At 43.4% G+C, this 121507-nt stretch overlaps 2 protein-coding genes across 2 annotated transcripts; one reads left to right on the forward strand and one right to left on the reverse strand.

The window, feature by feature from the left end:
- Positions 1–3285: 3285 nt before the first annotated feature.
- Positions 3286–63828, forward strand: ARHGAP20 (Rho GTPase activating protein 20). The gene is made up of 16 exons (XM_074154603.1): positions 3286–3384; positions 4356–4358; positions 13586–13671; positions 32357–32527; positions 38130–38279; positions 40182–40223; positions 41178–41262; positions 44214–44291; positions 48263–48329; positions 50280–50462; positions 54943–55121; positions 58049–58210; positions 59348–59457; positions 60376–60565; positions 61046–61157; positions 62768–63828. Exons 1-16 carry the CDS (start codon positions 3286–3288, stop codon positions 63826–63828), a joined length of 2778 nt encoding a protein of 925 aa, XP_074010704.1.
- Positions 63829–90434: 26606 nt separating this feature from the next.
- On the reverse strand, positions 90435–107092 carry FDX1 (ferredoxin 1). The gene is made up of 4 exons (XM_074148840.1): positions 106819–107092; positions 100812–100936; positions 97111–97240; positions 90435–92987 (listed from the first exon to the last, which is right to left on the reverse strand). The coding sequence occupies exons 1-4, from the start codon at positions 106986–106988 to the stop codon at positions 92873–92875; spliced, it is 540 nt and encodes a 179-aa protein (XP_074004941.1). The 5' UTR covers positions 106989–107092; the 3' UTR covers positions 90435–92872.
- Between the last annotated feature and the right edge of the window lie 14415 nt (positions 107093–121507).

The following is a 121507-nucleotide window of genomic DNA, read 5'->3' on the forward strand; positions in this document are numbered from 1 at the left end:
AGAGCTTTTTTCCCACTGGGTTTTCCCATTGGGAATCTCTGCACAGAGGCAGGTAACAGTCGGGCAGAGGCAGCACTGGGGATGCTGCAGTCGCATCCTGTCCCCAGCCTCCATCACACCACCCTTTTCCAAGGGTCTCTCAAAATCCAAACTAAAATCAATAAACAAAGTCTTGATCTGCCAGAAGGAAACTGCTGGTTAAGCTCTGAACAGTCCTTTGGGAAAACCTATTTTTCCTGTTTCCCATTTTTGGCAGTTCTTAGCGAGCTTGTTTATTTATTTCTACCCTTTGAGATTAATCACCATTAGGTGTGGGACCCGCTCGCTGCCAGCTCCAGCCCAGAGGTCTTTTTACAGGCAGGGTGCTCCAGGCTGCCTGTACGTTGCTGCTGTACCCGCATTGCTCCCTCCCTGCCTCCATCCTCCCGCTGCCTCCAAGTCACTCCTGCCAGCTGACACCTCCGGCAGGAACCTTCCTGTCCACTTTTCTGGCAGAGCAGGTTAAGGAAAGGTATGGGTAAGTTAGCACCAGGGAAGCACTGCAGCTAACAAAGACTTGATGGCTGTATGTTTGCATACGCAAACATATTTGTGCTGCACGGAGAAGAAAGCTTCTCCGATCATGCCCACCAAACGGCAAGCTTTTAATCTATTTATCTCAGTGAGGAGGTGAAAGAGTCAGTATTCGATGAAGAGTGTAGGGAATGTGCTCATGGTGGTAGATAAAAGAACACCTCTAAGCATGTGCAAGCATTTTGGAAAGTTTATGTAACGTTTCCTTTGCAAAATAAACATATACTTACAGCCCCATTTCCAAAATGTCACCAAGAATATCATCACTTGCAAATGTTTCTGGGGAGGAGGTTGCCAAATTGCTAAATATATTCCGGTCTTTGAATAGACATTTGGTACCGTTTCCTTTCTACCTTGATAAATCTTGTCTTAAGTCCTCTCTCAGAAGCTCAGAGACCTGCTTGGGGACGGCATCCCAACCCATCCCACGGGTTGGGTGCCCTGCAAGAGTCATCGGAGACTCGCCCCCTGATTTAATAGTGGTGGGCACCATGCCAGGGGAAGCCTATGACTCTGCTTTTTCTCCATTTCCCACAGGAGTGGCAACATGGTGGAATGAGGGGAAACAGGGTCAGGACCAAGCGGACGGAAGCAGAGGGATGGGAGAACCTGTGAGGGCACCAGACGGAGGCCTGCACGGCGCGCAGGGATGGCAGCTCACCACCCGGCCTGACACATTGCTCGTGCCAAGGCCCCCAGGCGCAAAATTTAGCTGACATCATGGCTTTTGGAGACTTGTGCTTTAAAAATTCAGAAGGTTTTTTTTTTTAACGCTGGTTTGCTTTAGTGATGTATGGCCATCTGTCTGTAAATTACTGCAGATACCAAGAACGCATCATTTCAAGGTTTTTACACTTCAGCTGAAAGACCGTACAAACTCAATGAGGAGGAAATGGTGCAACTCATGACACCTTGACATACATAATGCATACAAATCCCTGCCCTAACCTTTCATTTCTCTTCCTCAAGGGTATCAGGGGCAGCCTGGGGGGCTTTCTGAGATCGGACACACAGGCAGGGTGTTATCCAAGAGCCATCTCCTGGTGGCCTAACGGTCATAGGTGAAAACTTAACAGTGGGACCCAGGAAACCCCAGTGCTTCTGCATGAGGAGGCAGAAACACTCATACTGCATCCCGGGCTTTAATATTTCATCTTTCCTTTACTTACACTTATCTGATTCCACTGACTTACAGAAGCGAGAGTGCAAGGAGAGGGCAGGTGCCCACATCAATCTCAACAAAGGGATCACTGAAGCACTCTCACATGGACATGCTGGGCCTAAATCACCTATCAAGGTGGTCACACAGCACAGAACCAAATACCGTCATTTACTGCTATTTCACTCATACATGGCAAGCGCATCTGCCACCAAGTCATGGAAACAGCAAATACATTTCTGCATCCAGGAGAACCAGCCTGGGTTCTCCAGATGAAAAGCAACCTTATAAAAGCTGGATCAATTCCCAATCCAGTTCATAACAGGGATGTAGAAACTCTTCTTCTGGCAGAAGGAAAGTGGTAAGTATGAAAAGCTGCACATGAGACGGCAGGAACTCTCTTCTTCTGCTTTTTTTTTTGGTGATCAACACAATAGAAATTGTACGTAGAGCCTGTGACAGCTGGAAAGGCTGGAGATAAAAATATCCCTTGCGAAGTGTAGAAAGACAGGATTAGAAAGAACCTCCTGGGTGATCAGGAGTAGCCTTGCTGTTGAAGATACCGAATTTAACAAGGGTATACAATGATGTATGAACGTGAGAGCTGTATCAAACCACCGCCGGAGCTCTGCCTTTTGCTCTGGGCGGGAGAGGCTCCTCCACAACCTGCTCTTCCTACGATCAGTACGACCATCAGCACGCTGTCTTGCTGTCTCCAGCCGAGATTTATTTATAGCCAATTTACACCCATTTGTTCTTGAGCCAACGCCATCCCTTAGCTTAGTGAGCGGTTCCCCCTCCTTACTGCTCAGGGCTTTCTGGAGCGCAATGGCATCCTCTCGGCCTCCCCTGGGCTGCCCTGACAGCCTCGGAGCCTGTGTGGCCATGGTCACCTCATGGTGGGACCCTCACACCTGCACCTGCACCTACACTTGCTCCTCAAACGGGGATCGTCCCTCAGGAGGGCTCTGGAGGGGACCGTGTCTTGCCTTGACCTGCCTTCTGCGGGGAGGGGTGCGTGTGGGGAGAACAATTCTGAGACCCCCCCAGCACTCACCCCACTCCCGGGACACACACTCCCCACCACTGCTGAGACCCCGCAGCACCCACCCCAGTCCCAGGACCACCCAACGCCCCCACCCCCGGGATCTAAGGGCTCCCCGCCGCCATCCTTGCCCCCTCCCGTGCCCCTCCCCCTCCGCCACCGCGGGTCCCGCTGAGCGCTCCCCCCCCCGCGACCCTGCAGCGCGCGCAGGCGCAGGGCGAGGGCTCTCGCCCCCTCCCCGACACGAGCGCCCCCCCGCCCCGCAACGCCCGGCGTTGGCGCATGCGCGTTGCCTCCCCCCGCCCTGTCTATACCCCCGCGCCACAGAGCAGGGGCGCGAACCTGTGGGGGGGCGTGGTCTGGTGAGGGGGCGTGGCCGACAGGCGAGGGCGTGGCCGCGGGGGGCGTGGCGCGGCGCGGCGCGCCCTGTCCATGGTGCGGGCGGCGGCGGCGGCGGCGGCGGCGGGGCGGGTGTCCCCGCGGCGGGAGGGCGGCGGCGCGGGGCTGCATGGACGTGATGTCCCCGCAACAGGAGCACCTCGGGCCGAGCCGCTCGTCCTCGGTGAGCGGCGAGAGCAGGGTCTTCGCCGCCGCCGACAACAAGAAGGTGAGGCCACCCCCACGGGAGACCCCACGGGAAGGCGCCCCACGGCACCCGACCCCCGGTCCCGGAGCCTCCCGCCGCGGGTCAACGCGGCCCCACCGGGCGCTCTGCCGCCCCATCGCCTCGGGTCTTGCGCCGCAGCGGGCAGGGAGACACGCCGCCATCGGGACCGGGGCCGGGGGGAGATGTCGGGGGAGCTGGGGGTGTCGGTGGGAAGGGCTTGCTCCAGGGGTGCCCCGGGGAGCTGGGGGTGCAGCGGTGCCCGGTGGAGCTCAGGGGGCTCTGCCGGGTGGATAATCCCGGGGACTTAAGGGGGGTTTGCTGCACGGATGTCCCGGGAGCAAAGGGAGGCTGGATGTCCATGGGCAGGTGGGGAGCGGGGGTCCGTGAGAGGTAGGGAAGGGTTTGCCGGGGGGTGTTCGGTGGAGCCAAGGGGCTTTGCTGCGTGGATTTCCCCGTGACCTGGGGAAGGTGGGGGGGTTGCTGCATGGATGTGCTGGGGAGACCCAAGAGGAGGCTTTGCTGGATGGATGTCTGGAGGTTTTGTATCGGAGAGAGCTGGGGGGAGGTCTGCAGAGTGATCGTCCAGGGGAGCTCAGGGGGATCTGCTGCCTGTGTGCCTGGGGGAGCCAGGGGCGGGTTTGCTGGAGCTGAGGGGGTTTGCTGGCTGCGCTTGCACGTGCTTTGTACAAGAGAAATGTAAGAGCAGTCTCCTGAAGAAGCGCCTTGCACTCGCTAAGTACATCACAATTGATAGCAGAAGAGCGTCATCCCATCTTCAAAACTGGTTGTGAAATCTGTTTGATGTCTCAAATTGCTTTTCAGCATCTGACACGATCAAGTGCAAAATGCTCACTTCTGCGTGCAGACAAGGACTTGTTTCTGCCTTCTATTTTGCTGTAACGAGCGGGCTGTAATAACCACATTTTTCCCACTCTGTAAAACAGGAACTCTTTTTTTTCTCCTTGGTTTAGCAAGTGCTGTAGTGTTTTTCTTCCCAAAGTAGAGCCGGTACCTTCCTGCCATACCAATTTTGCCTTAAAATGACATTTAAATGTATGCACTGCCTTGTCTTTAGAGGTGCACAGTACTACTGGCTGCCAAATAGGCTGGCAGGATTAGAATGACTGGCCAGGTTACAGTGCCCTTTACTAAATCTGTCCACCTGGTGACATGAATTGAGGATGTGTGGTAGTAGAGGCTGAGCTTGTGTCCAGTCCTGTGGCTGAGCGGTGGCTGGCGCTTTGCTGGCCATGGCACAGTGGTGCAGAGAGGAGTCCTGGTCCCTCTCCTCCTGCCAAAGCATCTCTTCAGGCTGGGGAGTGGTGCTCTTCATTTCCATGAGGTGTGTCCATGCGTGCCATGTTCCACCAAGGTGCGTAGTGCTCTAGCCTGACTGCAGCCCTGAGGACCTCTTCTCATGGCAGCTGCTGCCAATAATGAAATGATTGTCTGGAGAGTGTTTGGCCAAGATTTCCACCACACTTTGCTGCAGTTAATGCCTCATCGTTTTCTGAAGAGGGAGCGTGATACACCTCTGCAAAGTGGTGGAGTACCTTCTGCTGCCTCGCTGGACAAAATGATGGAGTAGATACTCACCCTCTCCATGTACTGCAATCTAATTTGAGATGGCTAAATGTGCAGCTTTGCTTTTTCCTCTATAACTTCTTTAATTTTTGCTGAAGACAGAGTACCATGTACCTTCCAGCCTGGCAGAGCCCTGATGCCAGGCACCCGCCTGAAGTGAGAAGGGATGCTCAAGTACTGTGAAGATGAACATTTTTTTCTTACAAGTTTTACTTCATGATTCAGCATTCTGAGGACAAATATTAATATTAGCACTTGTGTTTCCCATTCCTGCTCCAAAGAGCCCACAGTGGAAGGAACACAGACCTTGTTTTTGCCAGCGCTGACAAGGGAGTGGGGATATTACTTTTTACGGATCTTGGCAGCGCTTTTGGAATTCCTCAGCATGGAGGCACATGCAATGGGGGTACAGATGGAAATGCTCCTGTGGAGGAGCAGCTTGAGACCCTGGCTGGGCCTCGCAGCATATGGCAGCTTCACACACCATGCACAGCCAGCTTGGGCAGCCACCAACATCCAGCCAACCACTCAGCTGCTCCTCTGCCGTCGTGGTGCTCCCTTGAGACTACGAGCACGCCATCCTTTGTGTCCCTCTGGGGAAGAAGAATCCTACCTTTATGCTTGAGCAGCAGTGGGATAGTCCTAATTTTGCCTGAAGCTGGATCTCGGTGACAGTTTGAATCTTTTTTTTATTACTTGGGTCCTATGGACTCTATATATACCTCTGTTTTGTTTTCCACTCAGTGCCAAAGTATCATATTTTTTTACAATACAGAAAGTCTTTCTTGCTACTGGGGAGATTACACTGCTTGTATTGGTTGCATACAGTTAAATGGAAGAATGTGTTGGCAAGAAACCAGTTTTGATACTGGTGACACAGCATGTCAAGTTGAACAATTTTGTTGCAAATAGATATTTAACAGCAACTATTTTACTTTCTGGCACAAGTGCCCCCAAATAGGGATGCTGAGCGACCACTGAACATTTCTGCCTTTTTATTATCATGACTATACCTTTCTCAATTGAAATTTATTTAGCTGAGATTTGCTACATTGCTCTGTGGTTGTCTGAACTCCTATTTCATCTTCTGCTTGCCTGAAGGATCACATGCGTGATCACATCACAGGACCAGGAGACAGAAATTGTCTAGGACTTTTTTTCATGTATTTTCTGTGACCGTTTAAACCATTTTCCTGGAAACATTTCCTTTTCTTTTCTTTACATGCAAAGTGGTTTGAACTGCTAACCCATCTCACAGGCACTGGGAGGTTCTCTCTGTTAAATGTTTTCAAGGCATTCAAGACACTCTGCTAAAAGGTGACATTGAAGTGCAGCGTTTTAGTTAATGCTTTGAAAAAATTCTGGTCCAGATTCCTTCCTTACTGGACTTGCTGGAGTCACTGGACTATGTGTGGTTGACCTACAGAGAAGTTTTGTACCGACTGTTTAGTTTAGTAACCAATACCAGTAAATTGATGCAACTCTAAAGTGGATTGAAGTAAGATGAGTAAGAGTGATTATACTGATAGAGCTTATTTCTACAAATTTATCAAAACAAACTATGCAGCAGAGGCGTCTTTTATGCCCTTGTAGCTGTGTCAGCAGTAGCAGCTGCGGTCATTTAACCATATTTATAAGTTCCTGGTGTTTCCCTTTTCTCTTAGAGGGGCTAGATTCCAACCAACCCTGAATATTTTACACAAGACAATATTTGGTAACATAAGAATTCACTCTTAGGATTTTTTTGCTGCCTCCTTGAAGATTTCAAGTGACTACTTATAATTTTTTTGAGGCTCAGCAATTTTTTTGTGTTTACTCATACAGTATGCAAAAAGTTAACCATTTTGCACACTAAGAAAAATAGTATTTATGGTTTGAGACTTAAAATATGGTATTCCATCACCATAAAAATGTGTTTCTTTGTGATTCTGATCACAAATACAGCAACAATTTACTGGTGGGGAAAGGAGAGTTATAGTCTTTGCCAACAGTGAACTAAATGGATAATATTCAAGCAAATTAATGGTACTGGAAGAGTAAAGGTAGTCATACATAATCTCAGCCCTTCATCTGTCTTACTCTGCGAAGATGAATCAAGTATCTGTTTGCCTATATACCTGATGATACCTTGATCTCCTGTCCTTATATATATGTTTTTTAACATAAAGCTCCTTAAGGAAGACATTTCTTCTTCCTGCCAGTCTCTGTCCTCTTTACTATGATCCCGGCTGAGGATCTGGGGAGTTGCTGTCAAAATCACACCTAGTAGTGCCAGAAGTCTCAGCTGTCCAGGAACGCTTCTGGCACTGTTTAGTGAGGTGATGGGCAATTCCTCTCACCCGGCAGACATATACTGTAGCGATTTTATCTCTGATGAGGACTGAAAAAGCCACTGTCTTAATGAAATCATCCACATAGTTGGTCCTTAGGTTGAAATCACCTTGGTAGGTTGTGCTGGTGTCTGATAACTTACTGTTGTGATGCGCCTCTTGATGCTGCTTTAATTACAAACTAGCGTTAGCAATCCTTCCTCTTTTTTTCTATGAGAGAAATTGAAAATTATGCATAAAACAATGTGTTCTAGTACTTGAGTTTCCTAGTCTCGGTTTTGGGGTTTTTTTGTTGCTCATGATGGCAGTAGGAAAGAGAGGGACTTGGCATGTCACGTGGGATCTAATACCCCAGGACTGCATTATATCAAATTATTGCCTGTTTACTTAATGCTGCTTGAAGTACCCATGTGGAATGGGGGATAATCTCCTCCCTCTATCATCTGTAAACTGCTCCTAAGAATGCCTTACTGTACAGACACTGGGGCAGAATCATGGCCATGTGTTAACCTTCCCACTTTGTGTTGGGCTTGAAAGGAAACTTTGGGCTTCATCAAAACCACCACAACCAGAGTCACTGGTCTGAGCACGGTGGGCACAGTGCAGCTGACAGTAGGACCCATAGGCTAAATATTCTATCCTCCCCTCCTCTGCATTTTTAGTAGTCTGCCACATCTCTATCTTTTGATGTAGATGGCTGAGATCTTTTGAACACATCCAAAGATTAGTATCCTTTGGGAGGTAGTTGGTAGAACATCTTTTGCTTATAGTTGGTGTCATCAATTTTTCTTTCTGCTCTGAGATGGCCTTTAGTCTCTGTCTTTGCTGTGCTGTCTAGCAGCTGCTGTTCCATGGTGATGTGCTTTTGCTTCCACTGTGTTGATAGCTCTTTCCTCTTGTGCCCCTGCGATTGTTTTCTCCCGGGTTATCCATCCAAAAATGGCTTTCTTTTTAGGAAGGTCCTTGTAAGTAAAAGTATTCTGGCAGCATAAACAAAAGCACATAGTTTTGTCACCTGCTCTGCCTTTATGGTAAATGGGCTCTCTGTGGGACCTAGACATCTCTGCTGCCTGAGCCAGCAGTTCAAATGCAGTCGTCTTCTCACCCTGTTTATAAGGGCTCGGGGTTGTTACAGGTCAGTATAGGGCCATTTCTTGCTTTACCAAAGTATAAGAGATTCTTGTTATTTCTGGTATTTTTAGACAGCGCTATGCTGTAAATCTAACAAATACTGGATTATGGCATGTAGGAAAAAATGACTTATTGCTTCTCATAAGTAGCCCAGTGATAGAGGGGGAAGAGTGATGCCCAATTGTCCTGGAAAATTAACTGCTGGGTGCTGAGGATTGTTTTGATTTTTGATTGTCGGGCAGTTAGTTGAACTTTGCCTTACAGTTTTTGGTAAAGGGTTGTGTTCTGTGCTTTGGTTCATGTCTCTGGTTCAAACCAGAAATGTATGCCACAGATAGGATTTGTTGCTCAGACAACAAGAACAGAGTTTGCATGGGTGCAATCCCTCATGGTTATCAACATATATACTTTTAAAGAGTAGGCTTTGTTAAAATCAGACTTCTTTTTTGATGAGAAAAATAAAGCAGTGAGAGGGAGAGCTTATCCACTTGAGTGCAATCCTTAGCTCAAGGTATTGGCACATCTGAGTGTTGTCCCTGTCACCCAGTTAAATGACCCAGGCACATGTCCCAGCCTTGACCCACTTCTGGAGCCGGCCTGTAAATCAGGAGCCTGAAATCCTTTCATCTCTGGGGAGGCTTTTACAAGGGTATCTGCACATTTGCTGAGGAGGCATTTCTGCCACGTTCACCTGTCAGTCAGGAACTGAATACATTTTTCAACTATTTCGTATATGAATCTCTTAAATAGACATCAGGTAATATAATATTCTCTTCCAAAGCTCGCACCACTCTCTGAGAAGTCAATTGTTCCCTATGTTACTGAGCTCACAAATTTGTCTGTTCTGTGTCCTTTGTTCAGATAGCAAGGAGAGGATTGAGCTGATTAACTCAATTTTCTTGGTCACCTTAGTTTCCTTTTTCCATCAGTGAAGGAAATCAGCGCTTCTAGGACAGGATGAACTGTGCGCTAAATGTGTCCTCTGCTCTCTGTTGACTGTAAGAGGAGCATGCAGCTCAGGTGTGCACGGCTGAGGTTGGGTGAGAGGAATCCTCCCGTCCGTGTCTGACCATCGTGTCGGGTCAGGCACCCCAAGCTGGTGGCGTGGGCAGTGTGCTCCCGGGGAGCCACAGCACAGCCCCTGCCTTAGCCCCCCTGCTCCCACCTCCTGTGCCTCTGCAGTGGCTGCGGTGGGGTGTCTGCTTAGTGCACAGGTTTTCACGTCTCTAGATACTTGCAAAATATTATAAACACTGTGTATCTGTTACTTAAGTTATTTGTCATCACAAAAGAAATAGTATTTCTATTGAAAATGAAATTTTTTCACACGTTCTTTATTTAATTCATGCTCTACCATTCTCTTTCTAAGCTTGATAGAGTTAGCTGAAACACACAAAGTACAAGAGAATGCTTTATCTTCAGTTCCGTTTTTTTTTGAGGACATCATGCAAATGCTGCTGTTTGTTACTTTTTTCACAGAATGGGAATTAATATCATAACTCGGCAATATTAATGTACATAAATTCCATATAATATCATTATCCATTTCTATTGCAAGGCAAAACTAGTTGAATACTGGCAGTCAGAAATTGATTTTTCCTCCAGCCGATGACTTATGAGATGCTTGTGAAAATTTTGCTGTAATCCTGCAGTCCATAGGGGTTATGATTCCTGAGGAGAGGCAGCATATTTTCAGTGATGGTTTGCAGGGTTACTGTCCTCAGCACGGTGGGCTGAGCTGCTCATAAACCACCTACCATCACGGTTTACAAAATAGTTTTTCAGAGTGTATGTCTGATCATTATCTGGTGTAAATGAATTCTTTTGAAATCTGTAGCGCTATGTCTGTTTATAACAGATGAGAAACTAGCCAAATACTAACACGTACCACTAGTCCAACAACTGAAAAAGCAAAACTTTCTGTCTCTGTTAAAAAAGCAGCCGAGACAACCACCACCAGAAATGCAGAAAGTATGAAGTTAAACCTGAATCGGAGGGGAGCGGGGCAGGAACTCAAGCTTTTGAACGTGAGGAAGGCAAAAATAACTCTAGTTTGTCCTGACTGATAAAAAGATTATCATCTTTGCATCTGGCACAGTGTAAACATTCATTATGGATACTGATTTTATGATACATTTCACATGGGTGTGACTCAGCCAGCAAGTATGAGGATTTCTCTCTGTGTTGACCTTTCTAATATTTACATGAAAAAATGGGAGGTTATGATGTGGGACACATGTTGAGAAATGCTTCTCTGTGTCCCATGCTTAGATAATTGGTCATTGCATCTCCTTGTGCTCCCAAACATCTGCTCTGGCTACAGCTGTCCAGGATGCACCTCCTCTTCTCCGCATTGCCAGGGTGACATCTTTGCACGTGTAAACTGAGGAGAGCAGGCATCTGGGCCCAACTTAGCCAAAAATGAATTTGTCCACTTCCTTCTCAAAGTAAATCAATTCAAGTTATCATGATGGTCACTTATTTTATTTTCTCAAACTCTGTATGTAGCAAAATAAAACCAAAACCTCCCTTTCTGTCTGTAGTCAATGTCTCTGTGTAATGTTTTTATTTGCATACAGCTGACCTGACTCGCTTCACTATTGCTGTGAAAATTTTCTTTTCCAAATCTCGTCAGTGATCTTTTTGTTTTAAGGCTGTGTTTTTGGTTTGTTTGTTTGGGTTTTTTTTTTTGTTTGTTTGTTTGTTTGTTTGTTTGTTTTTTTGTTAAGCTTTGCTTAATAGCTGTATTAAAAGGTTGCCCAGAGAGGCTGTGGAATCTCATCCTCGGAGATAACACAGACCTGGACTGGTGGTGGGCTGGAGGAGCCTGCTCCAGTGGGTCCTGCTCTCAGCAGGTCCAGAGAAGCTGGACCAGAGGCCTCCTGGGATCCCCTTCAACCTGAACTATTCTGTGACTCTCTGCCAGTCATTTGAGCTCTTATTAAACTTTCCGTAGTCCTAATCTTTACTTTGGTCCTCAGATACTTAAGTCAAGATGGGAATCTCACTGCCACAGGCACTATTCAGTGCTGCCAACCCAAGCATGAAAAAAATTGCCATAATTGAGAGAGGTTTTAAAATGCTGCATTTTTTCAGTGGCTTCCTTTTCAGACCTGAGAAGCCAAAGTATTTAAGATAACCAATCCTCCACTGCATTCACAGGAGCTGAGATGCTCTAGTTGTAACCACCCCCTGAAAGCCACCTGCCCAGTAATCACACTTGCAGTAAATTTCCAATAGGGAGTTGATGCTTTATATAAACTCCTAAAAAAATGCTCGTTGGGGGAAATTTGTAGCTTGTCTTCTGTTAGACTGCATTGTTATACAGGTCTCTTTTTGCCTTCCTATTTGTAGATATGCCACTTGTTAAAATGCTAACATCTTCTCAGATTTGCTAGCAGTAAGACAAACTGATTTGATTCACTAGAAAAATTTAGCACAGTATTTTTTTCTTTTTTTTTTTCTCAAAACTAACAAAAATAGGCATCTATGTTGTTAGTAACCTATTAATTTATTATCCAGTTATTTTCTGATCAGATGGAAGATACCTAAATGTTCACAGGCTTAATTTATCTGTCTTGAGAAGGTTATTTTTTGATGAAAGAAAGAGGGAGGAGGGGATGTTTTTTAAAGGTGAATTGAAGTTACACATTTGAATTTATAACAATTGCTGCACAATAGCTGTAACTGAGCATCTGACAAAACAAACAAGCGTGCTCTACATAAATAAAGGGAGAACCAAAAAAATGACACAATAGCAAATGCACTGCAATGAGTAGAAGAAATAACACTTGTCAAAAGCAAGTAAAGCACGCGGTACTGTAGAGTTTAATTTCTCCGAGGGGAGCACGCTGTGCACCTGCCCAAACAAAATGCGTGCCACATTCAGCACTTGCATTGGCAGAAGAATCAGTTGTTCCCTGACATATCTGTTCCTGGTACTCAGTGGTTATTTTTAGTATAAAGAAAGAAAGTCTTCCTTTGGGATTAGCTGAGAACAGAGACTTCATGACTGTCAAAGGTTCACCTGTTTGTGGGCTCTCAGTGGTGTAAGGGACCGCTCCAGCACTGGAAACCGTCCTGTCGGGGTCTAAGGAGGAGTCCAACCCCGGCCCTTTTGTTCACCAGTTTATTCTGAAAAAATATTTGAGCTAAATAAGGTAACAACCACCCTTCTGGTGGAGGGTCAGAGAGAGGAGAGGTCATGCACCTTGGCAGCAGGCTGCACAACTGGTTCTAGAGAGCAGCTCCAAAGTTAGGGCCAGGACTCCTAGTCCTGCTTCTGGCTGCAGGAGGGGTAGGATACGGTGATGAACACATTTCTGTTCAGGGAAATGGGTGGGTTTGTCTTCTGTGGGCACTTTTGAAAATTTCTACCTCTGGGGAAATGAGCGTTGTTTATTTACTCAGGATTTTTACTGTAGTATTCAACCTCACTCAATGGGAATCCACGCTCACTTGATAGCTACTGGCATTTTCATCTCTTCCTTGTGCTTTGTCTTTTTTTTTCTGCTGCATTCTTTGCCTTTGTCTCCTTTTTCCCATTCCCTTCCTAGTTCTGTGCTAAGAACTGCCCTGCCTCTCACTTTCCTATTTTGTCCCATACATAATCAGGAATGACAAAAAATGTCATTATTGACTACTGAGAGACAAGATGTAATGCTCCAGCTAAATTAGTAGAAAAGGAAAATGCCCTCATCTCTAAAGATCTGGAAAAAAAGGTGGCCCAATGCAGCATGTAAGGTTAGGTGGCTGAAATCCAAACCTTAATTTATGGTAGATGTCAGACCTGACACAGAAATGTATCAAGCATTTGAAATTTGAACCACCATCTGAATATTTGATAAAGTGCAATAGATTATTAAGGGACAAAAAGTGGTTGAGGACAAGCTCTAGGTGTGTACTTCATGTGTGCAGTGCACCTCAGGTATCTGTGTATAGACACTAATGATCATCGTTTCTTTATCACTGGCTTTCTGGTTGTGCTCCTGATTTTCTCAATATGTGATATTTTACAACCATTTTCCCCCTCTAGGGTTGCTGATGGCAATCACTCAGCCTTTTTCCCATGTGGAGTCTGGCTGCGACTTCGCTGTGTGCATGCAGATACTGCTCTGAATCTCACCTGATTTCATTTTGTTTCTCTTTCCAATCAGAAAATGAAGAGTTTGGCCCAAAGACGCCAGTCTGCACCCTCTTTGATCTTTGTCAAAGCACTTAACAGATCTCGATCGGTCTCAAGGTGAGTCAGTGAGTTCTTCCTGCTTTCTGCCTTGTACACTTATGCCTTAGCACCAGGCATAACTCAGGAGAGGTTATTGTGGGATTGTACAGTTTAATTTGAGCTAAGGTTTTGTCACGGACTGCTGCATGGTAGAGGCTCTCTGGGGCTCTGGAAGCACCTACAGGTTTAGGACAATGCTGTGGACCAGGATCTGGTGGTCACAGTCTTCTCCCATCCAGCGTTAGCAGCTTGCGGGGGTGTGTACGTGGGTGTGCGTGGGTGTGAAGCGTTCAGCATTTTTTGACTTCATCTTCTGCCAGGATCAGCCGTTCCTCCTCCCCCCTTCCACCAGCGTAAAGCTACCATAGAAATGGGAGTTTCTATGGAGCCAGTCCCCTGTCCAGCCCCAGCCCTGACCTGCCATTTGAACCGCTCTGCATACATAACTTTTGTCTTCCTGCACTGCAGTTCATTAGACTTTAAACTTACTAAACATAAGTGTTTATCGAGAAGTGAACCATCTGGTAGGCTGTTAATGCTTCCAGCTGCGTAGAGCTCTTTACGAAGAAACATTATTGAGGGAAGTTAAAGTATGGCTTTGTAAGGAATATTTTTTCCTACTCTGTGGTGTGTTAAGTAATCTGTATGTGAGCTTTGGAAAGTTCTTTGTGTTTGATCTAACTAATACCTGGTTTCATATTTGTCATCATGCAGAATTCCACAGTATTTCAGAAACCTGTGAAAGTATTCTGTGAAAACATCGGAGTTGCAAAATAGGAAAGGAAAATGAGTTGAAACTACTTGCAGGTCTTTTTTCTGGCTATCACATAAAAGAGGAAACTTAGAAATGAATTCCTAACGGCATTTGCACCTTTTTGTGTAGTCTAGTGGCCCGAGCCTAGGACTGAGAGCCAGCAACATGTGTTCTGGTTCTGTCTGTAAAACTACTTCTGTGGCCTCTCTCTGACTTTGTTTTCAGGTCTTTAAAATAAGATGACTGGGTATTTTGTAACCCCTTCATGAGGATACTGAAGTTGTTTAGATTGTCTGTACCACCTTTACTCTTCATTCACTATTATTTCTTCATTATATTTGTAGCTATGTTCATAATCGTGATACCACCTTTTGGGCACAAATAACACATTCATAACTGAGGTTGTGAAATTAGAGACAGACTATTACTGTGGGGAGTAGCAATAACTGGAGAGTACAGGGGACGAGAGATGGGATCTCTCAGCCCTTGGACTTCAGGGTTTCTTGCAGTTTATAAGCCTATGTCTTCATAATTTATTCCCTTCGAGATTTGTCTTAATGTCTTAAGATTTACTTCTTGATATTATGAGAATAAACTATATTCGATGCTTATATTTCAGTCTTCTGTTATTTGCCTGCTGGGTTCAGACATGAACATTTTTCTTCAATTCTACCTTTTTTTGGTTTGTTTTATTGCCTGCTCCATAAGTATCAGAAATTGGACGTAGCTGGAGAACCACTGAGTGGGATGCACACTCAGTGTGTACATTGTCACCTAAGAATTTTACGCTTTCTTAAGTGTAAATATGTCTTGCTTGTATAGCCCAACTCAGAATTGTTTCCAGATCTGATGTGTGGAAGGATTTTTTTGCAAGGCCAGTTGGCAGAAACTTTGTGGTTGTGAGGGCCAAAGAAGGGGCAACGTTGCCGTGTTCTGCAGTAAGGACAGTGCTTTGCCTACCTGATGGACCCTGCTGCTTTCACAGTTGGTGGATGCTGCCTCAGCCATGTCTGTCCCCTGCCTGTGGCATGCAATGATTTAGCTGCTCCTGTTGGTTTGAACTGAAATCTGTGGCTGTAGTGAGAGGTATCAGGTGAAGTCTGAGGACCTCAGGGCCAGAACAGGTGATTTTGTAGCTTCAAAGTCTAGCAGTTAGAGGGTAACACTTTGGATGGTGTTTATTATTCTTCACAAGAGCCGTAATTCTCACCTGTGCCTGACTTCCTTGTTTGGCTGTGCAAGTCACATTCCTCTTCATCACCAAACTGATGGATGAGTTTGAACCTTCCACTCAGTTTGTTGTGTAAATGCTTAACTCTTGTGAAGTGCTTTCTCTTAAGGTGAGCTGAAGAGCAACAAAATGACTTCTCATGTTTTCTAATCTCCTCCAAATGTTTTATCTCAGAGTTGTCTCAGCTCTTAGTTCCCTTTCTTGTAGACACAGCCAGCCTGCAAAATCCATTATTCTCCTCTGGCAGTGAACCTTAATACTGAGGCTCCGTAACACTTACTTGTTAATGGTTGATTAATGACTTCTAGATAATAAAGCTCCTATCTGAAGTTAGCAAACATCTGTGAGGGATTTATACGAATCCTCTCACCTCAGCAGCTGGCTCACCTCAACATTTGTTGAAATTAATGAGCAAGTGCAAAGTTTAAAAGGGCAGGAAATACTTAGAAGCACAAGTCAGTACGTATTTTTATACCACTTTATGTGTCAGGTGTCCTTGGTTTATATACAGGGCACTTTCATAAAATGGGGTGGCACCCATTTTGGACAGACTTACTTTGGGGCATTTTAATGTTAATTGATGGTATATATTCAAAGAAACCATTGTGACATCTGGAGATGGCTATTTAGCATTAAGAGGATTAAGGATTTTTAATGGTAGTGTTGTTGTGGCTCTGATGGCACGAGGATGTAAGTGAGGCAAGATGTTCTAGCTGGAAAAAGCTTGTTTGTGCCATTGTCCTCTTCTTCACTCCTGAAAGAGAAGCAAATCTGAAATTCTTGTGTGCTTAAAAGGGTGTCTTCTTTTTCCCCAGCTATAACATTTGGTTTAATGAAAGTTAAGCTTTCCTTACAAATCTTGCCTTGCCATGTCAGTCATATAAAAGGAGTTACAGAAGAATTCTGGGATGGCTGTATGGCATGGTGTTATACACATGTGCAACCACACTGTGATCCCTGCCTCACTCGACTGTAACTGCAGGCAGCAGGGGAACATAGTAAATAGTACAGGTATTATAATGGAATTTGGGCCCTTACTTCCAAGAGATGAAAATATGCAGACTATTCACTGCCTTCTGTTTCTCTTCCTTTTTTCTGTGCAGTTTCTCTTTCCTCACAAAATATGATGAATAGGCATGTAAGGACTGCTTCACATCATCAGATGTCCTCTTTGGAAGCACTTTGAGCAAAGTTATTCTAGAAATACATTGGAAAAGTAAGCTTTTGATATTTTTCTTGGCTGATACTCAGGTGCAGGAAAAATAAGTTTGGTTGTTAAGTCCATTAATGTGTATGAAAACAGCAAAGGATTCGGGTTAGTTATATTTGGCCCTGGACCTGTTCCGCGGTAATTTTCCTCTTACTTTTTCTTGGTGTCCTTTAATGAAAACTGCACAACTTACTTAATGATATACCTCAGTGCAACACAAATTATGAGCTTGACACAGAAATGTCTAAGGCCTGGATTTAAGCATCAGGTCTTGTCATCTCAAAATAATTGATATAGAATAATAAAGACTTGTTTCTAGCCAAATTTTCAGCCTTTTTTCTGCTGCCCCTCAAAACAATTTTTGCATGTGACAAAGCCCAAACTACCAAGTTTCTGTTCTGCGTTGGTGGACTTCTGCTCGCATCTCGCGTACTTCAAAGGGACAGCCAAATTCTGTGTTGCAGTCACTGGCAGCTTCTCCTTTCCTCATGCACGAAGATCTCACCAGATCTTTGAAAGTTATATTTTTACATGCTTAAACTTATTAACATAATTTCACAATTTCTGAGTCTTCATGACCATTTATAGATATGTGTCTCTGCACACTAAAGGTGTTAAAATATTAGTAACAAAACAACTCTTTATTACAGTGTGCAGCATGTTTATTATGTTATTTTGATGTAAGCTAGAAGCAGGGGCTGTTTTAAAGAAAAAAAAAAGCATAATTTTAAAAAAGGTTTTATGAAAAGTCTTTAAAGAACATGAAAAGAAAGGACCTAAAAAGTCACCCCCACCCAATTTTATTATGTGGCTTTTATGGTTGAAGCAGTTAAAGGTAAAATATGAGGATTTCACAAGTTTCCGAGGTGGTTTTTCCCCTTCTGTACATTGAAGCATTGTTGTGCCATTCACCGAGAGGCTGCTCTTCCTTCTCCCAATGCACAGTAAGTGATTCTGGCATGTTATCTTCCAGGGGTCCCGTGCCAAATGCTAAATATCCCAGATAACGAAGATCATATGTGTAATCTAGTAATACATTCCACTTGGCGCTAGTCAAATACAGAGTGTTCCCAAAGTCTTGGACATTGTGTTTTCAGGGTTTTAGTCAGAAGATATGTGGATGATCCAAGCTATGTGACTGGATGAAGACAAAAATAGAGACTTTTAATAAATGTAAATTGCCAGACGGCCTTAACTGTCTCTTTTTCACAGGGGAGATGAGTATTTGGTGTTTTAGGCAAATCCGATTGCGGGGAGGAAAGGAATAGAAGTTCATTGCAAGTAACTAACTTGTTAAGTAGGTATTTTGGTTGTAATCGTTTTGCTCGTTCTTCACTTGTTTCCATGGCAGCGAATAATTTCACCCAGCAAAATAATCTCCGTGAGACGTGTTTGGTTGCTGAAGCTCAGCACTTCGGTACGGGGGCATCGAGGGGGTAGAGCCTGCCACCCTGTCGCACCCCACAGCCATTTTATTTGTCACAGGGTGAGGCAGGTATGCCCCGAGCAGCTGCTGTCCCCTCAGCCATCATGGGCCTCCCGGGCACCATGACAGCATTTGTTGGAGAGTGAAGGGAGGATGGCACCCACCTGGCTGAGGCCACCCCACAACCAGGGCGCTTGTCCCCATCGCTCACCACAGCAAAATCTGCCGGGAGTGGAACCCTTGGCCAGGGCTGCCACAGCCTGGCCCGTCGATGGTGCCGTTGCTGGTGGCAGTGGGGCATGGCCGAGGGCCACCCGGCCGCAGGGCACAGCCCTGGGATGGTGTGAGACAGATGAAGCCTCATGGCTAAACCTGAGGGACTTTGAAAGACAAAAGGCCGCCATATTGTGTGTGTATGTGTGCCCATTTCTGTGTGTGCCTTACACCTATGGTCAGTGTGGGGTTTTGCCTCTGAAGCAGTGACACACCACCAGGGGTGGTGATGTGGGGAGAGATGGGCTTCAGACCAGGATGGGAGGCAGCACGGCCAGATACTGTCCCAGGCTCCTTCCATTCCATACACAGGTATCACAGTTTGGGTGGGAGGGGGTTCCCTTGAAGGCTGCGAGAGGGAGGTGAGGGGAGAGGATAATGGGGTAACAAGGTAACTGTAAGATGATGTACAGTGTTTGAGGCAGAAGTGGTGGTTGTGTGAGCCAAGGACCTGCCTGGGGGTTGCTCCCTGCTGTGCCACTCAGCCCCATGGCTTGTGAGAGGCCGACTGTGTTGGGGGGGGGGCAGGTAGCTAAAACACTAGGCACACACGGACACAACCGAAACAACATCTCTAAAGCCTCCCTCCATGCCCTCAACCACCCAAATGGCATAGTCACAAGAGATGAGGGCTTTTGAATGCCTTCATTCACCCTTAGGAAGAGGCATGCCACGGAAGGGAGCCCTTGCAAGGCAGTCTTTCTGAAGCTGCAGGGCTCGTGGGATTTTGGGGAAGCACAAGGGCTGTCACTATCGTCAGAGTGGTTCCCCCAAGTGAAAATCAAAAGTGGCAGCACCCCAGGGGCAGCCCCGTGTCCTCCACTTGTCATCTTACAGGCCTTCGTCTGAGAGACCCCAATACACTCAAGAATACAGAAAAGCCATTTTATGAAAGAAAGGAAGAAAAGGGGCAAAATCCCACAAAACAGTTTCCCAATGTGAGAGATTAAGTACAGACACCGCTCATTTTATCTTGACTTGTGGTATTTCGTAGCTATTTCCATAAAGCTCCAGCTCCAGGAGTCATGTAGTTATAAAAATCACAGTTTCATTAGAAGTCAAGTTTCTAGTCATCAAGATGGAAGGAAAATCCTCGTCCTAAAGACCCAGTCAACAAAGCAAATGAAAAGTTCTTTGCTTCTGGGTTTAATTTTTAGATTTAAATAAGCCTCGACACTTCTGCTCAGGATTTTTTCTGAGATTTTCCATTTCATGAAAAGTTTTGATGTTTTAACATTTTATGCTTAATCTGAATGGGTAGAAATTTGGGAGAATTTCCCCAAATTTCTCCCCTCAGTATGCCATGTCTCCCTGTGTAACGTAAAGAAACATGAATTTTTAGAAAAATAGTGATTTAAAAAAACCCCAACATTATTTTGTATCAAATTGCTCTTCCTTTTTAATGGAATTGCACATAATTAGAATAACTTGTGATGATATTGTACTAGTTGTCATTTTAATAGTATTTTTAATTCATGCTTGATTTAAGCTAATTATGACACTGGAGTATTGTTTCCTTAAACCATGTGCTTGAACGCAAAAGTTATTTTTACATAGTAATAGCTGGGGATAAAATTTTATTAACTGTTAACAAGGAACAAAGTGGACTTTCTGAGGCCTCAAATGGCCTTTTAACTCAGAGATTGGCATTCCTGTCCCCCCGCTGTGCTTTTTCTGTTTTGTTTTGTGTGTGAGCATGTGTGTGTGTATGTGCATATGTTTGTTTTTGATAAAACCCATCAGTTCTTCATTTATGACATACAAACTGGCTTATAGCGATGTTTGTACATCTGGAGATCGAAATGAGCTGCAGCTCTCAGAGATACGCTGCCTTTTTTATTAAAAGAAAAGGACTAGAGGTAGAAAGAAGGAAAGCTTGGAAGCAGGGTTTTGGAGGTATTGGAGTTTAAACGAGGGATTCATTTTACAATAAATGACTAATAGTTTAACACTAGCGCTTTAAGCCGATTCCCCTTTGGATAGAGTTGTGACAGTTTTAAGGCAAGACAGTGAGGGGCACTGCTCGTTGGGATGAGCACAGGGCTCTGCTTGTCCAAATGTCTCACTGTCCACATGTGCTTTTGGCTGTGGCCCATCTTGGGGGCTTTTTGGATTAGGCCTTGAGGTCTGGCAGAATGCAGCTGTTGTCCAGCCATTGTGTATCCCTGATTTTAGACAATAAAATCTCTGCCAAATGACAGTCTGGCCAAGCAGTTTGGGCAGCAGCATACCTGAGAAAATCACAGACTGACTCGCTCAGACTGCTTTGCGGTCGTTTATCTTGTGTAAACAAGCAGAAAACCTCTAATGATGTGCAGGGTGATGTGCAGCCTCTGGTGCTCTCACCTCTGACAAGGGCCAGCATTAAATATGCATTGAACTCTCCTCCTGGCTGATACAGCATCGCTTTTCCTGGTCCGGTTCCTTCCTCATCATGCACAAAACTGCTGGTGAGGAGTTTCTAATCACATCATGGGAGTAACAGTCTCTCTTTAGATTTCTTCTGTGCCTGTGTCTTAAGTGTTTGAGTACCAGGGGCTAGATCCAATAAAGGATAATAAGCCTTAAGGCCAAGGTGTGAGAATAACTTAGGTACTTGAATCTAAAATCACGACTTAAAAAACATCATCTCAGTGGCTGCCTGACCTCTGAAACGTACCTGTTCTTTAGGCACTTTCCTATTGACCAAAGAGCTCCCCAAACACCTGGAGCTGTGCTTTTGCACATACCAGTACGGCATGACTGTTAGCAGCACTGGGCCCGTCTGTTTCAAAGACCTAAACACTGCTTTGCGGGAGACTCCTGAGAAGCTCCATCCACTAGTCCACAGACCCTATTTAACCTGCCTGGGCAAGAGCAAAGCTCTCACAAAAGCAGTTGCAAGTGTTGCTATCTTTTAAACCTCTGGCCGAGTCCAGTTTTCTGGAGTGTTTTGTAATAACTGTTCAGGGCAGTGTTTTCCGAACATGCAATATTGGGGCTGAAGTGGAAAGAAGTCTGGCTCACTGGGTATTTTGGCAGGGAGAGACCGTGGTCTATGTTGCAATCAAGGTTCGTGCTATCTAGCAAGCTCAGTGTAAGCTATGCTAGGCATTTCTAGCCTGCTCCGTAGGCAGGTCCCCACAGACCACCACTGCTCTTTGTGAAACTGCTGGCCTCAAAGTCAGTGTCCTTTCAATGGATCACCCAGCTTCAACTCTTTGCCTCCTTAGGCGATTCATCTTCTGCTTCCCAGAAGAGGGATGTAACTACAAAAGGAGAGGGTAGTTGGAGCGAGTGGAGACTCCTTCTCCCTCCTGCCGTTGAAGGTGGGCCACTATGGAGAAGGACATGCAGTGTTCCTGGGACCAAAAATCTTATGTTCATGGGAGCAAGCCTGGCTCTGTAGATGAATGGTCTAGGAGGGGAAAGGTCTACGTCTGTTTCCGGGATTATTTTCAGATATCACCCACTGACACATCCACGTTCAGCCTGTCCCCTAGCTGAAAGTGGTGGTAAGTACTGGGATGAGTGTGCTGGTTTGGATCTTTGTGTGCCCTGTAGGGAGCCTGGGCACTGCACAGGCTGCATTTGGTGGGAGTAGGTGTCTCAGTACATCTAGGTACATCCTAGGTCTTCATGGCAGTGTTATTTAGAAAATGCAGAAAAGAATGGTAAAGACCTTCACCTGAATGAATAAGCAGAGCTGAGGTGTTTTCATCCACCTTCCTTCCCTCTGCATTTTATTCTGGTGGTAAAACTATATCTGGTATTTTGCAAGGCATCTCATTTGTTAGAACTCCTCTGGAAACTCATTTGGTGGCTGAACCCCTCCGACTAAGCAACCTCATGCTCATTCCTCTCCATTTTGCTGTGCAAGAGCAGGACGGGTTTGCCAGTAGACGGTGTGTCAAGTGTGACGTGTTTGTACAAGGAGGTTGCTAATCAGGCATGGGCAAGCTCTTCTGGTATATCAAAGGCACAAATAAACATGGGGAAAATCATCATCATGGGAAGGGCTCTTCTGTTTCCCCCTTCTCCAGGCTGCCATTCTTTGTAGGTAACTGGCCAGTGTCCGCTTCTCCCTTACATAAAGTCATTACCATCAGGTGGAGGGATGTGGGGAATCCTCTAACGGCTTTTATCCCCCACTCAGATCACTGGTGGAATAGAAAACTCTGGCTAACCTGCCGAAGTAGCTCTGTGAAAAACCTGTTGAATGTGTAGGCGTTTAGTTATAGGACAGCAGACAGGTGCATGTGGCAGCGACTAATTTGTCTGCTGGCTGTTGAGAAGGAATCTGGGTCATTACACTTGCAATAGCTGGCAGTGGCAGGCATATCAAGTAATCTCTTCACTGTAATAGGATAATTCCTGTGCTGTAGTACTAGTATCAAAATATGGTTTAAAGCCCTTGAGGCAAACCAAAGCCAGATTTGTTCCTGTTACAGCTGGGACAGGTGCAGTGAAGTGACAATCCTGTCTTCCATGCGGCACCCATATTGGTTGTCCCTCACAGGGAAGCGGTCCTTAAAAACATAAGCCAATATGAGGGCTAGGCAGATCCTCGCTTCACATCTGTGGTGGAGCTTTATGGAGTTCACCCCACAGAGTCCCACAGTTGTGGGGATACAGGCAAGGCCGGGCAGCAGCGGCTTCAATGAGGGCTGCAGCTTGCGGAGGATAAAGCGTGGTGAAGGGGCTTATCTTTTAAAGGCAGTACTTGCTGCTATTTATAGGTCACTTTGAATGTGATTACTTTGTTTACAATCAGCAAATTTTCTCTTGAAAAAGGGCAATTGGGGAGCAGCAGCTGGTGGATTCCAGGTTTGCTTTACCTGGCCACGTATTTGAAGTCTTGCACTGTTTTGAATGCATTTGTTTTTCTTAAAAATCGTTGTTGCCTAACTGCAGGCTCTACCCAGGTGGCATGAGGGGGGAAGAGCCTCGCTGAATTACTTCTTGAAGAATGGGAAAAACAGAGGCTAAAGAGGATGACTGTTGAGCAATGAGGCTTTGAGAAACCGTGAGCAGCTCCCCTGGTACTACCCAATAATTGTGTGAGGTGACTGACAGGCGATAAACCCAGGCAGTCACCTAGAAAATGCTATATTTCCCTGTTAAAAGGACAGTCACACAAGTGCCATATTCTTGCCCATCTACAGCCTGTGTAACTTGTAGCTTCAGAGGATGGGGTGGGCAGATACTCACACATGGGCTCACTTACAGCCATACATGATGGTCCAGAAGGGATTTCTAAAGATGCCCGCACCAATTGTTTCTCGTGTGCGCCTCAGCTTGAAGTAAATGACCTGTTTCTGCAGAGACCTACAGCACGTCCTGGCTATTTTTGGTAGCCCAGAACTCCTGGCTGTTACATGACCTGTGCTGAACTCTTGTAATACAGTTTGCAAGAAAGTATTTGAAACACCCTTTTAAAAGAAAGGTTGGTTTCATCCATGAGATAACTCAAAATCAGTGGAGTTGAGGAAGGCTTTTAAATGTCCCAGTTGTGATTAAGTGGGATTAAATGTCCCAACTGTGATTGCTGCTTCCCCAAAAAATTAAGGCAGGACAGAAACCTTATCCCTTCAGGCTGCTAAAGTAATACTGGATTCTCCTGAGCAGCATGGGTGAAACTGAGATCCCAGAGTGCTCCCCAGTGTATGCCTCCTTGGAATGGGTAGGAAGGAGCTGGGGTGGAAGTGGTAAAGGAGGCCTGTGTGCCTTCAGATTTCTTGTAGGCCACAAGAATCTCCAAAAAGCCCAGACAATCATGGTGCAGAACTGCAGTGCTGGGGTCTTGAGTTCTGGCCTTTTTTTTGCCCTCTGTTCATCCCATTTTTTCCCTTCTCTGGCCCCCTCCAGATCACTTTTTTTCTGACTTTTTTTTTATCTGAACAACAAAATCTTTGTCTGGTTAGACAATGCCTGGAACAGCATTTCCGTGGTGCAACTGGAATGGGAGAGTAACTCAAGGTGGTGGTGCTATGTCACTCGGTAAAAATGAGTGGGAACTGCAGCGGGGAACAGAAGATTGATTCTTCCAACGGCCAAAAAAGGTTTTATTGACTTCTGCATGTGAATATGTCCGCCCCCAAACTTCTCCCCGGCTCAGGGGGGCTTGGACCGAAACCCCTTGGACTTGTTGATTGCTAGCAGAGCTGTATAGCAGGACTGACGGACACCCACACTGCAAGAGCTTTTCAATAGGATTTAAATAACTTGCTCAAAATTCTTTTCTGGTGGAAACAGGCAAAATATGACTGAAACCTGTGGTGCTAATTTATACCAATAGTGAATTTTGCCCTTGTGCTAAATTTTCAGAGTAAACACCTTGCAGCTGTTTGTTAAAATAAAACAAAAAACCTTGGAAGTGAACCAAACCACAAGTGCGTTTCGTGTCTCCAGCCACCATGCTGTAGTACATATTTGCTTTGCAGAGAATATTGTCCTTTTGGCTATGTAGAAATTACTTAAGTGCAGCTTGTTTTCAGTTAAGCTGCCAAGCTTCCATCCTGAAAGGTGTGAAGATTTTTTTTTTTAATGATGATTTTTTTTTACCCTACAGCTATGTGACATTTTACTGCAAGTCTTAATCGTTAGTGCTGATTTTTGGAAGGCTACAGAAAAATAATAGTTACGTGCCTTGACACTTTGAACATTTAGTGTAAGTCATGTTGATTCATCATAATAATTTTTATTACTTCTAATAAGATTTTGACACCATGCAAAGATGATTTCAGATACTTATAAAACAGTTTTTAGAATCCTACAATAATTCAAGTTGGAACATTTTCTCAATACCTTTTGAATTAAAATGTGTACACTGATTTTTAGAAGCAGAGAAGCGGTACCTGATTTCCTAAATACAAGGTAGCCCTGATTTCTGCCCTAAAATGTAAATTTATCTATTTATCGGAGCAAAAATTGCTGCCAACCTGTATTAATATTAATCTTCATTCTGTTGTCCATGCTTGTCCTTGCCCTGCCTGTGCATTTGGAGTGCATTTGGATCCAAAGGCTCTGGGACCCTGGTGGGACTCACTGGTTTTTCCTGGGTGCAGTGTTTTCTGCTGCAGCTTGCTGAGGTCCACCCGCTTGCAGGGGTAGAGTGAGGACAGCCCTGGGCTGGAGGCTGTGAAGCGGGGCCGATGCGTGCCCCGGGGCAGAGGGCTTGCTGTGAGATCTGCAGGCACAGTCCATGAGGGAAAAAGCAGGGATGTCAGAGGTTACTGCCTCTGATTTGCTCAAATACATTAGTTGTAAAAAAAAAAAAAAAGATGCAACCAGTAAAGTATGCTTATGAAGTAGGAGCAGGCATTTTAATACTTAGAAAGTAATTAATGCTCTTTGGAAAACAGAGCAGATCTCACTTGTTTCATTGTACAAAAGCTACTGTACGCAATAGTGATGGCCTGGGGGACTTTAATGGAGTGCTGCAGAAAATAGACTTGCTATTTCTGGAATGCTGCACTGTTTTCACAAAATGCTGCTTCAACTGTATAAGATTTACCATAGATAACAGCAAGCAAACATGCCCAGCATCCTCAGAAAGAAGCTCCCTTAGCATAGCAGGGATCAAGTTGACAGCAGATTTTCAGAAATGGGTTGGCAGCCCATGTGATTAAGAGAGTTTTATACTTGTCTCTCCAAGTCCCTTCTATAAATAGTCAGTGTAAGATTACAACAGCATACTAAGTTTGTGTCGGCCCATATCTTACCTACCACCTTCCTGGAAAACACTCTTACCCTCCAGGCTGATACATTTTGTGCTTCCTGTCACCCTTCAGGTATAATTATTAGAATAAAATGCTGCATAAATTTAGATGAAAATCATATTCCAAATCGTGAGGAGTCAAAGTGGGAAGAAGCACCAAAGATCCTGAGCACGTGGGTGACTCCCCAGGAGTGCTGGTCATGGCTGGAAGGCAGTGACAGTACTGAGCAGTTACCACCTTTAAAAATGCAGAGGATTTTTTTATATAACCTGCCTGTCTAGATAGAGCTCTGAGCCTGCAGATTGCTCCCTGTGAGTGTTGTCTGTGTGGAGCCTCGGTCGCGGTGAGAGGAGCTGGAAATGCTTGGCCCTGAAGCCAGCAGGTCTTTGGGTGGCCATGCCAAACAGGGAGTGGGGACAGGGCAGGCTGGGCCAAACAGCTGTTTTCAAACCATGCTCTTTAACGAGCTGTCAGTATGATAGAGGCTAAATTCATCAGGAGTATAAGCAGGACCATCTCTGTTGTTCTGCGTTAAGTCCCTAGCATTGGCATTTGGTTTCAGCGTACAAAAAATGTTCTTCTTTCACTTCATATTTCCCCATTCTCTTTTCTCACACAGGACATGATGATCCTTGATCATGATATTGTCAGGTTGGCCAGGATACGGTACAAGTCACGTCCAAACTATCATTTATGATGAAATTAGATATGTGTTGAAGTCCTGAAATGTCAATACTGCACTTGAGTGCACTGTAAGCAGCCCTGCAAGGCAGATCAGTACTCACTGCTGTCTTACAGGTTTGGGGTTTTTCCCACCTTATCTCAGGGGAGACCGTGCTGCACACCAAATTGGAGCTCTTTTCTTTTGATTGGTTAAAGCATTGTTCTCAATACCTTATTAAGTTAATTATTTAGAATGCAAAATACCCTCTAGCCACACAGTATGGGTAATATGTGTTGTGTGTTAAGGGATTTCCAGCAGTAAACCATCTCGGCTTCCAAGCTCCAGTTAGCAGGGCCTGCCTCGTTAGCAAAAATACGGAGCAAGCATCTATTAAGCTGCTATTGAAGTTCCTTCTCACAGGAAGTTTTAGGAGCTTAAGGGTCTGAGTAGGAGGCACAGAAAAGAAAGTACAATTATTGTTATCTGATTTCTAATATAAGCTCTATTAAGAAAATGAAGAAACTTGACTTCTAGATCAGGCTTGCTTTTGGGGTATCTCTGCTGGTCACAAATCACACGTCAACCCTGACTGATAAATCCATTTTGGCAAAAATCCGTAATGTGGGCTGGGCTGTGGATGTTTCTTACTGTGCAGATAGCTGCTGTTTTCACTAGCCTTGAAAGGGTGTGAATAGCTCCTGCTTCTCTGAGTGGGTTTCTTTAGCCCAGTGCCGTGACACAGTGATGATGAAGTAAATGCTTTCCTGAGGGATACTGAAGCTGAAAATTTATTGGTTTTATTTTTCCTTAAAGATAAATTGCTGCATCCTTACAAACATCCAAAACTGGCCTTTGAGATACATGAAATAGGTCTCCGAGCAGCATGAGGAGGGTTGGCAGGTGCTCTGCTTGGTGGCCTCCTAGCCTGTAGCCAAAACAAGGGTAGGTTTATGTGGCAAACTGCAAGCTCTGCGTGTGTAGCCACAAAACTGGAAAGAGCTTCTGGTCCTTACCTGGGCTTCAGCACTGGCACAAGCACACAGTGTTTTTACCTATCATCATACCATGTGTGAAATGAGTATAGGCTAAGTTGTTCACTGTGGGAAGAATTTGGAAAGGTATTGTGTATGTGTAAGTATTGGACAGACCATGTGCAGCCTCTCACGAGTCTGGGCTGACTCAGACTTCAGCCTTTTGAATGGCTGCCATTTTACTGCTCTGCTAATGAAAAGCTGCATTTCTCACCTGCCTCTTGTGAAAGAACTCAGAGGTTAAAGAGAATGTGATATTTTATTTCAGTAGGTATCAGTCATGCAAAGAGCATTGGTGCTGCATCATTAGAGGAAATCAACTTCTGTGGCTGCAGAGATACCATCAGTGGAGAGAAGTTCTGGCGGAGAACAATAACCGAAACAACAGAGTGAGATTTAGGATGGAGCATGGGCAGTCTGTGAGAGGGATGTCATACAGCTGAGATACCTGCCATAGCTCATTCCAGCTTAGGTACCTTGGAACAGATTGTTCCTCTGAGGCATCTTGTAGCTTAACCTAAATCATAGATAGGCTGAAGTCATCATTGACTGAAATCAAGGGAAAGCTTCCCATTGGCATAAATGACATTTGGATCGTGGATTTAGTAACCGCTTAACATGGGCTGTTAAACTCTTCTTTGGAAAAGATAATTTCTTTCATTATTTTCACTACAAATAGAGAATAAAGATGGGCTCTCCGTTACACCAAGAATAAACATATTGTGGGTCATGCCATTCAGGTATCAGTTTGACTGAGAAACCCCAAGGAAGCTCCGTGGGGGGAAGAAGAAGTATTTTTTGTGCTTTTGTGGTTTCTTTTGTGGTTGACAAAGTGAATAGTGGTGTGTTTGCTTTCACACTGAATACAACAGGGATGTATTTTTCAGTGTTGGTTGACTACTTTGGATTTCAGCTTCATATATTACACCTACAAAATTGAAGAGTTCTTTTAAATCATTGTATATTTTAAATAGGCATAAAATGCCTATTCTGATTAAATTGAAAAAAATAATAGGTGTAAAAATTTAGGCTCTGGAAATGCCAGAAGAAAAATCTTCAATTATCTTTCTAGTAATTTCAGCCATTACAGTGATTGTAGGCTTTTCCTGAATAACTCAAAAATATCTCTGTAGATATCCTCAAACTACAGAATTTACTCATTGGTTAAAACCACACATGCAAATTTCAGACCCCTAAAATAGCACGTTCAGGAAGAAATGTCCACTTGAGATTAGAGAGCTAGAAAGGCAGTATCAGAGTTCCTTCTTAACAAACTTGGATGTTGGCTTTTTTTTTTTTTTTAATGCCAAACTGAAAGATGTTACTTTGTGGGATTTTTACATATGTTAGAATGACTTTTAAGGGAACACAGAGAAGGCCCTATATTACTTGCTTTGACTTTTTAAATTATTTCAGAAATCACATTGACTTAAGTACTGATTTTTGCATAATTCTATTACAAGGAATTTTCAGAGTCAGTATTTGAGTGCTTAACACTTTTTCAAAATTAGACCCATTTAATGGCCAGAAAAATCACTGAGCCGTTAAAAACCGAACTCCAAAAATACCTCTCATATAAATCCCTGTGCCTGAGGGTATAGCTGATCTGCATTTTCTTCAATGTAATGAAACTTGGGTTTCATTCATGTCTTGTAACAATGCAACATTAATTGAGAGGATCAAAAGCATGCTTTCCAAAAGGATTTTTTGTCACTGCTCGTGAATTTCCTGCATGTTCATTCGTCCTGGGGCTTTAGAAGGTTCTGGTTGAATTAATGGCTTTGATTTTTTCCACTTTGTTTCAAAGGAAGAAAATATTTTCACTTTTTTTTTTTGATAAGGCTTATCAGGTAAAACTCTACAGAAGTATACGAGCATACTTGTTAGAGTCCAGATGACAGAGAAACTTGGAAGGTGTTGGATCGAAAGGCAGATTTTGTTAAAATAACTGATGTATATTATTGCATTTTCCTGTTCTAAAACCAAGTCAAATTTGCTTGACCTCTGCTGGCATTAATAAACTTACTGCACCTTCCTTTGCTTGCCTGCATGACTGAGATTTTGACTTGGGAGGTTCCTGGGCTTACAAATCAGGATGTAGAAAATGGACAGGCACTCCAGTGTGATTTTATGAATGTTTCTGCTGATTTGGTTACAGCAGTGAAACATGAAAGGGCTTTTTCTAAATGATGTTGTTACTGGGTTCAAATATAAATGAGTATTCCCCTGATTTCACCTTTGAGGTAAAGGCCATGCACGACTTTCACGCAGGTGGACTGGTCACCATTGCTGATTTCTGCTTAAGTTTCTATGCCAAGTGCTGCCAGGGAGTTAATGAAATTGAGTCCCAGTAACTTATCAGGCACTGATGAACTGGTGAATTGTTGAATTCCCAGTCCCGCAAAGTGGTAAGGTAGGAGAGATTGCTTGCTGGTCCCCTGACTCCTGTTGCTGGCCACACTGCATGTGTCACCCTTGTATTGGGCCAAAACTCCTCTCCCTGCTTTAACCCCCACACTCCTGGACACCCCTTCTGCTGAAGAATGATGAAGTAACTTCAAGTTTGCATTATTCATTGATTTCCTCTTTTGGTCATTCCTGGTCATTCCTCTTTTTTTCTTTCTTCCCTGAAGAGGCAGGTAAAGAAAGACAAGATTAGGACACAGTTTAAGACAAATTAAGTTGAGGAATTCTGTCAAAAACTCAGGCTCCATGGCAGAAAGGGGGAACCAAGGCCAAACAGGGCTCTCCCCAGCAGGCAGAGATCCTCACCAGCTCCTTACAGATCAGTGAAAGTGTGTCCTGCTAATGTAGGCCAATCTCAGAGCTTATCCTTTCTCTCCCAGCTGTCAGGATATCCTAAATAATTTCCTGAGTAATCCAGCCACAGGCATCAAGGAGAGGAGGGCCGGGAATCATCCAGGCTCTAAGGGAGGCACAAGAAGGTTTATGACCTTTTTGAAGGTTTTCTCTGCTCGCTGTTGTGAAAACATTCGTTTGTCTCTCATTTATTTTGTGACTTTCACTCTATAAGGTCCATTTCTTCTCCCGGCAAAGTCATTAGGTGTTTGTCATCCATTTGAGTGGGACAAGGAATAAACTATAGTTGCAAAACTGCTCACTTCAGCCTTTCCTTGCCAAGCTGATCCTGCCAAGTTTTAGTGTAACTTTTTTTCGTTTTGTTTTTTAACAAGAAAAAATAAGTAAATACATTTGAATAAAAATGGAACTGATTTATTCAACCAAAGGGAAATGGTCCATTTGGAGGCACCTCTAGGCAAAGCAAATAATTGAAAACTTGCATCTAAAAATCATGAGCGAAATTGCTTATGGGTGCTGGTTTTAATCCAGAAATTCATTATTTGAGGTACATCAGGGTGTAGGAGACACCTGATAGTAGTAGTCCTCTGACCAGTCTGAGAGAATTCGAAGTCGTGTCTCTGGTTTTCCAAGGGAGAGCCTGACCTGCAGCCAGCTTCTAGAGAGCCCTAGAGGAGGAGCGTCCTCCCCTCTGACCCTCACATTCATTCAGTTTGGCAATGTATAAACAGACATTTGTTAGGGCACGGCTCAGAAACTGGGTATATCCTGTCTGGGTGGATGAGCTGACCAACATGCTAGAGAAACTCCCATTTCTGCTTCAGTAACTATTCGACTACTTTATGTCACGCAGAATCATGTCTCCACCATCAGTAACCTTGGACTGCACCCTATTCAATACCTTCTTAGAAAAGGTCAGTGTCTTCCAGGAGGGAGCCTGACCTGCCCCCCGTAGACCTGGGTTTGGGTTATCCAGCAGCCTCGACACACCGCAGCCGCGGACCAGCGTAGCCCTGCCCCAGTCACATAAATAAACCCTGCAATGGGAGCGCACTTCAGTGTGGGTCGTGTGATGGGAGAGAGGCTGAGCTGCCTCTTCTCATGTTGCGTCTAGTACACGGTCTGTCTTTAGCAAGGTTCACTTGCACCTTATGTTTGTCCTTGATTCTGAATAATTTCTGTAAATTGCTCTCGACCACAAGTATGAGTCTCCTTCTCACCAAGGTGGGTGTGCAGTTGTTCCTTTGTCATGCATATGTCTCCACTCTCTTTATGGAGAGGCTACAGAAGGTACGGTGTTTTCTCGAAGACTTCCATACAAAGGGAGACAAATATAAAATAGAGGGCTGTATTTAAATTTTTCTAGGTGCTATCCATGTGCTTGGGCTGTAAATGATTCAGTGAGGACCGTCCCTAACAGATTTTGTCTCAGAATCAGACTGCTGGATTATCTTTATTGTCCCTCTCACCTTTCACTGAAATGTGGTCAAATAAATTGCTTTTTGGTAGTGGGTGTGGGAAGTCACTGCCTGGTTCTCACTGACAGGCAATTGGCTGATTTGCTTTCCTTTATTCCCTCTATTTCCTTTTGCAGGGAAGGCTGCTTCTCCCCCATCAGCCCAGAGGCATGTCCCCTTGTGCAGTCGTTCATGTGCCACAACCGAACATTCATCCTGGACGGCCACGTGCAGCTGAAGACAGGTCTGCAAACCCAGGAGCGACACCTTTTCCTCTTCACAGACCTTCTGGTTGTTGCCAAGTCCAAGTGAGTATGGCACCTCAGGCACTGCTCCTGTAAAGCAGCCCTTTTTCTCAGCAGAACATAACAGGGATTTTCATAATGCTTTTTTAGTAGCAAATCTTCCCTAAATCATAAGGAAGCTTTTTATTTAGTCAATGGATGTTAGTTGCCTGACCTCTTCAGGCACCTTTGAAAACCTCATAGGCATAGAGGAGTTCCAGAATGCAACATTTTAAAGAAGTATTAGATGTTTTTTAATATATTGTTTGTGTTGTATCATCTTCCCTGCTTTGGGAGTGCAGTCTCATAGGAAAGACTCATCAGTGCTTGACTGTGTCCATTGCGCTGCCTTCAACTGACTGTTGTGCTTTAGGTAGCTCATCTTCAGTCCTGTGGGGTGTGTGTAACACTGGTGGCCGTGTTGCAGAGGGGTTAGAGGTCTTAATGCTTACCTGGAAGCTGCTTTGATAAACACCAGTGATGAGCAGCTGTGTAAAAATAGAGATTGCAGACAACATCACGGTGTTCATCTCTGTAGGTTGTGCTGTGCCCAGAGGAGTGTGGGGAAGGGGAAAGAGAGAGGAAGCGATGCTGAGCAGTCTGGGTAGTATTCATGTGTAATCAGGCTTGCTGCTGAGCTCTGATTATTCACTCTACCATTCACAATTAAATCAGATTTACAAGCTGTGTCTAGCATGCCAGCTTCGTGCGGCATTTGTGGTTTAAGGCAATTTTAGAGGGTGCTTTCACTTGTTGTTATGGGTTATGGGGAAATAATAATAAAAAATCTTGATGCAGCTTCATTTTCTGTTAGGCACTGTGTGTGTGGTTTCACAGGGTGGGTAATCTCAATGTGAATCCTGGGCTTTGGCAATGTGTCTTTTCACTTAAGCAATTGTTTCAGAGGCTGCTGGGAAAAGCCAGAATAAATCTGTGTTTTCTGTGGAAATCTGAGCTGTGTCCATTTGAATCACACATAGTAAACGTAACCCCCCCAGCTGTACTCCTTCACTTGATGTAGCATGACAACACAGAGGATATTTTACCCAAAACATGTTCCACTACGGGTGGGTGGTGAACATAAGGATATTTAGGGGAAATCTCACTATTCTACCAGCAGTAGCAGTAATAGCATTGTTACGGTATTTATGTATGTTTGTGCCACCTAATTTAAGCTTTCAAATGTTAAATATTTGCAACTTACCTAGGTTTCTAGGCTGCTTTTATAGTCACCGAGGGAAAACCAGCACCTTCCTGCAGCAAACTCACCTGATCCTGAAAGTGTGCTGACAGTGGGTGAGGGGAGTCACGCTCTTGGGGGGTCTCTCACTCTGTCCACTGGATATTCAGTGGGCACAGTCTCACTAGCTTAGGTCTAAGCTCCTAAATTGTAGAAGACTAAAGTCATGTGAGATGAATCCCTCCCTCCCTGGTCAGTGTGCTGAGCAGAAGCAATGTTACAACCCCAGGCTGAGCTGCATATTCCTGCAGGTTTGTCTGGGTCCCAGTGGGACTATTTTTATAGTAAAGCACTGCTCTCTGTAACCACTCCAAAATCTGGTCCCCTGGGAGTATTGACGGCTCTTACAGCATTTGATTTAGTGTGGTAAAGAGTCCGCAGTGTTTGAAGAAGGTGGAACAGAACAAATTGTGCTTCTGCATGTGAAAAAGGGGGAGGGAGATTAAGTCGTTCCTAAAAATGGTAAAAACAGTATTTTGAGTGATATTGCTTCATGTATTTTAAAGAACTAATTGGGATGTACTCTCTACAGCTGCCCTGACAGCAATTAAAGCATCAGAGCTGTCACTGATGAATGCTACTTAAAAATCAGCATTTGTAAAGAAGTCTCACACTAAAATACCATTGCTGATTCCTAGAGGGAAAACCTCAGTGGTGTGTATTGCTATGCAGCCGTGACTATTGATTGTTATTGACTCTTTAATAGCTGATGCAGAGTCAACACAGCAGGTCACCAGGACAGAATTAATGAATCTGACTTAACCTCAGAATTATTCCTTGTGAAGGTGCTAAAAATTTTTAATACTCTTTTGTGTTAAGTAGTTTCTCAGCTTGGGGCGTATGAACACCTAAGATATTTTAAGGTAGAGCTCGGCGCTGTACTGGTGTCAGCTCAGCTGCAGGTAGCCAGTCACTGCACAAAGGGAGCTCATGTATGATTAGACGTCGTATGATCAGCAAATGGGTACAAGTTTTTCCTAAAGACAGCAACAAGTATTTTGTGTCCTCTTGAGCTTGCTGATTAAACTCCCATACAGCGCTGAGCTCCTGGTTAAAGGCAGGGAATTGGCATTGCTCCCATGGAAATTTGTAGGGGGTAGGTCCTCTCTACCGCTGGTCTGTGTATGACTTTGGACAAGGTGCCTGTAGGTTTTTTTTTTAGCTACTTTCTAATCATATTTTTGAAATGTAGACTGTTATGTTTTCATAATCATGCATTAGCCCAGCTTATAGAAAACAATACTCACATGCTGTGCTTCTCTCTGCTGCCCCACATTTTCCTGCCTTCATGTGAAGAATAAGTCATAAATTGATTGAAAGAGTTTTTCTCACTAAACCAATGTTAAGTGTGTAAAATGTGATACTGTCTTCTGTATATTGATTAGATTTCTTACAGAGATCATGTGTTTTAATTTGGCGGAGTAAATATTTCAAGCATCTGTCAGTTCAATGATCAAGGTTTCTTACAGAAGTTTTTGTGTGGGAGGCACAGAGAAATGGCTTCCTCTTTCTCCTTTGTGATACATACATGCATACATGCACCTACATTTTAAGGTTATTTTCCCACTGTGGCTGGCCATAGAAATTGATGGTTGAGTACATACATGGAATTACGGTAGCAATCTCACAGTAGATCCATTAATGCTTTTGTCAGAGGGTCCTATTAAGGAGATTAGCAAATCTAGTGAGAAGTTAATCTTCCATCTGTTAACAGCCGCAAGGTATCCAATTGCCACTTACAGAAAGCAAAAGCAACTGAGTTTACTTTGCAGAGGTGGCACAATTTGGGGTGTGTCAATACCTACACCACCGATGTTCATGATTTTTGTGTTCATTTCAGTGGACTCTGGATCTGGCTGATATTTACAGTGTAAAACTTGCAATGAGACTTACTTCCTTAAAATAAAAATAAAACCTTTGATAGGTTTTTACTCTTTGCATTTTTCACATGTTCAGTCATGCAGCTTCTTTAGTCAGTGATGATATATTCATTTCTAGAGGTGATGCTTTGGCACTTAAATAGAAGACCCACATTTCACAAACGTTGAGAACCCATGGACTGCATAAGGGACATGGCAGATAGAGATAAAATTATACTTCAGGCTCTTTAGATGTTAATGGAGGCTACTGTTTCAGCGCCTCTGGAAACCAGGCCACTTGAATGCTGATAACAGCTGAGAGCTGTGACTAGGCATGGCAAACAGGGTAAGAATATACATCAAGCGTGATTGGAGAACATCTTTGTCCTTGTGCCAACACCCTGCCGACACCCGCTACTGGCACCATAGGGGTCTGCCTTTATGAACAGTGTGTAGAGAGTTTCCTGTGCTGGTGAATGGGAAAAAGAAATTGAGGAGACAGGGAGGGTCAACAGATAGATTCAGTGGAGCCAGATCAGGCATCCACTTATTAACATCTACATAAGAATTCACAGCTGTATTTTTTTTGTAAGTCTACATTTTCACAGTTCATTCTGTGGTCAGTGAGTTACAGTTATTTCTGTGTCCTGGACAGGTTTTATGTGTTGCATCACAAACTGATTTGTGGACGAGCGTGTTGAAATGTTCTCCTGTACTTTAAGTTTCTCTTTGATGGGGTAACAAAACATAATAGAGTAAAGAGACGTGAAATGTACAGCTGACCAGGAAACACCATGGTATAGTTTAAAAAATGCATGAACTTGAGATGGTATTTTACAGTATTTTATGGCAATCTAATTGAAGTACACCTTTTTGCCTGGTGTGATGTGCACTGATGGTCCTTTATTGGCCACCACTGTAAAAACTGCTGGGTTATTAGTGTTGCTCTACCCCACCCCACCTGTAAGCATGTCAGCTGGAAACCTCAGAGCAGTCAGGGTACTGCAAGTTCATCTGCGTCCTCTTTAAAGCTCAAGGTTCAAGTACCTTTATGTTTCAGACTGTATTAGTTCAGTCTGTCCTAAATCAAATACCTTGTAAATGAGACTAATCTCAGAGAATGTAGTCCATGTGTATCAAAGCTCTAAGAAATTGCTTACCTGGCATATTTATTTATAGAGCACTAATCACCATGGTGGCTGGCACTGTCCCCATCCACATTTGCAACACGGTGTTGAGCTGACATGGTCTTGCTTGCAGTCCTTGGATTAGAAGGGCAAAATATTTTCAGGGAGGGAATGCTTTTCCTGCAGCCTTTCCCTGCTGGCCCAGGAGAACCATCGCTCAGGTAATTCAGTCTGCAAGGACTCTAGAGCAAACGTGCCTTGAAGTGAGTGGCTTTTGCATTGCTACAGAGCTGGGCTGACCTTGTGAGATTTTACTTGTTTCTCATGTAGCACTGGTGCCCACCAATCCTACAAGATAAGGAGATTTATCATGAGAAATTAAGTAGAAGAAAAGAGTGGAAATAAAAAAATGCAAGTCTATACATCTGACCTTTACTGTATTCTAGTGTTTAGTAGGATAAAATACAGGAAGGGCCAAATTTAAAAAAAAATGGGGAAATATTTTCAGTGGTTTCCAGTGATAGGACGAGGGGCAACGGGCACAAGCTGGAACATAGGAAGTTCCATTTAAATACGAGGCAAAACTTCTTTACGATGAGGGTGACGGAGCACTGGAACAGGCTGCCCAGGGAGGTCGTGGAGTCCCCTTCTCTGGAGGTTTTCAAGACCTGCCTTGATGCAGCCCTGAGTAATGTGCTCTAGGCAATCCTGCTTTAGCAGGGGAGTTGGACTAGATGATCTCTAGAGGTCCCTTCCAACTCTGACAATTCTGTGATTCTGTGAATTATGTATCTTCCTTGTAAATGACTAGATATTTTAAGAATGCACGAAGTCCTGGCTTGTTGTCCAAGGGATGCGGGTTTAAAGCTACTGTGCAGCTAGTTCATGGAGGCTATATGTGACCTGTGCTGTAGTTAACACAAATGGCAGTTTTCTGCTTGTTCTTTCTTCAGGATGGCCTAGTTGTCACTACTTAAACTCACCATAACTGTTGACCCTGGGTCTAAGCAACCCAACTATACTGTAAACTCCTCAATGGCATCAAAGTCACTGAAAGGCATCCAGCACAAGTGGCAATATTTGCCTTATGGTGAGATTTGGAGGGGAGCTCTAGACATGGGCAGAAGTTTTTCTCCAGAAGGGAGATGTCCAGGAATGGCACAAACAACCTGTTTATCCCACATATAAGATATCTGTTGATCCCATTTAGATGAGAAATTGATATATTTTTATATGAAACTCAAATAAACATTGTTTTTTCTGACCAAAGCGTAAGTGCTTCTTCCATCAGCTCCAATGCAAGCTTCACATGTGCCTGAAGGAAGAAGAAACTCTGACTTGTTTAACCTGCATTGCTGTGTTTTCACGTGTGTGACATACCTGTGCATTTCTGCCGGCAGGTCACACTCTCATTTCAAACTGAAGTGCCAAGCACGTCTCTGTGAGATGTGGACAGCATTTTGTACAGAAGAAGTCTGTGAAGGTAGCACAGACCCAGAGAGGTCCTTTGTTTTGGGATGGCCCACCACGAACTGTGTGGCAAACTTCAGGTAAGAACTGGGATATGCTTTATTTACCAAGTTACTTAAATGTTTTTAGGCTGACAGGTAACAAGACTATCACAGATTCATTTCAGCACCAGTGAAGGTGCGAAGCAGGAACTCCATGATTTTTAAACCAATTTCTTCTAGTGTTGTGAACAATTCACTTATCTTCCATGCCTCATCTTCTGTCTTTCTGCAAATGTGACAGTGATATTCACCCACCACTTGAAAATTTGAGAAAATACATGATTTGACAAAGCACTGTCTGTGGTGCAAACTTGCTCAGTGGAAATTCTCTTTATTTAGAGTATAATGTGACAAACACCTTGGCTAATTAATAAGACAAACCACAAATAGTAAAAAGCCAAGCTAATGAAAGGACCAAAGAGACCCTGGTAGGACACTTTTAAACAGAAAAGCTTGTATTGGAAGCAGCAGGAAACATACAGTGAAATACCTTGTCTTATTTCTCTTTTTAATTTAATTGTGCCAGAGAAAATGTCAAAATTCCTCTTAAAGCAGAATCTCTGAATTGTAAGAGTGTGAATGATTTTGGGACTTTCTTTGCAGCATTGACTGTAGGACACATAAGGGCTGTAGAGGTAATTTCAGTGATTAGGCTAATTTTAGTCTCAGCGGGAGGACTCTGTCGTCACTTTGGATAAGGGAGGGCCCTATCCCCCTGAAATCCCAGCTGCTTAGGCACAGTAATTTGGCTGGGTCTTGGAAAATGCATTTTCCTCTTTACCAACAGAGAGCAAAAGCTGATGCATGCAGCTTAATTTGTATGTCACATTGGCCATATCCAAAGAGAATACTGTGCACAAACTGCTCTCCATTGAGCTGGTTGTGCTGTTTATGTTTTTTTTCACTTAATAGTCCTGAAACAAAGCTGAAATTTTCTATTGATTTTCAATTGAACTCTTGCCAATAAACATGAGCTTTGATCTAGAGACAGTACGTGATCCTTTATAGCTATCAGAAAGTAGTTGGATAGGAAAGCAATAGCTCCAGTCAAAACAGGTAAGAGATTTTATAGAAGTGAAATTATTTTATGTCTGGAGGTAGAGAGAAAAATCTAAAATGCTGTGCCTGAGTCCATAGATGCATATCTAACAAAACTGAAGCAGCCAAAGGAGAATCACATTTTTAATGTTCAGAAGGTGCATTCCCCTCATGGCATCATTCAGTGGGTTTTTAGTTGCCTAAATGCCTGCTCTGAAAATTTGAAGAATTTGATCTGCAGCAACAGCAGTGGGAATAGCAGTTACTCCATCTGGGGAAGGATTTAAATCAAGAAAGTTGAAGAAAAATGAGGTTAGATCCCTTGCACTATCCTATTATTAGCTACATTTAACTGGACAGTTTGTATCCTTGAAAGTGTATAAATGAGATAAAGATAAATGAGATAAGCCCTAAAATGTCCAAAGTTAAACCCTACTAAGTACAATGGGACCTTTTTTCATCATGGCTTATGTGTATTTTGTAATGTGGTGATAAACCAAGTAATAAATAAGAAGAGAATTAGAATAATGAAAGTGGAAAGAAGTCTATATAACTGTGGAAATACCTTTAAATATTTGAATTAAACTCTTATTTTAAAGTGCCCTCTTCTATTTGTACATTAGTTTAAGAACTCAACCCATTTCCTACTGAATTCAACAGTAAAGCTTTAACTTCTGTGATAAAAAATTGATAACTGGGGCTTTTAATCTCTGTGGCAGGCTTGCCAGTTGATTTTCCAGGGAAACAGATCCTTGGTTCATATCTGGAAAAACTTTTTAGTTTTTATAGGTGTTTGTGGCAGTTGCAACCAAGAAGTAGTCCATTTCACTGTGGTTTGTACAAGGCCTATTTTGCTATAAGAATGATGGCTGATTTGTCCCTGTTTTTCTATAATTCTTGCAGGTCTGCAGAACAAAAGGAAACATGGCTGTCTTTTTTGCAAAGGTACTTTATTATACAGTCTTTGAAGACACTGAAAAGAGTCCCAGTCATCTAGATCAGTGATTCCCAAGCTGTGGTACCTATGCCATCATGATAGATAAGCTCTTTCAAAGTGATATTAAGAAAAAAAACAACTCATGTCTTCTCCCTGCAGAAGATGGTATGTGCTGTTCATGCAACGATCACTATGCAAGGAGGTAAACACTTCACTGTGCCTGAACATGGCTCAGCACAAAACTGGAACAACTGCTAGCACACGGGGCCTCTTCCTTACTCAGCTGTAGGAGCCTCTGCCACTGTTGCTCTAGTTGAGCTTAGGGCTCTTTCCATGGTGATGGCATCTAAGCAAGCCCAGCTCAGGAACCTCTGTTCTAACCATCTGCTGCTCATGGCTGGTGGTATTTGGACCCCAAGCTGGAGGGTATGGTGGGAGGGTTTGCGTAAGTAGAGCTGTCTTATTTCAGTCAGTATTTGGACAGAAAACTACTCATGGTGGTTTTGTTTTCTGATCACTGAGTTCTGCTGGTTGAGGGTTGTGTCTTTATCTGATTCTTCATAGTTCCTGGGGTTGTTTAAATCATCCTTACTGTGGATGATTTCTAATTCACTCTTCTCCTGTTCAATTCTTTGAACTGATCTGTACAATGGGGTGTAACTGATTCCAGTAGGAGCCTGTATAGTGCAGGCTAAGGCATCACAATGATGGGTAGTTTTAGCTTCATTTTTTAAATCCAGTTTCTCTGCTGCTTACACTGATTTCTACAATTAACTTTAATACAACAGGGCATATTAGGGGCCATGGTCAGCATCTCTTCCAGATATTGCTGGATGTTTTCTTGTATATCTTCAAACAATCTGTTTCTTATCCGATTATTGCTTGATTGCTATTTAAATCTTCATCTTGCTATTTATGTTTACAATATTAAAAATTTACTTGTTTTGTACTTGTTTCGTCAGTCGAATAAGAGAAGAGAAGGAAAAAGACTATCCTAAAAGCATTCCTCTGAAGATAATTGCAAAAGACGTGGGAACCTGTGCATATGTAAGTGCTCTCGAGCTAAAAGGGGGGTCCAAATCCACATCACCTATGAGTGCTAGTCACCTGTAAATCCTTTGGATATTGGGAGGGTTCCTTTGGGTTGCAACCTTCTTTAAGCGTCCAGCCTCTTTAAAGATTTGGCATATGCAGCTCTGAAATGTTTGTTTCCTGTGTTTAATACATGAGCTCCTTTTTAAAGACAGCGTGCTTGGTAAGAAATACTGGTTCTGGCACACAAACTAAAGACTGTACAGTGTGAAGTCCCAAAAACCACCTCTAGCGGAACTTATGCATAAGCATCTTCAGAAATGCCAGTACAATGTACCCTTTTTTGGCTTTTAAAACTGATCTAAACCCACAGCTGCCTTCATTCAATTCTGCAAAGCTGCAGTGTCTTTTATTGTTTATAATGATTGCAAGTCAGTAAAGCTATGTATATGAACACCCTGAAATTGCCTTAAGCATGTTTTTGGTCAACTAGCTGATGTTGGTAAATTTATATGCACAAGGTAAATTGGTAAAGAAAGGTCATCCGTGGGGTGATTTTTTTAGGCCTTTTTTACTAGGCACCTAGGCACCCTTTTTACTAAGTCATTTTTAACCACTTTAAATTCTTGTAAGTAGCCAGTTCCCTAGGGATACTCTAGCATTCAATGATCATCCATCCATTCTTTCTCTGCTTCTTATACATTCGCCCTTTCTTTCTAACTGTATTTCATGCTCAAAAGCCTAAAGAGCATTTGCAAGGACACAAGAAATTCTTACAGACGTTAGACTTCATTGGAGGTCTTTGCCTAACAGTGAATCTCCACTTAGAATTTTATATTTGCATAGGTGTAAGCATAAAGGAATCTGCCTTTTTTCAGAAAAACATTATTAAGATAAACAATAATACTTAGAATTGCTAGGTCGCTAAGACAAATGTTAATAAACAGTAGCAATTAATTGTGAGAGGTCAAATGCAGGACTGCAGATCAAGGTGTACTCAGGTGTAAATGTCTATAAATGATACATGCACTCAGGTGTTACACTGTACCAGCATTTGTTTGGGTTTTTTTTAAATGTCTTTTCTCCTTAGTTATAATTAGCTTATGTGCCAAATATGGTTTCCTGATCCTGACAGTCCTAGAAACGACACACTGTAGTCTAGCTATTATCAGTAATAAAACAGTGGAGGAACAGTGGAGGAGCAGATGGAAACTTTGTGATGCAAATAGTTCTTATGGTACTGTGGTCCCTGTGCTACAGCAGCTGGAGATGCCCAAGAATTATTTCATTTTTGGAAGGTAAGGAAGGCTGAACACAAAGCATAAACCATTTTATTATATTCTAGCCAAGAGCAAAACTTATGCAAATGTGCTGACCTACTCCTGAGAGCCAGATGTCATTGCTTCAGGCAAATGTTAAATTTTTTATGGTATGAGCGTTCAGATATGTCCTGAAGCAAGAGATACAGTATTCTCACTACTTTCCTTTGATTGCCATGGCAGCTTGTTACCATCAGGGACTTACACAAATGTACAGCTCAGATCTTTTCTAAATGCAAAATGTCAGGGGGTTGTTTCACCTGAACATCCTATGGCCAGTATAAAACTGATAAACTGATATGCTACACAGGGTGTAGCGAACTGTCTTGGGACTGGCCGTGAACATTTACTGCTGGCTCTCCCACCTTCCCTTCTTTGGGCCACTGGATGCACCTGGGTTTGTTGCAGCAGGCGCGTGTTCATTCTGCCAGGGCTTTAGGTTGACCATGAACCAGCTGCAGTCCAAAAGCTGTGTAGTAGTCTTGTTACTGGAGCCAAACTAGCTCAGTAACTTGTGCTTGATGTGTGGGAGCTGCCTGTCAGCTTGGAAGTGGGGCCAGGGTAGATGTGATGATGCAAGCAAAAACCACTTGGGACACGCTCTCCCCACTCATTTTTGCCTCTGCAAGGTGATGGCAGCAGTGCTTCCACTTCCCAGCAGGGCTGAGGATGGAGTCATTAATCCTGGTGTGTTTGAAATGTGCTGCCCTGCATAAGAGCAGCCACGGTAGAATCATAGAATCGTCTAGGTTGGAAGAGACCCTTGGGATCATCGAGTCCAACCATCTACCCTACTCCTACGGTGTGGAGGTACAGAGCATTGCCCAGCTGTATGGGAGTAATACTGGTGCCAGGCAGCAGGTGCTGAAATCTCACACTGAAAAGGCTGCCTTGTGGAAAGAGGCGCTTCCACCAACACAAAGCTTGGGACTTCGTGCTGGTCACCATCGCTATGCAGAAAGCAGTGTTTCTGCTGACCCATGCTTTTCCGTCCTGCTGATCAGCAGATTCTGGAGGATGCCGGAGAGGTAGCATTTTAACTGGATGAAAGATTACCGAAAGGAAGTGCTTCTGGTACTAAGCCAAATCTAGCTTTGAGAAATCTATATAGAATGTGGCAAAGGACATAGAGATGAACAGCCTGTGTAAGCTATTTTCTTACCAGGGAGATCTTCAGTAGAAAAGGACAGAAATTATTAACACTTGGTATGAGAACCTCTTATTTCACTGAAAAAAAATCACTGAAATGTTTCATTTTTTCAAAGGAAACTTGCATGCTTTTAAATTAACCAAACCATTACATTTCCCTCATGCAGTGTCTAAAGTGAGTTAGTGGCTGTGTCTTTTTTACATATTTTAATGTGGAGGTCTTGTCCCCAGTAATCATGGCACTCTCCTTTCTGATAAAGCTGTTGGGGAAGCAGGGATCAAATACAGAAAGTATGTGACAAAACAGAGGAATGAAACGTCGGTCTCAGACACCTGGATCTTCATCTATGTATGATAACTTATTTATCAAGTAAAATTTTAACAGGGTACTCTCAGTTTTTCCAACAATGAAGTATGCAGAGCTATTGCATTTCAGATACTCTTTGCAAATCCAGATTTTTAATGCCACTTTCCCCTTCTACTTTTTTGTATTCACAGTCAAAAACCCTGAGTGTAACCAATGTTGATACAGCAAATGATGTAATTCTCATGGCCCTGCAGCAGCTGGGAATTAACGTAAGTCCTTGCACCAGTTTTAATGAGTCTTTTTGTACTCACTTTTAATAATCAAATCTTCTCTTGCAGTTTTTCCAAGTTTTAGGGTATGAACATTAATTAAATCCTTTATCATAGCAATTCAGTGGTGTTGAACTGAAGCAAAAGTGCCTTGTTAATATATAGACCTCCAGAGATCATAAAATTCCTTACAAGTTTTGAATAAGTCTCTCATCCCAGTAAGGGATCTGTCATGTTTGAAGTCACTTTTGAATCTGTTTTGCTGATACCTAAGAAGAGGTATCTTGACACAAGAAGTGAGAGTTTGATACAGCTCCTTTTGAGTACTTCAGTGTGAACAGGAAACCTACTGACCTGCTTGTTAGTTGGTTTCAAAATGTGCAAACGTGCATGGTCAGCTGTCTCCCCAGATTACAAACACTGCTCTCAAGTGTCCAAATCAGACACTCTAAATATCCACGGACCTTTAGTGTTATGTGAGATATCTGAGTGATTGCACAGAATCTGAATGCACCCAATTTAAGCAATGTCCTGAAACCGTTTTGGAAAAAGGTTTTTACAGGACTTACAATAGTGCAGAGTAGCGCTCCAAGTAGATGCAGCGATTCCTGGTAGATCAAGTACTGCCTCAGCTGGCTCCCTTTGCTTTAAACCAGGCAAGGTAGTGCCTCAGGTGTAGTAACAAATCAGTGCCGGGGACAAGAACTCTGGCTCCCTTATTCTGTTTCTCTCATTGTTTCACAATGTGGCTCCAACCAACACCAATGGTCATAGAGGCTCCTGGGTGACAGCTTTTTAACTGTCCTGTCAGTCTGCTGTTTGGGTAACAAGATATTTTTTTAAAAAATGTCTTACTCTTAATGCCTATGTTGATTTCATTGCATGGAATCTGACAAGTCTCTCCTTATCACAGCCCTGAGTGTGAGGAGTCAATATGACCAAAATGCCACTCTTGCGCTTTCCTGGGGCTTCTGGAGACCCCTCAGAATTTGTCTTCCCTAGCATTCATTATGCATCCAGGGGCCTATTCTGCTAGCTTGTTATTTCCCAGGAACAGCAATTTCTCTCTAGCCATCTTGTTATGGCTCAGATGTCCCATTTACACCAGGGCTGGGGCTCTGGCCTGAGCCAGAGGATCCACCAGTCTGTCCAGTTAAGGTAGCTCTGGAGTTGATGGAGGGACTGCAAGGTGAAAAGGATAAGATGTGAGTTAAAATTTGGGTTTTAATTGCAGATTGTCTCCCCAACTCTGCATCAAAAATCAAGAATATATATATATGCATGCTGTAGTACGACTACAAGTCTTTACTATTATATGCTTCAATTTTAACCATTTTATGGGTGTCATTTGTACTTCCTCATTTTGTGTACAGAAAAAACAAGAAAATGGTAGTGTTGGAAGAGAATATTTCGTTTGAGATGAGCAGGAGGAGGAGCTGGTTAGGTTTCAGCTTTGTGTTCTTTTGTGTATATCACAACCAATCCTTTCCTCCTCTTTGCATTTTTATTTCGAGTGGAAAAAGAATGAAAGCCATCCGAAAGATGTAAAATCTTGCCTGCAGAATTATTTGCCCAAGTAACATACTACATTTTTTCACTGCATCTTCATAGCGTAAAGCCTTTTTCATTAGAGGCATATCGTAAGATTAGCCATAGAATCAAACAAAATAAATAAATTAAGCTGTAGCCTGTGTATCAATCAAACACCCAACCCCCTTGTAGGATTGTGCTGACTGCGAGGATGCTTTTCCTTATGCACTGTCAGGAGGTTTTTTATTTATGTCCAGAGAGAACCACTTGAAAGGAGCTCTACGACTTTTCAATGGCAATTATAAAAACTACATTTCACATGTTGTGTGATTAATGGGGTTATTACTTTGGCTGAGTTCACTCTGGTTTAACGCATCAGGGTTTTTCCCTCTGTGGTTTCTCTGGTAAAATGACAACTAGTTTGTGCAAAATGGCATTGATCATCTGTTCTAAATTACCAAGTGAGGCAGAAAGAAGGGCCTTGGGTTTCCCAGCTCCGTAAGTACACTTGCTGATTTTTCTGGGGCAGTCACATTTATACTGACAAATGGCCTCATAAAGCCCATAAAGGACAACATTTGCAATTGAGAGATGAGCAGTCTGCCTCCTGAAACTGTGCCTACCAGCTCTTCCCCTTCCCCTGCTTCCCCTTCACTGCAACGAACTCTTTCATATATATATTTAAAAGGAAAGTAAATACCCTTTCTTGTGCTCCTCAGCTGTATTTATTTGCTTCTGGCTGCTTGCCCTGAGGCATAAGAGATGTCTCCAAAGTCTATTTATTTTCCCTCTGCCCCCTGCTAGCTAACTTAACAGCAGTGCTAATATGGGCCAGAAAGCTCTGTCAGTCAGAGAGCAAACTGCGAAGGCTTTATTGAGTGTATCAGCATTACACCAGGTGCGTGTGGAAAGTAGAAGGAGTCTCAAGAGCTTTGGAGACACTGAGTGAAGGTCCAGACAATGCGGGATAGTAGGCAATTCTGTTTAAAAGGAGGTAGGATTTAATTTTAGAGCTAAATAAATACTGTCATGAGGTATTTATCACCTTTTGTAGCCAGAAAACTTTTAGACTTTAATTATTCTTATTTAGCAGTGTCACTGAAAAGGGATTTAAGGTGTAATAGATGACTTTTCATGCGGTGTATTTATCCACTTGCTATTACCTTTTGTCCTGAGAGAGGTTTATATTAAATGTCATTCTTTTTATCTCTATTGTCTCAGCATTATATCTGAAATAATGTACTATTCTTCAGTTAAACTGCAACATTGACTTGTATATTTATGCTAAAGGCAATATTTAGCTTTGCTTTCATATCAGTGGTTTTATACAGCTTTTCCCAAAGATGTTCACATTTTCCAATCTTCTGGAAATTGTCCTCTTTGATGTAATATTATCCTCTCCACTGTAAATTTTCAAAGAGGGCTCAGCAGTCTTAAAGCACCATCCAGCGCTCCCAAGCCCTTCCACACAAAAGGGCTGCACAAAAGGGCTGACAGCAGCCCTGGGAGGAGATTTTGGGGCAGTGTTGAGTGCCAGAAGCCCCTTGGGTGCCATCCTCACCTTGGCACAATCAGTGGGGGCTCAGGTCTCAGGTGAAGGTGCCCTGCCCTGCTCTCCAGCGCCAGGCACGAGATGCCGTTGGCTGGCAAGCCTGAGCTCCTTCCACTTGCAGGGAACGTATTGGAACTGGGGAGATGGTGGAGCAGAGATCTCAGGTGTGAGGCTGGGGGTGTCGGTATGCCAGATCGTGTCCTGGAAGATGTAATTAACCTGGTACTCAGGACAGAGCTGAAGGGTCACCTTAGCTGACACAACCTGCCCGCTGTCTGCCACATGCTCTGCAGCCAGGCCTCCGCTTCATGCTGCTTATCTGTAATCCCTCCAGGGGATCAGACCTGTCTCTTCTCAGGGCTGGGTGCTGCTCAGTGCTGGTGGGGAGAAGTGGGGCACAGAGGTGCTGGGGGCCAGGAGCAGCATCCAAGGCAGGAGGTCACCCCCATGCTGGGGGCTGCCTCATTTCCAGCCTCCTGGGAGCAAGGAGGCATGCGGGCCAGGGACTGACGCAGCCACATGGCATGGGGGGCTGGCGTGGCTAACATGTTGGTCTGGCCTCAAAAGCAATCCTGAGTCCTGGCAGGCTGTGGCCTCCATCCTTCTTCTTCCAGGAGCAGTGAGAGAATTGGGGCAAATCTTGCTCTTTGCCTTCAGAAATGACAGGCTCCAGCCCCTCTCACTGTTCAGAGCTAGACCCTGGTCACATAAACCACATTACATGTGACAGACACAATTCAGAAGCTTTGCTGGTGGCAAATTTGGGCACTACAAAAGCAAAGGGGATTCTTTTGACCCCGCTGGCAAGGTGCAGATTATCCTTACATTGTGAGAAACCTAACACGAACCTGTTCTTAATGGCTGGTAAAACTTAATTTTGGTTTTAAAGGGCTCTGAAAAAGACTACAAGCTGTGGGTGATTTCAGGAAGAGAAGACGCTCCTTACCCTCTTATTGGTAAGTTCTTGACATGGTTTTGTTTTACAACATTCACTCAATTTTTAGTGCTGAAGGAAGCAAGAAATACAGAGAAGACCAAAATGCAGTTTCCTCTTTTGTTTTGTTTTGTTTTGTTTTTTCTTTTCTGTTTTTTCTCGTACTTCCCTGTCACGCAAGTTTAGTGCCTATTTGGGGACCTAGTCAGATGCTTATCCTTTGTTTTGAAGAGTAGTTGTCTGCTTGTGTCACTAAGAGGCTGAAAAAGTTCATTTACTTCTGCCCCAATTTTGCTGCCATGAGCCTCAGTCTTTCCACAAAGTTCAGCCTCTCCACTCACTCACCTCCTCTCTTGGAGCCAGTCCAGCTTTACCATATTTCATCCTACACTTCCATAGCATTGTTTACTCCCCTCCCCAGCAAAATTCAGCAGAGTTTTGAGAAATGTTCTTTTCTACCACAACTCAAGTTAACTGATTCAAAAAGTCCTTTCCAATCCTGTATTTCTCTTACTGGCTGACAGCTCCCCTCTGATTAGGAGCAAATTATTGCTTATTCACTTTCTGAAATGCTTTTTGAAACATTTCCTCCCCAGGAATCAACCCAAAGCTCAGAAGTGATTGGATGGAGTGATTTGATTTTGGCCCATGATTCACTGAGAACAAATCCCTTCCTGTTAAGAACCTTTCCCTGTAGAAGCCCAGCGTTGCTTGTGCTATATGAGTTCACAGCTGATTAGAAGAGGAAAAATTTGTGGATTTTCTGTTTTCCTGCTGCAAATCTAACCCCAGTAAATCTTAGCATTCCTTCTTAAAGCAGCCTTAGCTACAAATGCTTTGCTGGAGTCAGACAACATTAATATTTATAAAATGGCTAACTTGTGCACCTTATAGACAGTGCAAACTGCTTTGTCTTTGAAACATACCAGACTTTGTCTTTTTGACTGTTATTGTGTAGCTTCTTCAGATGCAATCACAGCTCTGGTTTTAAACATAGAACCAGAGAATTCAGAAGTGGGAAAGGCCTTTCTAATTGACTGACTCGCCCTCACTGCAAATTCAAGTTACAGTCCTTGGAGAAGAAGAATCTGATATAAAACTGATGCTGTTCTTGATATTTATGCAAAGCTTTATTAGATAAGGACAGCTTTTATCATAGGTAGACACCAGAAAAAGAGTTTGCCTGTGCTTCAGCTTCACACTACCTATAATCTCAAATAACATCTCTTCCACTATCAGTGTTCGAGTCTAAGTGCAAGTTAACTAAAACATCTTAACATTGCACCCATATTTAATGTATTTCAACTGCCAAGTTTTTAGACAAGTCCAAAAAATATCTTCCTGGTAGAATTTTTGAAAGCTCCTCCAGAAATGAATTGCCTCTGTGTAGTCCCCAAAGATGCTGGTTAACGCCGAGCGTAGCTCATTTGCATGAGCCCTATGATTAACGTTTCCTTCCTGTTCCAGCCTCAGACATGAACCGTAATTGTGTCTCGTTTGACTGAGTTGATGGCTCTGCATGGAGAGGGAGGGAAGATCACTTTCACAGTGTATTTTTCGTGTTTGCATGCTCAGCAAAAATTTGACAGATGGTTGCTCCCAAAATCTCATTTCTTGCCAGAACCATATGAGCAACCAGTACCTAAACTCCAGTGTCACAAATAAAGCAGTAGAAAGAATAAACACTGAATTCAGAAATAGTCACTTGTATTTTTTTCTGATGGGCTTTTGTGTGATACAGCTGTGATACGTCTGATTTTACTTTTATGCCTGTTTAACTACACTGAACTCAGTAACTGCCAATGTATGATTTATGCTGGTGTAAATATGCAGAAAAGCGTCAATTCTGAGATTACTGAGGGCGAAAGTGCTGCAGGCCAGCATGCAAAATCTGCTTTTCCTCCAAGGCAGATGGAGTTTTGCAAGTCTCCAGTCAATCCAACGCAGATTATTATGATTTATCTTTGAACAGGACACGAATATCCCTTTGGAATAAAAATGAGCCACATCCGCGACGCTATGCCCCACGGATCAAAGCACTGTGCCTGCCCCCGGCAGCTTCAGGGGTCCTTCTTGACAGAGCAGCTGCCCCAGGAGCTGCAGTGCCAGTTTGTGCTGAAGCCAAGCCGCCTGGCTGTGTGCCAGCAGCTGAGCGGTACGTGCCCCGCTGGCCCCAGCGTCGCTCGCCCACAGCCCCGCTGCCTCCCAGGCTCTGCTATTGAAAGCCAACGTGCTGGGATGGGGAGGGTTGGTGGAAAGCAGAGAGGAGCAGGCAGATGTACCTTCCAGCTGCACGGGGGCGGGGGGGTTTGCAATGTAGCTCTCCCTGATTTGAGTGTGCTGTTGTGTGTGTGTGTCATCTTTGTAAGTTACATTTTGACAAGCTGCCTGTCAAAGGGTTGTTCTTAAACCAGCGAAAGAAAGACAAGATCTCCTCCCTGCAATTTTTGTAAGTCTATTAGCTAAGCTTCTCTCTGCAGCCCTTGCCGTGCTCGGTAGCAAGGCAGAGTGGTTTTACGGTTCAGGAGTCAAGGCTTGACTTTGGCACAGAATTCCCACGCAGCGTTTGTCAGCATCCTTTATCTCAACAAGGTACTTATACACCTGCCTCACTGGGACCCTCACGTGGCAAAGCCTGGGCATGTACTTGAGCACCTAGATGAAGTGAGCAAAATACAACTTCTTTATTTCAGTTCTCTTTGAGTAAAATGAATACAATAATATTTTCTTCGGCCCTTGGCCCTGGTGCTGCAAAAATATGAGCACCTGCTCTCTGTTTTGTACTCTACTGTCAATGATGCAATGACTGCTCACTGCTCGTGAGTAAAACAAACAAGGAGATCTTTACAGGATTGGGGTGTTAGGCTAAAAACGCTGTAGAGTGAGGATGCATCACATGGTGTGGTTTTATTGTGCTTAACACACTGGCATACGCAGCTCAATTAGAAATTCTGCCCTACTTTACCATCTAATAATAAAGATAACATATACACACCGTTATCCTGTGTGCTCCCCAGTAGCTAAGATCCCCCACAATATATGTATAGATCCATTTGTAATGTTTTTAGAAATTAAATATAGGGAGGTTACATCAGTGTCGATTGCAAATTATTCCAGAAATTGATTGCATTTTATATAAATCATTTATATAAATCAATTTCCTTTCCACACTCCTTCATCCCCCCTTCCCCAGTAATTTGTATCATATATTACTTCATGGCATATTTTAAGAATGAGGCAATCTAGCAAAGGGGTGTAATTAGGTTTACAGGCCCCGCTTGGCAGCTGACGTTGACTGGCAAGAGAAAATAGAAATGCAAATCAGGCCTGTAAAGTTCTAATGCAGATGTGTTGTCAGCGGTGCTGTGCGAGCTGCAGGAGGGGAGGCGAGGCTGGCTCTGGGGCAGCAGAAGCCTGGGGCAGCCTGCAAGTCATGCACAGGGACCGCACTAAGTGGGAGAAAGAGGCTTTTAGTCCATTTGCCTTTCCTACTTTCATCAGACAAAACCTTTTAAAGTGGTGTATGGGTCTGGCTGCTTGCAAACTAGGTTATCCTGCATACAGCACTGTTTGTTGTGCTCTTCCTACTCTTTCTCATCTGTTTCGGTTTTGGAAAATGTCAGAGGGTACCTGTGTGCAAGCCAAGGCTATGATCTGGCTTTGGGTGCGTCTTCAGATCAGCAGGACAAAATCTGTGTTGTTGTTAGGTAACCACTAGGCACACGACCGCATAAAGGGCGAATTTACAGGGAGCAGAGCCTGTAACCCCACATTTCATTGCCACACCTGCTGTGCTATCCTCCCTGCCATCCCTTCCCTGTGCTGATACCGCTGTGCGGGACATGCTGTCCCTTCTGGAGGCAGCAAGGGGTAGCTGCCCAGTTATACCAGTGTGCACCATGGTTAGGCAGCTTTGTAGGTGTTGACAGGCAGACATGACTGACAACTGGCCATCATGTCAAATAAGTAGCTGTGTGGGCACCAGTTGTAGTGGTGTAGTTGCATCAGCTGTCCTGGCAGGATGATTAAAAGAAGTGCAGAAGAATTTACTGTGTGGAGGAGCTGGAGTGTTCCTGTTGCCTGTCCTGCAGCCTTTTAGCACGTAAAAGGAATGGTTACCTACCAGTTAAACATAGCCATTAAGCAATGCTCATGAGCATGTCTAAAAAGTATTGTAAATACTGCTTTACTTAAACTTTAACTTGAAAGAACTGACTGCTGTCAGTGGTTAGGCTGTAATCCAAATTATTATTTAATCGTCTGTTAAAAGAGAAAGCAAAATTTCAACAAGTTGGTCTCAATACAGAAAAGAGGTCTTTGAAAACTGCTTGACAGTTAGGGTTTTGATCAGAAAGGATGCTAAGTTGTTAAATAAATCTGAGGTTTTATTTAGAAGTTTCTGATGATTGGTTTGCAAGAAGAGGATATGCCACTTGTAGGGCTGGGACGCTACTTATGGATAGAAATTCCCTGCATATAAAATGTAAAATCATAGGATGGAAGAGAATAGATGGGCTGCTGTGAGCTCTGAGCAAGATCTGCAACCAGAGAAGTACTGCATTTTTTCTGATTCTGGCCTAGAATAATCCACCAGAGCAAGGCCCTGGTGTTTTTGTATGGAAGTGCTTCTGCAGATCAGTAATTGGCATCTCTCTTGGCTGAGAGGAGACTGGGCTTCTCTTAGTGTTGTAACTTTGCACAGGTTCAAGAAAGGAAAGTGTACCTCCTCCCCTTCTCATCTGCTCTTTACCTAAAGATTTCTCAACCCCCTTAGAAAAGGGGATATGAAAAGGATGAGTTTTCCTGTTGTTCAGTGAATGTTAGTTTTGTAAGTGACATGGCATTTTGTTGCCATACATCAGTTGTTGGTTTCTGCCCTGGTATGTTGAAGAACGCTTATTAAGATTTCATTCCTGCCTGTCCCAGGAGGGAGCTGCCATTAATCACAATTACCCCTTGCTCACATTTTCAGTTTGGACCATGGCTTTTTAAGAGTGGAGCAAACAGTGAGATACTAAGAAAAGTTCCTAGTTTTAAGACCCATTTTTTCCACTTCTGCTATTCCTTGTTCCCCAAGATAGCATTTCTTCTTAATTTTTACTTCCACTGAGATCTACAGGCTTGCCAGAAAAAAATACCAATTTGTATTGGCCATTGTGTGAATAGAACTCCAAGTGACGCAAACCATATCCATGTGCTAATATCCAGCTCTCCTGAAAGAAAAATTGCCATTTTGAAAGTTACAGGCTAGTTATGTTCTCCCAAAACATGATGTGTCAAGTAAAGTCCTACACATTGCCAAGCTTATATTTCATGAAGATTTGGACTGCTTAAAATGTATATCCTCCTCATTATTTTTTATTAAAAGAATTTTTCATCAGAGTTTCACATTCATATGTTCACATTTTGAGTTAAACCATAACTTTTCATCCTGTAAGCCTCTAATGAAAAGACTTCCACCCATTCCCAAAGGGAGCATGATCTAGAATGGGATGACGTATAACGAAAATCACTATTTGGGCTAAAAAACAAGTGTAGTAAAGTATAGGAGAGAAAAATCTGGTATTATACCACAATCCTTACTTCTGCGAGCCTTGCTTCTACCCTCTGCACTCCACAACAGCAGAAAGCAAAATGTTTGACTAAACCAGCTAATAGAAAGGTGCACAGGGTAGGTAAGCTACTAAATCAAAGCTGACTGGCTTTGAAAACATCTAGAAAAGGAAAAGTATATTAGAATAATTTTTTTTTCTGGTTAGCACTTTCATCATAAGCAGTCTCAACCCACCCTTAACAGTAGCCCGTGCTGTTAAGAAGCATTTACACTGGCTGATGTTGAGAAAGGTCATGTGAAAAAAACCCTTTTTGCATCGTAATATCAGTATTTCCTTCTCTATGCACTGCAAATAAGAGCTTCAATTAGATGTTTCATGAAATGCATTAAAATAAATGAAGACAAACCGAGCCCATCAGTATGTTAGCAGCATGCTGAAATGCCATCTGGAAGGAACTGATTAAAGGGCAGGCACCGTCCCTGGGCCATGGTCAGCAATTGCTTGGAGAGAGGGCACTAATGATACACTTGATTTGCGGAGCAGAGAAAAAGGGCGGTGACTTTTCCTGGTCTGAAAACATCTCACCCCATTAGTTGATTCTCTGGTGTTACTTGTGGAGAGAGCAGGTGCTCTCCTGCATTGCCAGGGGAACCAGGATGCCTCCAGCCAGCCAGCCAAGGTCAGGGCAGTGGTGTTTATATATTATTTTTTTTCCAAAGAAGGTCTGTGGTTTATGCACCTGTAGATGGGAAATGAGTTATTAGCAGAGTCCAGCTCCGTGTGAAGCCAGCGGGCTGAGGTTTGCCATCCCACACTTAGCAGTAAGTGCTGACACTGTGGTCCAGCAGTGCAGTGCAGATCCTGGTGATCCTCTTAAGAGCCTGGGTAAGGCAGCACATTCTCCACACACACACACACAGGTATGTATGCACATGGTGGGATTAGGCTGAGCCGGATGCCAAGGAGTTGGTTGAGTTCATGACATTTTTTCCTTTGAAACCATAGCAACCACCACAAAACAAATACTGGAATTAGAATTGAAATGCATTTCTTCTAATAAACACCTTTCTCTTTTCCCAGACTTAAGCCAAAAGTCATTTAAAAGGAAAAGATCTATCATAAATTGGGCTTTCTGGCGTGGCCCAGGCGCTCACTTGGATAATGCACCCCTCTCCTCAACATCTGCTGCTCCTGGGAAGCTCTTTGGCCTCTTGCTAACAGCCATCTGTGAGGATGACAACCTGCCCAAACCCCTCTTGGTGAGTCCTAGGCTCGGGCTGGCTCTTAGAGTGGTGGAATTTCTTTGTGTAGTGAATGAGAACATGGGGACACTTTGTAAAAAGGACACTGAAATTACCGAAGCAGAGAAACCAGAAGGAAACCTCATTTGTGGTTCTCTGCAAGAACTTTGGTTTTTAAGATATGCTGTGGTCAAGCCTGGTTAATAACAAACAGCTTGAGAAACGTATGTGATCGGGCTGCTGCTCTGGGCTATTTCTTCTTTGTAGCCCACACTATAAGGCTGGTTCCCTAATCCTCGCTTATGGAGTGTAAATAAATGCCACGTTCACACATACTTTTTAAACCACTCCCAAGATCTCTGTAAAATGCCCAGCTCCATAAATGTGGCATCTACTGTCCCACTTAGCGCATGCGTGTATGCAAATGCTACCTGCCCTTAAGTAGACAGTTTCAGAGCCTTTCTTGAAGGCATCCCAGGACAGGTAAGCACTCTGGGTCCTCGTTTTTGATCTGACAGCACCACTGCAAAAATAGGTGGGCAGGCAGAGGCTGCAGGAGCATCTTTTCATCCTGTCTCGAGGGAGCACTAGTGCTGTTTGTGCTCTTCAAACCGGTCCAGGAACATGAAAAAATGTTGTCCTAGAGCCCATTCCTAGGCATAATTAAGGCAGAATGCATGGCATTTTTGGTCAGGACTGAGGGCTGCCCCGTTGTCGATGCAGCAATTGAAAAGTTTACAGAGTGGGAGTGACCTCCGCAGGATTGGGCCTCTCATCCCAACAGCCTGGCTTTCGGCTGGAACAGCTTGCCAGAACCCCACTGAAATCAGCAGGGTTACACCAGTTCACAGGAGGAGATGGTTTGTCTCCTAAGCTTGTGCTTGATGTGCTGCTTTATCGCTGCCTGAATAGTGAATCATACCAGGACTTTTCAGGTCTTTTAATAGTGTGGGTTTGTTATTTTCCTTTCAGGGAAAAATGTGCATTTTTATCATTTAGGTTATTTAAATAAGTCCTCCAGAGACGAACCCTGTAAGAACCTGGTCTCTCATTCTCTCTGTCTGAGACATAAGCCAATGCTGCATTTCAGAAATTTCTCCAAAACATAAATATTAGTAAATTTTTATCTGAACAAACCCAAAGTAACTAAGCACAGAATCACAGCTTGGTAGACTTTGTGCTTTGAATCTTAAACACTGTGTTTATTGCCACAAAATATAACTTTTGATTTCATGCAGCATCTCTAGAGAATGAAATCCTGCATCTGAGGGACTATGTAGGATTTACCTGCAAGAGAAGGAAAATATCAGGGATGAATGCTGCAGGCACGTTTGATATCTCTGCTTCAGAGCTTCAAACTTGCTTTTACTGCTGAAGGGCTCTCCTTTAGCCATTGCCACACTGAATTGTCGTACACCATTAGCTTCATTCATGTAATTTTGTCTGGGTTTACTACTTTAAGAGGGGCTTTCCAGTTTTATCTTGTGGATATTTTATTCAAAATGTATTTTCGAAGCGTTTGTTCATGTGCTAAGATCCTGTGCTGTGGGACTCAGCCTGTTTTGACAGCTGAGCTCTAAATCCCTGCAAAGAAAATGGAAATGCTGACACGAATCCTGCTGCCATGAAAAGTGCTCCTCCAAAGTGTCTGCACTTACATGAATGCTTGGCTTCCAACTTCTGCAAGAGCGAGAAAGAAATGTTATAGAAGAACAGTAAAAATAGTAGCTTTCATTAGACTCATTTGCATTGCTGTGTGTCAGGAAGGACCTGCCCTACAGCCCAGACTAGGAAAGTCACCAGAACCCACTGCTTAGCCATTGCTGTTACAGTAACTTGGTTTAGTGATGAGAGACTCTCCCCCAGTGTCCATTTTCTTGCCATTTCTTAGGATAACTCAGCCCTCAGACCACTATGTGTGTGTGTACCTAATCCCAGAGACTGTGTGCACTCATTTCCCCCTCGGAAGAGACAAACATGACAAATTCCACATCACTTGGAGCAGGCCTGGGGAGAGGTGACCAGCATGTCTGAGAGATGACCCACAGGAGCATATTGCCTCAGGAGAGGTCTCTGATTTCAGCATTTCCTTTTCTGATCTTTTTCCTCTCTTATTTAGCTGAAGAAATCTGGCCCTTCTGTTATTGTGAAAGCTAGGCAGGAATCTGCTTGTTTTCCCTTTCCTCTTACGTATCTTGTGTAGTGAGCTATCTACCTGTTTACTCCTTTCCAGCCTCATTGGCTTCAGAGGAGTTGTAAGCCAAGCTCTAGTCCCCTTTGGGTGACCTCTCAGGTGGGAGCGTCTTGCCCCAGAGGTGGTCCCGCTGACAGCCCTGAGCTGCTTGCAGAGTGTGGTACTCACGAGAAGTAAGAGAAGGGTAAAAAGCGATTCTGATCAGCTGTAGAAGTGCAGATAATTATCAACAAACAAAGCACTTTCCAGCTTAGGTAAAATCTCATTTTTTTCAGACATCAGGCATGGAACAGAAGTCTTTGTCTCTGGTCGGTGATAATATTGAACACACTGATGAGTAGTGAGGGTTTCTTCCTGCAAAGTGGTGCCTGGCTGAGGTCACTGTCAGATGCAGAGCTTTGGATTGGGTAGACCACTCTCCTTTACCCATACCACAGTGTTTATAGATTTAAATGACTTGGCTAAAACTTGCACAGACCCTGGAAGATAATGCAGGAGGTTAGTGCTCAGCAGTGACAGCACAGTATTTCTGAGGGAATGTTTTCCAAAATCAGAGCCCCAGACCATAGCTTTGCTGCACGGTTTGGCATGGCTTGGAGGGTGAGCCTTGACTTGTGAGGTGTTTTTGTGTTTGACTCGTGAGCTTTTTTAGGACTCAAAGGTATTCACCTGTGGCAAAACTACATTTTAATAGCACTTGAAAATAAAATAGATTTCTGAGAAAGCCTCTCTGCCTTTTTATTTTGTTTAGGACATGCTTTCCCTGCTTTACCAAGAGGGCCCTTCCACCGAGGGTATTTTCAGACGCTCTGGAAGTGCAAAAACCTGCAAAGAGCTCAAGGAGAAGCTTGATTCAGGTGCTGAAGTGGACCTAGCCTGCGAATCCATATTTGTGACAGCATCTTTGTTTAAGGTATGTGAAGAATGTTCCTTTCCCCATTTTTGGGTGAGAGCAGCACAGATCCTGGGCACAAACAAGTAGGACTTTTCCTCAGGGACAGGCCCAAAGAGGACTTGGTGGGCTGAATTGAGAGGAATGGGCTGGCTCATTAACATTGTGAGGATCTCCAAAGGAGGCTACCGCTGAATCAGGATGGGGAAGAGGACTAGCCAGCTTGTTTTGCTGCCAGCTTCCGTGAGGTCTCAGGCACAACCTGGTCCTATTACTCTCTTTATCTCTGCTTAAAGTCAATGAAATACTAGAACGGCAGGTTTGCAGACCTGTTTCCTTACTTGTCAGAAATCCTCTACACTATAGACCCCAGTGAGCGTATAGTGTTGCCCAAAATATTTGGATTAATTTTCCCATGCATTATCTTCTCTTACAGACTTGTACGTTAAAAACAATGCTCCATGTGCAAAAAGCACCCCAAGCCTTCAGTAAAATTTGAGTTACAAGGAGGATCAGCATATTTCTCTTCACATTTTAGGACAATGCATCTGTTTATGTGTAGTGGTTGCTTAGAAGAAATAGTAATCTCCATTCTCAAGCAAGCACTGCTTCACTAGAATGTTTTTATTGCAGGTAGCTATTCCTCTTGCTACCATGTGAGAGGTTTTCATGGGTGAGACTTACACAATTACTTTCCTACTGGTGGATTCAGGGACTGATTAGGGGAAGGAAAGCAGGGGTGCCTTGGCGTGCTTATGGTCTGATGGTATTGGAGCTTATCAGCTAAGGAGACGAAATGGGCACCACAGATGAAGTTAAGTGATAAGTGAAGACAGACATTATGCAGCATCAAAATAACTGGTCCCACTGCAGATTTTTTAGCTCAGCAATAGCAGATTTGGATAGCATCCAAATAATTCTATTCTGATGGGAAAGGATGAGGAAAGGGCAGGAGAATATTCACTTTAAGCATAATCCAAAGTACTTCTTTGTCTCAGATGATTTTTTGCTGGGTTTGGTTGCTGTGGGGAACAAGATGCTTGTCAGCTAGTGCTGTCCCACTGATATACCCTCTTGTATCTGCATAGCTTATTCCTATTCCCTCCCGCGCTCCAGAACAGCTGTTCACGTGTTTTGCTCTTCTTTTCTCTTGATAAGGATTTTCTTCGCAACATCCCAGGCAGCATTTTGTCATCCCAGCTCTGTGATAAGTGGGTCTCTGTGATGGATCAAGGAAATAATGAAGAGAAGATAAAAAGCATCCAAAGGTAGAGTTACTTACATTCTCTTTATTCTTTTCCTATAAATTTATATCCCAGAATGTAGAATCACAAATATTCAACTTACAATTAATTTTAAAAAAAAAAAATCTATGTACATGACAGAGCATTCAAATTTCCATATATACTTTAACAATTGCTTGTATCGGACAATTTTCTGACTCTCTTTTGTCCTGCTTTTCTGCCTTTTGTAGATACCGGTAAATACATGAAATACCCTTTAATGAAAAAAAAATATTTATAGTATTTATAAATATGCTGTCCAAGGCCTGGATTTCTGCCTGATACCAAACCCAAAATTGTCTGCATTGTCGGGGTCCTGGGTGAAAGGGTAGCTGAAATCAGTTCCTCATCTATTGTCCCTCATTCATCTTAAATTTTAGTGAGCATTTTGAAGCCAAGATGGAGTTGTGAATGAAATACTAGAGTGTAGTGACAAGGGAAGTCTCCACCTTTGCAGGTGATATAAAACAGAAAGTTTATGTCATAGGAAACAGAGCTTTGTGCACCAACTGACCTCATGCATACTTACATACATACATTCTTATGGCAACAAGATGGCATGGAGAGACAACCAAACTATTTGGTTAAGTGAATAGTGAATTATCAGGCAACTTAGGTGAAATACAGTTTCATGTCATACATTGTACTTGGTTTATTAGTTTTACAGAGTGTAATTTTGTGTTAGGGTGTTTTCTGTCCTCCCAGAAAACTGTTCAGAGGTGTGTCCCAGTGAGGGAAAGCAGCCCAGCAGGAACACCTCTTTGACACACTCCCTGGTTTCATTAGTGGACCATGTTACCCTGTTTCTGTATTTTCATTACCTTGACTTGTGTGTATCTATGGAAAATGGCTTTATTTTGTCCAGTCACTAATTTGAAGAATTACATTTGTATATGTTTTCAGGTTAATAGAGCAGCTCCCCAGAGCTAATGTTGTTCTCTTACGTTACATCTTTGGAGTACTGCATGGTATAGAGATGCGATCTGAAGAGAACCAGATGAATGCGTTTAATCTGGCTATCTGCATTGCACCGAGCCTGCTCTGGCCTCCTGTCTCCTCCACTCCTGATATAGAAAGTGAATTTACAAAAAAGGTAAGACACACTGCAGTATAGCAAAAAAACCAAACTGACCTTCATCCTGCTCACCCAGGCTGTTGATTACAAACATGAAAACAGTCAGTACCTCTTCAGATCAGGACTTGTTCTCTTATCAGGGCTCCAGAAATGTTCATCTGTCCATTCTCACAAACTTCCTGGAAGAAGGAGAGGGAGATCATACAGCAATACTCAGTGTATTAGCCAAGTACTTCTCTCATCGAAAAGGTTGTGCTGACCTTGGAACAGGACAGAATAGAAATGGAAAAGACATATACCAGGATGTATACTGGGACATTTTAGCTGGGCCTGGATGTTTTCCTTGGGCCCAGGAGATCAGAAGAAAAGTTCCTGGCTGTCAGGGGGCACATTACGGATGGGCAATTTGCTCCTGTTCCTCATCTGTATGGTGAGCTTGCCCCGAGTGAAATAACGGAAGATCTGACAAGACATCTCTCTCCCATTGTTTTGTTGCAGATTTCTAGTCTGGTACAGTTCCTTACAGAGAATTGCTGCAGGATTTTTGGAGAGGAAATTAACTCCCTCTTTGGAGAAATACTGATGACATGCAAGAGAGAGAACAGCTCAGGTAATACAGGTGATGTTTAGATCCTGTTAGAGAGCTGAACTCAGCCAGGCAAAAGATCAGTATATTCCGCGGAAGATTGCTGTTCCCTCTTCATGTGGTGTTGCCAGATAATGCTGTTCTTCTTTTGTCCAAAGTACTGTTGATGATTGCTGATTCAACTTATCATAGACCTGAACTGTGTCACAAAATGCTCTCCCAAAGAATCCCTTGCTTCTATTCCAGTAATATGAGCCACTATGTTAAAAAACAGGGGGGAGGGAAAAAAAAAAAAAAAAAAAAAAAAAAGAAAGAAAAAGAAAGAAAAAAAATCTGGAGGTTTCTTCTCAAGTCTACAATTTTTGCCCCAGCCTATGTTTTCCCAGAATATCAGGAATCAGTGGTTCTAATGCAGCTGTCACACCATTATATTAGGGTTGAAAGCATCTATTCTTCATTATCAAAAGAGAGATCTTCAGAGTTTCAGTGGGACATGTGGATTTTGCTCCCAGCACAGAAAAATCATGGAACTGGAGACTGAAAATGTCCAACAGACCAGTTGGCAGAGCAGTCCAGAATATCATTAATGCTCTTTTTCTCTCCAGCCCTGTGACAATGCTGATTTTGACTGGAGTTTTGGGTGTCTCCTTAAAATATTCCTAAGGCAGTGTTTCTGTAAAATAAATTTTGGCATTATTGGCCTATACTGAAAGCGTTGATAGCACTTGCTCCGGCGTGCCAGACTGACTCGGTGTGGCTGTTCCAAATTCTTCATGATCTGCCTTCGGTGAAATTCACTGAAATTGAGTGAAATCCAGTGAAACTTGGGGAGGCCTGCCTCCTCCCCAAGAGTGGAAGCGCATGGGATCTGCTGTGCTGGGATGTGCTGGGACTGGGAGCTCAGACCCAGGGTGGGTGACGGCAGCTGAGCGAGTTTTCAGGCACGCACTGACTGACAGGCAGGGTGACTGCCCATGCGTGAACCCTCTTTGCTGCAAATGTGAGATAAGTCAGCTTAGCGTAGCCCAGAGCAAAAGAGATTTAATGTAATTCCAATTATCGCATATACGGAACAGGGCCCAGGTGTGCGCTGCTCGGTGGAAATGAGGTGACTGTTTAAACTGAGACTAGAACTTTCTTCATAGTGCTGCTCTTAAAAATATTGTAATTTGTGGAAGACCATAAAAGCACAAAGTATGCCCTGTTTTCTTCGTTTGTCTAAAAGAAGGAAAGAAAGGTTAAACGTAGCTTTCAATATTCAACAATGAAAAGAAAAATTCAATAAATTACTGATTTATTCTACTGTATGTAAATTATTGTTTTACAGCTGGATTACCTATTACTAAAGTTCCCCACTTTACAAAAAAACACCACCACAAAAGACCCTAACCCTTATTTGTGCCATTATCCTGTGCTTCTTGACTGAGCTGCAACTTAGCATTCATTCCAGTTTTTCCATTTCAAAATTAGACAGTAATTTTTTTCTGAAATTATTGGCATTTATGCTTGAAGCATCTTTAAAAAGCGAATGCTCTTGAAAGTAAAGGATACTTGCCAAGAAAGATAATAATGCAGCTGCTTGTCGGCAGGGTAGTTCAGTCGCTGATGTGTTAACACTTGGTCTGTCCTTGCAGACGCTGCCTCCCTCCATCTGAATGACTCTTCCTACGACAGCCTGGAAAACGAGGCGAACGATGAAGCTGACTCCTCTTCCAGCGACTGGATTAAGAACCGAGATCAGGATAACAGGAGCAGGGAGTCTGTCTTCACTCTGAGCGATGGCGATTCGGAGCAGACGGAGGTGGATGAAATCCAGGGTAAAACCAAATCGAAACAGTTGACGATTTCTGTTGACGTACACCATAAGTTTTCATCACAAGAAAACTCGGAGAATGAGTCTCTCTGCTCCAATGCACTGGGCTTCTCTTCAGCAGCTACCTCAGGCACTCTCAAAACCTTGAGGAGACACAGGCGCTCCTCAGAGCCGGCGATTGGCCTCCTCGCCCCCAGCTTTGCCCGCATTGGTGACAGTCATGAGAAGGCAACACGCAAAGCCAGCTGTGACATTGTCCTGTCTCACGAAGATGAAGACTATCTCCGTCAGCTTCGGTCATTGCAGATGGAAGGTCAAAAGCTTATCAATCAGAGCTTGATTATAGGGATTAATGTTGGTAAAAGTGACAACACAAACCAAAACGTTGAAAAGAAAGACTTGTCCCATTGCCTCCTGCCTCCAACTCCAGAGGGATTAAATATTTGCTCAGGATTTAGCTCTTCTAGCCTGTCTTCTCCTGCCACATCTCCGTCTGTGTCGTCGATGAGCTCTCTGGACAGTGCTTTCTCTCAGTTTTCAGACCAATCTGTGTTTACCCCAACTGAAACCTCCTCCCCTTTCGATAGCACTTTTCAGTCGCTAAAGAAACACGGAGACACTGCCGCTGAAGCGGCTGATGACTACTTGGTTACACCCACCAAGGTGCCACCACCTCCACAACCTACCGACGCTTTGGCTGAGGGGGGCTTGGTGGAGCCCAACAGCCGGCCAGCGCCCCTGAAACCTGCTGACGGAGTCGATGGCTATTTGATTAAGCCTGACATTCAGCCATTACCTCTGAAAGTCGTAGGAAGAGACAGACTTCATGATCCAAGGGCAAAGAGGAGGTCTAGAAGAGCATTACAGCAATCCAAAGTTTGAAGAGACTCACCAAAGCTTTTTTTGCGGAGGAATCTTAATGCTTAAAATAAACACCATAAAGAAAATGCCTTTGGGATTAATGTGTGTTCATTTTAAGTTTAATATCCAGGTTGTTCAAATTTAATTGAGCAGTCCCCAGATTCACAGGTTTTCCTTTTTTAGGAAACTGTCTGAGTAATATTCCCACATAAAGCTTTGCAAGAACATTGTAAGAATAATAAAAATTGCTAAAAAGCAAGCAGACGGAAAACTCCGGAAAATCTCGAAGGGTCCCAGGAGGTACCGAAGAGCAGCGCCCTGTTCTCTGAGCCTGCCAGGGCAGCGGGGGGGGCCTGTTGGGTCGCCCCCCTTGACCACTTGTGTGTTGAGCCTTGCGGATGTGAGTCCCAGTCCTTTGTGGTTTTGCTGTAGTGTGAAAAGTCAGCGTAGATCCCATAACTGTGGTATTATACTACTGTTCTGAAACTGATAGGTATTACCTTCGTTGTCCTCCAAGGAATAAGTGTATTGTTTTCTGTATGTTTATGAGGTACGTTCGATAGGTGTAGTTATTTCTTTCACACGGCAAAAAGAAAGAAAAAAATAAGCTCAAAAATATGTAAGGAGAAACGCTGAAGCTTGTAACTAACACCTCGCGACTCTGTGTGTTTCATTTATTGTGCTTCGTTGGCTGTTCTGTTCGTGTTTAAGTTGTGAATAGTTTCTTAACATTGCTGTAAATGGCATTATGTATTATTGCAAGCAGAACACATGTAATTTTATTATGCAGCATCTAAAACATCATATAATATATTAAAAGTAATGCATTATCTAAATGCTTTGAGTTTGTATAATATATCCTGATAAATTTTGCTATTATATATGTTCTGAAAAAAAAAACGTGTATTTTTGTACTTGCAAAAAACTGCTGCTAATTTTACGAGTTCTGTTTTGTTGTTACAGCACTGGTATTGATGTGTATGCATTCAATGCTATATATATTAAATATTATTTGTTATGTCATAAATTGCATTTATATGCCGTGTAATTTTTTTAGATGTCAGTTCTACAAGCTGTTGCTGAAGCAAAACTCCCGGTGATGCCCCTGCCAAGGGCAGTGTGAGGAAGGACGGCAGCGTTTTTCCTCCTCTTTGGGTGGCATCATTCATGCTGTGTGTCATCATCTCAGTCACTTGTGTAAATTTGGTAACATTCACACGAATTCCTACCCTTTTGCTCTTCCGCTAGAGAGAGGAGGGTGTTTTCAGTGAATGGGGTGAAGGTAACATGGAGGTGGGGATACAGTTGATACAGAGGTGCAAAGAGATCTTTTCGGGTGATAGATATTAGGGTTGGGAGCAAGGAGAGGAGGGGAGCGAGGCACTGGATGAGAGCAAGATTAACTCTTTAGTATTAGTGGGGTTATAGAGAATGCAAGAAGGAATGGCAGGGCCAAAGCGGACACATCTGGGCATGCGTGCGTGCACACAGCGCTTCTGAGATTGCATAGATTCATTAATTCACTTTTCATTTCCAAAATCCCTCCCCCACCCCGGTTAATACCGGTCATTTCCAGAGTTTCAGACCCTGCTCTGCTGAACTTCACTCTGGGAAAGGTCCCTGTGCTCCTCAATCACTGCGCGTTTCTGACGAGTGTAGACACGGCCTAGTGTGCTACGCCATTTCCACGTATTATCAGCATGAAAGGTTTTAGCCCTGTATCCGTCAGGATGGACACTCTCCAGCAGAATGGACACTCCCAGGCTCTCCTGGGCCTACAGGAGAGATGGGGAGGGACTCTATATCAGGGAGTGGAGTGATAGGGTGAGGGGTAATGGTTTTAAACTGAAAGAGGGGAGATTTAGATTAGATATTAGGAAGAAATTCTTTACAGTGAGGGTGGTGAGACACTGGAACAGGTTGCCCAGGGAAGTTGTGGATGCCCCATCCCTGGAAGTGTTCAAGGCCAGGCTGGACGGGGCTTTGAACAACCTGCTCTAGTGGAGGTGTCCCTGCCCATGGCAGGGGGGTTGGAACTAGATGGTCTTTAAGATCCCTTCCAACTCTAACCATTCTATGATTCTATGATTTGGAAGGGGGAGGATGTGCATTAACAAAGTTAGAAATACCCATACTTGAAAATACAGAATCAGAGGGTTATTATTTTGGGCTCTAATCCTGCAAATGTATCTTTAGGCAGAGCTGCATTTGTGGAGACCCACGTAATGCAATCAACCATGAAGCACTTTAGCCCTACACCAGCGCGTACAGGTATGTGCAGGCTCAAAGACTTCACTGCAACTTGTTCTTTCTCATATTTTTCATATTTGGCTATTTTAATAAAAATGCAGTAATACGCAGAATCTGATCTGTAATAGTCACCTTCCAAAGGTAGAATCCTTTGTATGTGTTTTGAGATCTGTCACCTAATAGCCCTACATATGCACCTCCTTGAAAAAAGGCAAAAAAAAAAGATGCTATTTTGAAAGAAAACAGCTACTCTGCATTTCTTTTCGAAATGGTAAAAAGCATATTGCCGCGCTGCCAAGATTACATCAAGTAGCAAATGCTGATTCATTGCAACAATAATAAAGCTTTAGAAAAACCTCTAGTCACTGCAATATAAATGTTCTGTCCTACAAATGATATCTTCCAGCAAGTCATTTATCTCTGCTTGTCTGAAGTAAAAGTATATCCAAGAGGGCTTCGATGTGAAACAAATTAGGTGTCTGCGTTTGGGCTGTAGCTAATGCTGGAGCGCTGTCGGCTTCAGGCGGGCGGTGAACAAGCTGGATGTGGACCCAGCACCATTTAAGATGCCTTTCTGTCTTAGAAGATGTACACCCCGCTGCTGGGCGAGGCATGGTCTGCCACAATCACACAAAAACCAGAGCGCTAATGGGGAAGATCACTGTCTGCAGCCCCTCGCTGGAGGAATTAAATGCTGCTAAGGTCCAAAATTAATTATATTGAACGTTTTCAGAGTGTCGGATGCGACCCTGAAGGCTGCAGTAAGCGGCAGCTTGAGGTACACTCTTGTTGGGAGGCCAATACTTCATGTCCCTGCTCTCCCTTCCCCTGGGCACCCCAACGGGCTGGGCTGGGATGTCTGGTCCAAGGAATATTAAAAAGAAAGTTTTTAAACTTTTTTGTTATCATGTTTGCTGATGGCCTGTGAGAAGGTGCTGGGGTAAGGGTGGCTGAGCGCCTCTTCCTGTCCCAAGCGCTGAGGTCCTGCCTAGGTCCCGGCCACCACAGGACACCAGGTCTTCCCCAGCCACCCGCCTGCCTTGACTGGCAGCAGAGAGTGGCCGCTTTGGAAGAGGTGCACGAGTTTTAGGGACAAATGGGAAGTGAGATGTTTCCTCTTTCCTGGTGCAGCAAAACCTCACAGAAAAATAATATAATGAAAAATGGCTGACTTGGGGAAGGAACAGTGGCAGTGACTCCTCATTCACTGCTGTCAAGCACACAAAATGAAGCAAAATGACAAATTACCTCTCTCACTTGGACTTTCTGTCCCGCAGGGGTTCATGGTCTCATCGTTAATGAGCATCCTGCCTCTCTTTCATAAGTACTAACCATCATTCCTTTCAGGTAATTTCAGAGATTAATATAATGCAAATTTAGAGCAATTTGTTCTCAACCTGCATTGAAAGTTTTTGCCTTTTTTTTTTTTTTAGCCCTGGCAAAAGGTGTATGTGCCTGAAATTTCATCATTGAGGTTTTTTAGTGGGTTTTTTTGTTTGTTTGTTTGTTTTTTGTTGTTTGTTTTTTTGTTTTTTTGTTGAGCTTTTCCATTTTTCTCCATCGGTCTCGTGAATACTATTGCTTCATCCCTGCAAGCCTTATCTCTCCAGCACAATCCAATTCAGGACGCGGGAAGATATGTCCCATCTATTCTCTGCTTAAACCAGTTTGTAGAGTTCAAGCAAAATAGGTTATAGGTCCTGGGGCTGAAGCTTGACATTTAAATTGAAGGTTCCTCTCTATCCATGCCTTCAAATCACCAGACTTCTGTTAATACCTGTTGGTCCAGCTCCTTTCTTGCTCTGAGTTCATAAGTGGCTTCAGGACCTGATGGCCAACAACTCATTTCCAGCTCTGCTCCTGGACAGGCTGATGATTGCCGGTGTTTGCACAGTGCCCAGCACGGGACGAGGTGCTGCATGTGTGGGACCTGGACAACTGTGCTGCTGTACAAGGAGCAAGGTGGAACCGGCTGACAGCCCTGGGTTTGTTACAACCTACTTTGGGTGGGGAACTTGCTAACCAGGTTGCTTGGTAATGCAGAGCTGTTATTTAACTTTCTACCACATCCACAACCCCCTCCCATGACTGTGCCTAGACATAACAGGTCGGAAATGGTTTCCCAGAGAGGTGGTAGATGCCCCATCCCTGGAGACGTTCAATGTCAGGTTGGACAGGGCTCTGAGCAACCTGATCTAGTTGGAGATGTCCCTGCTCATTGCAAGGAGGGTGGAATAGATTACCTTTAAAGGTACCTTCCAACCCTTTTGTTCTATGATTCTATAACTGTTGATCCATGCATAAGCAGACATGACAGAGGCTGAGAGATCAGGAGGTGTTCAGTGCTTTTGGGAAGCACACACACATGTGCACTCATACATACATGCACACGTTGAGGCTGCCATGACCCAGACACGCAGACTTGCTTCACAGGCCTTGCAGGCTGACCTGTGCATCTACAGCACATCCAAGACAACATCAATGAGCTGAACAAATCAACCTCTTCTCATTTTCATCCATAAAACTACAGGAGCACAGGATAATTACAGCTGGAAGAGACCTCAGGAGGCCTCTGGTCCAGCCTCCTGACATAGGATTGCACATCCATGTAGCTCATGTCTGGAAGAAGGAAGTCAATACCCCAGTAATTCACTGCTATTCTCCATGGCTGGGGAAATTTAGCAAAAGGTAGCTGACTCAGGCAGCTAAATAAAATCTTTTAGAGCAGATTATGATGATGATGATTTTTTAAACAACACAGAAAATGTCTAAGAAACCAGCATCATCTGTAGTCCCACACCCAATCTTCAGGCTCACTTTTATACTAGGAGCAGAGATTATGATAAGAGGTTTTCCCTCCCCATCTCTCCATCTCCTGGATTCAAAATACCTGAATAGGTGCAAGGAGATAGCCTTGGTGACACCACTGCACATCCTCATGCACGCACAGCATTTCGAGGAATCTTCTAGAGGCACCGGCCACACTTTTTCCTCGCCAAGGGCTGTTGCAGGAAGAGGCCGAACGAGAGGCCGCATTGAGCCTCGTCCTTGGCATTTGTGCAAGGCCACTTCCCCTTGGAAGTCCTTCCCTCCTGCCAAGTGTAAGAGGCGGTGGAGCATGATGTCTGCTGGCTAAAGGGAGCCCTACATAAACACCAAGGGAAGCGAGCCAGCTCTCCCATTCACAGAAGCGCTCGCGTGATTTCACTTACTCTCAAGATTAGTTACCAACATCTCCGCATTGAGACCACTGTCAAGCTAAACTAATTGACCCGCTCCTGTCCAAAGGGGAAGACTCTTTGGTTAAAGGTGTTGAATATTTCTCTTAGGACACGATTGCCACACAGGACCTAAAGGTTTTGGGCATCACTTGTGTTTTATAAATATGTACAGCACACTCCGTAGTCATTTTTCCTTCATACTAGGTTTGCTTCAGGCCTTATTTTGTCTGGGTTTCGTAGAGGCTTCACCGCAAATGTCAGCAGTTCCTCGAGGACAAGTACTCCGGTAGCTGCTGCCAGTTGCATTAAGTTAAATATTTCAGAATTTAGCCATTCAGTGACCCGACATAGGAGAGGTGTTTTCAATACAGAAATTATTTCTCTGCACTTGATTCTCTTGTCACAAACTATTTCTGTCAACCTGCTACGAAACTGCTCTCAGATGCAGCTGTAATTCTGATATGACCATTTAAGGCAAGACTGTCCCCCTTCTCCTCTTCCTCCTCCTTCTCCTCCTGGGTAGGGAGAGGTTCTACAGGGTTTCCTGCTGCCCCGGGGGCTGGGATGGGCAGGGGGTGGTGGGTGGCCTGTCAGCCAAGGAGGGAAGGAAGGGACAGAACCACACTGCCAACATGCACAGCTGGGGCTACATGAACTCTGCTGAGGGTTTAGACAACGAGCCCCCACGGTAAGGGCTAATGAAGTCAGAGTGACCTGTGATGGGCACCCACTGGTAGTTAAAGCCTGGCCCCGGGAGCATGAGGACCTCCCAGGGGTTAGAGGACTCAAGGCACCCACTTGTGCCTGCTCCCTGGGACTGTCGGAGGAGAGCGGTCAGCTCATGGTCCCTGGTTGAACCCCACCAAGGAACCAGTGGGGCCTCTCCCTCCCCAGGCTGACCAGGGTGAGCCCCTGCTGGGGTGGGGGATTCAAGGAGGGCTGTGGGGGAAAAGCATTTGGGGACGTTGTCCAACCTGTTACGAGGTGTTTTAAGGGGATTGTGAGACTTTGCAAGACTTGTCATGGGACGTTTAGAGGAAGGATCAAAGGCAGGGAAAGGGAGGGATCAAGGTGGACTGGGGAGGAACCAGTGTGAGAAGACAGAGGGGAAAGGGGACAGAAGTAGCTGGTTCTGGGTAACACCTGGCTGGTCAGTACACTCCTCTGACCAAGCTCTGCATCTGATCACCATGGTCTATCCTGCAGTGTGACCAAATATTCCTACATCATAACAAGAATAATTATTTATTACTACTACTACTACTAATTACTCTCACATTCTTTCCATTCAACTTCTGTGTGGGCACACCCTCTGTTCTGAGCCTGTGTGAGAGACCCCCAGCACCCTTCAGGCCAGACGGTTGGGCCGCACCAGGAGAGCCACGTGCCGGCACCTGGAGCGGGACCACGAGCCTCCAGGGCTGGAGGTGCCGGTGCCGGCACTGGGGAAACTGGGGCCTGAGGCTGCTCTGGGGCAGATGGAGTAGCTAAACCCAGCTACTGGAGAGACCCATTTTCTATCAGTGAGCGTTTCACTAGCAGCTTGCACAAAAGATGTGGTGTAAAATGTATTGCAAGGACTTAGCATGGGAGAGAGATGATTTGCCCCAGATCCGGCTGGAGCCACCAAGGGGTCAGTTGCTACAGGGACCTCCTCGTGTGGACCCCTGACATCACACCAGGCAATAGCAGCTTTGTTAATGCAAGCAGCCTACTTAAAACATTTTACCTGAACAAACCACTGGAAGCACCAAGACGACCTGTTCTCCTAGCACCAAGACGACCTGTTCTCCTAGCAGAGCTTGGGGGCTGGCTTGGTGTTGATGATAGGAAGGAGGCAGGGCTGCACTCAGGTGCTGTCAAAAGAGACGTCTGACACCACCATCCCATGTTCACAAGCACCTTTAGACTCAAGGAACCTGAGGTGACCAGACATCCAAGGAAGTCCATACCCCAAAGTCAACTTTTTGAGCCGAACTTGGTCTCCAGGGATGGTTGGCATTTTAAGATGCTCTTTGTTGCTCAGGCTCATCTGAATACTTCCATGGCATTGCTACTCCTCTACCAAATATCCAGATACTTGCAGAAATGTGCAGCACCTGAATGACATCATATTTTTCATGCAGAGATAGCATGAGGAGTCCGGAAGGTCAACTTTAGCAGAGTGTCTGGGCTTAGGCTTACCTGAAATGCATAAATAGAACCAGAGAAGTCCAATAAGATTGTTTATATGCTTAAATTCCTTACTGGTCTGGAGCCCACGTGCCTATTTTCTAAATAAATTTGAAACCATACCAGATGTTCCCACATTGCTGGAAAAATTGCTCCCTACCAAGTTTCCATTTACAATTTTAATTTCTATTACAGAGATCTATCTATTATTTTATAAAGTAGAAAAAAAATATTTTTCCATTGTGTAGGAACTAAGAAAAAATATTTGGTACTTATGCGTTCTGTCCAGATTTTATAAAGAAATGAAGAATTTGTCTAATAAAATGTTTGGCAAAGCCAAAGTCTGAATTTTTTGCATTTTTCACCTTGGGATATGAATTTACAATATACTTGTCTGAGGTGTGTAAATTCAACAGCATAGTAATTGGTTTATTACACAGAAACTGGAGGCTCCAACTTTGCCAAGAATTTTTACTATGTAAATTCTACACTTTTCTCACCTTCAAAAAAGCCATAAAAGCCACAACTCTGCAAATGGGTGTCTGTGAACAAAATCCCAGCCCTGCCTCATGGTCAGGAGACCCACACGATGCCAGTGCAGAGCAGGTCCCATTGTAAAATGGGTAGTTAGTCCAGGCCCATCACTTCAAGGTGTTTATAGCCTTAATACTGGCCCAATATGAATTTACTCGGCTTTCTGTTAGGAATGCAGAGGCTTGCATCTCATAAAGAGATCGTTGCTCTCAAATCTGATTTTCTTCTCTCCGGTGCAGAATCAGGCCCTGAAACTTACTTACTTTAAAATAAATTTATTTTATTGGGGTTTATTACAATGGAGCTCCCAAACACAGTGGACGGCACCTCTCTGCTGTTCGGGTCTGGGTCCCCAGCTGGGCTGTGAAATATCTCCCAGGGAGGGACAGGGAAAGGACAGCCCTCCAGAGCAGGACAGGAACACTTGAAGACTGGATCCATATCCAGAACAAACATTGATCTGCTTCTCCATCTTTGAAGCATTCCAGAAGCCCTTTTGCTGCTTGTTTGCAACAGAGAAACAGTTAAAAAGCACCTTCTTCTAAATTGTTTTCTAAAAAAAAAAGGAAATAATCTCTCTGCTGGTGACAATTCCTCCAGGAAAGAGCATCAGACCAGGAGCCAGCACACAGGTAGGCTGCATCCACATCACTGTTAGACCCTGCCACAAGACCTTGGGAGCTCAATCCCCTTCCCCAGGGCTATTTCCTGGCTGTACTTTAGATGTATGGTCCATGTAGGACGTAAAGGAGAACTGGTCTATCCAGGAAGTAAGGGGAAACTGACCTACCCTACCCTGGTCTATCCTCCCCACGTATATTTAGACACCTCAACTCAGCAGACGTGGGCTCTCTCCAAGGATCTTTAAGGCAACTTTCTTCTCCCCATGGCTACAGAGGGAACGTGGCACTAGTTGTGGGAGGAATGACTCATTAGTCTCCCAAAATCATGAATAAATAATAAGTCTCATCCACTGGAGGGACCTGCCCAGAGAAGTTGTGGATGCCCTGTCCCTGGAAGTGTTCAAGACCAGGCTGGATGGGGCTTTGAGCAACCTGCTCTAGTGGGAGGTGTCCCTGCCCATGGCAGGGGTGTTGGAACTAGATGAGCTTTAAGGTCCCTTCCAACTCTAACCATTCTATGACTCTATAACTAGATCCTACCCTTGGAGGGATAACCTGTCTTGCGGCTTGTGGATCATCTACCTCGTAGACGAGAGTGTCCATCACACCTGGTGCCATCAGTTAATAGCGGTGTAAACCACCAGCCCCTGATATTTCTTGTATTTTCACGACAAAGTGGCTCTGATACCATGCTTGTCACCTTGAAGAGCTCACAGCCCTTTTGTGGTTGGAAACACCCTGTTTTTATTTCTACCAGTCTCTTGTCCTCTGATCTCCTACCCAAGTGACACTGGAATAACTCAACTCCACAACATGGCTGCATGTGCCAGACCCAGCAAGTTGGGAGTTGGTTCCAGCAAACGAGGCCATGGGGAGAAGCGCAACCATTTTACCACGAATTACCACAGATCTGCAAGTCAAAACAAAAATGAAAATATCTCACATCCTACAGGGGTGTAATGAAAAGGGACTTTGGGAATGAAGCACGTTTAGGAGGCTCATTCCCAGGATGGAGAAACCTGTCTCCTGCCATCTCCGGAGCATCAAGTCCCTGCTGGACCCCAGCCAAGGTGTCTGAGTGCTTTCCTCACTCGGCCCTTGGAGGGCGTTTGGGCGAACACCCAACAAACTCAAGGTAACACATTGGGTTTGAGGCAGAGGCTGGATTAGTTTGATTTATTTTTCCTCTCAGAAAATGTGATTACAAAATAGGTCAGCCCAAATGTTATGGATTCAGCCTGTTCCCTTGCTGATGTTTGATTTCAGCTTTTTTTACGTGGGTGTTATTGATCACAAGGAACTGACAAAAACATTGCACCTAAGATTTCTTTTTCTGTCAGCTTAGCTGTTTCCGAAGAAAAAAAATTGCATAGAACGATCTTTTTAAACAGAAAAACAAGCCCTTCTTACAAAAGTGACCTTATTCTTTGAAAGAAAGAAACAGACAAAACAACAGTGAAAAACAGCAAGCAAAAGTTTTGTGTTAAAAGCTTGGAGAGTCATGATTTTCAATGTGTTCATTTGGCATGATACTTAAACTAGAGATTTAATGACCTATTGCCACGTACCCAGTGTTTTGGCTGTTGGCTGGGGAATTTCCATGTTCAGCCCAGCTCTAACATCCCCTGTGGGCAGCTGTCCTTGAGAGGCTCACTGATGGCCACCAGATCTGGGTGGTTCATTGCTCATGAACACATAGAAATACACAAAATACTGACAAAATTAGTGCTTTTGACAAAATTTCACAGAACAGCAACTCTTTCTGGAGCTGGGAAGGTAAAGACAGTGCTGTCGTGAGCACTGACTTGGCGATGGGACCATCCATGGAGGATGCCTTGGGACTGGAGCTGGCACCAGCTCTGCTTCCCATCTCCCTCTTTGGGAGCAGCCAGTGGGGACCAGGGGAGAGGGGGACCAGCTGTGATGGCCTTTGTCTCCTTGCACAAGTCATGCCTATGTATTTCCATGTAGGTGGCTCAGGCAAAAAGCTTTTTGGGTCCATGTCAGTTTATGGCATCTCGAACCTGCTGGTATTAGCGAGTTCACTGCTGAGCTTCACCGCATGAAAAGGTCCTCCTGGGGCTTTGTTTCAAACCTGCCACCCACACCAAAGTGCTGATGAAGGGCTGGCTGACATGACAACCAAAGAGTCCCCAGGCCCAGGGCATCTGAGGGATCCAGATGTGGACAGGTCTGAACCTACGTATGGTAGGATCTGGTCCTCCTCAAGAGGCCAGGTCACGTACAGCCTGCTGCTTTTCCTGAAGCAATGGGGCTCATGCTCGCTTTGAGTAATTTAAATCTCTCTGCTTTTCAATACAGAGTTTCTTACTGGTTGAGGGTGTGGGGGAGAGGTTTCTCTTTGCCTGGATATGAGGAACTGGATGTGTTTTGTAGGTTACGTTAAGCCTTATATCAAAATCAGTCCAAAAGGCTGCCATTTGCACCCCTTATTTGTAGACTTACCATGTGCGATTGGTCTTAACTGAAGTCTGGGCACTCTGTGAACACTGGTGTGCGTACTAAAAGCTACATATACATATGCATATGTGTGTATTCATCTGTGTGCACAGCTGAGGAACATGCTTGGCATTAGTTATTGCTTTGTCTCCCATTCAAAGGTTTGTTCAGAGCATCAGCAGGACCCGGAGGCTGTCGCCCTCCTCCTGCCGCCCCCGACACGTGCACACACACTCTCACAATTAGCAAACAGCACAACGAGCTGTGCGCTGTGGGTCGGTTGCACAAATTGTTGCAGAGACACTGCTGGCTATGGAAAAGGGCATCAAAGAAAGCAGGCTGGGCTCTCAGGCAGCACAAAAAAAAAAAAAAAAAAAAGACTGTATTCTTCAGATAATTTATTTGCAATGAATAATTCAGCTAGCTTTTGCTGTGAAGCCGAATTAAATACAGAGCATTAAGCACGCTGAGATCCCCAAATAAAGGGCGCTATTCACTCCTAGCACAAAGGAATATTATTTACGATCGTTAATTAACTTCCACACAGAGCCACAGCCATTTCTTTAGGTTCTGAGACAGAGTAAGAGGAGAACGTGAGCCCAGAGCTGCTATAATTTCCCTCCGCTTTTCTCTCTCCCCGCAGACACAGGCTGGCTGCAGGCTGAGCACGGTTCCCTGCAGCATTTTTGGCAGCCCCATCCCTGTGCTGGAGCTGGAGCAAGTTGATGGCTCTTGGGGAGGGATGATCCAGGGGACCCGCCGCCTCCTTGTCCCCATGGCTGGGCTGTGCCGGGGATCCTGCCCCGCTCGGACAGCCATGGGGCAGCACCCAGGCCTCCCCGTGCTGATGCCAAGACCAGTAGATGGTATAAACTGGCATTCCCTGAGTGTGTGCAGCTGAAAGGACTCAGATCGCTCTGAATAAATCCTAAGGAAGCAGAGATGCCCTTGGGAAATGGGTTAACGGCCTGGATGCTCCATCTACCTCATCAGCGAGAGCATTTTTTAGCATTTAATGAGCCTGTGTGCTAATTAGTTCTCTGAAGGCTCTCATTTGAAATACCAAGCTTTAGGATAACCAGAAATGCAAATTCTTGGTAATATTGGCAATTATGATTACTGATGCAGTAGTGACCAGAAAGCAGCTCTTTGCAAGAAAAAGGGAGATATAGGGCTTGTGTTGAGTGTTTCCAGAGCTTGTCTTCAGCAGTTACACCATGCTCTTTGCAGGTGATGTTGTGGATCAGGAACAAAACTGGGTGGAGACTTTTGGCCAAAATATTTTTCTGTTGGAAGGCAAGGGTTTACATTATATTGAAACATTTTGTAAATACACATCAATCTTGCTTAACTGTTTCCGTTTAAAAAAGTGCTGAAGTCCTGTTTCCTTTATCCATGAAAGTCCACATTTTCTTCTGACATTTTAGATGAAAAATACAAAATGAAATTCTACCTTAGATTTTGCTTCAATTTATGACAAGCTTTTAGAAAAGCCAAGAAGAAAGACAGACATTAAATATCTCAAGTCAAATTAAGTGTTCCATTTAATTCCAAGTGATTTCCTTCAACTTTCCTGTTTGTTGAGAAGCCTCCAAGGCTTTGCAGCCTGAGCACTCTGCTGGGAGGAGGACGCAGGTGGCTCAGTGGGGAACAGAGCCATCAGCGATCCTGGATCTGGAGAAACACCCCGACAAAGGCAGGAGAGGGAGATGTTCCGTTTTTAATTGAAGAAATATCTTGCTAGGATATAGCCAGAGAAAAAGGCCTGGCTCTCTGCCCTGAGTGCAAGATGGTCAGCTAGTCCTCCTTTGCTGTGGTCCAGCCCTGGATGTCCTACAGCCTCTCGTGGCTGAACATCATCTTCTGGATGTCTTATTACTACTCAAGTGTCATCAGGTCATTTTGAATTTAGACTGCTCTCCAAATTCAGCTGTTTGTCCATGACATATCTCCCCTGTTTGCAGTAAGCATGCCATGCTGCTTGGCATCAAAAGTCATGGTATAGATCACCTATAGCCTCCTCCACCTCCTTTTATCCAGGGGACTCTCAGAGTGAGAAATTAAGAAGGCGGCAGAAAAGCCAGACAAGAAGTATTTTTCACAGTAGATTTTTCGGAATAAAATAATATTGTTTTTCAAATTTCTATCTGTGTTTGAATTGGGCAGAGTTTAGCAGGAGAGGGAAAGGCTCACAGCCAGCACGTGTGGGCTCAGTCAAGGATAGCTGCTCTGCTCCCAAAACCATCATTACTCCCCCTCTCACGGATGTTACGGAGAACTTTCCACCACAACAGTGGCTCGGGCCCTATTAATTAATTCTATCTAGTCAAATGAACTCTTCCTCCTTAATTAGACCATTGAGGAAATGTTTCACCAATGACCATTAGTCTGCACCCTCAGCAGCCAGTGACGCACCAAACAGCATCTAACGGGGCAAGAAGAGCAAGCATCTCTCTGCGCCAGAGAAATTAGCTCAGACGAGGAGAGCGAAGCAAGCTGATCTCACAATGCTCTAAAACACGAAGGTCAGAGCTCTCCATTCAGCAGCTTCCTTTAGGAATAATTATTGGAGGAGTCGTTCTCATGAGCCATGAGGCACAGATAACCGTAGCCCAGCTCGAGATGGGGCCATAGCTCTTCTCCCACTGAGCACCCCCATTTGCTGTACTCACAGCTATCTCCTGAGGGGTCTTCAAGCCCCTCCATTGTTTCTGTGACCACGTGGGCTCCCAGCAGGTTCCTGCTCCAGAGCAAGTGGCGTGCTGAGCACCGGGTCCCACCTCGACCCAACGTGCTGGCCTGAGGGCACAGGGCACCCGTCCCAGCCACGCCACACATCCCGCAGAGCTGTAGGGACATCTCAGGAATGATGCCCATGGCCCCGATTCATGAGCAGGCTCCAGGCAAAGCTGCCTTGCAGCTGAAGGAGCTGAATGACTGGATCCATCTCATGTTTTTCTCTAAAGCTGTATTTATTTTAAAGAAGTTCATTGCACAGCTTTGGACTTCAGCATGACATAAGAAAAGAGAACACTTCACTGTGGTGCTGCTGTGCTCAGACATCAGGGAGGGGGAACTGATGCTAACGTGCGGCAGAAATAGGGATGTTGCCTCATAATACTCCTTCTTGAGATGATGCACTATTTTTCCTTTCTATTTTGGAGCTCCTTTGCTTAGGTGTTGTCAAAGGGTGTCAGGAAAGACATTTTCATTGCAAGTTGTACTCAACAGCTCCCCACCCAGGATTATTTGGGGAAATATCTGTGTTGTTTGGGAAAAGTGCTGTTCCCCCAGTGCTGTTTGGGGAAAGGGAAAGGGAAAGGGAAAGGGAAAGGGAAAGGGAAAGGGAAAGGGAAAGGGAAAGGGAAAGGGAGGAAGAGCTGGTGCCATAGCTGGTGTGGTACAGCTGTGCCAGAGGAAACAGCCAGCAGTGAAGGCACAGCCGCTCACTCCTCTGCCTGCCAGTTCTTGTAACTGCAAAAAGTCTCATTTTCTAAAAGAAAATAATTCCAGGGAAAATGTCAAATGCTCCTATAACATGCCCTTAACTAAACTGCATCAATCTAATTTATTTGTATTTCTCAGATCCTTTCCTCCAGAAAAAAACGCACTGTCTTCTGGCTGGAGAGTTAGCTGAACAAATCTCTGGCTTTCCCTCTGTCTGCCGTAAGCTAACAAAAAATTGAGCTGCCATTCTCTCAGCCTGTCCCCTCGTTAGGCCAAGAGCCCATTTCCCCCTCTCAGGGTGGCTGTGGGACTGTAGGCCAAGTTGTTTCTGTGCTCATTAACACCTGGGGAAAGCAGCTCAGGGGCAGCAACTGGGCGGGGGTGGGGGGGGGAGGTGTGTGCCCCTGTCCCAGCTCCACTGACTTTACGGGTGCCAGACTTTCTTAACCCCTTTCTATTTAAACCTGAGGTGATGCCGGTCAGCCCCCATGTATAGGACAGGGGTGATGTTCACCCATCTAGCAGAGAGGTCTTTCCTAACATGACTCATTATCTGTGGGGACTAGGCATTTACAAAAGGGAAAAGACTAAAAGAGCTCACTGAGGGCAGGACAGGAGAGAACAGAGCAGGGAGTAACGGCAGGAGAACCCGCGGCTCAGTACAAGGTGTGCACAGTAATTGAAGGGATATGAACTGCAATACAAATGAGCCAAAGTTGCCGAAGTTACCACCATTAGGTCGGTGACCTAATGAGGACTGTGGGATAGTGTGTGTATCCATAATTTCCACATTTTTCAGACCATCTGGTCGCAAACTTGTCAGATTTTCTTCTGAGCCACCTGCACTCTTTTTACTGAAAATCCTGCCTAAGGAAGTGGTGCAAAGCAGGGGCCTGCCATCCACCACAGCCCCAGGGGCCACGGTGGAGACATAGGACATTCCTGACTGCCCAGGAACTGACCTTAATGATACAGGAGACTCCCAGTCCTCAGTGATTACTCACAACTCCATAATGATTACTCATTTTGTTGTTCCAAAGAAGAGCTAGTTATGGCCTTTACGTTTAACCAGTAAACATGCAAAACACATCCAGCAGAGAAAAAGAACAGGCTTCTTGCAGGGAGTTTCAAAACACAGCTGTTGCTTTCTCCTCGTTGTAGAACCAAGTAATTTACATGCAAATTGGGCATCTACCTTATGCCTATTTGTGCCTGAATTTTAGGCTACGAACTGAAGAAGGGGATGACCTACTCTCCTAAAGCCCAGGTGAGATTTTAGCCATCTGAGAATTACTGTGAGATTGGTGCTGGGCTCTTCTGCAGCTGAAGGATAGATAATTCAGAGGTGTCTCCTCCCACCTCAAGCTGTTCTTCATGATGAAATGAATGCCTCCTTCTCCACCCAAAAAGGAGCCTTAGCCACTGGTTTAGTCCCACCACCTGACTGCCAGGTGGATGGAGCTACATCAGAAGGCACCTCCAAGTACAACCAAGTGGTACCATGACATCAAAGCTCCCACACAGTCAGTGAGGACTCAGTTTCCAGAGTGAAGTTAAGCCTCTGCTGCTCTCTGTTCACCATACACTGAGCTCAGGTGCCTTCAGAGAGCAATTTAGACCAGCTGTGTTAGGTGCTACCCCTTGTCATTCACTGTGCAGGCAATGAATAGCAAAACACCTCCTTGGGATTCACTCCTCCCACCCCTTAAGGAAAATAGCTGACTGCTGTTAAAAAGATGAGAGGCTTTTTCAGAGTTACAGGCAACCCTGTGGACTACAGTAAAGGTAGGTGAGAGAGGACCACCCCCTTCCCTGGAGCAGGGCATCCCAGAGTTCACCCACCACCCGCTTTTGGCACAAGGAAATTGAAGTTCAAGCAAGGAGATGTCTCCTGAAGTAGATGTCATGTCGCTTAGGGCTAATCAGGAAGCTAAGTGGTTCTCTAGGATTTTGGGGGAATTTGGGTACCTTTCGGTGGAATTTAGGCTAAATCCCATTTTCGGTGGGATTTAGAAGGACCGGCTCTAGGCATAGATACCTCTGGTTTACTGTCTGAAGGCACTGAAGGGTAGTCACAAACCCCCAGAAGTGTTCTGGGTGTTGTGGGGCAGAGTAGGAGGGGTTTTGTACGTTGCACATCCCCGAGGCTGCCTAAAGCCAGAGCTCCTTTGGCAGGAGCACTGCAGCCCACACCTTGGCAGCAGCAGCCACCACCGACCATGTAAACCCTGCTTTGAACTACTGAGATGGCTACTGCGTGCGTAGGTGTCCTTTGAACCCCTCAAGCTGCCTAGGGGTGATCATCTCCTGATCCTGTAGAGGTGTGAGTGGGTGGGGGGAATTTCTCCGGGAGAAACCTGGCATGGAGCAAGGGCCAGGGTCATGTTTTCTCATGTTTGTTCTTTCTGGCCCCACACAGAAGCTCCATCATCCCACTGAGCTTCTGAGACAGGGAACAAGCCATGATTTTTAAGAGTAATTGCCTGCGGGAGCTATTAATTCTATTTTTATCCTTGCCTGTAACAAAAGCTTTCTAATAATGTCCTCACTACTCATCAGCATTACCCACTAAATAAATTTAAATAATACAGTTACTGTATTGCCTTTTTATTCCCTGCTTGATGTTTGGCCTGACAAATAAATGACACATTTCTATTTTGTATTTATATGCTCTGAGGACACCTTCCAAAGATCATTTCCCAAGACAAAAAGAGTCTCTGTTGTGAAGGTGACTGTCCTAACCTGGAGAACAAGAAAGCAGCACACACACACTCATCTCACAAATAAATTGAAAATGCTCACTGTACAAAACAAGAGATTATGGGTCAATTTGGGTGGATCTTCAAATTCCATTTGAATGACAAAGATTAAGCAGACAGGATGTATTAAGGCACCTGGTTGCGTAGTCCCTGATAAAGCTGGGATTAGTAAATATTTTGAACATAGAGATCCATCAAATATAAGATGTAAAACCACCCTAAACCACATCCAGGCACTGCAAACCCCCAGGGAGCAGAAAAATCTGTCGTGAAGCGCTGGGCTGGATCTAAGCTGACTATCACCCTTCACTAATACCCCCTCTAAAAAAATAAAGAAAAAAAGAAATGAACTGTAAAGGCTCCCTCAGATCACCCTTCATCCTGCGTCACCATTACGGACTTTGCCAGACAGAAGGTGTTGGAGGGACATGTGTACTACTGTACTTTGCGTAGGTGCCTTAGCGGCCACAGGGCTGGCAGCGAGCCCGGGCACCATCCCTGAGCTGCAGCCTCCCAGACCGGCAGGGCATGGCCAGGCAGTGCAGGCAGGGAGAGGTTACACAGCCCCAGGAGCAGAGGTGCATGGTGTCAAACCCTCTAGGTGCAGACAAGGAAAGCAGCCCAAGATCCACAAATGGAGAGATCAGGAGTCAGCCCTTCAGTGGTGGCAAACACGTAGTTGCAGGGATGCAGCCACAGCTGTGGGGTTTGCACCCTCTGAGGTCCAGCAGAGAAGATCCTTGCCCATGATAAAGATGAATCATGGAAAAAATCCTTGGATGCAGAGCCAGGGGTGATTAAAAATGTCTCTAATCCTCCCACTTTAAATTTCCTTAATTTCCCAAGACAAATGATAGCATCTGAGTATTTACATACTTCATGCAGACTGACGGGAAAACAAAAAGATCCATCTTCCCACCCAAGATCATACTTTTTCTCCTCCTTCTGGGTATATCTTGAAAAATGTTGGATAATTACAACTTAGCTGAAAGATCATACCTTGAAATAACTTTTCTTAGAGCTACCTATTTACCCGCAGTCTCTTTGGCCCTCCAGGCACCTCCCACCCATTCCAATCTCATCACCACAGGCAAGATGCTTCTTGTTCAACAAACACCAAATGGAGAGAGATCTTGCCAGATTCTTGCACGAAACCGGCTGATACAGCTCCACTGTGTGTCCTCATGATAGAAACACCAAAAGCCATAGGTGATAGTTGTGCTCAAACAAAATGCTTTCGTGGAAATTATTTCAGTGAAAACTAAATGACCATTAGTCACCAAAACTGACTAACTGGGAGAGCTGGTAAAGACCCAGAAGTACCCAGCTACCCACGAAAGATGTGCTTTCACAACTTTTCATTTCTGCCTCTCAGCTTCCGATATCATGGACTCCATGAACATGGCTATTTTTCCAGCGAGGTGATCCACTAATGAGTATTATTTCTCCTTCTCAGCCTGAAAGTCTTCTCGGAGAGTTTTTTCAGACTTTTTTTTTCTTTTGCTAGGACACAAGTTTTGCCTCCTAAAACAACGTGTCCTCATGGTGGCCACTCAAGCTCAGGACACAGGGTCAGGACAATCAGGACACATTGAGCTCACAGACATCACACCAGAAGCTCTGCATTAAGAATAACCCTTGAACTAACTCTTCAACTGAATCCTTGCAGCAAAAAAAACAGCAACAAAGCCACTTATATAGCCCCAAATACTTCAAGCTTAACAACCAGTTAGCGACAAAATTCCTGACTATAGTTTAGGGTAAATTTTTGATTTCTTGGCACATTTGGCACGTTCTTTTATAGAATCATAGAATCATAGAATCATCTAGGTTGGAAGGGACCTTCAAGATTCATCTAGTCCAACCATCATACCATTATGAACAAATGCTGTTCGGAAGCCCCTTCCAGTCTATGGGTACCAAGAAGTCCCCACAGTGGCTCATGCCCTCAAGAGTGCTGGAGACATGATCCAAATTTTGTTGATAAATTTCTCTGTTACCCTACAGACAAGCCAAGGGTTGCCTAGTGGCCACCTGCTGTGGATTCACAACCACTCTGCCCTGGCTCTCCAGCCCTGACGAGCCCTTCTCCGGGAAGACTGGATCCACATCTCTACTTCTTTTTGATTTACTTGTTTTAATTGTTGTATTTTAATGGAAAAAAAGTGGAGTTTTTTTCCTGTAGATCAAAATGATAAAATGTCACATGTAGGCAATACCCCTGGTGTCATACTCGAGTTAAAAAAAAATGTTAATGACAACTGGTTTATAATGTAAGAGTGATTATTTAACAGATTAAACCAAAACATCCTCTGAGTGTTTCTTAGCTTGCCTGGAGATTTCATTTGAAGAATTCCAAAAACTAAGGGGTAAAATATGTGCGGTGTCTGTGAAAACACATCAAATTTCATCACAATCAACTTCCTCAGAAAATCTGGAAAAGTTCTGAAATAAACTTATCAGGTACACTAGAAATTTTACGCAATAACTTTACCAGATCCACAAAGTTTATGTGGATACCTAATCAAGTATGCAGGATTCCAGGGGGCTGGAGTAGTCAATCTCTGAAGGTCCTTTCCAACCCAAACCTCTCCACCAAAATGTCCTGGGTTTATAGCCCTGTGTCCATACTTTTGGAAAAAAATTGAGTGTTAGAAAAGATCTTTCAGAGCCTGTGCTTTAGAGAGACTTAAAGACAATTTCAGTAATTATCAGATTTGGAAAAGGTTATGAATGAGTTTACCAGAATCACACACTAATATGTGCAAAACAACATAATTGATTTTCTGCACATGCCAGTTAAATGAACAGCTTCCACTGTATGAAGAGCAACAAAAAAAGAAAAATACTCAAATTTCATACTTTTGTCATGAAAAAAAAGATAATTATTTATTTTATACAGCAGTTTATTTCACATTTTCTGTGAGAAAATAAAAGTAGTGATTGTGAAAATACTGTAGCCTGAAATTCAGCTTGGAAGTCAAAAAGCTCCCAGCCAGGACCTCGAAAAGTTTTCAGAAATGGAGATTTTTTTCAAAAGCACTCGTATCAAGGCTATGAAATTAGAAGAAGAGCACATTGACATTACAGATGGCGTCAGAGAAAACGGAGAAAGCACAGTCCGGATTTCTACTGCTTCGTTGCTTCAGAAGTAATTATGATAATTTTTTTTTAAGGAGGCTATCAAAGTCAATAGCAATAGAAGAGGGAGCTGGGCCTGGCCGAGGCAGTGCATAAAGGACACAGTGCCGGGTGAAGCTGTTCACACATGAGATTTCTCGTCAGTCCCTAATTAAATTGCCTCTTGCTGTACATTCAGTCGTCCGGCAGATCTTCAGCACTTTGCAGGAGGAGCTTTGGCGAAAGCTGGGCCGCAGAAACGTGAGGTTTTCTGGCGTTGCCTGGCTCTGAGAACACGTGTGCTCCGCAAATCCATTTCGGCTGCTCCTCTACAGCCCCGTGCACCGACTCCGGACCTCAGCGTTACGCCGGGGGCAAGCTCTGAGTTGCCCTTCCAGCTCCCGGGGGCTGAAGAGGGGCCAGAGCCCGTACTCAAACACAAGGACACTGCTCTGGAGCCGGGAGCTGCTCCTGTGCCCTTTCCCTCTTTCCTCTGCCAGCTCCTGGACGGTCTTTTATTTCTACCGGCAGTTTACCCATTGGGATGCCACGGTAACGCAAAAAGTAAGAGAAAGCTGAAGAATTTCATGATTACTGAAACAAGTAGAGTTTGCTTTTAATGCAAATATTGACTTGCGCGGTAAAAAAGAGAATTTTTGCAGAATGCCCGATGTCTCTCTGACAAAGAAACGCAACAAAAAGGACATAAACTGAGCAGGAAAACAAACAAACAAAAAAGCAGATGTACCCACTGGGTGAGTGGAAGTCTTGGGCTCTGAGTGAGGAGCTGCAGGCGAGGGAGCGGGAGGGAAACAGCCGATAAATCAGGGGCTCTCCAGTGGGAGCAGCGGAGGAAGTAAAAGAGGAGAGGGTTGGGAGCTCAGCGCATGGACAAGTGGGGCCTGGATAGGTGGTTTATTTTTATATCTAAATATCCAGCGTGCTCTGGAAGGAATATTGCTGTTTTCACTTCTGAAATAGTACTGTGAACTTGTATCACATGTAGTTTGTTTCAGCATTTTTGCTAAACTAAAACATACCGGTCTGTTTATTTTGGAGAGATGGCGACCAAGTGGCAAGGATCAGATAAAGGCTCTTTTTCTTCCCTCACTGGATTTGGGTCAAGTGTTTACAGATTCAGACCTGCTGTCAGAGCAGCACCCACCCAAGTTTGCTGCCAGGAATGAACCCCTTAAACAACGCGGGTCTCCTTCCAGGCTTAAAGGTGACCACAAGTTCTCCGCCAGAGGACCTTCCTGCGTATTCGTGAATGTGCTCCAGATTTTGAAGGAGTATAAAAATCCCTATCCTCCTGGTAATTCATATCTCGTCACAGAACCCATGAGCGGCGGAGTGCATCTGCCTCGTGCGAGAGGGCAGGAGCCAGGGCAGTGGTACTTGCACTGACCATCCCCCAGCCCAAGCTCGCCGTGGGCTCGTAGCTGGGGTTCTTTTTTCACTCGCTAGCAAAAAAAGATTGGGGAAATGATTTTGCCAGAGAGTAAGAATTTCTGGCACCTGACCCTCAGAGGAAGGTTAATGTTACAAAATTCCTGGGATCTAGAGCCATTGCAGAGGCGCTTCAGCTGGAAGGAAGCAGAAATGGATTAAATGTATTATTTATGGTGAAGGCAGGGCTTTATGGCAAACCAGGAGCAGCCCAGCGCTGGGCAGCTGACAGCGCTGATTACCCAGTTATACAAGCAGTGAAATACCATAGCAAATATCCTGCGGTTACTCTGTACTTTTATTCTAGGAATTAACTCCTGTTGCCCGGTGATTGTTTTTCCCCCCATCATTTCTGTGTGCTGTTGTAAAAGTCTCTGATGCCTTCTGCCTCCTTTAGGCCTCTCAAAATAAGCGCTGTAACAGGCAAATCAGAAGGGAAACATTTCCTAACCTTCTTATCCAGAGACAAATACTTCATAAAATGCCAAAGTGGTAGATGATAAAGACCAGCAATGAGGTCTTTAATTAAGGTCATTTTTGATGTGAAGCTTGCATGCGGTGCACAAACATGAGCTGTTTGAGTTAGAAATACAACATTTTCTGCATACATCACTCAGCAGAGGGAGATACCAGGCTCCTGAGCTTTCCTGCCAGGACAACATTTGCCCTCGCGGCAGCTCTGCTCTGCTTCCCCAAACCTGCGCCTCCGAGGCTCCTGTGCTGCCCTTCTCCCTGCAGGACAGCCCCAAAAGAGCAGGAAACGTCAAGGCAAGGGACATTGATTGTTTTTTATTCTCCATGCCAGGACACAATGTGTCTGACGATAATCCAATGGCTGTGATGATCATAACAACTCAATTAGGACAGAAGAAAGACAAAAAAAAGTGCTGAAATCTGAAGCAGAAGCTCCCTTGCTCCAGCTATTCCCTCCTGTGCTCCCTCCTGACAGTCATCAGTCCCCTGGAACTGAACTACAGCCTGAATGGGCCTCCTCATCACTCCGAGCTACCATATGCCTTGTCTCTATGACACCATTTGTTTTCTCTTACAGCTATTTTCATCTGTTGTTAAACATTCCTCTGAGATGAGACCTTCTACCTTTATCCCCAGCCAAAACCCATCGCTGGCTCCCTGGGTGGTACACGGCTGCCTCTCTCCCGGATCCAAGAGGCTGCAGCTGCATCACTGTGATCTTGTGTCAGCTCTCCCTCTCCTTCCCTTTCCCCCCTCCAGTCAGGGTTTTCGAGGAAGACAATGCTCTTCTTCTTCCAAAATGTTACCGGTAAAGCCTGCGAGCGCTCACCGGGTCAAAAGCAAGGGCTGGCTCACCTACGCAAAGCAGGGCTGTTACTTGAGGAAGGGTAAAATGAGAATGAGCTGCTAACCCACCATGGAAACCTGCTCAGATGCTCTTGGATGGAATTAGAATATCATAGAATGGTTAGATTTGGAAGGGACTTTAAAGATCATCGAGTTCCAACCCCCCTGCTACGGGCAGGGACACCTCCCACTAGACCAGGTTGCTCAAAGCCCCATCCGGCCTGGCCTTGAACACTTCCAGGGATGGGGCATCCACAACTTCCCTGGGCAGTTGTTCAGTTTCACCACCCTCACAGGAACTATTTTCTTCCTGATATCTAATCTAAATCTCCCCTCTTTCAGTTTAAAACCATTACCCCTTGTCCTGTCACTACATTCCCTGATGGAGTCCCTCCCCATATTTCCTGTAGGCCCTCTTCAGGTACTGGAAGGCCATTACAAGGTCTCCCCAGAGCCTTCTCTTCTCCAGGCTGAACAACCCCAACTCTCTCAGCCTGTCCTCATAGGAGAGGTCCTCCATCCCTCTGATCATCTTTGTGGCCCTTCTCTGGACCCATTCCAACAGGTCCATGTCCTTCCTGGGCTGAGGACTCCAAAGCTGGACACAGTTCTCCAGGTGGGGTCTCACCAGAGCAGAGGGGCAGAATCACCTCCCTCGACCTGCTGACCACACTTCTCTTGATGCAGCCCAGGATGTGGTTGGCTTTCTGGGCTAACAGCATGCACTGCCGGCTCATGTTGAGCTTCTCATCCACCAACACCCCCAAGTCCTTCTCCTCAGGGCTGCTCTCAATCCATTCTCCTCCCAACCGTATTTGTGCCTGGGATTGCCATGACCCAATCCAATTTGTCTGGGTATTTGTTTGATCCAAAACTGGATTAAGGAGAGCCATTTTTAATCAAACACAGCCTGAAGGAGAAACACCATCTATGGCCTGGTATTTCTTTCAGTGAGACAGAACAGACTTCTCCAAACCCAGACATTCCAGCCCACCAGCTGCCAGCAGGAAACTGACCCAGCAGTAGCTGCAACCCTGGTACAGCTGCCACAGGCACCCACAGACTTCTGCAGAATACCCGGGAACGGTTACTTACATGGCACCAGGGCACCATGGCGTTATCACTTCTCATCTGTAACATGCCCTCTGTTGCCTGCTGCAGCGCTGGAGAAACCAAGAGCACAAATGTCCCCTGCTGTCACTGAACAGTGTTACGTTATGTGAGTGATGGCTCACCTCTGCAAATATGAAGGAGCAGAGACATCACAACAGGCAGAGGAACCCTTGTAACCTCACAAGAGCTGGCTGAGCCCCTGATGGGGCTGCTCTCAAGGCTGTCACAGGGAGCCACCAGCCCCAGGTCAATGGCAGAGGCTCCCCATCAGCCTCCAGGGGCTCACATGGCTGGCACTGTTTTCTGTCTGCACTGATCAACGTGGCCGATGTATGTGTGTCTGTCCGTCCATGGGACTACATGCTCAGCCTCACCGCTGGCTGGGTGCAGGTACCGGAGCGGTGGCAGCCTGGCCTGGTCCAGCAACAGCTCTTTTCCACTAGAACACTGAACCTGCATTTCTTTCGCAGCCCTAGACAGCCGGGCTGGCTCCACAGCAACCAGCCCCATCCGAAGCTGCGACCCAGCAGGGCTCTCCCCACGCCCGAGGCTTAATCCCTCCCAGCACTGCAGGGATTTACCACCTGGGGCCAGCACCAGCTGGGAGCATCTCAGACTGTACCCCATTTTCTAGCACAGACACGGTCTAATGGGAAAGTGAAAGCTCTATTCTACCTGAGCGGACGTAAGGGAGGTTGCACCAAGTCTGTCTCAAACCTTTTTCATCCTTTCTCATCCCTAGCAGATGCAAGAGACTATGCCTCCCACACTGTGCTGTGGAGGGGGTCAGGCACAGGGTGACGATGCTGGCCGGACAGAGGGGACACCGCTCCTGGAGGCACACAAGCAGCATTAAGACAGTGCTCAAAATAACATTTCTGCTGCTGGGCAGAGGTCAAGGGAGCTTCCAGACCCATGGAGGGGACCTCAGAGATACTTCTCCACATGCAACAGGGCCACAGCTTTAGATGAAGGTTTGCCCCAGCTGCAAATGCTAAATCACTGCTGGCCAGAAATTACTTTTAACAAGACCTTTTTGAAAAAAAAAAAAAAACAAACCACAAAACCCCAAACATTTAACTTGATAACAAAAAAGGAAGAGGTGACCAGATTAGAAAGTCTCAGGGCTGCTTTTAATGCCTGTTGTTTTAGGTATGGACCACACTTCTTGTGTTGCTCTCCTGGGAGTACAGCAGGGAGAGAAAGAACAGCGAGGCACTACACCCTGCAGACCTACAGGGCCACCCACAAAGACAACAGCCTCCCCCCTTGGTGCAGGAAATCCCCATTGCCTTTTCACATCATCCGAGAAGTCACTGAGTCAGCTACAGCAGCTGCAGCCTCTTTCCGAAGTTTTCTACCATCCGATACCTCAGTGGCTCAGCTTGAGCATCTCTTCTCCAAGATTTACTTCTTTTCCTCCCAAGGAATGAGGATTTTATGTCTACCCTATCTTTGTATACCACATTTCCTCTGTGAGGGCAAACCCGTTGGTTTGTAGGGTCTTCTCCATGCCCAGACCAGTAACAGCCACTTTCACTGTAGCTGTTCTGGACATGGCCTTTCCACACCCCTGTTGGAGGCAAGCTGAAGTAAGTCTGGACACATCTGCCTTAAATCTTAATCTTACAGGAGCCCTGCAGCCAAAAAGCTGTGAACTTCACATTTAGGAGTTTTTCCTGACAGAGAAGTAACAAAGTGCCTAGAGAAAGTGTCTTTTCCTCCCCCAGTGAGAGCCTGCACTCCAGATGATGGAAGTTTCCCCCAGCAGGACATGACATAGTGACCCTGGGAGCGCGAGGCACCTCCTTCCTTCCCCTTCAGACATCCCACCAAACACTAACAAGTACCACACTGACAGACTCAGTTACGATTTCCTCCTTGTTTTTGAGGAGAGAGACAGAAAAGACCCACTCATTCCATGTTCTGACAGAGGAAGGGAATGCCTTTAGAAAAAGTTACCTGTAGTCTTTCTTTGGACAAGGAAGTAAACAAATATTTATGTAACTAGTTTTGATGCTTTAATTTTGTGTCATTGCACTATAATTCATACTTACACTTGAATATGCATCATTAACTGTTAAGTTCCATTTTACACCCAGAAATACATTCCATGACTTGGAGAAAAGGGGAAGAAAAATCAATACAAACAAGGTGTGTCAGAAAGTGGTATAAAATAAGATTTATTTGCAAATCATTTTGACAATAAGGAGACACGCATGTCTGAGCTGTGCATTTTGGGGATTACATGTCATTCCCTTCCGCCTTCTGAGATTTCCATTTGTATGCAATATGGGATACCTCTAGAATTCAGAATGAACTTTGAAGTGTTCTTTTTTGCCTTGCTGTGCTAAATAACTCTTTCCACAGGCACACTATGGGAGAGTCGAAGTCTTTGTAATGAGAACATGTCACAGGAAATGCATGAGGAAATAACCTTGGCTTAGGAAGAAAACTGTCGCAGGAGAGCTGTTTCACATTTGTTTAACAGCGTTAAGCGCTTCAAAATACCCACAAGGAGAAGTGCCAGTGCTGTAAGTAAAACAAAACAAAAAAAACCCAAAACAAAACCCAACAAATGCCAACATCTACCCCAAACCCCACAGCTATACTGAAACCTCAGATTTCCTTCCTATGTAAGAATGCACAGTACATCTGGTTATGACCTGAGTTCCCTCTCTTGGAAGCTAAAGAGCTGTGTCTCACAAAAATAAAAGTTCAAAATTTAATAATAATTACTGGATAGAAATGAACACAGGGCAAAGGCAAAACAAAGCAAGAACTGATTTACCTCAGCATCTGATTGTGGGAGGGTAATCCCTAAGTTATGGTTAGTCACAGCAGCTGAAGAGGAAGACAGCAGTATCTTCAGATCATTTCCCCAATTTATTTCCACTCTTCTCCCTGATCTCACTCCCTGTGTCTTTCAAAAAGCTAGGAAATGTCAACTCTGAAGTCATATTTTAAATTATATGAGATAGGAAGTCTATTTTGAAAACCCTATATGATTAAGTTATCTGACCACATTAAGCATACCTTGTTCTAGTGGAAAGTCCAATGGGAACACCATGAAACAAAGAAATAGTTACCCGGAGAGCAAATCAAGGCATCTGAACTAGATCTATTTTCAATGGAGTTCTAGAAAATATTTCTTTTTATAACAAAGAGGGATTATTCTTTTCCTTTATGAAGCTCAAAATAATCCCAATATTTGACACTGGAAAAATAATAATTCTTTTCCTATAAATATGGTAATTCAAATAGTCTAGATGTCATTGTCACCAGTTCAAATAAGGCATTAATGAACGCATTAGATCATTCAAGTCTAAACAAACAGGTTATATACATAAAAACAAGGCCAAAAAATTAGAACAACCACATAGAGGTAAGAACTATTATATTAGTGACAGCCATTTCACTTAATTAGGCAACAAAAACTGGAAATAATAATAGAATCTTAGAGACAATATTTTATTTTGAAAGACTAAAGACTATTTTACTTTAGAAAGACTAAAAAAAGATCCAACTGAAAGCTGATCATCAGTCCACGCTCTCCCATCATGGGGGTCTCCCTACCCCTTACCCCTTCTGGGGATCTTAGTGCGTCTTTATGGATTAAATATATTTGGTCATTTCACATCAACCATTACTGAAATGATCCTGGGAGCAAGGCGCAGAGTCCAGGATTCTCTTCAAGCTGAATGCCGTAGCTAACATTAGATTGCCTCCTGAACAAGCTTAAAACAGAAAAACTGAGAGACAAAGATTTCAAAACAAATCTTACGTTGACAAACATTGCCCTCTTCAACCCCAACTCGGACATCTTCAGAGAACAGCAAGAATTAACAATTGCCTCCGGTGCATACGCTCTCCCATTAGACAGTGCCAAGGCTTTACTCTTCTAAGCCATGGGTATCCCCGTATTTGTGGTGTAGTAAAACGTAAATACAGTTAAACTGAGGTTTTTTTGACTTCTATTTGGGCAACAGAGATGCACAGCAGCAATTAAACTGCAGGTGCCAACATTCTGTATCGAGCCCCAGATTTCATGGTTTTAACAGTATTTTTGCAATATAAAATTTGCCACATCTCATTAAGATTCCAAAGTTTGGAATACCCCTATCCTGAAAGTCCACTATTTGCTGAGGAAGTATCATATTTACTGAAAAAGCAAATTAGCTCTGAGCACACCATCTTTAATGATACCACTTTAAAAAGACCCCATGCAGTCTTACAAGTTTTGTTCTCTAACATATCCAGGTCAAAAACCTAGAAATGCTCAGGGGTATTTAGGAGAAGTCTTGCAGAAGTGATACAGTTTTTAATTGTCATTAAAGGTTTTGGCAGAATAATGTTATATGAAATCTGTAATACACTTGCTAATGTTTATAATCCAATATCAGTTATAAGAAGTATTATTGCATCTTAAGCGTAAAAATATAGGAGGTTCTATAAAGAAAATTAAAATAGCATTAATCTAATATTGATAGTCATATAAAATAACTCACAATTATGTAAGTTTCCATATTCAATTACACATTTAAAAATAAGTTATAAAAATAATTAAGCTTCTTTAAAACCCCTAAGATATTTTCTTTTAGGAGTTTTTACTCATATCTACTGATTGTCTAGCATCGGCAACAGCTTCTGGTACTCGAACAGTCATATTATCCATTGATTTCTTCAAGCAGATTTGGCAGCCTAAACGTGATCTGTAGAGAAATATAACATTGTCATTAGTTCTAACCAATCATACATCTAACAGCACTTACCCCCTTATGCCTCCAGCATTCAGGCATCCCAAACACATCATGATCTAGAAACAGCCATCCTTGTGCATGGTCTTAATCAAGACCAGTAGTGAACTGCATGCATCAATGCAAAGATATAAGTGGCAATAATCATGATTTACATCAAGTAACAGAGCTCAGTACATTGGAAAATTGTACACCGAGTACTTCCTACTTGCTGAGACAACATATAATAAGGGCGACTCTTCCATTTTCAATGGTTCACTAATAGTTCAATTAAGTGCAGGGAATGACACTTGATCTCCAAAGGGAGATTTTTCATCTCTCTCGAGATGAAGGCAATGAATTTGAATGAAAACCTCAGAGAAAGCATTGCCTAACCCACCCAGGGTCTGAAGACAGCCCAGTGTTTTGAAACTGAACAACTCAAGATTGGGTCATTAAGTCAGAAAGGTAAGAGTGAAGACACAAGAAACACAGGAAGGAATAGGATAAATATTCACGGCACCTGAGAAGATGCAATCCTTCATTTTTCTACCTATCATTCTGCATGAACAGATCTTGTACGGGAGGAATTAAAATCAAAAGGTTTCACACCACCACCAAATTCTGCAGACACCACAAGCCACTTCTGTCACTGGGATATCTTTAATCCAGTGGCCATGCCTTGGTACTTAAGTATAGAATACTTAAACGTCACAAAAAGGATAGGCAATGTTCTGTAGCAGCAGTTGAATAATAATTTAATTGGTATAGGAATGTAGGCAGAGATATTGTAAGAAATGGTACTACATTAATATCTGTACAGAACTCTTTCAAGCATGTAGTAATCAACTATTGTTAAAGCTCCCAATCCAGTGCTACACACAAAAGTAATACTTCCATGTAAATGGCTGTATACATCAACTTCAAATTACCAGAGTGTATGTATAAATACATACATTACCAGAAGATTCAATCTCATGAATATGCATCCATAAGAATAGCTTTAGAAATGAACTCTGTTAGGCAGATGGGATTTCTGATATTTATATGTAGCATTGCCTGTAAGACTTTATTTTACTCAAGTGCCTGAAGTGCACTGAAGACCAATGCTAATTGCATACGTACTCTGCAGTGTGGCAATGGATTCACTTCATGTGAATTAACACTGCCCTTTGTTTTGAGCCTGCTACACAGCAGTACAGACAACTAGGCAGCACTAAGTAACAGTGAGAAACAAACTATCTTCTTCTATTCAAATTCTTCCACAGCATTTACAATTTTATAGATATTTAACCAGATTCCACCACACCTTAAAGCTGAGGAAGCTTGGACTCCCCCAAAAAGATAAGATGATTTATTCAATCCCTGCATGAAAGCTTCCCCCTTTAACCGCTTCTAAAGGCCTTCCCTTTATTTCCTGTCATTCTGCTACTTAAAAAAAAAGGGGGAAAAAAACCCCACACAAACCAGGGAGTCAGAGTTGCACAAGTAAAAAGATTTTTTTCTAAAAAAAAAAAAAAAAAAAAAATCCATTTTCAGAATTTTCTGTATTTCTACCTGTTCCCACCTAATATTGCCAATGTTCCATTTACCTTTAAAACCACCAAACCTTAAGCTGACGTTCCTGGAAAGACACTAGCTGACAGCCTATTTCAAGTATGCAAAGTTACCACTATTCTACCCACCTCTCTATATGCATTTACCTGCACCTTTTAACACCAAATTTCTTTTCCTATCACCCAATGGCACAAGATCCTTGTGCACGTCTTCACTGATAGTTTTTGATTTTACCATACTGAGTAACATAACCAATTACTTATCCTTTACAGAGCCTTTGCTCTTAACCCATTACAACTCAAGACTTAGTAAAGAATTCCTGGACTGAAGTAACCTATGTGAACTGCAAGATCTATCTTCGTACTCAGTGACTCATTTGAAGAGCTCCCATATCTGTTACTTCCCTCTACAAAAGCTCTGTTGAATTCTTTCCTTACCAGCCCATAGACACATGATTAATGTGTCCAGTAGGGAATCACGGAATTGTCAGAGTTGGAAGGGACCTCTAGAAATCATCTAGTCCAACTCCCCTGCTAAAGCAGGATTGCCTAGAGCACATTACAGACTCACTGTTCTCCAGTTCCAGTGAAGTCATTTGAAAAGTTGGGTTGCTACCTTCCATTCCTTTGATGTGGAAGCAGTTTTAAACCAACTAATTAAGCCTTACAGACAGTAGTTCAGAAGTGGTGTACTGAATTCCTGTAGAACTCCTGGGCAAATGCTACCTAGTCATTACCATTTGTTACTACTCATTTTACTTATCCACTGTACTACTACTTCTACGGATACATCCGTTTGAGACAGACGCTCCAGGAAGAAAGAAATCTTCCAGTGCATGGACATCCCATAACATCTCTAGAGACAACAATGCAAGAGAAACTTTGCTTTTATGTTATCTTTTTATATTTTAAGTGCACCTTAAAGCGCACCTACATTACTCATTGGATCCTCATGCAGACAAGTGTTCTGCTTCTGATAGGTTAGAAACAAAAGTATTTTTCTACTTTTTAGCACGCTGTTTCTCAGCTTATTTTTTTCCTTCAGTATTTTTTTTAAACAGGTCTCCAGCCTATTAAGTGTGAGTTTACTTTATTCTTACATCTGCTGTAATTCTCCTAAGAGTGCCTTTTAGGTTCTGGCCCAAACCAATTCCTAAGTAGCTCTGGAGGCCAATGCTCTAATAAAAAAAATCTTTTTTCTTTGGCTATCTTTTTAATTAAACATTTAAAGCAAGGAGTTTTTACTGAAGAACTGAAAAACAGTAGAAAGCCAGAGCTCTCTGTTTAAATACTTCTGTTATTTTTTTTTCTCTCAAAGTGTTTCAGACAAAATTAAGTTTTAGACCCTCTGAAGACAGGTGCTTGTTGTGTCTATCAGGTTTTCCTGACATTGTGTTCTTGTGGCCAGGGATCTTTCATACGTGTGAGAGGGTGACTTCTCTGGAAGACAGAGCTTTAAGTGACTGATACTGGCTATAGGTTACCTGGTCTCTTGTGCTGATATAAACTTGTGTAATGGAGATGCACTACTATGCCCTGTCATAAGTGTAAAGATAAAAGGAAAGGACTTGCAAAACCCTGTGAGGTGTTAGCTGCCTGCTGTTCACGTGGGTATGTTATGTTCTACCATACAGGTCATGTGTACACCAGCAAGTAGTGCAGCCCACTAGGAATAGGTCTATGATGAGGATGTGACACCCTAATTACAAGGCATGTGATGGTGGGGAAGGCATAGAGCAGAGGGCTTCTTTTCTACTGCTAGTCTAAACCTATGCATTGAAATGCCCATTAGCAGTTACAGCACGCTTTGGGATTAGTTTCATCCAAAAGGGAATCTGGCTTATACGCACCAAGAGCACTCTGACACGAGTCAAAGCATGACAAGCAGGGGGCACTGCCATGTGGGACACTGTTTATCCTAGACAAGGCTCAGGGGGATGATCTTATCAATCTACATAAATACCAGAGATGTTGTAGAGTCTCCATCCTTGGAGATATTCAAAAGCCATCTGGACATGGTCCTGGGCATCGGCTCTAGGTGGCCCTGCTTGAACACGGGGTTGGACCAGATGACCTCAAGAGGTCCCCTCCAACCTCAACCCTTCTGTGATTCTGTGAAAAGAAGATCTGGCCGAAACTAAAATACTAACGTAAACAGTGTCACACAATACATTAACTAGCTACAGACTAATGGAGACAGAAAACAGAAGGGAAGGGAAACAAGAACAAGAAAATTCATGCACAAGAGCAGTGGCAAAGTTTTTGGTGAAGGAACTGGGTATTTCTCAGTATCTGACACTTCTGCATCAGACACCTCTGAAGAGCAAGTACAGGCAACTGCCACTCTTCAGTTATAAAAACAGTACTAACATCTTTTTAATATGAATTCAGATAAACAATATTTAAACTTGCCAGTCCCATTTGTGTAGCAGAATCCAGCTATTCATTAAAAATTGGTTTAGGTATTCTAAGAATACTGGACTGCACCATCTGCAAACCCTTATTTCCATTCTTTGATGTAGTGAAGTGTTATGTTGCCTTACGTTTCTGTGAGGCCATATGCCAGGTCCAGCATGTCCATCTCTTCATCAGTAATTGCATCTAGTTTCTCAAATATGTGTTCTTCAAAGATTAAATGACAAGTTGAACAGGCTAGCGTTCCTTCACATGCACCTAAAGAAAAATAAAATCAAGGTAACAGAAAATCCAAATTTCAAATTACAGCAGAACTTCAGAAGAAATACTTCATAAATAAGTGTTTGTCTCAAACAAGAAGTATCTCTGTTGATTAGTAAAGTTAATGTTTCATGTATTCCCACATTCACATATCTACTCTGCATTCAAGTGTCATTAGTATTTCTACAGTTCCTATAACATTAAGATTTACTTGAATGCTGTAGCTAGTGAAAATACTTAACTAATTCCCTTTCTACCATTTGAAGAGGGAAAAGCTTTCTACTATAAGAATGCAAAAGCAGAAAATGCTGTCAATCAACACGATTCAATTTAGTTCCAAGGTTGATCCTTCTTATCCCTCTCTTTCCCATGGTTTTGAGGTTTCCTCAAGCAGTTCAAGAAAAGACACCTGCTATCCAAAAAAATTCCTCAGAAGCACAGGAAGGAGGGATTTTATACATAGTATTTCTGACTCAACAGAACACTCATTCACTGCAAGGGTAGTTAGGACAGAGAAAGATGGTCTTCTCTGTGTTGAAGAGGCCAACATGTATTACTAGACAATCCAGCCTGAACCAAGCACCCAATAATTTGCTAGGGTTGAACAGAACAAGCATCAGCTACATCTACCTGCTACAGCAACATCACAGGACAGTAAGAGTTTGAATGCTAATTTGTCTCTGTCACTGTATAGGGCTGGCACAGAGTTCTCCACTTTGTTGAAAAAGAAACATGCAATGTCAAGAGGAGGAGAAAGCTGAACTCTTCATATTTGTGTAGTGAACGGGGTTGGAGCACACAACCCCCTACCTCTAATTTAAATTGGTAAGAGAGAAGCAGGTTAAGACATTAGCCAAGTTCCATTTATTTACTGATTTCCAGGGAAAGCAGAACCAAGAGTATTGTGACCACACCACTGTTGCACTCATACGGAAACAAAGGGAAGCAAGGCTGCATGTGTACACGCTGATATGAAAAGAACAGTGGGATTCATCATCAGACCACAGGAACCATACAGAAAGCACCCTGCTGTTACATGCAGTAACGGTATCAAGAGCACATATTCAAACTGAGCATGACCAGTCTCCAAGTACATACAAACACCTGTGAAAACAGAGTTTAAATAAAGTGCCAAATCATGTAAAACTTCTCGTACCAGCAATTTAAGTGGTTTAATGTTGGAGGAGGCAAGGGGAGAAGGGGGGAAAAAAAAAAAATAATCTCACAAACAAACCAACACAAAACCCACTGACCAGTCTATCTGAACAGTGGAAGGTGTCTCTGCAGCTGTAAAGCTAGCAGTAGCAAACAAACAGTGCAGCTGAATCACTCAACAGTTTTCTAAGTCTTTATACAAAGGTATTTCTATTACTATTACTGCACATGGGATGCCCTCTAGTGACAGAAATAGGCAAGATCTACATTTTACATTTTTTCTCCTCATTACTTTTTTCTAAACAGAGAACATACATTTCTACATTATTTACATCGCATTATTTTTCTGCCCTAGTATGATGTTTCATTAGCAAACTATTATGCAAATAGGCTAGCATCTGTTATAGTTAAAGATTGTCACAGTATCTCCAATGTTTAGTTTGGCTTCAGTTTATTGGCAGCATTATTTTTTTTTCCACTTTACCACAATGCTTTAACTGGTATTTACATAAGCTGAGAGAATATTTACTATAGAATACAGGCAGACTAGCCATAAGCCTTTATGACACATTTAATAAGTGATACATAAAGCTAGTTATCCCAACACATTACAGATTTTTAAGAGACAGTTCTACTTCCCCAAATGTATACAACTCCAGACATAAGAGATGCCTCAGACACAAGCCTGAGATTTAAAATCTTACAAAAGATTTTATTACTAGCAGTGAAATTTATTTGCATCTAAATAAAACACCTCAAATTTCAAACCATGTGTCCCGGTTTGAAGTAAAACCGAACCAATTTTCTGTTCTGTAACTTTACATCCTAGCTAGGCCTCTTCTAACTGTCTGAAATTAACGGCATATTGTGGAGAAAACTGCTCGTTCTCAGAATGATAAGACCAATGTTTGTGCTCCATGCCAAGGAATGGTATGCAGGGAGGCCCTTGCTTATACTTATTGCTATAACAACCAAGGTCAGCCCATTTCGTTATTTGCCCCCTTAGGGGGTCAGAAACGGAAAAAACGTAGAGGGGTCACATCGGTGGGGAGGAGTGGACAGGACAGGTGACCCAAACCTGACCAACTGGGGTATTCCATCCCATCTGCCCCATGCTCAGTATAAAAGCTGAGGGATCAAAGGGTCAACCCTCTTCCTGCGATGGCCGATGTCCAGAGAGGACTCTGTCTGTTCATCTGCCTTTGATCCTGATCCGTGTGTTCCTGACTCCAGAGCTGGAATCCAGTTCCCATTTGTCACTGAGTCCAGTCTGGGACTTCCCCAGTGCCTGCCGGTGATGTGACTGTCATCCTGGGAGCTTGATACGGTTTTGTATATACTGTATCTATTTCATTATTTTTCTTCTTTATTTTTATTTTAATATTAATTCTTCATTAAAGTAGTTTAGTTCATTCTAAACTTCTGAATCTCCTTATCTCTTTCTCTCCTCTCTCTCTCTTTTGGGGGGGGGGGGGGGGGGGGGGGAAGGGTCATCTGTCAGTCTGGTTTCAGTAAATTCGGCTGAAACCACAACACCGTGGTACACTAGTCTACTTTTTTTTTCCTCCAATTGATCCATGCTACACATTCACCCATGTACTTGTACTTCTGCTTTCTGCTTTAGTTTGTACTATTAATTCTTAAGCTGATGTTCATGTAAATACTTGTCCTGAGGTATTTACTTGCCATTATCAAATACTACTGCTTTGCATGGGCAGAATCCTACAACTTGAATGGAACTAACTATGGAAAGTGCAAAAGTTTGAAGGAATATGGAGGTGTTATAACTTCCTCCTATTTTGATTTTAAATAAAACTCATTCTGAGTTAGAATTTCACTAGGGCATTGGTCTCCTTTACCCCAGTCCTTCGGTAAGAATTAACCTTTTTGCTCCTCCTTGCTAACTGATACGGATTTAGTTGTTTCTTTCACTTAGCACTCAAATACTACAGCAATTCGTGCAACAAAAAGGGATAAGAAATTGAGACAGAACAGCAATAGAAAAGTAACCAGATACTGTTAGAAATACACCAGTTTTGTGTTGCCTCCAGAACATTTCAGTTCAGAAGAGTCTGCAAGTGGCATCTTTCAGATTCCACTTTGACAGCACTCTGTCCACATTACCCTCCTTTAACAATCAAGCAAGGCTCACCCCAAGTATTTTTTTTTTTTTAAGCTTCACCCAAAATATTTTATGTATCTGCAGGAAAAAAGAAATGGGGAGAAAGTCCAAATAAAGTGTACAGCTAGGTTTTATAAATAAATTCATAAATATTCACTTATAGTTAAACTTCACAAACTTAAGGGTCTCTTCAACTTAAATGATTCTATGATTCTATAAATATTTATGAATAAACTAGTAATAGAATATAGTTTCTAGACACTAAATGCAGAATTCAGTGAATCTACTTACCAAAACCATCTATGTCTAGATTATTATCAACAACAACATCCAGCAGCGAATCCCCAGGCTTTCCTTTGGCTGTTAGTTTGTCACCATCACGGTTTATGAAATGAACAGTTATTTTATCTTCTGAGCTGAAAAATGAAAGTATATAATGGAATTAAAGAAAACTCAAGAAATTTTTAGATATTTAAATCGGATTGAATACTACTAAACCAGTAACCACTATCAACTCTAAGAACATGGAAACCTAATTTACTGTCCTTTAAAAGCTGTAGCAGTAAATGCCTATACCTGTTGTGCATCAAACACGATGACTTGAGTTTGCATTTTTTCACTAGACGCTATATAGGGTCCTGATGTTTTGCCTTTCACCGAAGACAGAGCCATTTTATTTTAGGCACAGTATTTGTATTTTTATCAAACAAAAGAGTTTATTTTAGATATTTCTCTTTGCACCTTTCTGCAGACTCTTGCTTTGGATTTATGAAGCTTTAATTGTTCTTGTCATTTAGGACAAATTTTAAACTTTCCCATTTCTGCTTAGCTTTTAAGGCATTTCATTAGTTCCAAAACTTAATTCTCCTCGCAAAAATGGAAATTCTCCAAAAGCATTCTGCTTTTTTCGAGCACAGATTCTCTTAAGATTTCACCTTTTAAATATCGCTTCCAGTGAAATTCAGTTTTGACACTGGCTTCAAAGAAAGGAGGTTTTGTATTTTCCCCTTTGCTTCTCAGGCAATTATGTTTATTTAAGAAAAAATTTTCTTGCATTCTGCATAAAAATTTCTTATGACTAAAGCTTTTAATATGCGAAAAAAATAGAGGGGTTGTGTGTTCCATACTTTGTTATTTCACATGGAAATTAAAGGAAACCTTCTACTATACTAAAAAATAAAGCAGTTTGCTTGTTTTTAAACAGTCTATTTTCTTTCCTATAGTAAGTGAGCAAAACAAGAAAAACTTGTTGGATAGACAGTGAAGAAACCTGCCAAGAGATCAGAGACAGAAATGGAACAACTGAAATCTAACGCAAAAATTCTATGTTTCAATGTGAAATCCACATTTAACAACTGCATTTTTAATATTACCTTTAATATTTCTAGTAACTGTGGGCCTTGATTGATCTATCATATGGAAAACATTCAAGCTTGAAAAACCAAGTCACCCCCCTGGAAAACTCTAACCTGTAGAGCTGAATATTAAAGCAAAAATTTGAAAGTGGCCACACTGAAACATCAGTAAACAGATTATTTTTTGAACTGGCTGTAAAAGAAAATGTGTTTTAGCAATCCCAGCCCTAGCTTGTTTTGAAAAACAACAAGTGTTTGTCGTTCTAGTCTTAATACTTGCCACAACTGTAAGCTCAGTTGGCAGTAGTACATGCTGTGATTCACTATGATGTCATGTTCAATTCTTGTCATATCACCCCTCAGTCCATTCTCCAGAAGGCAGCCACAAGCTGCTATTAACTATAAATTGCTTCCATAATTATAATCAATAATGAAGGACTGACCTTGCTGGATAATAAGATTCAGTAATCTTAAAGATGTAGCTTTACAAAATGTAATTATTGTTGCACAGTCACCTGTAGTATCAAAGGACCACCTCCAAAAAACCATTCTGTGGGGGTTTAAGCTACCACTCTGCTCTCCTTTCTACTCCTCTGCTGTGCTAACACCTCCCACAGCACAACCAAGGAAACAAACACCCACATCTCAGATATACTAGTACAAAATTCACCACCTTCACTGGTAGTTTAAGACCGAAGGGTCACCATCACTAAACCATGTCACTAAGCACTATGTCAACTCATCTTTTAAATACCTCCAGGGATGGTGCCTCAACCACTTCCCTGGGTAGCCCATTCCAATGCTTAATAACCCTTTCAGTGTAAAAATTTTTCCTAATATCCAATCTGAACCTCCCCTGGTACAACTTGAAGCCATTTCCTCTTGTTCTATCAGAGAAGAGACTGACCACCACCTCGCTACAGCCTCCTTTCTGGTAGTTGTAGAGAGCGATAAGCGGTTAAGTCCCTTGTCCAGATCATTGATAAAGATGTTAAAGAGAACCAGCCCCGACACCAAGCTGTGGGGGATACCACTCACGACTGGCCACCAACTGGATGTACTTGCAGATGTACTTGCATTTATGGGCATCAATGTGACAAGTACTAAATATTTGTTCAATATCTAAAACATACCCTTTCCTCTATTGTAGGATGAGGCAATCAAAAGTAATATGGACCAAACAGCAAGGTGTCTGGCCATCCATCAGATCACCAGAACCCTTGTGAAAGGCAAGTCATCTCCCTCCCAGTTTTCAAAACACACCTGAAACTGTCTTTACCTGTGATTACACTTTAATCTGGCACAGAAGAAGAGTCCTGCCCTCCCTCCTTTCTTCCTTCTATCTCCAGCACTCACACTATCATGCAGTAAACTGGGTCTGGAAACAAAACTGGCCAGAAACCAATCTTCACAGCTCAATGGCCACACGAACGTCAGATCCGGTACACAGACAGATCGACCCATTCTATGGCATCAGTTTAAAACAATTGTGTAATACAACTTTATGATGCAATAACACAATCTAAGCTTAATGATCATCTTAAGCCAATCTCCTTCTAATATAAAAGTGTGGGTTTGGGTGATCCTCACTCCAAATTGCCCTGCCATCATCCTTACCGGTATTACCACAGGTCAACTCATTTTGCTAATCTGGCTGAAAAATCAACCATAAAAACCAAAGCAGTCTCAGCTGAATCAGCAAAACTGACAGAAGTGCCACTGCCCACAACAAAAATGAGGAAAGAGGAGTTGGATCCCCTTTTCAGTAGTGACAATCTTACATTAGATTGAGACAGTTGCGGAGCTGAACTGTGGCTGTGCATGCCTAATCGATGGGGCACGCAGCAAGGCGACAAAACAAAGCACCTCCGCTGACTTTTGTTAAAGATCGCTACAGCAGTTAATCTTTTATACAAGACCTAATCCACCCTGCTTGATAATTAAAATTTATTTGTAATAAGAAGGCTATCTGTAACTTTAAGTCTTCCAATAGGATCTGGTTTTCTACTATTGCCATCTTTACCACTCTTCCCACAGCCAAAATGTTTAATATTTAAAAAAAAAAAAAAAAAAAGCACTGAGGCTTTATTGTGCTTGAGCCTGAGTGGTGAAGATACTTTCAGAAGCCTGTGTACAGAATAATCAGACTAGTCAGACATTCAAAACACACACTGTGCAGGTATTTTCAGTGGCTGGGAGGCACCATTAAAAAAATAAAAATCACACCTACATGAAACAATAATTAGGCTTTATAAATTTCAAATAACATGGCTTTTGTTTACCCAGACATTGTTTGCATGAAGAAAAAAAAGAAACAAACACCACCATACTGTGAACTAGTCACAGGCAATTAACATGAAACGTGCCAGGTCTATGCAAGCACAAACAGCCTCAGGATTATCAGGAAGAACAAAACATTTTGTGTAATCTGCAGGAAGCATAAGTATCCCAGTTCATGCTCAGATGAACCCTTTTCACCAGATGTAAAATAGAACTAATTTCTTCACATGGTTGCCACAGTATTATGAGCCTTGTTATCAAGCTTCCCTAGGATACCCTAAATTAAGCAAACTGCAAATTCAGAAGAGCACCAGAGAAATATTAAGTGCTGTTCATTGTCCCTGCCATGCAAAAAAAGTGTAAGTACTGCAAGAATCCTGACAACCACCTCTTCCCCCTTAAAAGAAGTATCCTTTTGAATCTTTGGTTATTACTTTTAAATTAAGAATCACCTCTTACGTTCCTCCAAACAAAACATAAAGAAGTTTTGTAGCCTGGCGTTGCGCATGGCGAGACCAACTATTATTTCCAGTTCCTTTTTTAAACGGTAAATCTAACAGTCCTAACTAATTACCTAGAGTTCCATGAATGAAATGATTATAAAGGCCTCAAATTACAGAAGTTGTAAATCTGAACTAATCTTTAAAACATGTAGTAATTATGCTGTACAATATTTTTGGTGCACAACTATCTAAATGGGTTTAGTAGACTTCTGACATAACTACTGTCCACCACAAAATGAAAAGGGAGGATAATGGATAAAAATAGAGCAAGAGAAAGAATGAAACAGAAATGAAAATGTAACACCTGATGCTTCACCAGAGTCCTTGGGAACCTCTAGAATCCGCAAGAATCACCTCAGCTGATGATTTAGATAGCTAGGTCTTCATCCTCTAGGCACAAATACATGATTTTTTTGTATATGTAAAATCAGCTGTATCTTTTTACTGGAATAACACTAACTGACTATATAAAGTTTAGGAACTGGGTCACAAATAGTATTATGTCCAGAAATGGTAGGACGAGAGAAAATAACTTGCACATAAATGGAGAAAACACTAATATATGGAAGAAACAAGCATTTTCTTTTTCTCCCAACTCGCTCAGCCAGGTTATAACATGGAGTATATAAACAATACATGTGAAGTACTTGTTTGTACGAGCTTTTTTGCTAGTACGCTTGTGCAATGAATGTGAATAAATTCCAATCTGTGTTCAGTCTGTTTGTGAAATAGCTGAGGGATTACAGGCCTTTCATTACTATTAGGTAAGGAAATGTTTTCCCTTTTTACTATTCTTTTTCCTTCTGTTTTCACCCTGCTCAATAATTTTACAGCTTTTAAAAATTTGACAATTCTTTACAAAGAAGACTTTGAATGAAAAGCTCCCCATCAGGGACCTCAAGTGGGTCAGGGCACCCACTCAGTGGGTACTTATTTTTAAGACAGTCAGCAGGGTCACTCAGAGAAGAGATCTAAACTAGCAACTTACCTATCTCATATGGGAATCCTAGACTAAAAAGTCAGTTTGTCTCTCCATATTAAAAGTATCTGCTGGAACAAAGCAAAAGAACCCCTACAGGAAAGTTTAAAAACAAAATATTGAAACAGCATTGATAGGAAGAGCACTACCCAACCCTCTGGAAACAGGCTAGGCAACACCCCTGATATTGGGCAGCTGATTCCAGGTCTTGTTCCAAGTCAAAGAAACTTCTCTAGCAACCAAGTAAATTAGGCTTTTAAAACTTCTGTATTTTAAATACTGAAAGTTAACTGTATGCTCTGACCTGTTGTCAAACATACAAGCTACAAGCCAGAAGGCCATGCATAAACACAGTCTTTGACTACCTGTACTGTTGCAAATCTATAGTTGTGTGATGTAGAGTATTAAATGTCTACAGACATAAGGCATTTTGAGACACCTACTCATGCATACTGGTGAGGAGGGGTTCTGCACACTTGGAGGCACAAATGCTCTTCAGTAAAGAAAAACTACCAAAGGCAGAAGAGACCTTCAGTATTGGGTTCTCTCTGATGTGCTGTACTTCTACCCTAAGTCTAGCCTGACTTTCACAAAAAAAAAGTAATAAAAAAAGCCAGTACTGCACCGCATGAGAAAGCAACATTGATAAGGCCACAACCTTTTACAAAACTAGTTCGAAGATTAGGAACCCTAGTTTAACTTTCCATAACATTATCAGCTCTTCCAACGGGGTTCCGGATCACATAGGCCCTGTGGTTTAACGGGGCCGAAGGGCCTGTGCGGTGCCTAACCCGGGCGGGTCCCCGGGCCTCTCCAGCCAACAGCCCCCGGCACAGCCCTGCGGGCCACTGCTCGTCCCTCCGACACCGCGGGGGGAGGCGGCCGGAAGGTTCGCAAAGCGTTCCACTGCCACCGCCACAGCAGCCGCAGGCGGGACGGCCAGAGACGGGGCGCAGCGCGGCCCTGAGGGGCCCAGGAAGAGGCCGGGTCCGGGACAGCGGGGCACCGAGCGACCGGGGGAAGGTCACGCAGCGCCGGCCCGGCCGCGCCACAGGCGGCCGTTGGCCCCGGGTGCCCTCAGCGCCGAGGCCCAGGCAGCGGCCCGGCGCTGCTGCGGCGGCAGGAAGGCGGCCGCTGCTGTGAGGAACCCGCACGGCTCCTCACGGCTCCGACCCTCTTACCTGAGCGCCGCCCGGGCAGAGAGGCTGAACAGCCGGGCTGCCCTCAGAGCAGCGGCGGCGGGCCTGCCGCATCCCGGCCTCGTCCCGGCTACCGGCGAGGCGGAGAAGAGCCAGCGGCAGGAGGAAGCAGCGACGGCCCGTAGGAGCCGGCCCGGCCCCGGGGCAGCCATGGCGGCGGCAGGACGGGCGCGCGCGGCCTCCGCGCCGGCACCGGGGCAGGGGCAAAGTCCCACCGCTTACGCCTCCGGCGCGAACTGCGGCAATTCTCGCAGCCGTCTACGCAGCGCGCCTCCCGCCCCCTTTTGGCGGCGGTGAGAGGTGACCCCGCGCGGGGTTACGCAAAGTGCGCAGCCATGCGCTGAGGGAAGGGGCCGGGCCGTACGGAAAAGGCGCAGGGCGCCGCACGGTCGAGGGGCCGGTGCCGTCGTCTTACAGTCAGCTGCCCTCCTGCTGTCTCAGACCGCACCGTAGGCCGGTGACAGCTCTCTAGTTCCCACATCCAAGCCCTGGCCTAGTTTTCCTGTGAAGGTGGTGCCATGGTGCCCTCCCCAGTTGGGTCTGTGAGGGAATTCTTGTCACTGCTTAGGCCAAGGCAAGGGCTGAGCACTGCCTGGGCCCCAGTGGGGTCCCTGACACATGCTGTGGTGGTGGCACCCAGGAGCAGTCACTACATCCCAAATGCCCCTTTGGGAGGCCTGGGCTGTGAGGGACCGGGTTCCCTGACTCCAGGCAGGGCAAGAGGCATGGTGCCAGGGAAGTGAAGCTGGCAGCTCAGGGGTCTCTGCTGGCCACCGGACTGGCCAGGCAGGACCATGGAGAAATTCCCAGTTCCTCAGTACTATTTCTTAGGGCAGAAGATCAAGTGCTAAAACCTAGGCATGAGCAAAGGGACAGCAGTGCTATCAGAGGTTTTAACAGGAGGTGAGCATTCATGCTGAATGACTCAAATATCAGTATGTGCAATAGGAAATTTTGAGATTTCCTGAGCAATTATATATTGAACATACAGATTTAATTTGGCTCTCTGCAATGTACACATTGCTCTATGAGTTTTGGTTAGGTGCTTATGTAGATCCCCTTCACCCAACTACACCCAGACTGGAGAGTGCTGAGTGAATGAGGAAGAAATGGAGCATTTACTTCAAAATAATTCATTCAAACAGGAGTGGAAATAAATGGGCAAAAGGAGGAAACGTTGTTTACTTCTGATTTGCTTGAGCTAAGATTATTCCTGATGCCTTATGATTTTGTTGCATCAGAGTAAGATCAAAGAGAGATAACATTGTACTATGTAACTTAAACTGGTATATTTTCTTTAAGGAGAGGGGAAGGTTGTGGTGGAAATGTCAAGACTCTTTTCCATGGTGCCCAGCAACAGGACGAGGGGCAAAGGGCGCAAACCAGAACACAGGAAATTCCATCTGAACATGGGGAAAAGCTTCTTTACTTTGAGGGTGTCAGAGCACTGGAATAGGCTGCCCAGAGAGGTTGTGAAGTCTCCTTCTCTGGAGATATTCAAAACCTGCCTGGATGCGTTCCTGTCCAGCCTGTTCTAGGTGACCCTGCTCTGGCAGGGAGGTTGGTCTAGATGATCTCCAAAGGTGCCTTCCAACCCTTACAATTTTGTGATTCTGTGAAGAGCCTCCAAACTGCCTGTCCGTAAGCCAAGTGACTTGAATGTGCCATTTTTCTCTGCTTCAGGTATATAGCTCCTACCTTCTAAGTTAGATTCAATGTTGTTAAAGGGATTCCCTTTACCCATTACAAATATGGCCAACGTAACATTTTTCATAGTCTGAATCTTGTCTTTTAAGCTTTATTTCAATTATTGCTAGTCAACGTTGCTTTTATAGCACCTCTGCTGTATGCATCCTGTTATACCAAATTTATTTCATGTCATTGTGCTTTACCATCCAGTATTCTTTCCAGAAAAACAAATTTATTGCTGTCCCCAGCTAGATTTAGCATAGGATTTTGAAAGTGTTATGATTACCTAGACGAACAGGGTATCTCTACATTTCAGCTGATGTGGTTGACCATTTTTTCTAGGCATTTTACTTAAAAACTGTACCTGTCCCAGAGGCTGCAGTAACTTTACACAGGTTGCCACTGTGTAATACAGGCAGAATAGCTTTCAATTGTTCTTTGATTACGAGCAAAATAATTGCATTTGTTCAAATATACTGTTTGTAAATATTTTTTAAATATAACTGAAATCAATGCACTCAATATGTTTATTAAATTACATGTTAATATACATGCAATTAACATATTTGAATATATCATATAGCAGTCACTGAAATAAATACTTTGAGGGCCAGATCCTCAGCTAGTATACTGGTATCCCCTCACCCATGCTGAGCTTTTTCTTTAGGTTTTACTCTTTTGCAACACAAGAGAATGTGGCCACAAATAATACAGTTTATTTCAATATTGTCACTACAGCATAGGGTCATGTATGCATACTGGTAAGGTAGTATATATCTAAATACATACAGCTTTATGTGGACTTCTGATATTGTAAAGCCAAAAGAGCACATCAGATAAACTAGTCTGACTTTAACCAGAAGGCTGCTTTTCATAAATTAATGGTTAATGCAGGAAATAAATCTGAAAGGGACACTGTGTACCTTCTAACGTAAACCTTTGCTGTCACATGCAACTCAATAAATACAGAAGTATTTATCCATTTCTTAAAGTTTTCTTGCTGGTGTTAAGTGCACTGAAAAACATTCCCAAAGTTTCACTCCTTCAAAGGGTAGAAGGCCTAATTATTAGTTTTCAAAGAATTTATTTTACTGGTTTAATTCTTATATAGGTTTATTTATACCAATTTGTCCTTGGCCAGTGTTGCCCATGAGTTTAAATAGTTTCTGTTCTGTGTGAAGTTCACCCATTATTTGTTGTACCCTCTCCAGCCCTTTTATTTTAGCCTCTGTTGTTACTAGTCTCCTTTCATAAGACAGGAAACTCTTACTGTTCTCCTGATGATCCTGCTGAGCCATTTGTGCATATGTTAATTTGAATTCACCCTTGTTAAACATGGGTGACTAGTTAGTGCATTCACTTCATGTCTTGTACATTAGTGTCTCTAATAAAAATGTGTGGCCCTGGTACATCCTAGGATTGTATTTAATTTTTTTTTTTTCATATACACATCAAATTAGTAGCTTCAAATAATCTTGTGATCAGTTAATAACTCAGATGTCTCTTGTTGCTTCTCATTAATGAAGCAATTGTTAACAGCAAGAGTTCTTGGTTGCTCCAAACTGAACACAGTAAGCTCTTTGAATTTTGCTTCAATCTACTTTCATATGGGATTTCCATTCATACACCATTTTAACGAATCAGGCCATTTCCATTAACCAGCTTTACCCCTCACTGGACATGTTCCATAACTCTGTTCCAGCCCTCAGGCTGCCGTGACCCTCAGCACATTACCCCTTTGCAGAGGTTCAGTTGGCAGAGTCCAAGGTCAGCTCCTTCACTGATAAGGGCAGTGGTGAAAAAGGCTCGTAGCGAGGGGCCACCTCTCCTTTCCCTTGAGAGCCACCTTGAAGCTGGGGCTTTGTGCTGGCCCTTGCCTGTGCCATGCTGCAGCCATGCAGCAGCTCTATTTGCACCTTCTCGCATCTCCATGAGTCTGGCCCTGACCCGGACTCGCTGACTTGGCATCCTGGCTTGGCCTCAGACCTGCCTCCTCGCTGCGGCGCTGCTGGGTGACCGCTGGGCTGTGCCTTACCCTGACCACTATCTCCCAACCCCATCTTGACCATGGCTTGCTGCTCCGCATCCTGGCTCCTTGTTGATGAGGTGACTGTTTTCACCTGCCTTGGAATTGCACTTAGCTCTCGGCACACCTTCTACTGCAGAGCAGCTAACTCTTGGTTCTCCCTGATACCCCCAAACACAGAACCCTCCTAAGTTCCTCGTAATTTCTACATAATATATGCTTTTGGGTGGGCGAGTATGAAGAAAATTGGTGGAGCAAATTAGGTCAGGACGCCTTGATGAAATAAGAGTAGCAGAGTGAAATAAAAGAGAGTACAATTACAAACAGTATGTACCTAACATCTCTCTGAACCTCACCTTGGCTGTGTGCAAGGTTTTGTTGCTTGTCTCCATGGCATGTTCATTCTAATGGTTAAACACATTGCAAGAGGTGCTTCATCTTTCCTATGTATTTGTATAAGCTCTTGCACAGATGTAATACAAACATCTTTTTCTAATTATGTTCTCCAATGCTTTACTATTTTTTAAGTATATATTTGTAGGAGGCCAACAAACCACTAGATGGCAAACAATTTCAGCAAGATAATACACGGGTATTAACACAATCTTCTGTACTCAGCTTCATCATCGAGGCCATGGAGTGTAGTCCCATGGTGACCTATAAAAACCTGGGGTGAAGCTGGTATGGTCCTGCTCCTCCCTGCCTCTCCCTCTCTTTTGCTGCTCTAGTGCTAGGTTCGTGTGCTGTTCATGAGCCAGGTGTGGAGTGGATTCATAAAGGTGATCTATGCAAAAACTCACCTAGGTAAAAAAAAAAAAAAAAAGAGGAAGGAAAAAGAAGAAAGTAGTTTTCTGCCTTTTCAGTTCCATCAACCAGCCTACAGGACCCCTGTGCAAAACAAGAATATGTATTCTGGGAGAACAGCAGTCCCAGTCTGGATTGTTTTATGCTGCTGAGCAAGGATACCACAAATTCTGTTATTTGGCATAAAATTCCAGGGTTCAGGATGCCAAAAACATTGCATATATATAGCAATTATCAGCAGATAATTTCTATAAGTTACTACAGGTGATCTGAGTCCTGATTTTCCATCTACAAGAGACATGGCATGAACGCATATTTACAAAATGTAAATCCAGCTGTTTGAAAGAGATTTTTAAAATAACAAATCTACCAAGTAATCAGACTTGTGTATACAAATAACTTTTCTGGTCATTATCAAAGTTCTGTGCAAACATGTGTTTTAACCTGGAATTTCCTGGAAGCCAAATTGTGTCAAATTATCCCTTTCAGTTGGAATACTCAAGGAGACCCAGAGAAAGGACAGGATCCATGGTCCATGTGGAGCTCTCCTTTTGTGATCATCTCCTCTTATCAGCATGGGAGCAGAACCATCTCATCCAGTTTCTTCTCTAAGGTAACGTGGTTCCTGATATCCTAGGATTCCCCACTCTGGTTTTTGGCATGACTCCTTCAGTTCCGTCCTCTGGCTATGGTTTCTCTTTGATTACAAGAGCGCAACTAAGTCCTTCCAAAAAAAAAAAAAAAAAAAAAAAAAAAGACAGGAGAGCAGCAGGCCACATTATTTCATCTTGGCAACCTTTATACAACTGGGGGCAGGAGTGGTCATGTGAGCTGCTGACACAGAACATTTTCTATGATTTTTCTAATTCTGTGACCCTGTAAATGACCAAGGCCATTCTGTTCACCTGCCCCTGACAGTTCAGTAACACAGACCTTAATCTAATTTTAAGCAATCAAACTTAAATAAAATGTCGTCATTGATCATAGGAAGCTCCAACCAGTCAGAAACCAGTGGAGATTCAGTCTGCGGCTGAGCGAATGGGACACAGAGACTGGGCACTTTGTTGTTACCTTCAGCCGAGGAGCATAGGACTTGAGGGTGGTGAGGTCTGTAGTAACCCATGCTTGACAGAAGGCAGGAATGTGAAGGAAAGGTCATCAACAAAGGAAGGATTAATGGACAGGTGAAATGCTCATGGGGCAGTTGTTTTTATTTTGGGAATTAAAGTGGTTTGTAAGTCTTTTGGTAAAAGGCAGGTAATCTGAGTACCACCAGAGCATGTGCGTAGCTGCCAAGCAATTCTGCAGCTAAAGGGAGATTTGGGAACATTGGCACTTTGCTGGTGAGGATCCAGTAACTGCAGTGCAGTGGGGCAGGAGAGTGTTTTGTTTGCAATTGCTTTGTCTTTGCTGGTATCACTATAGCACCTGAAGTACAGGGGGAAACAGATAGAAATCTTTGGAGAGGTGGAGCTCTGGGAATAAGCCAGAGCCTGGTGTTACCCACTCAGAGAGGAAAACTGGGGAGGTGGGTCTGTCTTATGACAGGAAGGTGAATTACTGCCATGGAATTCTGCTAAACTGTAAATAATTCATTGCTTCAAAACCATCATTCTGTCATACATAAGAGACTGTGAAATCTGTGCGAGAATTTACATCTTTTGAGTAGGGGATTTTAAAGTTAGTTGTCTCAAAGTCTTGATACTCTTTAATAGAAAGATACGTGAGTTTTTCCACAGGAAAACTTTTCTGACTTTTCTGAATTTCTGAAATTCTTCTACTTCTACTATGTTATGCATAACATTTCATAGCAACAGCTCCTTCCTATGACAAGTTGAAAAAGTGTTTGGGCACTTTAGTGTGGAATTTTCAAAACAAAGCAGAATTTGTCATCGCTGAATTAGAGCCAGATTTCCATTGTGAATATTTGTCTTCATCAATAGGGGATCTTAAAGTGTGTTCAAAATACAACTGTACGAGGTCATGAAAGGGAAATCCACTGTAGGCTATTAAATACAAGAACCCCATGTCCAGCTCATGTCTGAAGTCCTTGACCTGCAAGTTGCTGGAAGATGGGAAGGTGTTCTTCATCTTCGTCTATCCCACTAGGAAGGAATGTATTTACTTTTAGTGGTAGCCCATTGGCTTGGAATGAGAATTAGCTCAATTACACATGAGAAAGTCTTTAGTATAAAATTCTTAGAGAAAGTATGATACACAAAGGTAGTGTACTAAGGCAAGAGGTTTGTGTGTCCACCAGGAGGCACAGCAAGCTAGGGCTCCTTCTTGCTCATAGCACTGAACGCGCTGCACAAACCAGCAGTGAAGGGAGGCAAAAGTTTTCACCAGATTTTTACATCCGGAAGTAGGAAATCGAGAGATTTCTAGAATGAAAATGAGAATGTGGAGAACTGGCAAGAAGCTGAAGTAATAAAATGCGTATATGTCAAAATGTTCTCTGACCAAAGGCTATAATTTCAAAAGTTGTTGCTGTTGTTCACAGTCATTGAAAATCGTAATTGATATGACTGAAAATAAAAATGCTAATCAGTGCATAAAGCAATACTGGGGCTCAGCTTCTTAAGGTACACATCAGCAGTTGTGTAAGAAACCAAATCAGATACCTCCATGTACGTGTGGAGAAGGACAAAGTTTTGATGCTGCAAACATTTATGCATGTGAATGATCATATCTGTTATATCTTAAAAATACGAAAGAGATTCCAAAACCAGCCAGAGGCTTACCAATAATTATTTGCACATTTGGGACTCCTTAGGAATCCAGGTTGTAATAAGCTTATCAGTTATGCTTCTCCTCTGACAGTGTAACTGGAGTTAGAAACAATGATCCATCACTCTGACACCTTAGGGGCATGAACATCACATCAGGAATGTGTACAGTGGTGTTTTCAAAGATGCTGAATTTTGTAATTTTTAAAGTATGGTTATCAAAGGCTTCTTTTCTGTCATTTCAAAATCAGGTAATCAGCTAGGAGTTGAAAATCTAAAACCAAACAAAAAAAAAGTTCTCTTCCCAGGCTTGTAGAGAATCCTGAATGTAAGACCATGGAAAGGAAAAAAAGAGAACCCCTAACTGTTATTAAGGCCTCATGAGATTTTTTTAATGCCAGTCTCATGATTTTCTGGGAACTGATTTATTGAAAGCCTTGGTTTGGCAATTCTGTGCTTGGCTAGCTTGGGCTTGACCCAGGTCCCCTTTTTTCTTGGCAGCACTTAAAACAGTTGAGATGTAGCCTATGCTCCTTCGTAATCCAAGATTGCTGTGTGCAGTCAAGAACCCTTAAGCACAGAAAATGAACAAAGTGACCCAAAGCTTTGGGGCCTGGCTGGCGGCGCCTGCTGTGGGGCTGGGGTGAGGAGCCAAGGGACCACTTTTCTTCCCCAGGACCAGCTTCTATGTGGGTTTAGTGCAGCTGACGCACTCCAACTGGGGTCAAAATTCTGGTTTGCTTTTAAATCATGCTAGTTTAGCTGGCAAAAATCCAACTGTTGGAAACTCCGTTGCGCAGAGAGAACTTGTCTGATATTTCCAGTTCTTCAGCCTTTACGGGAGCTGCTGCTGCACACCGACCATCTCCTGCGGCAGGTCACGTCCTGCTGGGACCGTGCAGCAGCAGCGCCAGGCATTTGCATGACCGTTCAGCAATCTCAGCAGTAAGGCAGCAATAAAACAATGCTCCCAATGTATTGCGCTGGCTTGGCCTGTCGGCTCTCATTTCAAGGCAGAGCACTCTGCGGGCATATATATATCATATAGTGGGTTTCTCCTGCACTGCTCCTGGGGCCCTTAGCCAAACTGCTGGGACAAGGTTAGAGTTAGTAACCCATAGCAGTACCACCGTCGTTGCAAACTGCTGAGGTAGCACTCTACCCTATTACTTTTTTATACACTTCTGTTTTCTATATAGAAACAAGGGTAACAGAATCATGCAGCTCTCAAGCCTTAAAACAGGCCAAATTCTTTGTTTTAAACGGGTGCAGCTGTGAAGTTAGCAGAGTCCTGCTGCATAACACCAGCGCGGAGCTGGGTTCACTGTCACGATGCAGAATATCTAACTTCGGTGTTTATGCCTTATGTCATTAAGTAGGATACTTCTTTTAGTAACCTCCTTAAGAGCAAAGGTCTTTTAAAGTTTCATTGCCACATCCTGGTCTCACTGACTTGCCTGCAGTTTTCAGAACTGGTGTTTGTCGTGCTTGACAGCTTTTATCTGTAGAGCGGTGTCTTACTAAAGTAGAAGAAATTTGAACTATTCAGTTATATAATCTAGAAGCAAATGCTTTTCCAGAAATTATTTGCCAGGGTCGGGGGGGAAGTGTGGGCTCCTTCCTGAGCCAGCATTGTGACAGTCATTGCAGACCTGCTTGTGTCTGTGCCATTTGCTAGCTGGGACATCCAATTAATTAGACTGAACTTGTTTCCTTTTGTATCTACCCTTCCTGGGTTAGTAGTTCAGAGGGTGTGTATGAAAGACTGAAGTCCCCGGCACTGCAGACATGGGAATAGTTTCATTCAAAAGACTAGTCTTACTGCATGAAAGGCCAAGATGTCATCACACAACAGCTAAATCAAAAATACTTGCATTTTTACATCTGTATTATTACAAAATGCTCAAATTTTACCGAAGCAAAAATATTTTGATTCAAACACAAGGTCACAGAGTTCCATGCTTTTGTTGGAATGTATTACATTTTAATACAACAGAAGTTAGCAGTTATAACAGCACCCCCTACACACCGGTGCACAACCTGTGTCAAGGTGTGCCTGTCCCTTGTGCAGATGTCAGCCTCTCAAGCAGCTCATGTGACACCTACAGAAATACTCATGGGCAGCCCATGGGCAGATCTATCCATCCATCCATCTATACCAGTGCCCAACACTGGGCACCACTGTGAACCAGCCTCTGGGGTGTGGTTGCTCGCTCTCCTATCCCTGTGCTCTAGCAGCTGGCTTGACGTTGTGCAGCTGGGTCTATGACTGACAGTGTATCTATTCTAGAGGAAGAGTGTAGAGCATCCCTCAGCTGAGGTACACTCAGACCAAATACGAAACCAAAATTACCCACATCCTTCTCTGCACTATCAATGTCTCAAGTGTATCTTCCTCTGCTTCGCAAGAAAAAACTCTGGGGAAAATCCTGTGATCTCTTCCCATTTTTTTGCTGGAGCTCTGATGCCTTGTATAAAGAAGTAGAGGGTCCCAGCTTAATTTAGGGTAAACAGTATCTTGTAATCCATCCTTCCGTGATTTGCTGAATTGTTATCTTTCTTCTTCCACAAATTTGTTAGTGGCTTTGCCTACTGTATAGGAAAAATGCCAGTCCAGTGGTTTAGATTTCACTGAATCTGGAAAAATTTAGACTGCCAGTTCTGCAAACCGAAATGCATTGTAAGCCGTTCTTCAACTAAAATCATCAGGACAAATAATGAGACTCACAGGTCTTGAGAGCCTAACTTTACTCTGTATTTTAACTTACTGCAATATAATGTAGTGAGCCTTTGAGTAATAGATTACGTTAGGTACAACACAACTATTTTTGTAACTGATTTCTGAATATATTAAGATACAGATTAGCAGGTTGAGTATCTTAAACTGATGAAGAAAAACGTTAGCAATTAAAAATCTCTTCCAGGGATTTTGAAAACATGACGAGAAGCAAATGACATCTGGTTATACTAACATCTTGAGGAAGGCCTGAACCTTCTATATAGCATTGCTCTAAAGGCTCTAGTCTTGATGAAGAAATTTCAGCAGCAGTTCTCATGTGGCAAGGTGAAGAAGTGAACACAGGATGCATCTACATCTCTGCAGGTGACAATGCAGCTGCTAGTTTTACTCACAATATCTGGTTTAAAAGCCCCTATGTAGACTTCAGGCGTATCTTCATTTTGCTTGTAAAACCACCTTAACAATACAGCCTCCCTCGCTGTATTTTCCAGGATGTGGTGTTTCAGTGTTATCATAAAACTACTAATGAAAAAGACGCGTAAGCAAAAATGCTGTATTCTGGTCTGCTACCATTAGCAGTAGTAGTGTGACTATGCTACTATTGAAAAATAAGCAGGTTACAGTGAGAGCTGGATTCTCCTCTTCAATACTAAGTTGTATAGTGGGACTATTTTGTATATGTAGGAAAATGAATACTGAAATGAGCTTTTGCAAATATACTGAATTTTAAAGACTCTTGGGTGGAACTGTGACAGACCCTTCCACAGGAATGGTAGCACTTTCGAGGATCTTAACAGCTGGCAATTGCATTTTAAGTTAAAAATTTTAATTGCTAAGCAGAGCTATAAACAGGAATCTAACTCCCTATTTTATGGTCTGTTGCATTTGCAAACAAGGTTTTCTGAGCCCCAGTAGTTGTACAGTAACACCCAAAATGGGTCTCCGCATAAATGAATTTCCCAAAAGCCTAAGTTGCCTAGCAGAACTGACTTCCTACAAAAACAAGGGATTTTCTGAATGGTTGTGTAACATGTATTTCTTCAATTCTCCTAAAGGGAAATAAAAATTGACCTTTCAGAAAGAGGGAGTTTGGAGCAATTACTTGCTCTTCAGTAGTCTCTTTGAAACTTTGCTTTACAGAATTCAACCTTAGAGATTCCTTCCTCTGTTTTTCCTCAAGGCACATATAGTTTGATCACTGACATGCTCTCTCTGTGGGCTAAACCTAGTTTTATTTCTAAGAAAACGTTGAGCTCACTGGAGCATATAACTTGCCATACTGAATTATGTTCATTTAGCCCAGTTGTGTATCTCTAACTTGTCAATTCCCAATGCCTCCGAGAAGACGCAAAACCAAAACAAACCCAAACAGATTTTCGACAGAATTGGGGTGATGGAGACTTCATCCTAATTACTTGACTTGTTTAAATATCATGTTTCAAGCTGGTATTTTTCTTTTAATACCTCTTATTTATATAAGAAGAAAATCCAGAAATACAGTAATTCAGGACAAGAGAATATTGCCCTCCCTCTTAGATTCCTGCTGGGTGTTTTGACTTCAATAACATGCTGGAGCAGTGAGTTTCACAGTCTGTTTTGTTCTTTGATGAAAAGACAACACTTGGTTTCCAATTCACAGTCTGCCTCCTCTTATACTACAAGACTAAGAAAATGAAAGCTTACGAACCACATTCTCTATTCTATTCTTACCTTTGCAAGACTTTTGCTAGATCTTGACCCAGAATTTCTAGGGAATATTTCCTAAAAAGTGACCTAAATAATACTCTACTTCCCATTTACAAATGACAAAACAAATGGCTGAACAAAACAGAACTTAGAAAGGATGAAAGGAAAGGAAAGGAAATGGAACAGCAACTACACTTTCCCTAAAGGACAGTAGTTATAATTTAGAGTTGTCCTCTGATTTTCTTAGGGCAGGTGACAGCTACTTACCTCTTTAGGTAGTATGTTATTCACTGGTACTTAAGTGTCAAGCCCAATAGTTTGACCACCTACCTCAGTTTAGGCTGCTGCATGCCCAAGTGTCACCATGTAATTTAGATTACCTTCTCCCAGTCACCTGCTCTCCTCTCCTACTGTTCATCCCGCTGGCTGTTCCTTTTTGTTAGTTACTCCTTAGTGATTTTCTGCTTTTTCATAGGAGATCACGTATAAAGACCCAGATAATCCTTGTTGACCCAGGAAAATGGTTTTTTACAAAGATTTCCCTTCCTCTTCTAGGAGCTGCTGCATCCCCGGGCTGAAAGGGAGGTTTTAGATTAGGATGACTGCTAGCCCCGAGCACATTTACGCTGAGTTAGTTTGCCCAGACCTCTCACACATTACTTTAATTACATCACTGCTTCACATTTATACCATGCTTTTTCTCAGTGGCTGACTTGTTAACAGAAACGCAACAAAGCATAAACTTCCAACAGAAGGTTTCAAGCCTGCCTGTCTCTGTTCAGCTCCTTTTCTATCCACAAGATGCCAACGGAGCACTCCCCCCCCCTTCTTGGTTTTCCATTCCTCTATAGTGCTCAGGAAAGGGCTGCTGTGTTTTGGTTTTGTTGTTGTTGGGTTTTTGGTTTGGGTTTTTGTTTTTGTTTTTGTTTTTTCTCCTAAGCCTCAGGCTTGCATATTTGAATCTCTTCTTATTTATTTCATTTCTTAGGCAAAAAGTTCTAATTCAAGTAGATGCCTTTTTTCATGCCCCTTCAGCACCTCCAAATGTCCCCTAATTCTGTAGTCTTTTAGGCTGTGACAATTAGAGCTGGACACAGATTTCACCTGAGGTTGTATGATCTGTACATATGTGATTCTTAAACATTTTGTTGATCATAGCCACATGCTTCACTGTCTACACTGGTAGCTCTGTCTTCTTCTGGAAACAGTGCTGTTAACATATGATGTGCAAGATAAATTTTTTACCTTCTCTACTTTGTGCAAACTTCATTTGCCATTGTGCTCCCTGTACACCAACACTGATGAAATTCCCCCAGTCTTTTGTAGATTGACAACAGAAATGAAGTTTTCAGGGCTCAGCTGAAGCAATAAGGAAAAAAATTCTCAACTTCACTTGCATGATAAGAAAAGACGTAAAGAAGCAAGAAAGGGCAGATCTTCAAGCTCCCAAACTTCCATCTTCATGCAAATACTCAGTGGTTTTGACTGACTCCACGTAGAAGATGATGAGCAATCAGCAGGGCAATGAAAGTAACTCTCCTCATGATCTGCTGAGTGGCAGCAAGGAACATAGTTTGTTTAAAAGAAGCAAAAAATAACCAATCCAGAGGTCTTAGCAAGAGGAATGCTTCATCTCACCTAATTAAACTCCAAAGATGGACATCTCAGACATATTCAAACTATTCCAAGAATTCATCAACCCCAGGATGTAACAAAATTTTGAACTTTCAGATGGAAGCAGTACTAACCAAACCTGCTGGTTTTAATGTAGGCTGCAAGCAGCTTTTAATGCCAAATGTTGAACTTAAAAATGTGTTATCTACAGTCTGTTCTGAACATTAGTTGAGGATATAGGAAAAAATTGTTCATTGTTTAACAAGATAAACAACTTGGAATGGTATTTCTTCTGCCTTTGTAGTGGACCTATTTTATAACTATTTTCAGCCCACCTTTTGTCATTAAACTCGGTCCCTCTGCAAGTTTACTTGATAACTTTAAAACCTATTAGCCAACTTCAAACAAATGCAACAAAGATAGGGACCTTGGAAGAAATTAATATCCTACAAATGTCATGTAAATCACAGAATTATATGAGGTTGGAAGGGACCTCTGGAGATCATCTAGTCCAACCCCCCTGCCAAAGCAGGTCCACCTCGAGCAGGTTGCACAGGAACGTGTCCAGGCGGGTTTTGCATATCTCCAGAGACGGAGACTCCACCACCTCTCTGGGCAGCCCGTTCCAGTGCTCCGCCACCCTCAAAGTAACGAAGTTCCTCCTCATGTTTAGATGGAACTTCTTATGCTCAAGTTTGTGCCCATTTCCTCTTGTCCTGTCACTGGGCACCACTGAAAACAGACTAGCCCCATCCTCTTGACACCCATCTTTTAAGTATTTATAGGCATAAATACCCATCAGGAAAGAAGAAAAAGACCACGGAGGTGTCCCCAGGTGGGAAGGATTGACTGAATGATCTCACTTCAGGTCAGCAGGGAATCCACACCAGACATAGCTCTCAAGTTTGCCTCAGCCACAGCAAAGAATCACAGCTTCACCGGGTCAGTCAGTTACAGGGCTCTGTTTCCAACTACATACAACCTCAGTCGGTCTACTTGCACGGAGCAACTCACCTATTTTATAATTTCAATGCCAGTAGCATCTGAAGCATCAAATCTATCCTTCTGCGCCATCCTTTCAATCTCTGCTCACCGCTGAATTTCATGAATGACATGTAACAGAAAACCATTAGCAGAATTCAGGCCCTTAAGGGGATTAAGTCAAACTAATTTCCCATTTCAATTTAATCACATTTCATTGCTTCACTACTCTTGTAATATTCTAGCCCACCTGGTTCTTCAGCTGCCTTTGAGGTATCCTTAAGGATGGCCAAAGACTGCGTCTTACTGTTTTTTCTAAAGGCAAATAAAATCTCTTTTAAATCTTGCAGACCTTCTTCATACATGGTGAAATGAAAAAGGAGCGGCCTTTAAAAACATAAT

This window comes from Numenius arquata, chromosome 1 (assembly GCF_964106895.1).
Source record: "Numenius arquata chromosome 1, bNumArq3.hap1.1, whole genome shotgun sequence".
NCBI classification, from domain to species: domain Eukaryota; kingdom Metazoa; phylum Chordata; class Aves; order Charadriiformes; family Scolopacidae; genus Numenius; species Numenius arquata.

Bases quoted from the DNA above. Each gene is read 5' to 3' on its own strand.
- FDX1 (XM_074148840.1), bottom strand. From the start codon at position 106,988: ATGGCTGCCCCGGGGCCGGGCCGGCTCCTACGGGCCGTCGCTGCTTCC. The intron at 100,937-106,818 runs GTAAGAGGGTCG...TTCATTTTTCAG, and splicing joins TCTGCCCGGGCGGCGCTCAG to CTCAGAAGATAAAATAACTG. The intron at 97,241-100,811 runs GTAAGTAGATTC...ATTTTTCTTTAG, and splicing joins TCTAGACATAGATGGTTTTG to GTGCATGTGAAGGAACGCTA.
- ARHGAP20 (XM_074154603.1), top strand. From the start codon at position 3,286: ATGGACGTGATGTCCCCGCAACAGGAGCACCTCGGGCCGAGCCGCTCG. The intron at 13,672-32,356 runs GTGAGTCAGTGA...TTCCTTTTGCAG, and splicing joins AGATCTCGATCGGTCTCAAG to GGAAGGCTGCTTCTCCCCCA. The intron at 40,224-41,177 runs GTACTTTATTAT...TTGTTTCGTCAG, and splicing joins TGGCTGTCTTTTTTGCAAAG to TCGAATAAGAGAAGAGAAGG.